At 43.2% G+C, this 117,148-nt stretch overlaps 4 protein-coding genes across 6 annotated transcripts; 3 read left to right on the forward strand and 1 right to left on the reverse strand.

Annotated features, from left to right (window-relative positions):
- Positions 1 to 1,366: 1,366 nt before the first annotated feature.
- On the forward strand, positions 1,367 to 36,764 carry BBS2 (Bardet-Biedl syndrome 2). Of its 2 annotated transcripts, XM_060253659.1 has the most exons (17): positions 1,367 to 1,717; positions 3,647 to 3,874; positions 5,475 to 5,600; positions 7,040 to 7,102; positions 8,276 to 8,353; positions 11,612 to 11,716; positions 19,928 to 20,014; positions 21,067 to 21,202; positions 22,115 to 22,254; positions 22,647 to 22,794; positions 24,974 to 25,145; positions 26,566 to 26,695; positions 28,230 to 28,361; positions 29,321 to 29,458; positions 32,487 to 32,599; positions 33,986 to 34,134; positions 35,812 to 36,764. In XM_060253659.1, exons 1-17 carry the CDS (start codon positions 1,601 to 1,603, stop codon positions 35,916 to 35,918), a joined length of 2,169 nt encoding a protein of 722 aa, XP_060109642.1. In that variant the 5' UTR covers positions 1,367 to 1,600; the 3' UTR covers positions 35,919 to 36,764. The 2 variants fall into 2 exon arrangements, with proteins under 2 accessions (XP_060109642.1, XP_060109643.1); XM_060253660.1 differs by lacking the exon at positions 11,612 to 11,716 and having other exon boundaries at positions 1,472 to 1,717.
- Positions 36,765 to 37,646: 882 nt separating this feature from the next.
- On the reverse strand, positions 37,647 to 55,452 carry OGFOD1 (2-oxoglutarate and iron dependent oxygenase domain containing 1). The gene is made up of 13 exons (XM_060253661.1): positions 55,262 to 55,452; positions 54,319 to 54,464; positions 50,719 to 50,765; positions 50,045 to 50,145; positions 48,177 to 48,293; positions 47,005 to 47,096; positions 45,343 to 45,471; positions 44,217 to 44,330; positions 41,821 to 41,900; positions 40,444 to 40,727; positions 39,769 to 39,891; positions 38,897 to 38,955; positions 37,647 to 38,539 (listed from the first exon to the last, which is right to left on the reverse strand). The coding sequence occupies exons 1-13, from the start codon at positions 55,446 to 55,448 to the stop codon at positions 38,378 to 38,380; spliced, it is 1,641 nt and encodes a 546-aa protein (XP_060109644.1). The 5' UTR covers positions 55,449 to 55,452; the 3' UTR covers positions 37,647 to 38,377.
- A 402-nt stretch (positions 55,453 to 55,854) lies between these two features.
- NUDT21 (nudix hydrolase 21) lies at positions 55,855 to 66,063 on the forward strand. Its single transcript, XM_060253984.1, has 7 exons — positions 55,855 to 56,271; positions 59,566 to 59,766; positions 60,430 to 60,493; positions 61,797 to 61,886; positions 63,673 to 63,748; positions 64,519 to 64,633; positions 65,774 to 66,063. Exons 1-7 carry the CDS (start codon positions 56,156 to 56,158, stop codon positions 65,793 to 65,795), a joined length of 684 nt encoding a protein of 227 aa, XP_060109967.1. The 5' UTR covers positions 55,855 to 56,155; the 3' UTR covers positions 65,796 to 66,063.
- Positions 66,064 to 71,473: 5,410 nt separating this feature from the next.
- AMFR (autocrine motility factor receptor) lies at positions 71,474 to 107,849 on the forward strand. 2 transcript variants are annotated; one of them, XM_060253985.1, is made up of 14 exons: positions 71,474 to 71,948; positions 79,320 to 79,412; positions 84,040 to 84,204; positions 84,997 to 85,149; positions 86,037 to 86,077; positions 87,189 to 87,321; positions 88,802 to 88,935; positions 91,988 to 92,098; positions 96,061 to 96,251; positions 100,833 to 100,936; positions 101,614 to 101,748; positions 102,333 to 102,416; positions 104,861 to 105,045; positions 106,249 to 107,849. In XM_060253985.1, exons 1-14 carry the CDS (start codon positions 71,682 to 71,684, stop codon positions 106,391 to 106,393), a joined length of 1,941 nt encoding a protein of 646 aa, XP_060109968.1. In that variant the 5' UTR covers positions 71,474 to 71,681; the 3' UTR covers positions 106,394 to 107,849. The 2 variants fall into 2 exon arrangements, with proteins under 2 accessions (XP_060109968.1, XP_060109969.1); XM_060253986.1 differs by having other exon boundaries at positions 71,555 to 71,948; positions 104,894 to 105,045.
- Positions 107,850 to 117,148: the final 9,299 nt, after the last annotated feature.

The following is a 117,148-nucleotide window of genomic DNA, read 5'->3' on the forward strand; positions in this document are numbered from 1 at the left end:
AAGCTTGTGCCCTTCCTTTCTTTTCTGCAGAGGGAACAGAAAAGCACTGTTTGCAGATGATGGTGTATTCTATAGGATTAGGAGGAAGAACAGATTAAGTGAGCTCCTGAAGGTCTGTAGGGCTGATTTTATTTGATCCTGAAGTAATTACAGCAAACAAGAGAAACAGAAATGCAAGCCCAGATTCTTGAAACTGCTCAAACTGGGGCTACTGCATATTTATCGTTGCCTTCAAAAATGCTAAATAGGCATTATGCTGAATCAAACAAATGGAGACAGTTAGAGGAACAATAACTTGGAAGTCTACAAGTATGAATAGCGAAGGAAGGATAAAATACTGTTCCAAGGTTTCATACTTGAAAACAGTGACAACAACACCCTGCCCTCTCATTGTGAATTGTTGAAGGTTCATCCATATCTGGTGTACTGGTTTATTCTGATACAGTACAGCCTGTCCATCATGGACTTAAAAGCCAGTAAGCTGTTTGTTCTTTTGGTTTGTTATACCAGGATAATGATGGTGTTACAATATGTTATCATCAGCTTAAAATACATTTTAGGAGCCGCAGGGTGTGAAATATTAGGCTTGCACCTTGCGTGGAACCTAGAGTTCATGCACATAGATTTGATATTAATGCAAGCACGTCTGTCTGGAGTGGCACCCATGTCACATGTCTGCATTGGTTTGTACTGTGTCATTGCACTGATTTCTCCCAATTTGGGTTGCTAATCGCACTTTGGGAAATTCTTGGGGATTTAGGGTGAAACCTGGGGAGGATGGGATTTGGAGGGATTGAAGTCGAGTGCATCATACAGCCCACCCTCCAAAGAAGCTATTTTCTCCAGGACAGCTGATCTCTGCCATCTGGAGTCTCCAGCAGTGTTCCCTCTAAGCTGAGTTAGCATGAGCTAGCTGACAGATTTTTAGCCTCCAGCTCACACATTTCTGGAAGGATGACCTCAGAGCATAATAATTTATGCAGTAACTCACAACTTTAATACCAGTAGCTCACACAGTAGAATTTTTGCTCACAAGACTCTGCAGCTTAGAGAGAACATTGATCCAGAATGGAGATCTGTTGCAATTGTGGGAGATCTCCAGGCCCAGCCTGGAGGTTGGCTACTCTATTTGCACTGTTTATCCGCCTTGAATCTCAGTGAGAAAGATGGACTGTCAATAAAGTAAATAAATAATAAGTATCTTTTGTGTTATACATTGTGTGTGTGTGTGTGGGGGGGAGCTATTTTATCTATCGTCCTGTACCTGGAAAGCCGTGTATATATTAACATAGAGAGAAACACCCCTGCCCTCTCTTCTCAGCCTCTCATCCAAATATATCAGGCCTTCTCTGCCCCGCGTTGAGCCCCATGCAGTTTCCATAGCAACGGCCCCCTCCGGCGGCCCTTCTGACGTCTTGACGCTCGACGCCGGGCCCGGTCTGTCAACGGAGAATCCCCTTCGGCTCTGCTGAAGCGGCCTGACCGGTTGAGGAGGCAGGAGAGACGGCGGCGCTGAGGGCTTAGGCCTGGGTCTCTTTCTTTGCCGTTCCCCTCTCTTCCCTTCCCGCCGGCTTTGCTCTTCCCTGCCCGGCGAGCCGCCATGCTGGTGCCCGTCTTCACCCTCAAGCTCAACCACAAAATCCTGCCCCGCATGGTGGCGCTGGGCAGGTACGACGGCACCCATCCCTGCCTGACGGCGGCTACGCAGGCCGGCAAGGTAAAATCACCCCCGGGAAAGAGGTGTGCGGGGACGCCTTCTTTAATGTCGGGTTTCCCCGCCCTCGTTCGGACATTTTGTTTTGCACGCCCGTCCCTTGTGGCTCGGGAGTGCGTGGCGTGGTTGCACTAGGCTGAGGTGCTTCTGAGCATGGGCAGAGTGTGCTTCCCGTTCAGTGAGGAATATGTGCCCGTGCGGTGTAGTGGTTAGAGCGGTAGACTAGAAGCTGGGAGAATCTAGTCGGGTAGCCAAACTTGCTTAACGTAAGAGCCACATAGAATAAATGTCAGATGTTTGAGAGCCACAAAATGTGAAGATCAAATGTGGGAGGGAGGGAGGGAGCTGGAAAGAAAGCAACTTTAAATGCATTCTCCCAGCTGCTGGCTGGAGAAGTGATTTAAAGAGAGAGATCCCTTCTCCAAGGTGGCCAACTGGGCAGTGGGAGCTTCAAGAGCCAAACAAGATGTGTGAAAGAGCTGCAAGTGGCTCCCGAGCCACAGTTTGGCCACCCCTGATCTAGTTCAACTCCCCCTCCTCCCCATATAATATTTACTGGGTGACTTTGGTCCAGGCATTTTCTCCCAGCCTAACCTATCTCACAGGGTTGTTGGCAGGATACAGGGGAGAGTCCCTACTGATCCATTAAACTTACTGGGTGACCTTGGGCCAGTCATTTGCTCCCAGCCTAACCCACCTCACAGAGTTGTTGTGAGTGTGAAGGGGAGAATCTGCACTCAGCCATGAAGCTTGCCTGGGAACTGTGGGCTGCTCACCACATCTTAGCTTGAACTGCCTCACAGGGTTGTGAAATAAACTGGAGGGAGAGAGAAGGATTTATGCCATGTTAAACTCCTTAAAGGAAGCGTGGGATGAATATACTATACATGAAATATATAAATAATTGTCACAAAATGACATCCTCTGCCCAGGAGGTTGAAGTTCTGAGACAGGTTTGGGTTCCTTCAGGAATTATTAACCATGTTGCTCTAGTAGTTATAACTGGCCATCCCACAGAAGAAACAGCCCTAGAAACCTACTGGGATATTTTTCACTTTAAAAAATATTTTCCTGTACAGACATTAGCTCTTCTTAAGATTAAACTGCCAAGATTAGGTGATTTTTCCTGCCATCATCTTATCTGCATTAGCAGCACTTGTCCCAGAGCTGTTGCTAGCTATTTATTTATTTACATTAGACTTTAATCCCGCCCTCTCCGCAAGCAGACCTTTATGTACAAAAAGGTGGACTGCTACCGAATCTGCATATAGGTATTGATGCTTGCCGTTGGATTGTGCTGATTAGAGATGGGATATACTAGGGGAAAAAACACACTCTCAGGAACTTTTAAAAAATTCAAAATATATGGCAAAGACGTTTACAATAATTTTAAAAATATTATGGATAAATTTCTTTATTTTATTTATTTATTTGTTCAATTTATATCCTGCCCTCCCCACCAAAGCAGGCTCAGGGTGACTGACGTGTTCATGTATATGCATGAAATATGAAAATATGTTAAAACATAAAAATATCAAAACAGCTAAACCTATCCATTGGCAAGCTGGGGTTTATGAGTACATGAGCCCAATGTATGTGTTGCATCCATTCATAAGATTGCGGCTGCAGTGGATTTCACTGTGAATAAATTTATAAACAGAAAAAATCACAAGTGGTTGCTAACCAGATTTTAGTGTTATCAGCAGGGCTTTTTTCCCAGCAGGAACGCACAGGAATGCAGTTCCAGCTGGCTTGGCATCAGGGGGTGTGGCCTAATATGCCAATGAGTCTCTGCTGGGCTTTTTCTATGAAATGTGCGGTGTGAAACAATGGTGATGTTGGGGGGGGTGGCCTAATATGCAAATGAGATCCAGCTGGGCTCTTTCTACAAAGGGAGCCCTTGTTATCACAAAGTTTTCTTTATTTTTACAGGTTTTTATTCATAATCCTCATGCACGTGGTCAGCGCATCAGTGCCAACCGTTTGGTGCTTAGTGCTCAGGACTCTGATATTTCTCTTCTGAACATTAATGAGGCAGTCAGTTGCTTGACAGCCGGGGTCCTGAACCCCACCCTTGGCTATGATTCCCTTCTGGTTGGCACGCAGACCAGTTTGCTGGCATATGATGTACACAACAATGCTGACTTGTTTTATGAAGGAGTAAGTAAATTTATCTCTTTTTTAAGATTAATTTTTCTGAATAAGAAAAAGATCAGATTAAGTCAGCTGATGAATATAGTTTGAATTTATTTTAAATATATGCAGTGCATCAGAGACAGCGGATATCTTTTTATTCCTGGAATTAATAAAGAGTACTATCTTTCTATAAGGAAACTGAACTTCTGCCTGGATTTTTAAATACAAGTGTAACATGTATATGTGACTCTTATGGCATATTCCAAACACTTTTGTTCCCATTCTTCTGGCCTTGTATCTCAGTAAAGTCATAGAAGTCTAGTGGTTTTAATTCTCCCTTTGCAGAATCCTTTGCAAGAAATTGGCATCCCAGAGAATCCCAGTGTGTTGCAAAGGAATAGTTAGGGACAAGGCTTTTTTTCTGCTGGAGCCCACAGTAGCAGAGCTCCACCTGAACTGGCCAGGACTCCAGCTGGCCCGACCCTCCATGCGGCAGCCATATTCTCCCAGGCCAGGTGGTGTGGCCTAATATGCAAATGAGCTCCTCCTGGGCTTTTCTTACCAAAAAAAGCACTGGTTAGGGGTCATGTTGTAAGATTCATACTCAGTTCATGAAGGATACTGGCCTCTTAGGCCTCACCCATTGGTTATGTGAACTGAGATTGCTTCCTAAAACACCTTCAACACACTTCTGTAGTCAGAAAGTCAGTTTTGAGGGAAGTATCTCCACCATTACTGATCTTCTCAAGCCCTAATGAGCTTTAAAGGAATTCTGGGATTCTGCAGAATGCAGTCCGAAAACCCTTGAAACAGAATGAAAAGTCATCTCAAATTCTCACTCTGCATCTTAATTTGCAAGGTCAAGTCCACAGTTCTGTACCTGTTTCAGTTGTCATATCATTGGTCTGCATTGACTAAATTCTTTATTCAGTGGGTTCAGAAGTAATGTTATCATAAATACCCATGTGTATGTTTGAAGATATGCACAGCATGAAACTTGCTGGTTGGCATTGTCTTATATTGGATTAGCCTTGTGGGGAAAGTCTTTGAGGATGCTGAAGAGTTGGTGACAGAGAACTATGTTTTAACCAGAGTTTTCGAAAACCTGACTACCTTCATTCAGAACTGCTTTGTGAACCAGGTTATAAAATGGGCTGTAAGGCAATTTACAGTCCACTCCATGTAAATACATTATACAAGGGTGTTGCTTTTCTTTGAAATTTGTTGAACCCTACTCCTTTCTTGGATTGATTTTTCTTTTGGGGTAATTTTATAACGAACATGAACATATGAAGCTGCCTTATACTGAATCAGACCCTCAGTCCATCAAAGTCAGTATTGTCTACTCAGACTGGCAGCGGCTCTCCAGGGTCTCAAGCTAAGGTTTTTCACACTTATTTGCCTGGACCCTTTTAGTTGGAGATGCCGGGGATTGAATCTGGGACCTTCTGCTTACCAAGCAGATGTTCTACCACTGAGCCACCATCCCTCCCCTAATGTATATCCCTTTGTCAATTATTATGGCAGCAAATTTCTGGACTATCTTGTTTATCTAACACATTTGTTTGCCTTCTATATTGTCTGCATGTGGTAGAATCACTGCTTCCTCATCTTTTCTTCATAGGTTCCAGATGGAGCCAATGCGATGGTGCTTGGAACATTAGGAGGCATTTCCTCACCTCTTGCAATTATTGGTGGTAATTGTTCCCTGCAGGGCTTCAATCATGAAGGGAAAGACCTTTTCTGGACGGTAAGGGTGTGCCTATATGTTTGGAAGGTTGAGTGCATAAAGCACTGTATCTTCTTTTTACAAGAATCCTGTGAATATTTCTATTTTACAGATGGATTATTGATGCACTGGCCAAGGTTTTTGTGGTCGAACAAAGTGTATTGAAAGACAATAGCAAAGATAGCTATTTCCTGTGAGGTCTAAGTTATTCTGCTTAGGGTGTCTGACACTTGCAGACTTTAGGAAGGCAGCCTTTCTGGTCAGAGTTTTCTCTATGACAGGTGCTTCAGCTAGGTGGTTCATACCCTGAGGAAGAATTGGTACTGGTCCTAGAGACTGCTTGATTGGCTTTCTTATACCTAAGTGGGAAAAAGGGTATCTTAAGTGTAAAATGTTAACAGCCATATTGGTCCATTCAACATTTTTTTTAAAAAACCTGAGGACAAAATCTATGCAATGTACTGACCCTGCTTATCTTCCAAGATCTGATGAGAGTGGACTGTACCATGCCACCTTCCCTCCCATATCTTTTATTAGGGCCAATCAGATGGAATGAAACACCGTGCAGGCTTTTGAGCTTGACAGAACTCTTCATCAGGCTGGATGTTACAAAATTTAAATGGTAGAGGGGAGAGAAGCAGGTTTGCCATGTTATGATGGTTATGACCTGATCTTACAAGCATCCTCTGTAAAATCCATGCAGATACGAAGCTTAACTTTATTGCTGGAGTTAGGTTACATTCTCCAGGAAGAAGCATTTTGATGGTGTCCACTCCTTGTCCACACATGAAAAATACAGAAACCAGCCATGGTCCAACCATGTGGACCATTCCAGAGACAGCTTCTTTTGTTATGCAGCTTAGTGGCTTTCTTTGGGCCTAGTGAGACCATAAGGGCTGTTTAATCACACACCCCACTGGAGCAGTGACTGCAGGAACATCAGAATTTTTCTTCTGTGCATCTTCTTATTCACTCCTATTTGTCTAATAGATGAGATCAAAAAAGGAGAATTCTGCCAGCATCTCTGTTGCTGTTGATCAGAGGCGGGGAATTAAAGAATTCTTTTGATTATGTCCTGAGAATGAATGGCTGAGCTGCATAATAGGATCTCCTTAAACTTTGTGTTTACACTGGGCTAAACCACCCATCTCTTGTAGTCTCTGCTCGTACAGGAGTAGATGGAGTTGCAGCCCTTTCACATTCCAAAATGTGGCCTCTTCCAAGCCAAAGCAGAGTGACATCCTTCAGAGTCCATGGACATAGAATGGTGTGATTCTGCCTAGGATGGTGCTTTGATTTGCTTATCAGGGATTGAAATCTTGTTGCTACTTGCTAGGCAGTTAGCACAATTGAAAGTGTGTTGCTAATTTTAATTGTGTCATTGTAACAACAGGAAGGAATAGGACAGGTTTGGGCTAACTGAGCTGAAATATGGCTATGTATTTTGTTTTTAATTTTAGGTCACTGGTGACAATGTACGCTCACTGGCATTATGTGACTTTGATGGTGATGGGAAAAATGAGGTATGTTTCTGAACAATAGTAAGTTCATGAGCTTTCTTATATTATTACCTGGAGTAGCAACTTTTGGAGCTCTTGATAGGAATGCTTACAAATTAATGTAAATTACTGGATTTTGTGGCTTGTCAGTACTTCATACTAAATCTTGTTGAAACTTGTTATAGTATTTTCTCAGTAGTCCCTGGGAGCTGCAGTTTTGTGGATGAGTGACAGATCATTCACAGAAGTGTCAGTTCTACTTCAAAAACTCAAAAAACTTTCAATCTCCAGGGCTTCTTTGTGGAAGTGCTAGTTAAGCTTTCACTTGTGTATGGGCTCATATAGGGTAGATAGATTTGAAGCTGTCTATCCATCTGCTTTACAATCCACAAGTCATAGAGAAGAACAAATAGCAGGTTATGCAAAAGGACGCCCCCTCTTAAGTTGCAATAGTGAATGTTGTCTAATTAATTGTAGGCATAGCATTGAGTTTCTTTAGTTGCAGAATGTGTGTATGCCTGCTGTGTGATTTCCCCCTCTTTTTTTTTTAGGCCTTTGCTTCATACTTGGTGCTTGGGTTAGTTTTGACTATATGTCTCAGGTGTTTGTTTTCCCCTGCATGTCTCCCAGCGGAATCCCATCCCAGAGCAGGAATGCAAGCAAACCATCTGGAGGGGGCATGCATGTGACAGCAGAGTACCCCATTACATTCTGTCTAGGCAAAGGGAGTGATCCTTCTCATCTGAAGCCACATTTTGCATAGACTGAACTATGTTTTGTGCTTGGCAGTAAAACCAGTGTTCTGGCCTATGCCTTAACTGTTGTGGAACTTGAGGTTCAGGGTTAGGACTGGACTCCTTAGAAGTTGGTTTTTCACATTTCTGGTTGTTGGCCCCCCCTCCCTCCGCTTATGCAAGAAATGACCTCCTTTGTGAACAAGCAGCTTCTGGATCTTAGCTGAAATATCTTCTAAGATGCTACTCGGAGTCCCAGTAGATGCCAGCTGACATGTTTCCTAGTGCACGTGTTTAAGTCCCCATGAAATAAAATTAGCTGCCTGAGACAACATGTGAACAGTTTACTAAAGTAACAAAGAAATTAATATTAGAGGTCTGAACTGGATTTCCAGAGAGGTGAAATGAATATGTGGTATTATGAAGTAAATATTATCTCCCATTCTCCCCACTCCTCCTTTAGCTTCTTGTTGGATCTGATGATTTCGATATTAGGGTTTTTAAAGAAGACGAAATTGTAGCAGAAATTTCAGAGACTGAGGTAAGGGAAAACATATACATATTTCTTATCTGCAAAGCTTTGGCTTTAGATTGGAAGAGCAGAAAAATTATGTTATTGTGCACCACACGTTGTTATTTCAGAGCAAAGTCTTCAGACAGATGAACATTGCATGATATTGCTGATATCATATAGAAGATTTGATGTTTGGGTCTGTTGAATCTCTGTCACTCACCTAGAGATTTAAAACTTCTGAAAGCCACAGGGGGGAAAAGTTTTTCTTCTCTTCCCACCCTCTGAAAAATAAACTGCAGTTTTGAGAAAATTGAAAGATATGCGGTACTTTCTTTTCTATGAAACTATGAAAGTGATAGATTTTGGCAAGCATTCTCTAGCTTCCTCAATTGGAAACAAATGAAGAGAAAGTGAGAGAGGGGTGGGAAGGAAGAGGAAGGAAGGAAATAAATAGATGGGGAAAGGGAGAGGTGGAAAGAAAGCAGCTTTGACTTTAAATGCTTTCTCCAAGCCCCTCATGCTGGCTGGCTTGGCATAGAGAAGGGATTTAAAGAGGCAAATGCCTTCTCCAAGCCAGCCAACAGGGTGGTGAGGGCTTTGAGAGCCACAAAATATGTTTGAAAGAGCTGCATGTGGCTCCTGAGCTGCAGTTTGACCACCCCTGGCTTATTGAGAATAGTAGATGAAATGTCTGAACTATTGGTTGTGATGGATTTTTTAACACCCTCTGTTTTTAATCAAGTGAGAGAGAATAACATGGATTTTGATACATGCTTGATGGCCCCTTGGCTAGTTCACACTTCACACAACTATCCTGTTTTGCAATTTACATGTTTGTTGCATGTAACAGTGGTGAGACACTGTGTAGAAATAGCAAAAGGCCAGTCCCTAAACATTTGGGGCCACCATGTGCTGGCAGGGCACAAATGATCAGAGCATCACAGCACGTGCACCCCCCTAAGTGTTTAGGCACTTGCTGTCTCTCTTTCATGCTTTACATAATTCTGTGGGGAAATAGCAGGTAGCCTAGGATGTTGATGTGTCAAACATTGCTGTAGTAAGGGTGATGTTACCTATGCAAAAGACAACAGGAGTCTGGAAGGTTTCTGTTCTTATTTTTCTGCTAAACAACAGGCAGAAGGCAAGCTAATGGCCTATCTTTTCAAGGCAGTCTGAGAGATATATTCAAGAAGCTTGATGCTGGAGTATGGGATAAAAGGCTTAGTCAGTAATAGTGCAGTCCTAAGCAGAGTTACACCCTTCTAAGTCTAATGACTACAGTGAACTCAGAATGGCGTGACTCTGATTTGAACTATGCTATAAACTACTTACAGTGTACCTATTAAAGCTTATAGTGGCTAGGAATAGACTGCAAAGCCTATCCTGGGCTGGAAGAAGGCATCTGTTTTTCTGCTTAGTATATAATGGATTGGCCTAATGGGCAAAATCTTCTGAAACATCTTCTGCACAGATTCCAGTCAAATTAATAGGAGTTCTGCAAGAATAACACACCCTTGAGTAATTGCATTCATTTTAAGTAGGGCTTTGCAGGGAAATGCTCCTGATGTATTTTGTCTGGACATGGGAAAAGCCCCAGTTTAAGTGCTTAGGCTGTGCCAACTTGACAGTGTCTCAAATCTGCAGATACCTAAAATCACCTAGGCAATTGCTATTCTTGTGAGAAAATTACTGGTCCCATCAAGTGGATTTGTGAGGACTTGGTAAGGGCAATACATAGGCCTCTGTTTTTGAATTAGTTTAATCCGCAGAAAACTCAGTCCTCTAAAGAGGAAACCTCTGCAGCTCTTCGGTGGATTCAGTGTACTTCCATTTCTGCCCGTAAATGTAAAGGTGAAAGCATGTGCGTCCTTACTTTACGTTCTGTAAAGACTCTCTACAAGTGCTGTCCTAAATAGAGTTACATCCTTCTAAGTCTAATGTGACATTCCTTGCCTTAGAAGGATTAACAGACTGGCCTGTGATGATGCAAGCATGCACTCCCTTAAGGAGGTGAGCCCTGGGGCAACTGGCAGGTCATGTACCTAGGGTTGGAGCAGTGCTTTCTGTGTCCCTTGGGGACATGATGGTGACTGCCTTGTTCACCTGGAATCTCTTCCTGACCTATCCCTACAGACGTAGCCTGGCTGCAGCATGTAGATGCACAAGGGTCAAAATGAATTTTGTATGATGCATTGCCCTTTAAACAAACAAAAGGGTTACATTGTGGGAAAATTATAGCTTTTCTGGGAACCATTTGACTCTGCTGTTTAAGACTTTTTTATTATTACTTCAGTGGGTGTCATTCCTGCCTCAACAAGCTCATCTGATGCTAACTCCTTCAGGTAGTCACTTTGCCCGAGGCTTTATTTGAATGCAGTAAATGATCTGGGGAAAACTTCCCACCGTCGTTTTCATTAGTACATCTGTATGAGTGCTGGCAAAGAAAAGGTAGATGTGCCTGATCTGAGTAGGTGTCAAGTGAAACTTGGAGGGTTGCTTCCCACGCTATCTGTAGGAAACCTGGTACTGCTCTGAACTCCCTCTCATGTCTGAATTCTGAATGTTGGAAGAATGTAGAAAGCAGTTGAAATGATTTCACTCTAGGAAGACACCATGGTACTGCCAAGTTTCAAGCAGTGGCTCAGTCCTCCACCTGTGTCATTTTTCAAGCAAGGTGCACATCTCAGTTCTTCACCTCCAGCCCCTTTCTGAAAGGTCCTGTTTCATAGCTGCTGCCCTTATTTGGCTCAGGGGCTGATAGTTTCTGACTCCGCAAGAAAATTTGTGTTAGAACAGCATCTGCAGTCAAAGCTAGCCCACCCATTGTTGCCAACTCAGATGTTATTTATAGCAAGAGGCCTTGCCAGAATGGGACAAAGGAGGAAGGGGGAGGATTGAGACATGGGCCTTCCTTGTGAATGGCAACCTTGCTCATGTGGGGCTGCCCTTTTTCTTTGGGGGGGGGACTGAGTTGATCACCCTGCATAATAAACTGAGTTGACTTTTGCACTGGTAAACACTTTTAATCAATTTAATGTGAATATAGGAAACAAAAACTGAGCTATCCACATTATTAATGCTCCCCTTTTAATACCCTTATTTAGCATTGGTAAGGTGAATATAGTTGTGATAAGGCACTTGCCCAAATAATATGTTTAAATTAGTAAGAGTGTAGCCAGTATTTGACAAATTTAGTTGAAGGCAATAAATATGACTGACATGGTTTGGCTTCTGTGTTTGATAATTGTAGCAGTAGTTGATAATCTTTGTCTCTTGTTTCCCTAGACTGTCACGGCACTAACCCCGATGTGCACCTGCCGATTCGGCTATGCCCTTTCCAATGGGACAGTTGGGGTCTATGACAAGATGTCTCGCTATTGGAGAATTAAAGTTAGTATGAGCAAACTGAATAAGTGTAGTGGGAATGGTCAGAACCAGGTGGGGCAGCCAGTTTCTGTGAATATGAATGATGCTGGCTTGTCACCACAATGCCAACAATTAAACGTACCATGACACCAGCAATTTCAGACTTAATATATTTTATATATTTTATAAAAAGCCCCCACTCAGCCAATGTAGTTCACCTTTCTGTGTCTTGTGCTTATATATGCTGGCTTGGATCTTTGGGGAAGTGTTGCATCTGTTGCTATTTTTAAGCTTACGGAGTAGATGGTAAGCCTAGGATACTCTACAGGCCTTTGTTGTCATCATCATCACTTTTTTGTAGCAGGAACTCCTTTGCATATTAGGCCACACACCCCTGATGTAGCCAATCCTCCAAGAGCTTACAGTAGGCCCTGTGATAAGAGGCCTGTAAGCTCTTGGAGGATTGGCTACATAAGAGGGGTGTGGCCTAATATGCAAAGGAGTTCCTATTACAAAAAAAGCCATAGTGATGATAACGACGACTACTAGTACTACTACTAGTACTGAATTGCCCCAGCCCAGCCCAAACCAGGCTCTGGGTGATGTTCATCAGATAAAAAAATACATAAGTTAAAAACAACATAGTGATATAGATTAAAACAATATAAGTTCGAACTCCTGATGGCATCCTGCTAATTGTGTTCTTCGTCCAGATCATCGGAGCATATGGGAGGGGGGGGACTTCTGGGGGATGGGATAAAAGGAAAAAGGTGCCAGTCATCACTGTCCTTAGTCAAAAGCCTGGTGGAACATCTCTGCCTTACAGGCCCTGTGGAATTGCATAAGGCCCCACAGGGCCTGGATGTCATTAGGCAGAGAGTTCTACCAGGTTGGAGCCAGGAATAAAAAAGCCCTGGCCCTTGTCGAGGGCAGCTGGACCTCTTTTGTGACTTGCGCATCTAGACACACTTGTCCTACAAAGAAGTGGGCTACATTGCTATTTTGTATACTTTACCTCTTAAAAACCTTATACTGAAGAAAAATATGTCTGCTTTTGTTGTGAGTATGCTGGGCTTGCTACCTGTATTTTAAAATCCTTAATAGCCAAGACTATATGGCATACTTGCTTGGACTGTCTTGGTGCAATTAAGCCTGAAAGCAAGCCTGCCTCCTCTCCTGCATGTTGTACGTGACTCAAGACCTGCATGCGTACACCTCCACATACATAGTTATTTCCTTGTCTGGGAAACTGCACACCAGAAAAACTCAGGCGATGTATCATGCATGGGATTACTGTTTAGTTCTGTGGAGCATGGAACATATTTTATGCCACTTGAAAAAGAGAGGGAATATGGCCTGTTCTTATTGTCTTGCAAGTATGCACAATAGAGCTTGTGCTCTCCCTCTCTCTTACACTCTAGCTTAATGCTTTCTGGGTGTGCCTAGTATTCTGGGTACTGGCAGGAGGGAAATGATGATAATGTGTCTGGTGGACTAGCCATACTAGTCTGTTCTTTCAAAAATAAACAGGAGTTTTGTGGTATTGTATTAGGGTGGCCAGACCGTCCCGGGAGCCCGGGAATGTCCCGGTTCTGGCCACCCAATCCCGCCTCCCGGGCTGCCTATACCGGGACCATTAAAGGTCCCGGTTTAGCCAGCCCCGGAGGCGGTGGGCCGCGGGCGCCAGCGGGGAAGGCGGGGAGTGAGGGAGGGAGCGTCCCTGCGCCTGCGCAGGGCCCCTGCGCAGGCGCAGGGACGCTCCCTCCCTCACTCGCCGCCTTCCCCGCCCACGCGCGGGGCCCGGCGGCGGTGGTGGAGGCCTCTCCGTGGCCTCCGCTGGTCGCTGGAAGCCCTCCAGAGACTCTGGAGGGCCTCCAGCGACCAGCGGAGGCCGCAGAGAGGCCGCGGAGCACCCGGCGCTGGTCCCGGAAGGCCTTCCAGAGCCTCTGGAAGGCCTTCCGGGACCAGCGCCGACCAGCGAAGGCGTCCCCGCGGCCTCCGCTGGTCCCTGGAGGCCCTCCAGAGTCTCTGGAGGGCCTCCAGGGACCAGCGGAGGCCGCGGGGACGCCGCGGAGCACCCGGCGCTGGTCCCGGAAGGCCTTCCAGAGACTCTGGAAGGCCTTCCGGGACCAGCGCCGACCAGCGAAGGCGTCCCCGCGGCCTCCGCTGGTCCCTGGAGGCCCTCCAGAGTCTCTGGAGGGCCTCCAGGGACCAGCGGAGGCCGCGGGGACGCCGCGGAGCACCCGGCGCTGGTCCCGGAAGGCCTTCCAGAGCCTCTGGAAGGCCTTCCGGGACCAGCGCCGACCAGCGAAGGCGTCCCCCGCGGCCTCCGCTGGTCCCTGGAGGCCCTCCAGAGTCTCTGGAGGGCCTCCAGGGACCAGCGGAGGCCGCGGGGGACGCCGCGGAGCACCCGGCGCTGGTCCCTGGAGGCCTCCAGAGGCCAGCGCCGGTAGCGGAGAGGCCCGGCGCTGGTCCCTGGAGGCCTCCAGAGGCCAGCGCCGGCAGCTCCCTCCCTCCCTCGCCGCGAGGCCGCCGCCGCAGGACTCGCCGCCGCCGCTGGACTCTACGCCGCCCTGGAAACAGGTAACGGGGCCGAAAGCGGGGGGGGGGCGGGGGGCGGCCTTCCTTTCTTCCCTCCCTCCCTCCCTCCCTCCCTTCCTTCCTTCCTTCCTTCCTTCCTTCCTTCCTTCCTTCCTTCCTTCCTTCCTTCCTTCCTTCCTTCCTTCCCTCACTCCCTTCCCTTCCTTCCTTCCTTCCCTCCCTCCTCCCTTCCTTCCTTCCCTCCCTTCCTTCCTTCCCTCACTCCCTTCCCTTCCTTCCTTCCCTCCCTCCTCCCTTCCTTCCTTTCTTTCTTCCTTCCTTCCCTCCCTCCCCCTTCCTTCCTTCCTTCCTTCCTTCCCTCCCTCCCTCCCTCCCCCCTTCCTTCCCTCCCTCCCTCCCCCTTCCTTCCTTCCTTCCTTCCTTCCTTCCTTCCTTCCTTCCTTCCTTCCTTCCTTCCTTCCTTCCTTCCTTCCTTCCTTCCTTCCTTCCTTCCTTCCTCCCTCCCTCCCTTCCTCCCTCCCTTCCTCCCTTCCTTCCTCCCTTCCCTTCCCTTCCCTTCCCTTCCCTCCCTCCTCCCTCCCTTCCTTCCCTCCTCCCTTCCTTCCCTCCTTATGTTCTTATGTGACACAGAGTGTTGGACTGGAGGGGCCACTGGCCTGATCTAACAGGGCTTCTCTTATGTTCTTATGTGACACAGAGTGTTGGACTGGAGGGGCCACTGGCCTGATCTAACAGGGCTTCTCTTATGTTCTTATGTGACACAGAGTGTTGGACTGGAGGGGCCACTGGCCTGATCTAACAGGGCTTCTCTTATGTTCTTATGTGACCAGAGTGGTGGAGTGGATGAGCCATTGGTCTGATGCAACAGGGCTTCTCTTATATTTTTATGTGGCACAGAGTGTTGGACTGGAGGGGCCATTGGTCTGATGCAACAGGGCTTCTCTTATATTTTTATGTGGCACAGAGTGTTGGACTGGAGGGGCCACTGGCCTGATGCAACAGGGCTTCTCTTATATTCTTATGTTACACAGAGTGTTGGACTGGAGGGGCCACTGGCCTGATGCAACAGGGCTTCTCTTATGTTCTTATGTGACGCAGAGTGTTGGACTGGATGGGCCACTGGCCTGATCCAACAGGGCTTCTCTTATGTTCTTATGTGACAATACTGACTTTGGTGGACCCAAGCACTGATTCAGTGTAAGGGAGCTTTGTGTTTGTGACTGGAGTAGATAATACTGACTTTGGTGGACCCAAGCACTGATTCAGTGTAAGGGAGCTTTGTGTTTGTGTCTTCTGGTGCAATTTTGTTCTCAGATCCTGTATTTACTTCATCAGTATATGGGATAAGGCACTTTCTCAACTGTGCTGCATAATGCAGCCTATTTATTTTGTCCTGTTGGCTCTGTTGGCTCTGTCTGCGCCACCTTCATCACTTTCGGGGTGTGGATCCCCCAGTGGGGTGGTCTCGTGACTCCCTCCGCCGGCTGTTTCTGATAGCCCTGCGCCCCCTCTTTCATTTGATATGTGTCCCGTGAGGGTGCCACCCTCCCGCCGGGAGATGCCGCAAAATGAGCCCCCTTGAGGCTTATGGCGGCAGGGCTCGGGGGAAGCGAGCTAGACTGCTGTTCTTTTGAGGGGTTATAGAGCGTTTCGAGCCCGTCCCTGTGGCATCAGTCCCATCATTGTGGGGCCCAGGGGGCCGGCGCAGCGGCACGCTGAAGCAGCCTGTCGGTCACTTCCGGGTTCCTGTCCTGCATCTCGACCTGTGTTATTAGTGACAGGCTGCTTCGGCGTGCCGCTGCGCCGGCCCCCTGGGCCCCACAACGATGGGACCGATGCCACAGGGACGGGCTCGAAACACTCTATAACCCCTCAAAAGAACAGCAGTCTAGCTCGCTTCCCCCGAGCCCTGCCACCATAAGCCTCAAGGGGGCTCATTTTGCGGCATCTCCCGGCGGGAGGGTGGCACCCGCACGGGACACATATCAAATGAAAGAGGGGGCGCAGGGCTATCAGAAACAGCCGGCGGAGGGAGTCGGGAGACCACCCCACTGGGGGATCCACACCCCGAAAGTGATGAAGGTGGCGCAGATAGAGCCAACAGAGCAAACAGGACAAAATAAATAGGCTGCATTATGCAGCACAGTTGAGAAAGTGCCTTATCCCATATACTGATGAAGTATATACAGGATTTCAGAACAAAATTGTTTCCGGCGGTGATATTTGGGGGATTTTTGGGGATGTCACAGGAAGTGCTGTGAAGTCACTTCCTGTTTCCGGCAGTGGCATTTGGGGGAAATGATGTCATTTGGGGAAAATGATGTCACAGGAAGTGATGTCACTTCCCATTTCCGGCAGGTGACGCGGGGAAATGATGTCACAGGAAGTGATGTCACTTCCTGTTTCCTGTGGTGGCATGCCGTCACAGGAAGTGACGTCACTTCCTGTTTCCGGCGGCGCACACGCTTCGCGCGCGCGCACCCCTACCTCCCCCCCCCCCCCCAACGTGTCCCTGGCTGGCCTTCAGACATTATGGTCACCCTATTTGTATTTTATTTTATTTAAGCTCATCTTCTCCATGAGGTTCTAGTCCACAAAAAGCTTATACTACAGTAAATTATTGTTAGCATTGAAAATTAGAAAATAAAACTGAATAGAAACACCAGTACATTCATCGTTTCAAAATACAGTCTGACAATGTTCCTGAAGTGTTGAATACTGTGTAAAGAACAGATTTGCATTACTAGGTTCAAGTGAACATGAACCAGAAGAAATGTAGTTTGAAATCAGAGATATTATCAAGAAAGAATGTACAAAGACCATTCCTGTAGCCAAAAGAAATGAAAAGCTTCAATGGATGACTGATGAAACTCTCGGTAGACAAAAAGGTGACCGAAATAGAATCAGAAGTCTAAATGCAGCATTCCAGTGACTTGCATGTAGAGACAAAGTGAACTAATATGATAAGGAAACAAACAAAAAAGGAAGAACAAGAGATCTGTTCCACAAGATCCAAGAAGTCAAAGGGTGATTTAAAGCATGGTTAGGCATGCTGAAAGATCAATGCAGGAAAACATTAACTAAATATGACAAAATAAAGAAAATATCAGAACAGTACACTGAAGACCTCTATAGAAGCGATAGAAGGATGACAGATTCCTTCCAAGAAGAATCTTTTGGAGAAGAACCTACAGATTTAGCAAGTGAAGTGAAATCAGCACTGAAAGCAGTTAGGAAAACAGATCGCCAGAAATAGAGCATCAATAGGTATATTTCAAGCCACAGAGACAGAGTCCATCAAAATCTTAACAAGAATATGCCAACAAATAAGGAAAAGAAAACAACAGCCCATGAACTGAAAACATCTTATTACAATTCCAAAAAAGGAGACATCAAAGAATGCAGCAATAATTGGACCATCACATTAATTTCTCATATTTTTATTGATTGATTTGATTTTTAGCCCACCCTTCCCATAGAACAGGCTCATACAAATAAATGATGCTAAGAATCTTACAACAAAAACTATTATCATACATGGAATAAGACATGCCAGATGTGTAAGATGGATTCAGAAAAGCTAGAGGTTCTTACAGATTACTACTGGGGAATTATACAATTTTGTGTGATGATGAAGACATGAATGTTGTTCTAGATTTTCTATTCATTGGCTTCATCATCGACCAAAAGGGAGACTGCAACCAAGAAATCAGAAGGCAACTGAGACTGGGAAGGGCAGCCATGAAAGAGATAGAATAGATCCTTAAATGTAAAGATGTGTTGCTGGTTGCAAGATAATTCATACTGTAGTATTCCCCATTACTATGTATGAATATGAAAGTTGGACAATGAAGAAAGCTGACAGGAAGAAAGCTGCTTCTTTGACATGCGGTGTTGCAGGAAAATTTTAAGGATAAGATAAAGTTTTTAAGATAAGATAAAGTTTTATTTATATCCCGCCCTCCCCCGCCGAAGCGGGCTCAGGGCGGCTAACATCAGCATAAAAATACAATGGGTTAATAAAACATTACATTAAAAGACATTAAATTAATCTTAAAACCAGTTAATACATCAGTTAAAACCATTATTAATTAATTACCTCAATTGAATCTGAACCATAATATGATCTTGACGCTATACCTATCTATTGGTGTTAATGGCGGATGTTTCCTTATAATGCACTTGTCATTCAGCTGTTCCTAAATGCCAGTTTGAAGAGGGTAGTTTTGCAGGCCCTGCGGAACTGATCGAGGTTCCACAGGGCCCGCCCCTCTTCTGGGAGCTGGTTCCAAAGTTGTGGGGCCGCAGATGAAAAGGCCCGTGTGCGGGTGTTCTGGAGTTTGATTTCTTTTGGCCCCGGGGTAGTCAATCTGTTTTTTCCTGTTGACCTCAGTGCTCTCTGGGGCTCATACGGGAATGGATGCCACCAAAAAAAGAGAGAGAAATAAAGCTTGAACTCTCCCTAAAAGTTAACACGGCCAAACTGAAGCTTTGGTACTTTGGTCACTTTTTGAGAAGACAGGAGTCACTGGAAAAGAATTATGCTATGGAAAGTTGAAGGCAGCAGGAAAAAAGGAAGACTCTACATGAGATGGATTGACATGATCAAGGAAGCCACGACCCTCAGTTTGCAAGACCTAAGAATCACTGTTAACGATACTATGCTTCTTTGGAGGTTATTAATTTGTAGGGTTGCCATAAATTGGGAGTGACTTAATGACACTTAACACATGCCCACAGTAAAAATCTGTGAAGTCTGTAAGGTGCCACAAGATTCCTGTTAATACTAGCATTTGGTATTTATATAGTTCAAAAAGTGATAGACATTATCTTGCTATAAACAGGGAACCCATTAGGACTTGTGGGAGTTGCTTCATCTCCCCATTATCCCCCTTCCCCACAGTATTTCCTCTTTTTCTTCTCCTGGCAACCTCCATATACTCTGTCCTTTTGCCTCACCAACAACCTTTCTTTTATGGCCCCCTGTCTGTCTGTCTGCCTATCTTCATTTGTACAGCACTTTCCCCCCAAGTGGGGACTGAAGGCAGCTTACATCATTCTTCTTCCCCCTCCCATGTTATCCTCACAACAACCTTGTGAAGTAGGGTTAGGTTGAGAGAGAATGACTGTCCCACGATCACCCAGCCAGCTTCCATGGCTGATCCTAGACTGACATTCTAACCACTGCACCACACTGGCTCTCAGCTTTCCCTCCTTCCCTCACTCTGCAAGCCTGTCCATGGGAAAAGTGCAGCCAAGTTGCAAAAGATGTGCAACAGTAAGTCATTTTGGTGGGCAATGTGGTGGCCACTGCCAGGTCCAGCCAAATAGTGCAAGTTGGGCAGCGGCTGCCCCTGCCCCCATGACAAGTTGTGTGGCATCAGGTCATCTGGTAGCCACTGCTGCACATGAATGACTTGTGCAAATTGCATGGCAGCAAGTTGCCTTGTGGTTGCCAGGTTGGGAGAGCAGGGGTAGACTTGGAGGCCAAAATAGCCCTGAAAAGATATTCTTGATACACAGCTCAGTATTATTGCCCCTGGCTTATGGATATGTGACAAATGAGAAATGGCTTTTTATATCGAACAAAATAAATATGCGAGAAATGACTTGTTACTTGTCATTTACTTGTTACTTTGCAAAGTGAAGTCAATTAAATATCTTTAACTTGTTTTTGTATTTTTCCGCATGCAGTCTAAAAACCAGGCCGTGAGCATACATGCATTTGATCTCAACGCTGATGGTGTGAATGAACTGATAACCGGTTGGTCCAATGGAAAGGTGAGTTTAAATAAGAGACAGCATTTAAGCAGAGCTGGTTGTGGTCCAACTAGATTTCCCTTAATCTTCGTCTGGAGGCCGTGGTAGCTCTCCAGTTGTTTTTTGCCTACAACACCCTTCAGCCCCAGCCATTGGCCATGCTGGCTGGGGCTGATGGGAATTGTAGGCAAAAAACATCTGGAGAGCTACCGTTGGCCACCCCTGACCTATAATACTGCCATTTCTTAGTATTCAGTAGCAGCATAGTTGAGCTTAAATGCTTTTTGGATGCTTTTTATCAGGATTTTTGTCACAGACTATAAAGGAAACATTGTTGAGATACACATATTAATGAGGAAAGAGACAAGGGACCCTAGGCAGCGATTGTAGTGTTCTCAGTAAACAACTAGAAACTTTACCTGATTTTTTTCTGGTTCTCAATGGTTGAGCATAAATTTCCTACTTTAAAAATATTTTTTTCTCTTCAACAGTGAGGAAAAGTTGTATTTGAAACAGGAAATTTTTTATTTGCAGGCTGTAATCAGAGGATAGTAAATGGATTAATTTGATGTTAGTAGCAGCAAGACAAGTGATAGCAAGGAATCGGAAAGAAGCTGAGGAATTGACAATTAATCACTGGAGGGATAAAATGAATAATATAATTATTTTGGAGTATTTAACGATGAAGATACGAAGAATGAACGGATTAAAGGTTAGGGAACAGGAGGAGGGGTGGTTTAGGAAGATGGTGAGATATTTGGAAAAGTTTAAACAATTTAAGACGATTGGTTGGTTAATAAGAAAATGAATGGATAAGATGTTTAAATAGAGTGATGGAGTTGTATTTGGATGAAATGTTAATAGTTATAAATTTATGGAATATTATAATGTATCTATGGCCTGGGACTCTCACAAAGGTGGATTGGTGTTGGAATATATAACAATAAAATTTAAAAAAAATTTGCAGGCTGTAATCTGTAATTGTAGTCGAGTGAACTTCTTTGTATACGTAAGTGAACAATTTACACTTTATTTCTGTCTTGTGGGGGGGGGGGCGGTTCTCTGTACTGTAGGTTGATGCACGCAATGACCGAACTGGAGAAGTAATCTTCAAGGATAATTTTGCTTCCTCCATTGCGGGGATAGTGGAAGGAGATTACCGAATGGATGGTAACACCCAGTTAATCTGCTGCTCAGTTGATGGGGAAGGTAAGAGTGTGAAGAATCTTTTCCAGACTCAAGGCCTGTAGATAAGTGGAAACAGTGTGGGTGTTGTGTTGACCGATCCTGTTCTTTTGCTCCTACAACAGATAAATATGTAGTCTAGCTGGCCAAAACTGGCTTACCAGGTTCCAAGGCACAGAACAGTCTTAAGGTGAAATGCAGTGAAATTCACTATGAATTTTCATCACTTGGCTGTCTCATAAAATAAATATGTTTCTTGAGATTCCATATAGCATTTTGGGTACAGATTGATTATATTTTTTGGGAGGGAACAAAGAAGTACTATGTTGGTTAGAATGGCTATATTAGGGTAATGAAGCTGAACTCCTGGTCCTCATTTACTTTGCGCTTTTTATCTAGGAGTTTTTCCTCTACCTGAAGGCAGCTTACATCATTCTTCTTCCCCCTCCCATTTTATCCTCACAACAACTTTGTGAAGTAGGGTTAGGTTGAGAGAGAATGACTGTCCCAAGGTCACCCCGCCAGTAAGTCAGGCCATGTCTAGGGATGCCCCACTAACTTCTGAGTGGCCTGAGGATGCTGCGGTAGTATGCCTTGCCCCTTTGTGGTGGGGGGCACTTTCTGAGAACTCTGGGCCAAGACAGGCATGAGAGGATTGCAGCCCTGGAATAAATATTAGATTCTTGGATTGAATGCATCCCATGAGATTTTTGGTGAAGGAGCATCAGCCTGTACTGCATTCACTGTACTCTGATTAACACTGGAGTAGTCTATAACTGTCAGTTAGTGAAGCTGTCCTGGCTGATACCTGCTGTGGATTTAGTCTTAATGTCATTTGTCTTTTGAATTTTTAAAGCTGTTCTTCATGCAGTGGCAGATTTTTCTCTTGAAGGTGCCCCAGAACACACTCAGCAACTGTTTCTCTGCTTTACACAGTGCGAGGATACCTGCCAGGAAGCCACGAGATGAAAGGAAACTTTGTGGACAGCACTGCAGAGCAGGACCTGATTAGAGAGCTTAGTCAGAAAAAACAAAATCTGCTGCTAGAGTTACGGAACTATGAAGAAAATGCGAAGGTATTTATATGAGTGTGGGGACAGCACAACTCTGATTTTGGCCATTTTCAGTACAGTCTTTAATCAAGAGCAAGCTTAGGATAAGCTGAGGTCTTGATCGGGATTTCACTTATCTGCATCCCATTTATAAGTAAAATTGACTGGAATGTCTTGCTCATGTAAAATAGAGTTGCTGATATAGTAGCCCTAAATCAACAATTTAGTGTATCCTGCATCGATTCTCGAGTCTCAACTAAGGACCTTCAGGAGGCAAATGCTGGAAGGCTATTAAAATTGGAAGTCTGTGTTAGGAAGGCTGATCATTTTAGGCCTGTTTTGTTTGAGCACTTCTGAAATTACAACCATAACAAACCCAGCTTTGGTGACGACTGAGTCAGAACCATATTTTACAGCAAGTGGAACTGAACACTCAAGTGACCGAGATGGATGGGCAGAGGGGTGTGATTCCAGCTAACACCCAGCTTCAGACAACACTCACAGTGAATCTGGGCTCAGACAGTCAATCTGCTCATGTCGAGCTATGCATTTCCACATCAAATGGTGAGAATGTTATACCAGCTCAAACTTATTGTCCCATATTGAATCATAAGTCTTTCTTGCTTGTGTAGTGAGCACTGATACTCTTGAGAGAGCATATTTCCATCTATCCAGGTCATATCTTTGCCTTCTTCATTGTTCGGCATATTCCAATAAGCTCTGACAACATCATCAACTGCATCCAAACTTAACAACCTTCCCTCCAAAAGAGAGCTTGGAAACAAGAATGAAGTTAGTTGGGTCATTCCTGCTCCTGTTAGTTGGGTCATTCCTGGAGAGCCGGTTTGGTGTAGTGGTTAAGTGTGCGGACTCTTATCTGGGAGAACCGGGTTTGATTCCCCACTCCTCCACTTGCACCTGCTGGAATGGCCTTGGATCAGCCATAGCTCTGGCAGAGGTTGTCCTTGAAAGGGCAGCTGCTGTGAGAGCCCTCTCCAGCCCCACCCACCTCACAGGGTGTCTGTTGTGGGGGAGGAAGGTAAAGGAGATTGTAAGCCGCTCTGAGACTCTTCAGAGTGGAGAGCGGGATATAAATCCAATATCATCTTCTTTAAGATTTTTCAAAGGAGATGTCTGATCCTCTTTTAAAGAAGACAGGATCTTGCTGTCCTCCGGTGAGGCATTCATGATGCAACTTCAGTCGAGTTGGCTTTAACTGGTCCAGTTGGGCATGGTTCCAAGCTACACATAATGGTCTTTGCAGCTCCGAATATCCAGTCCACAGCCTCATTTATTTATTTTATTGATTTCAAATAGTTAGATCCCACCATGCTTCCTTGGACTTGAAGCAGCTACTGCAACAAGTTGCAAGGACATTAAACATAAAAACACCTTAAAATAGAGAATGTTGCAGGCAGGTATGCAAAAGAATTCCTAGCAGTTGTGACAAACAGATTCCTTTGACATATTGCCAGACTATAGATTTCATTAACTGAACAGCAAAGAGCTGCTCATTTGGAACTGAAGCCAGGTTTGTAGCTGGGGAATCAAACTGATCAAGCTGAGGTGGAATCCAGGCAAGAAGGAGATGATACCAGGAATGAGGCTGGACTTTTGAAAGGACAGTTTCCTTTGTAGTCGCTGGGATTACTTTTGGATGGAGGGGGGATTCTCCTGGACTCAGAACTACACTTAGGGCTATAGGTGGCAGCTAGGGCTGGAAAGACCTTTTTTTATCTGGTACAGCTTATATATACATATGTGGCCAAACCTTACAGAAGGAGAGAATCTCACCACAGTTGTCCATGACTTGGTAGTCACAAATTTTGTTGTTGGTGTAAAACATGGCTGCTTGGAGGACATAATTAAATGGCGGTTGTACTGAAACCCAGTGAGGTCTGTGCTAAAGTGCAAGATGCTGCTGTTCGTTGCTTAGTATCTATGAGGACCACCCATCGCCATACATTTCCATTGCTAGTTGCAATTTGCATTGGGTGCTGTTCCATCCTTGCGTGAGGACAAGGTGGAGCCGAGGCTTTTAAGAAACCAGTTATCCTGCCTCTTCATGGTGTCTTCTCCTTTTTCTGTCAGCTGTAGGAAAGTCACAGAAGGCTGATGGCCTTTAGAAGTGGCTGCAAGACCTGTTTATATGGAGAGGAAGTGGTGTGTGGGAGCTGAGGCCAGGCAGTTGTATGTTCACTGCTGCTCTTAGTGGTTGTGGAATACCTGTGTCGCTTTTTACTGTGCTGTGAGTTGTATTATTGTGGTGAGCCCCCCAGAATGCAGGATGGGGCAGGATATAAACATTTTAAATAAAGAATGTGACTAAAGCTGTCCCTTTGGTATTTACCAGTGAGTCACCGGAGATCCTCTGTGCTGTGATTTTCACCCTGAATTTGCATATATTCATATAGTATCTCTCAAATGTAAGCTAATATCTGGTCCATATTCTTTTTCTTTTCACCTAGACATTAGCATGTTACAAGGATTTGTGGATGCTGAAGAGAAGGGAGCGTAGTGTTCCAGTGGTTGGGCATTGAGTCGTAGGCATCATTTACTCCGCTGTGCTTTTTATGTCTAAGTATAAACCATAGTGTGCACAGTGTTGGTACAGCAACCAGTGTGCCATAAAACAGTTCTCCAACCCAGCCTCCTCACCTGTCTTTCCCTTTATTTACTTAACTGGAAAACAACTCCAGAGAATGACCCACTAACTAGTAATGTGTCCTCTCTCTCCTCAAAGACACTATCATCCGAGCTGCACTGATCTTTGCGGAAGGAATATTTGAAGGTGAGAGCCATGTGGTTCACCCTCATCTTCAGAATATCTCAAGTTGCACCAAAGTTCCTCTCACTCCTCCCAAAGATGTCCCAGTGGATTTACACATCAAGGCCTTTGTGGGTTACAAGAACAGGTAAGGGTAATACCAGCAAGTGGAAATTATGTATAAATAATAAATACATAGAGTGCATCGGATGTAGGAGGTTTTTTTAAAAAAGCATATTCTGGCTTGGCTTGCTGACTTGAGCTACCTGTTCACAAATATATTGCTGGAATGTTCGTTGTTTGTTCTTGATCTCTCCTTAGAGTGAAGTACAGTCAGACCAGGCTGTTGCTCTGTTTGGGTTAGTACTGGTTGTGTTGGGCAGCAGCAGTTCTCCAAAGACAACTCTTTCACAGTACTTACCTATTGAAATCATTAAACTGGAGGGGCCAACGGTTGAAGGTTGAACCTGCTGTGTTCAGCTCACATGTTCCTCTGCTGCCATGGATTATTTAGAACATTTATATGCTGCCTCTCCAGGAAACCTACTTGAAAGGCAGCTTACAAAATAAAGTATACAATGGGACAGACATTGAGCGGCTTAAAACAAATCTGATAAAACAGTTCCCAGGCTAAATGCAGACTATAAAAGTAATGTTAGAAGAGCAACCCCTTAATTAAAAGCTTGGATAAAAGCTTCTTCTAGGCACCTTGGCCTGGTGCCTAAAAGAACAGGATAGGTGCCATGTGAGCCTCAAGGGAAAGGGCATTTCAGAAGTGAGGTGCCACTGCTGAAAAAGACCTGTCTCTGATTGCTACCTGCCTCACCTCTAAAGGCAGGGCACAGAAATCAGAGCTTGTGAGGTAGCTGTATGGGAGGAGTTGGTCTTTTATGTACCCTAGCCCCCACGCCTTCTAGGGATTTAAAGTAAGCACCAGCACTTTGAATTTATGCCCTGAAACCAACAGACAGCTTTTGCAGACTTTTCAGTGCTGACATCGTTATGCAGTTTAATTTGCATGGTATTAACATGGCAGAATCCATTATACTGGAAAATCTGTACGTCTTTTTTTCCTGGAAGGAGCAGAGGTTGGAACTGGGCAGGCAGAACACTTAACAGTAACTAGGGTTATTGAAGCTGACATTGCTTCTGGTGTGGTGCGGGAAGTGAGAAACAAGTGACCACAGAACACTGTCATGCCCCAACAGACTTTGTCACTGCCCTAAACATCTGTTTATGAATCTATGAGGTCTAGAAACTTGTTCTATTTTTAGAACAAAAAAGTTTCCAGGAATTTGCTGAATACCAAATTCAGCAAATTTGGTTGGGCATGAATACCAATACAACTTTTAATGGAAGAGCAGTGAATTGGAGCAGGGCAGTGCTTTCATTTCTGTGACAAGCTTTTTTTTAGTGTGCTATACCAATGACTGAAAGTAATGGGTATCAGAAATTGCTGGATCTCAGTGGTGTAAATTGGAATGTAGGTACACTTTATGGCAGAAGCTTAATGAAAAGTCACTGGTATATTGGTGAAATCTTAGTCATTCTTTTGGGTTGCTTTTCAGTATGCAGTTCCATGTTTTTGAGCTCACAAGGCAACTCCCTCGCTTTGCCATGTATACACTCAGTAAACCAGACTCTGCTCCTGAACCTCGGAGCTATGTAAAATTCACGATCAGTGAGAGAGTACAAAGGGTAAGTTTCCAGCTGCTCCCCTCCCCCCGATCTTGGATATGCTTAATGGTTTGTATTCAGTTTATATTAATGTTGACAGGTGTAGCTGACAGGTGTTGTTCATCCAAAGTTCCATAGTTTGGGGTGTTGTATTTGAATAGGGTTTGGGTAGTATATTGAAATATTGGGGGGGGGGAGGGAAGAAACGGTTGGGCATGAGGGAGGGAAGAGTTATTTTAAGAATGACTTGTAAAACTAAACCCCACCACCTCTGTTATGTCATCTCAGGCACCTTTTGGGGGCAGAAATAGGTCCCTAACTTGGTGGTATCTCTAGCTGAAATAATTTTTTGTCACAGTGCTAAGAAAGATCCTACCCAGGTCCTTAGAGAACTGCAGTAGACTATTTTCTTTATTTATAGCCCACCTTTCTTGCAGAAACTCATGGTGGAATAAACAATGTAAAACAGTGCAGTCAGTGAGTGTGAGACATCCAGTGAACAATGCAATAGGACTAGGATTACAGACATTGGAAACAATACCAAAAAAAAGTATTAGACACGATGTGATGGAAAGTGTCCTCAAGGGGCAGCTGACTTAAGGCAACCCTGTAGTTTTCAAGGCAAGAGATGAACAGACATGGTTTGGCTGTCACCTGTCACTGTGTAGCAGCCTTGGACTTCCTTGGTGGTCTCCCATCCAAATACTAACAGGGCTGACCCTGATTAGCTTTTGAGATCTGACTAGCCTGAGCCATCCAGGTCAGGCCATAGACATGATATATCATTATCAAATGCAGAAACAGAATAATAAAAGTAGAAGACAATGCAATAAGAGCATGATAATGCATACAGTGAACAGTGGACTGGAGTTGATGGTGCTGGGTTAGGGGGCCCAATGGCCTAACTAGGTATAAGACAGCTTCATTTTTTTCAGGAATTACAGTTTACAAATACAATAAATAAAATACACCTGTTTTGTAACCTGATCTGGTGTTTTAAAGGCCTTCGCTGTAACATGTTGCCTGGCATTGGGAAGAAGGAGGGCCTGAGTGACAGGCACTGTTATTCTCGCGAGAAGGCAGTCTGTTCATAAATGTACTTGGAAGTTCTAATCTGGGCTTTCCCTGTAACCTAGGCAAGGGGTAGCACAGGACACAGTCCTTAATCCTGATGTCACTCTTGATGATGATGCTGCCAAATAGTTTCTTTTGTTTGTATTCTTCTAGCAGTGTCATAGATTCCAAGAGCAAAAAGCCTTCCTCACTGCATCCAAAGCCCAGTATGATCCAGGTAAAGGCTGTGCCTTGGTGTATTTGTGAATGGCAGTGCAGACCCTCTTAGGCAAATGGTTTGAATTTCCTGGTGTGCTCTCAGTTGAGTATGGGGGCAACAGACTGCTCTTCCTTGGTATTAGCCCAGCAGTCACCTGTACTGCTTCATACTTAGGGTGCAGAGAGGCTGCTCCCAAACTCCCTGTACCTGGTGTGGTACTACATGTTGGAAGAGCTTTTGAGGTCTTTCCTAGAGGGTCATGCTATGAATTTATCTTTCAAGGTTGTCATGTGGGTGAACCAGAATTTCTTGCTAACAGAAGAAATGGAGACCCAAAGCACATCATTTCAAGTCTGCTTCACCTCCCTGCGTAATGCAGGGCAGCTATGCATCAAAATCAGTCCCAGCGGGGAGGTACTGTTTTTCCTTGTGGTGCTGTAATTAGACTTGTGAGCAGGCATTTGTCTAGGGTGAGCCAGAATCTTATCCAGGTGACCAGGCAAGGGAGCTCTTGTTAATGAGAAGTAATTATTTCCCTGTTAGGCTATTTATATATCACAGATGATGCACAAGATGATGTATATGAGCAGGCAGGATAGTAAAGATTTTGTGGCTTGTAACTTCTTTACAAGGCTTAGGGCACCATTGGAACAGTGAGGGAAGAGGTCCAGATAGGTACAGAAATTGCAAAATATAGGGGAGAGTTCAGGATAGCCATGCAGGTGGGTTTTTTTTGCCATTTTTTGCTACAGCTCTGATTGGGAACTGTAGCACATGTCTGTTTCCCTACACCTAGTTCCTGTAATGCTGATTCCTAAGAGACAGGTTAGGAACCTTGCTGTGGGTAACCAGAATTGGGGACTTGTATGCTAGGCAAGGAACAGACAGACTGGTTCAAAATATTCTATTGATGAGTACTTTTTAATGAAAAGGGACGGTGGCTCAGTCGTAGAGCATCTGCTTGATAAGCAGAAAGTCCCAGGTTCAATCCCCGGCATCTCCAACTAAAAAGGGTCCAGGCAAATAGGTGTGAAAAACCTCATCTTGAGACCCTAGAGAGCTGCTGCCAGTCTGAGTAGACAATACTGACTTTGATGGACCAAGGGTCTGATTCAGTATAAGGCAGCTTCATATGTTCAAAAGGTTTTGATTGCTGTTTTTTGTTCGCCTTAAAATGTTGTTATACACTGACTCTTTTCTGGGTGTCTTCATTTAGGCCCCCCTCCTCCAGATCTGCACCTGCGTAGCTTCAGCAGTCCTGCAGTGTCAGGTGTCCCAGGCCATTCACCTGCATCCTGTGTCTTATTAGTGCAGCAAAACAAAGAGTTTGTATGGGGCAAATCTGACATCTCTTCTTCTTTTCCCCATTCAAGATCTCCATTAACACCGATGACATTGACTTGGCTGGTGACATAATCCAGTCGATGACTTCCTTTTTAGGAATAGAGGACTTGCAGGTTGAGGCAGATTTCCCAGTGTATTTTGAGGAGCTGCGCAAGGCCCTGATCAAGGTGAGGAAGCCAGAAGCGTATCCAGATACCAGCTAGGGACACAATCCCTTGGAGTGAAATTGCCCACATTGGAAACTGTGCAGCTTCTTGGGTTTTTGTCCCATAGAGGTGCTTGGGAGATTGCGTCCCCTTTCAGTTGTCTTCTTATGTAAACCTCAAATGGCCATCTGTACTGTGTTCTGAATTGGGGTGTGGGTGGGAAGAGATTCTCCTGAATTGATCCTTCAGAATCTATTTTTTGATATGTGTTACATCTGCCTCTCCAGAGGGCCTCAGGGAGCACAGCCCTCGTTTCTTACCAAGGGTTATAGTGTCCTCACCCCCACATTATTATCCAGTCACTGCTGGGGGTTTCCGTCCATCATTAGTCCAAAATTCAAGCAGTATGTCCAAGTCACTCGTAGATCAAGGGGGGGCTAACTGTCTATCCCACGAAAGGAACTGCACACTGTGGTTCCAGTGGGATGGAAACTTGCTGCAGGTCCTGTTCCTCCTGGTCAGTCTTGCTGTAAGCTGCCTTCCTGATGCCTTGCAGTCTGGGCAGTTGGTTTCCGTCATTGGGGCAGAGGTGCCTTCTTTGTGCTGGCACTGCAAAGCCTGTAGTCTCCTCTTTGCTGTCCCATCTTCCAGAGTTGAGAGGAGAGCCTGCCCATCTGTGTGCTTCCTGACATTGTGCCAGTTCTTGTCTCACCACAACCACTTCTGATCACAGCAGTCAATACTGTCAAGCTTTCCCCTTTTATGTAGTACAGAAATGTACATAAACACCTCGTTTCTTTAAATGAAACTGAGTCCTCATAGCCAGATGAATTGCATCCAAGGGTACTAAAAGAACTTGGGTCATGGATGTAATCTCTGAGCCTCTGTCCATTATTTCTAAGAATTCTTGGAGATGAGAGAAGATTGGAGGCAGAAAATGTCTCCACCTCCAGGAAGGGGGAAAAGGAAGATCTGGGTGACTGCTGACCCATTAGCTTGATGTCTATACCTGGAAAAGTTTTAGAGCAAATCATCAACTAGTCAGTCCTTGAGCATTTAGAAAGGACTGCTGTGATTACTAAAAGCCAACATGGGTTTCTCAAGAACAAGTCATGTTAGACTAACCTTATATCTCTTTTTTTTTTGAGGAAGTTACTACTTTGCTGGATCATGGAATGCTGTAGACATAGTTTATCTTGATTTCAAAAAGGCTTCTGATAAGGTTTCACATAATATTCTTGTTGACAAGTTGGTAAAATGTGGTTTAGATCCTATTACTGTTAGGTAGATTTGTAACTGGTTGATAGATCACACCCAAAGAGTGCTTCTGAATGGTTGCTTATCCTCTTGGAAAGGAGTGACGTGGAGTGCCTCAAGGAGCTGCCCTGGGCCCTGTTTTGTTCAACATCTTTACAAATGATTTGGATGAAGAGATAGAAGGAATGCTTATTAAACTTGCAGATGATACTAAATCGGGAGGGGTAGCAAATATAGTGAAAGACAGAGTCAGGAAACAGGATTATCTTGATGGGCTGGAAAACTGGGTTTAAAACAAATAAAATGAATTTTTACAGGGATAAATGTAAAATTCTGCATTTAGGTAGGAAAGATCCATTGTATAATTATAGGATAGGGAAGACTTCTCTTGGCAGTAGTATATACAAAAAGGATCTAAGATTCGTAGTAGACTATACACTGAGTTTGCAGTGTGATGCAGTAGTGAAAAAGGCAAATATATGTCCAGATCATGCAAAGTGATGGTATCACTTTACTCTGCTCTGGCTAGACCCCACCCAGAGTGTTGTGTTCAGTTTTAAAGATATAGACGAGCTGGAACATATCCAGAGGAGGGCAACAAAGATAGTGAGGGAGAGTAAGTCCTATGAGGAAAGGTTGAAGGAGCTTGGTATGTTTAGCCTGGAGAGGAGATGACTGAAAGGTGATATGTTCACCATCTTCAAGTACTTGGGCTGTCATATAGAGGACAATGTGGAATTGTTTTCTGTTGCCCCAGAATGTCAGACCAGAACCAATGGGTTGAAATTAAATCAAAAGCGTTTTCAGCTAAGCATTAGGAAGAACTTCCTGACAGAGTGGAATAGGCTTTCTTGGGAGGCAGTGGGCTCTCCTTCTTTGGACATTTTAAAGCAGAGGCCAGGTGGCCATCTGACAGCAATGCTGATCCTATGAACTTGGGCAGTTTAGGGGAGGGAGGGTTGCATCAATGCTTAGTTCTTGTGGCCCTTTCTTACACGCCCAGGGAAATGCTGATTGCCACTTTGGGATCAGGCAGCAATTTTTTCTAGGCCAGTTTGACTAGAGATCCTCGAGATTTTTTTGCCATCTTCTGGGCATGGAGCAGGGGTCACTGTGTGTGTGTTGGAGGTAGTTGTGCATTTCCTGCATTGTGGAGGGGGTTGGACTAGATGACCCTGGTGGTCCCTTCCAACTCTATGATTCTATGTCATTTTCCCTTGGCTTGCACAGGGCCATACATTCAGTAGAGGAGATTGGCTGGCTCCTTCAAAAATTACAGGTCTCTCCATTTTAGCAGGAAGAACTTCATTCCTTTCAAACCTCCCCAAAACAGAATTCTTACACCTTCAGGCCTGCAAGATAACATCATTGAAACCATTTTTCTGTCATACACAGTCCCTCATTATGTCTACTAGAGCCAGGGAGGTGGATCAGCAATGGGAAGTATCACCTGGACTTTCTTGGGGAATTGGCTGAAAGCCCAGATGTCCTGTCCTGTAATTAATTTGAGCAGTCTGCAAGCCTTGGCTTCCTGAGGATATCAGGAACCGCTGCGATTTGCAGATGAGTTTTTGTGTGTCAAAGCCTCAAGGGGCTTGGTGGCCATTTTGGATGACTGCTGCAGTGGAGCTTTTTCCCCAAAAGTACAAGGTCATAAAGAGTGCAAGAGGCTCAGTAGTGCCCCCATCTGAGGAGGGTGCAAGCCATCCTGTATGGAGACACTGATATCATCTGAATCTTCTTGCCGACTGGATGGTGAATGTCCTTCCATCTGTCTTCCTCACTCTGGTAGGTGGATGAGTCTTATTCCGTGTGTCAGAAGCTTACAACCAACATGGCTGACAACTCTAACCTCATCCGTAGCATGCTAGTTCGAGCAGAAGACTCTCGCCTCATGGGTGACATGTGAGTTGGCTTCATGGTGCTTTTCCATATGTGTGCCTCTGCGTCTTTGCTTAACGAGGGTACATCTAACAAATATTTATTTAGGACATTTTTTAAAAATTGCTTTTCTCCAAAACTGGACTGATTATAGAAGCACAACAGAGTTAAAAACCATCAGAACTAACAGAATAATATGTGTTGATCAAAGGAAGAGCTAGATATAGGAGAAAACACATGGTGGTGCTTACTTTCTGTGACTTCCATCCGTGTGGAATTTCCAGGGCAGCTTGGTATGTGCTATAGAAACTGAATGCCTGGCTATCTTTGCTTTTCAATTATTTAAAAGTGAGTTTCTCAGCTCTGTAGGTGAGTATGAATTGAGCTACGTAGGTGAATGTTTTTGAAAGAAGCATTACATTTAGCGTGCAAAATTTTGGCATTGTTTTCCAAAACCACCTGTGTTGTTGCCAAGCAAGCCTTTGTTGAGCCAAGTCTATGTTTCTGCCTAAAAACCAGGATTGTTGACTGAGCACCAGGCAGGTCGTCATAATATGTGGGTTGGTGAGCCACAAGTTGTGCAGGCTTGTTGCTGAGCATTTCCCCCCTCCCTGTTCGTGTGTGTTACTAGATTCTAATGGCTTAAGACCAACGTGCATTTGTCACATGCAGGCAGTACACTTTTAGATATGCAATTCTGCATATACTCTCAACATCCCAGACATAATTAAAAAATGTACACCACATGGTGAAAAAAGAAAAAAAAAACAGGAGTGGGGAATGACAGCATTAGCAGCATCGGTACACAGAAGTACAACTGCCAGTGCATCTTCACTGATGATACAAGGCAGTGGTTTTTATTGCTGTACCAGGTTGTCTGGACCCTTTAATATAATATATAATTTCTTTAACTTCAGAGTTCTGCAAGAGGCTGCGTCCACAGGGTGGCAGTTCCATGTCATGCAGTGTCATTTGATGCTTCCACATGCCCCTTCCTGCCAATTATCTACTTATCTCCCATCAATCGAGATCTGTGTTTAAACTGAAGCAAGTCAAACATGCAAGAAAACCTTGCTGGCATTTTGCTTTTAATTAGTGCAGGGCATGAAAGCATCTCTTCACAGATGTAATTGCATGAAACGGTAACAATTCATTTTCCTTGTGGGTCAACTTAAAAACAGTTGTTTTAAAATGGGCTATAGTGAAGGGGCAAAGAAACATGCGGTTGCACAGAAGGGAAGATCAGGCCATGCACACTATAGGGAACACCTTGAAGTGACTCTGCTGTCTTCTTGGATGTCTCTGCTCTTGCTTGAATTAGCCATAGTCACCTTGGTGGCTGAAAAGTACTGATTCTTGATCACTTTCTTTGGTCCTGGGTTTATGTGCTCCTTGTGTTTATTCTTTCAGGAAAAATATGAAGAAGCGATACATGGAACTGTACAATCTCAACAAAGATTTGCTGTCGGAGTATAAAATCCGTTGCACCAATCACACAGAGTTCTTAAATAATCTCAAGGCAATAAATCAAGCTATCCAAAGAGCAGGACGCCTGCGGGGTACGTGCTGACCAAGGGGAACTCGGACAGGGTCGGTTTTTGTTATGTTCTTGTCCTGCATGTTGTGGGAGAGGAAAACTGAAGAAATGGGCATTAGTTAACTGCATTCGCTTTGAAAGGCACAGGTGTGCATGACTCAAACATGTGGGGGACCTGCTTTGGACAATGCCTGAATGTCAGAACTGTTTTAGGGGTTTTGATGAGCCATGATGCACCTTTGTGTTCAAAGAGTTTCCAAGGCTCCTCCAACACAGGTGTTTCTTCGTCTTTTAAAAGTAATGTGAGAAGCTGTATCTCCAAAAAAAAAGGAGGGAGGTCTGTGATGGTGGTATCTGAAAAGGGAGAGTGACCATTTGCTAAGTCAACTGAGAGGAGAGATTGACTTTCTTTTTAGGGGGTGAACTGAGCATCACGTTGGAAATTTAAGAGGAGAAGGAGCAATCTTATTGGTCCCTTCTCTTTGAGTCAAGAAATACTAACAAGCTCTGGGATGAAGGGATTTGTGGGGACTTGAGAATTTCTTTCTTGGCAATATAAATTAATCAAGTCTGTTGTAACGTTTACCAGATGAGGAAATACTGTGGAAGTGGATTTAGTCTGGAGGTAACATTATTTTTTGAAGAAGCTTGTGACTATTTTATATTACCCGCACAAGAACTGTTTTAAGGGATTGTACTTTCCTGGAAGGCACAGGAGATAAGGGCCCTTGTGTTCTCCCTGCCTGGTGTAACTGTGGCCTTTATAGTTTGTGCTTTTATATTTATGTTCTAGATCCCTGCCTCTATATTCTGTGCAGATTCTGGGCACAGTCCTGCATCCTCAGCCTGATTTTAGGTATTCTGGACCGTGGCTAGCACTGTTAGTCCTTTCTCCCATCCTTCCCAAGGATCCCATAGGGAAATGAAAAATCAGCAAAAATTATATAGCAAATGAGTATGTGAGAGCAGAGTTTACTCCTTAGCTATACAAAGAGGGTTTTTTTTATCTTAAAATTATTCTCAGAAAAATCATCTAATCTATCCATAATAAAAAATTGCACTATTGAGTAAATTAGAACTGTACTGCAGAAGCTAGGAAACTGGGTTGAAAGAGTTCTTTCATTTCACCAATAGATTTTCCATTGTGAAATTTAAAACTGGATTTCATATGTTGCGGATTAAGGAGAATCAACTCAGATATGCGACAACTACTCCCATGTTATCAGATACGTGTATTTTTGTTGCTTCAGAGTTTTAAACTACTTTTCTGTCTTAAAAGGTGACTGTGTGTTAGGAAAGAGTCATCTGGGATTGTGCCCATTAGTTCATGGGGGTTGGAAGGAGATAACTCATACATGCATGTATTATACACTCTCCAATATTATTCTTATCTACTGTAAAAATATATTAGAACTTGTGGCAGCATGCCCTAGCAGGGGGGTGAACTAACTTCCTGTGGTTCTCATGATCACATCTGTATTTCATTATACTTTGAAGGAGTTTCCTTTTCAAAATACCTCAACATGAAATAACCACAAAGAGCTTCTTCTCAAGGTAGGATGGGGAATCTTGTAACCCAAATGACTAAAATTCATAATGAATTTTGTTTTTGTCTCTCCCCTTAAGGTTGAAAGGTAGATTTCCTTTGTAACATACGCACACACAATCTGTAATGCAAGTTCCTTCTTTCTTCCCCCAGTGGGTAAGCCCAAGATGCAAGTGATCGCTGCTTGTCGCGACGCTATCAAGAATGACAACATCAATATGCTGTTTAGAATCATGCGTGTAGGAACAGCCTCGTCTTGATCGGAATGGAAGATGGAGCTGAGTGTTTTCAGATGATCTCCACAATAGGCCGCGGCATCAGAGACATGGGCAGAGAGCGGCAGGTTGAGGGGTCACTCTTCCTGTCAGATCAGCCCCAGCAACTGCTTGGTAAGCAGAACCCTCGCTCAAAGTAGCATGTGCAGGTGTCTGGCGCGATGTAGAAGGGGCAGTGGCTCTTTTCCTCTAAGAGACGTAGAGTAATGAGCACACAAACGGCGAAGGAAAAGAGATTTTGTTAATTCATCTACAGAAGAATCAGGGCAAGAAAATACTACATGTATGCCTCTTCAACTGTCAGGGACCCCTGGAAAATGACAAAAGATTCACCCCATGGAACCAGCCAGCTGTGCTGTGGTTCAGTTCCAGGGGGTGCATCTATGGTTCTCGAGGGGTTCCTGGTAGCTGAAGGGGCATAAAAGCATATTATTCTCTTCTACTGGATCTTCTATTGTTGAGGTTTTCTTCTGTAGACTACTTGATAAAATCTACTCTCCTTCACCATTTGTGCATTCATTGCCTCCACATCCCTTAGAAGAATCAATGACCCTTAACAGTACACATGGGTAGTTTTCTATACAGAACAGATCACGATCTATTGTAGGGGATTAAGAAAGGAGAAACATCAAGATCCTTCTATAGTCATCTTGCAGTAGTTTTGAAGAGGTTCTAGAAAGCTTAGAAGCCCAACAGAAAGGCCCAGAATCTAAAAGAGGAGTGAAAAGCAGTAGCAACTTACCTGCTTAGAGCCATGTACAGTCTTTCTACTTTCAGAGTCAATAGTATTTTTGAATAATTTGGTTTTTCAATAAAACAAGACAGACCTCAGTTTCTCCCTCTTATTTGTGCTTTTCAAAACAGCAACATACAAGGAACCATTTATATGCTGCTTCTCTATGCAACTCTCTACAGTGGTTTAATTTGCATCACCTCTAATTGATGCTTAGCAGTTTCATTGTTGCATTGTCTCCAGCAAGGGGGGGGATCACTAAAACTTATTAGGTGTATCTGATCCAAAAACACATCAGAAACCTTTTGAGTTCAGCTTCATTTTTGACAACTTCTTTTGGAGGCTGTGAAATCTCTTTACACCACAGCTAGAAATAGCTTGGGATTTAGTTGGGAGAGCCACTGTAGTACATTAACTAGTGGGTCTGACCATAGCAAGATTCATGTTTACATTCCCATGTAACAATTAAGCATACTGGATGACCCTGGGGTAGTCGCATCCTTTAGCCCCGTCTAATTTACTGGGCTGGTGTAGAGATATAAAGGGGGATCCTTGTATGCCACTCTGAGGCTTGCAGAGGAAGATTATGATAAAAACATGATTGATAACTGTAACTGGATTGGGCTAGGGTATGGTCTGGAACCAGATAGCCAGAAGCTAAGCAGGGTCAGCCCTGATTAGTATTTCCTGGGAGACCAAGGAATACCAGGGTAGCTACACAGAGGCAGGCAATGGCAAACCACCTCTGAATGTCTCTTGCCCTGAAAACCCTATGAGATTGCCATAAGTCAGCTGTGACTTGACAGCAAAAATAAATAAATAAAACCTATCTGGAGAAGCAACACAGCTTAGACACCATGTACCCTTTTACCTTATGCTATCTGTGGAGGATAATACTGCATGAAACAATACAGTTCAAACGTTTGGGCTTGAATCCTTCCAAGATAGTGACACACAACCATAAACTGCTAGGTACACAATCACTTCAAAGCATCCGTGTTGAATAGAGGAGGGGGAGAAAGTAAAATAATGCTTCACACGCTGCTTTTGCTGTGAATGTGCTGCACATTAGACAGATGAAGGATCTATGGCTAGGCCATCTACCCTTCAGTGGCAGCTATTTAGTACCTCCCCCCTCCCTATTGCTTGTCCTATGAAACTCTTGTGCCATTGCACTAAAGCCCTGAGTTAATTTTTTAGCCAGTTGTTGCTCAACTGTTTTACAAGCAAAAATCCTGAGGGGAAAGGTGTGTTGCTTCTGCATACCAACTGAATCCATCTTCATTCTGTTGAAGTTGAGACAGCTGTTTTAGAAAAATGCTAGAAAGAAACCATTCTTGGGAGTTATTTTAACCAGAGCAGCTCCTTCTCCATTAATAGAGGAACATGCTCCAGGACAGAAAAAATCTGCCTCCGTCCTTTCATGGCCTTCCCTAGGAGTTTTGGATGAAATCCTGACCTGAAGCTGAGCAGGAACTAGGGAGCATACAGCAGTCAAAGCAGATTTAGCAGTACATACAGTTTTAAGAGGTATCCAAGACACTGTGGGTCATTTGCTCAAGGCCACAAAATTGATAGAAAGAAGGGATAACTCTGTAAGAGCCTAGACAGTTCCTTCAACTTAGCAGAAGCTACCATCACTGTTCTCTTTTCAGCAGGGGGTCCAGTCCAAAACATAGGTGGTGTTCTTCAGGAGGATGACTCTGTACTATTATTCATAGTAAACAAAGCAGAAATCCCAGAATCCAGTTGTCTCAGCTTGTGCTGCTGTCTGCTTCAAGCTACGGTGGTTGATGTATTTCACAAATTTCAGTGTGTCTCGGTCTCTGTAAACCAAAGCTAAACAGTTGTTCTCTGGGTTGATGGTCAGCAGCTTTAGGAGAGAACACAATGGGAATGGTTAATAAAGCAAAAGTTAGTTTTATTTTTACAGGGCAGGGTTGGGAATGGGATATATCAGTTACAGGGAAAGAAGGAGGTTAATGTCGTGAGCATTTCTGAGCCTATTTCTAGGCTATAATAAAATCCAAATTTTTCAAGGAAATGCGCAAGTTCAACATCCCTTCACTTAGTTGCAATGAGCAATCTGATATTTCTGAAAGAACTCTTCAGTAGTCCACTACCCCAACCAAACTAAGGAACATGCTCAAGTCACAGGCTGGATTGAAACAAGCCTGAAAACCAGCTGGCTGGCTGACCCTCCACCTTAGAAGAGACTTAAGTTTCTTACCTCTTCGTCTTCGTCTTTTGCAATGTAAGAAGTGAAGCCGCCCCATTCCACGTCCCAACCTTGAAAGAGGAGAAATCAGCCTCCTTTGAAATTGGCACAGCTTTCAGAACAGCTACAACCCCCCAATACCGTCTGGATTAAAGTGAAGCACAAGAAGAAAGCTACCCATTAAGCAAGCATGTCCAATGGCTTTAGATTTATACCCTGCCAGTTTGACTCAAGATCCCTCACGGAGGCTGCCATTCTAGGAAGCAATAAAGCTGTTTCAGTGCTTCATGGCCTCCAACCCAGATGGAGGCAACATAGTGATGAGTGGTGATTCTTACGTTTTCTGGAAACTAACTTCCCAGTGCAATCTACACACACACATCCTTTTCTAAAACCGCACTGTTTCATAAAAGTTAATGCAATGAGTTCATAAATTATCAAGTTGGACTATTAAATTAAACTCAATTCATTTAACTTGGCTAAAATACAGTGAGTGCACACCAATTATTACATAAAATGCTTTAGTTTTTTGCTGTAAAATTATGTCCGTAGAAGCAACCCCATAGAACATGGGTACCTAGGGATGTTTGCCAGTGCTTTGGGTGGTGCAATGCAGTATCCCAGGAGAATGCTCTCTGGAAGTGCAACCACTCAGGGAACGAGGACTAGAGCATCCACATCTTGCACAATCAGTTTCTAGGTTGCTGGAGCCTGTGGATCTGTTCTGTTAACAGCTGTGCTTTCCCCTAGCCCAGAGCCTCTTGCATCAGGGGGAAAACCCCTTGTGCTTGAGGATGAGGGATCCACATGATCCAGCCCTATGCTGGGATCCCACCTCATCCAATTGCTTGAGACAGCTAACAGCACCCCCTCCCCCAACTGACCTTCACATCCACAGAAGAGCAGGAGATCCAAGGCAAACTCTGTAGTCTGGGCATCATGGACTAGGGTATAGCAGCCTTTGGTCCAGTGTCTCAGCTCTCCAGAACACTGAGGGACACTTGAGCCTGACAGAGAAAAAAGAATCCCCTCAAGTATGCTTTTCATCTAGTGCTAGTTATAGGAAGGGACAGGGAAAGAAAAACTCTGTACTCTTAAGACGATTTTGGAACACGGTACTAAATCTGGTGCCTTAGGCAGAATCTGGGGTGTTTCGGGAATGGGTTTGTACATGACAACGACAGAAGATGCAGTCATAATGGGGAAAGAGTAAAGAACCAACCAGAATGGATACCTAATAATTTCTTGTGCTACTGTTTTCATGCTAAGACATGAGTTAATGGGTGTGGTGGTGGTAAAACAGTACTTGGCCTAGGTCAGTGAGACGCCCTGGATCAGCAGATCTGAGCAGCTTTCTTCCTTTATAAAAGAACATACAACTAGCCTCTCTTTCAGATTCAATTATTCCTAATATACAACCTTGTTGTCGCTTTCTGCTGCCTTTGATGAATGAAGCAAAGCAAGTGTTGGCTTCAAACATCTCACTTTGGCCGTACTATCAGTGGGGCTACACTGGGGGTGGGGAAAGCATCATACTGAGATCAGGATGCTTTTCTTACCATTTTTACACCCTTCATTCTCAGAGTTTTCCCGTGGCTCCCCTGCACCATTAAGCCTCTTTGTTTCCTCTTGACTGCTCTCCCCTTGTGAGCAGCTGGAAGGATCTCCTCCAGTGGCTTCTTTTTCTTCTTCCTCTTCCTCCTCCTCCTCCTCAGGAGCTAGGAAATGCAGCTTCAAGCCTGTGAAGTTGGAAAGGAGCAGGAAGAAGGCCTCTGAGCGGAACAGCTCCATGCATTCCTTCAAAATGGCTGGCAGTCTCTCCTCTTCTGCTTTGTCATAAAACCTGGAAGACAGGAAGCATTGCCAATAGGACCCATTGTGTGTGTTCTATCCCTCCAAAACAAATGATGCGAATTCTGTACTAAAGTAACTCAAATTACACACAGAAATTCTTATGCAAACACCGCATTTATCAACTCATCTGCATAATTCAGTCTACTTCAAAAATACAGGATTTGTCATTTTGCATAGGACAAGATGCACGGAAGTCTATCAATCACATCTGGATTCTTTCCAGCCACTAAGAGCTCTGGATGGTGCTGACAAATTAGCACAAATATCACAGCTAACCTCTAAGGTGGGTTACACAGAGAGAAAAATGGCCACCCGGTTGAGATTTGTGGTCAAGCAGGGATTTGAACTCATTTTCTGCATCTAAAGGAAAGAAGTACACACTATGCAGTGAAACAGGTGATTGACACAATATAGGACAGAACATGACCCAGGGATGCTGCTTCCAGCTGCTGTTATAAACATGCAACACATTGAGCTGTCCCCAAGGCCAGTGATTGATCCGCAATGCCAAAGGGGCCTTCAATCTAAGACCACTAACAAGAAACTACTAAGCAATCAGGAAGGTGCATGAAGCAACACAGAGGTTTTTTATAACTTCATTTATACCTCACCTTTCTCCCCAGTGGGGACCCCAAAGCAGCTCACATCCTTCTCCTCTCCTCCATTTTATCCTTGCAACAACAACCCTGTGAGGTAGGTTAGACTGAGGCAGTGTAACTGGCCCACAGTCACCCAGCAATCTCCCATGGCAGAGTGGGGAAGCCTGGGTCTCCCAGGTATTAGCGTGACATGCTAACTTCTATGTCACACTGGGTCTCTCACCTCCTTGGAAATCCTGCTCAACCCCTTCTGCTGGCTGAGAATTCAAGTAGCAGTGCCCACATGTTATACAATTGTAAGCGTTAGCAACGGTTTGTTTAAAGCTTAAAAAAACCTTTAAGCTCTTACAGCCAAATTCTTGGTTGGATACTCAAACTGATACTCATGGGTCTCAATCCTTGCAAGGCAAATGCATGCAGCACAGAGATTGCTGAACTAAAGTTACGCTGATTACTTCCATCTTGAGTGCAACATGTTCCTACCTTTTGTTAGGGGGCCCCCTGCTGTTCCATTTGGGTTCTCCCTCCTTCAGAGCCTCACAGACCAGCTGAAATTTGTCTCTCTAGGAACCAAGCACAGCACAACAACCTGGGTTTTCCTCTGATCAGTACTACCTATTTGGCCAGAAACCCCCAGCTTCAGTTCTACAATTTGGGCCTAATTTTTGCCTCCCAGATTGCTGTCTTTTTGATATTACCAATGCCAAGGGCCTTTGACCAGGAGAAGGAGCTAACCATGAGAAACTGACTTTTCCTTTCCACTCTATATTGTGAGTGGACAAAATCACTGGGTGAGATTCTGCATTGTATGCTGCTTTCAAGAACACACTAACCAGCTTTAGGGTTCCACCGAGTAGCAAACCAGTTCTGCTTTGTCAAGAACGTCCCCGTTACACAGATTCATAACCTAACTGCATGTGTTTGCTTAGTCATTAAAACTGCACATCCAATCTACGTCTAGTATCTCTGCTGTCTTCCATCAGCTAGCTAACTAAATCTTTGCCTTTATTGACTCAGTCTTATGCAAGTGTGCAGAGAATCAAGACTAGAGATGGGCATGAACCAGCTCACAAACTTAACTTCATCACGAATACTGGTTGTGGTTCGTGAAGCAATGTTCGCAAACTGAACAGCTGCTATGAACTTCCAGATTTCAGTGCAGTTCATGAAGAACAGATAGCGGGGGTTTAAATGGCTTGGAGTCATTTAAACCCCTGCTTTCTGCTCTTCATGAAAAACAGATGAGCAGCAGGAGCTTTCTGCCACTCAGCTGTTTGCTCTAAATGGCTCTGAGACATCCCTTCTTTCTGCTTCCCTCTACTTATCTTGGGGACCAGAAAGCAGGGGTTTAAATTTTAAATGTCATGAACCCATAAAAGTTGGTTTTGTTTGCAAACCAACCTCTCAGTTTGTATTGGCTTGTGGTTTGGCCACAAACCAAACCACCAAAACATGGTTCGTGCCCATCCCTAACCAAGACCAATTAATATAAATCCAAGTACTAACCACTGCCAACCCTGCTTAACTCCCAAGCCCTGATGAGCTAGTGCAGGGGTGGGGAACCTTCTTTCTGCCAAGGGCCATTTGGATATTTATAACATCATTTGTAGGCCATACAAAATTATCAACTTAAAAGAGCGCTCCACCAAGGGAGAACAATTCAGGCAGGCAAAATTAATGCAAATAATTATTTTTCTATTTGAAGTCATGTGGGGATAGCCTAATTTGGCACACACACATACACGGCCTGCCACCCTAGGCAAATGCCTAGGTCCAGGGCTTTTTTTGTAGAAAAAGCCCAGCAGGAACTTATTAGCTCATTAGACCACATCCCCTAATATTAGCATATTAGCTCACACACTCATTAGCATATTAGGCCACACCATCTGGGATAATCAAGTGCAAATTGAACTGGTGGTAGCTGGCTCCCACCCCTCCCTTCCTCCCTGCGGAAACTGCAGCTGCTCCCAGCAGACCTTTAAAGGCATCCACATACCCCAGCAGCAGTCCTTCGCAATGCCCGCCACTCAGGCTCCACAGAGAGAGAAAGGAAGTAAGGGAGGGAGGAAGGGAGAAAAGGAAAGAAAGAGAAAGAAAATAGGGGGAAGAAAGAGAGATAAATGGAAATAGAGAAATGGGGGGAAGAAAGCTGAATAAAGGGAAATAAAGAGAAGAAATAGGAAGGGAAATAAAGAAATGGGGGAAGAAATGAAAAGAAAGGAAAATAAAGAAATGGGGGAAGAAATAGAAAAAGAGAAAACGGAGATGAAAGGGAAATAAATAATAAAGGGGAATAAAGAGAAACAAAGAAATGGGGGGAAGAAATGGCAAGAAAGAGAAATAAAGAAAGGGGAGAAGAAAGTGGAATTAAGGGAAACAAAGAAATGGGAGGAAGAAATAGAAAGGGAAATAAAGAAACGAGGGGGAAACTTACCTGAACTATGAGTGACTTTTCCAGGCCCCACAGTGATCCTGGCCAGCCAGGCCCCAAGGAGGCCGCCACATGGCTCGACCTGGCTCAGCAATCCCTGAAGGCCAAACCTAGTGATCCCAAGGGCCGTAATCGGCCCTCGGGATGGACGTTCCCCACCCCTGAGCTAGTGTCAAACTAGGCTGATCAGGCTTTAAAGAACATAAATGAGAACATTTAAAAATGAATGAAAGAAATACATGTTTTTAAAAGTGCAATATAGATTAAAATAAAGGCTTTAGGGATAGTGAAACCTGTTGGGTATATAAAAACCCTGATGATGAATGTTTTGCAAAGTATACTACAGATCCCCACCTCTCAAAAAAACTGGGAATGCTGTTCCTAGTCCCCATTATGCAGAGCTCAAGCAGTGTTGCTGTCAAATCAGAATGGTGCTTCTGATACTCACCTTGAGGAAATTCTTCAGCAGGATCTCAGACTGATCCTCAAACTCCTCTTGGATTTGGCTCTGAGAATCCATCTCCAGATACACTGGATTGATCCAACGATACAATATTTCATGCTATGGAAAAATTATTTATTTATTTCTTCACATTTCTATCTTGTCCTTCCCAGATGGGCTCAGGGTGGGCCACGTCAAATAAAAGAAGATGATGATATTGGATTTATATCCCACCTCCACTCCAAATCTCAGAGTGACTCACAATCTCCTTTATCTTCATCCCTAACAACAGACACCCTGTAAGGTGGGTGGGGCTAAGAGGGCTCTCACAGCAACTGCCCTTTTAAGTACAACCTCTGCCAGAGCTATGGCCGATCCAAGGCCATTCCAGCAGGATATGGATAACACTGCTTAGTCGCAATAAAGAATATTATAATACAACATGAAAGTAGGAATTTCAACCTTTCAGTCAAATATAACTGGATTTGCTTAACATATAATGCATTATTTATATCACAGAGTTAACAGCATTTTACATAACCTACATGAAGCCTTAAGACCACTTAATATATTTCAGGGCATGTGTCAAATCTCTTATGAGTCATGTGTTTTTATATAGTTACCTATATAACAAGAACTTTGTGTGCATTTAATTTATAAAGTCATTTTTAGTGCGATCCTAAACCAAGTTACAACCCTTCTAAGCCCATTGACTTCAGTGGGTTTTACAAAGGTATCTCTGCTTAGAATTGCAGTCAGTTGTGGACATTTAGGCTTTGTACAGAGAAGTCGCAGTCTGTACATTTTGTATTTCACTGCCTTCTGATCCCATAATTTCCTCTCTTTTGCCAATGTATCCATCTGTTAACTGGGACACACTCCATGCTTCTGACATTGGTTCTAGTCCACTAAAGCTTGTGCCATAATGACCTGCTAGTCTCAAAGGTGCCATAAGACTCATTTTGAGTCCTCCCCCCTCCTTGCTTATGACAGGTCCTAATAAAGGAGGAATGGGTGGATTCAGACAAGCAGCTTTCCTCTCCAACAGGTCAATTAAGTACCAGGAGTACTTGATTGACTGACTCCATCTGTGGAAGTAAGAATACATGGAAAGGAAGCAGGGTTTGCTTACATCAAAAGGGATGTGAGGACTCTGTGGCAGAGGTGGCTCAATATGGCGTGGTGGCCTAGAGACTGAGGGGCCGTGAAACCAGCCGCTCACAGACAGTCGACACTTGTCTTTGGAAAGGACTTCAGCCACCTGGAGTGGAAGGAAATAAAAAAAAGTAGTTAGCATTCAATTCTCCAATATGGGAGCTAAGTGAAGGTCTCAGAAAGGCTCAAGACCTCCTCTACCAATCTGGAGTTTTGTCCTGTCTCATTTTGAAGACTGAACCAGGTCATGATATATGAAAACTAGGTAAAAAAATGAAATCAAAGCTACTCCCAACAGTGAACATACACCCAAAGAAAGAAGAACATGAGTGGCCAACAGCTATGCACATAGAGCCACCATAATAATGTGTAGACTGGTCCTAAGTGGCTTGGAGTGTCAGCGCATCCTTGAGAGACCTTAACTCTGACTTCCCCAAATGTCTCTGTTTCATGTAGAAAAAACAAACCTGGAAGGCATACCTCAGACATTCAACAGCAACACCAACAATGGTTTAGGAAGAGGGCGTGGCTCTGTGTCAACCTTTCCTAATATGAGAGAGTTGGAAGGGAATTGTGGCTCAGGGGTAGAGCACCCACTTTATATTCAGAAGGTCTCATGTTCAAGCCCTGGTAGCTCCTGCTTAAAAGATAGTTGATATTGGATGCATGTTACTTTTCTATAGCAAAATAAAGCAAAAGTCCAGTAGCACCTTAGAGACTGACAACCATTTATTTCAATATGAGCTTCTGTTAAGTCACAGCTGACTCCCTCAGTTATGTGTAGGCAAATTAAACTGAGAATTCTGCCTAAGGAGATTACAAGGTGGGGGTGGGGAGAGAAAGGGTTGAAACAGAGGTGGGGTGTGAATTCTTCATGAGTCTGTTCTAGCCATAATCCAGGCCTAGACATTTACACTTGAAAGACTCATGGTGGAATTAACATCCAACCTGTCTCAACCCCTGTTGCCTTGTAAACTCAAGCAGAACTCCCAGTTTGATTTCCTTCCACATATTTGAGGAAGTCAGCTGTGACTTAGAAAAGCTCATGTAAAGGTTGTTAATTTTTAACATGCCACTGGAGTTCTGCTTTATTTAGAAGCCACTGAGGAAAGATGTTTGCGAAAAAAGACTGAGATTCTAGAGAACAACTGCTAATCAAAGGAGACTACTCCAAGCTAAATAGACTAATGGTCTGGGGCTTAGTATAAGACAGTGGTCCTCAACCTTTTTGAGGCTGTGGGTAGCTTTGGAATTGTGACATAGCACGGTGGACACAGTGACAAAATGGCTGCCACAGGAGGTGGAGCCAGCCACAAAATCATTACTGCAGCTTAACTTCAGTCACACAGTGAAGAGCCTTATGTTGTGGTGGCAGTTGCTGCCAAAGCAACATTTTTAAAAAAACGCACTGCCAATCAAATCTTCAATAGCCAATCAGAAGCCTTGCTGTGCAAAAACCCTACCTGGCCCCACCTAATTTCTAAGAACACTTGGTGGGTTCCAGAAAAAGTGTTGGCTGTGCCACATTGGGGACCCACAGTATAAGGCAGCTTTATGTAACTGTCTGGAAAATCAGAGGGGAAGCAGGGACAGCAATATATATGGCTGTGTGTACACAGGAACACAAGAGCCCTCTTGCCTGGTGGAAAGAGACTGGTGACACTTCGAAGAAAGCTAGCGAGTTCCACAAAGGGACCAATGATTTGATGATCTGCCGTGGCTGAAAGTGATCTGGTGGGAGAGAAAAATGACAAAAATGCAACCTTTGAATAGCTGAGCCCATCACGCCAATCCGTTTTTCCTATCACCTCCAGACCACAAAGCTGGCAAAGGATTTACATTCTTCACCCAGATTTCACCTACTGCTTCTGCAGACCAGTTGCCTGAGTTTCTATGAGTCTTCTTTGCATCCACTCAACAATAATTAAGCCAAGAAGTGCTGGGATTCAGCTCTGCTATGACACCACATCCTTGATCTCTAAGCCATGCCCCCTAGGATATAAAGGAGCTGATTGGGCATATTCAGCATTGAGTGTGCAAGTACTAGTGTGTAGAAGTCAGAGCTCCACCGATCTGAACTTCTTAAAAACATTCTAGTGTCCTTAAATATACTGAAACTCCTTACATTGTCAGGATGCAGGCTCAGAGGCTAAAGCACAAGTCCCAGCTGTTACCTGAGTTCTCTCTTGAGATGGTAGAACCCCAGGAGCTACAGCACCCACAGTACTCTACCACCAGACTCTCCTTTGTGCTACTTGCACAATCAAGCTGAGATTTAACTTGAAATAAGAGACCAGACAACATCAAAATGTGAAAAAGCCCCAGGTAAGTACACTGATCCCCGTGGGGTCGTTTTTTCAAGACCCCATTTTCATTACAGCTTTAACAATGCAATCCTAAGCAGAGTTACACCCTTCTAAGCCTTCTGACTTCAGTGGACTTCAAAAAGCCATAACTCAGCTTAGGACTGCACTGAAAGCATTTTCCCTCCTGCTTTTAAACCCTCAACTGCTGCAGTGTCTTGGAACAGTTTTGTTTCTGATGACTCAGGGCCGTGTCTCTGTGTGGCTGCAGAGGTTTGCTCGGATCAGGGAGAAAATATACAGGTTATGCTTCCCTGGCAGAGAGCATAAATGCTACGTAACCTATCGAAATGCAGGAGCATTAAGACAGTGAAGGCAGGAACACAATGGAGCAGGCTGCACTCAGCAGGGATTCTTTCAGTGGAACTTGTAGCCTGCTGGCCCTGAGCACATAAGAGTCACTCTTGCAAGAGGAGGAAGAGAAAGCGGCTCGCAATGGCCCACCTACCATCTGTGCTGAACAGGTCCAGAGTGCCCCCATCACTCCTGTCCCACGGCGGCACAAGGTAGAGGATGAAGGCAATTCGTCGCCCCTCCAGTTCGTCATCGTGGCAGAGCAGGGCATCTGCAATAGCATACCGTTCAGCTGAGACTGCCAGGCATACCTGCTAAAAATCACCACACTCCAGAATTTCCTGGTTCCTACTTGCTCTCTCCTTACTATCACTGAAAACAGTACAGGGGAAGGCAACCAATAAAATTAGGGAGTTTGAGCACCTTCCCTATGAGGAAAGGATGAAGAATCTGTAACTTTTCAGTTTAGAAAAGAGGTGACTAAGGAGGGGGACATGAGAGAAGTTCATAAAATTATGCATGGGATAGAGAGCTGACAGAAATTTTTCTCCCTCTCCCAAAATACTAGAACTCGAGGGCATCCAATGAAGCTGATTGGCAGTAGGGCTCAGGACACATAAAAGGAAATACTACATTACACAGAGTGATTAGAATGCGGAATTTGCTGCCAAAATATGTAGTGGTGACAGGAATAAACAGCTTTAAAAGGGGATTAGAAAGAATACTGGAGGATGCGTCTATCAATGACAACTAGCCATGGTGGCTGAGAAGAATATCCACATTCAGTGGCACTAAGCCCCTGAATCCCAGAGCTAGGCAACATCAGGAGAAGATTCTGGCCTTTGCCCTTTGTTGGCTGTCCAGAGGAAATGGTTGGCCACAGTGTGAGATAGGATGCTAGACTGCATGGACTATTGGTCTGATCCAGCAGGGCTCTTCTTACGTTCTTAAGATAACAGAACTGGGAGCAGATTCCATTTTAGTTCAGGAACTGGTGCCTAACAGAAGGGAGACAGACCTGGCACTGCCAACCCACCCAGAGCTTTGATAACTGTCCCATCTCTAACCAGCCTTCCATGCAGCTGCTCCAACTCCATCTTAAGAGACAGTAATGTTTAGTGGACTGCCACTGCTGGACACCAGCCATTTGATCATCATTTCCAGCAGTGTGTTCCCTTTATCTCCTACCATTGTCCTACAGCTGTGGTACTCAGTCCATAGCACATGGAGAGTCACATTTGAAAAAGCCACATTGACTTCCATCTGTGGCATGAGGCCTGCACCTAAGGGAGGCTTGCAGATGGCTTATTCCTCCAGAGGTGGCTAATTGAATGTAGAACCTACCTGCCTACCACAAGCTCCACCAGACAAGGGCCTTTCCTGAAACATGGGGCAGGTGTCACATTGGGGAACAGTGCTCGGAAGACCCACAGGTGGTATACCAAAGAGGCCCATGACTTCTGAGCTACTGAGAATTACCATTCTAAAGCCATCAGCATTGGATAGAAAGGTTTCTTTTTAGCTCCTGATAACTGACGTGGAACTGCCAATTCACATGGAACTCTGTGCCATTGGAAGCATCCAGGCTATAGCAACTGAAGCTGTTACCAGAGTCAGAGAAAGAAAAGACACTAAATACTGAAAAGACTGAAAAATGTTAATGTTTCCCTCTGCACTGGAAACCCTTTTCTCATGTTATTCATTGTAAACTGCCTTCATCCTCCACAAGAAAAGTGTCCTAAGTCTTCTAAATAAAAATCCTTTAGAAACGAGAATCTTATCTCTCCTACCATCATATAGAGCTAATTCCCACAATTTTAAAGACTGTGTTTATGTTCTGCTTTTCCATCTTGAAGCCTCCACAGCAGCTTACAATGCTTTAAAAACAAAGGCATTTTCTCTCCACCCCACCTTGGTTCCTACTGCTGAGCAAATGCTGTAGCCTCTTTCTTCCTTGCTGAGAGGCCTTGACCAGCTTCCCTCGGTGGGTGTGTTGATGGAGAAGGCAGAGCATTTCCTCACCTGTGTATTCGTATTTGGCGCAGGACAAATCAATGGTTGGCTCCAGCTCCACTTGGGCCACATCTGAAAGCCAGACCCGGAATTTCTCAAAGAGGACTTTCCTGAGAGACAAGAAGAACCATGGAACGTGAGCCTGCAGAACTGCAGCCAGTGCATCCACTGTTTACTGTGAGCATCAGGTGTGGGTTGTAACTCCCTGGGAAGAGAGGCTTTCTTTCCAAGCTCAAATAGGCCATTAAAAGGCAGTGGGCAGTTAGGTTGGAAATCCAGCAATCATGGCATCAGATTTAACTTGGAACACCTCTCAGCCTTTTTGCTAGGCCTCTGTCTTTGCACCCAATGGAAAAACAACCAAGATGAATATATTGTTTGCTTTAAAATAAAGTTAATTGTGAAGGCTATGCTTACTCAAAAATAAACTTCATAGAGTCCAGTGGGACTTAATTCCAAGCAAGCAATCATGCACAGCATTGAAGCCCAAGCTATTTAATTCAAGAGATGTACAAAGCTGGCACAGAGTTTACATATTCAGAACAAGGAGCCTCCCAGAAGCACCAGCTAGCTTACTGTCAGGGCTAAATTCATGGAACTGATTCCCACTCACCTGTTTTGTTTGGCCACCATAAACCACGTTATGTTCTTAAGATAACAGGAAACATAGCAATTAACTTTACCTTAAAGCAGCAATGTGAGGCTCTTCTCTCTTCTGGAGGTCATCTGACTTTGCACACGGAAGAGGAAGTGAAAACAACAGTTACAAATTTTATGCTCTCACTATCAAAACATCAATTCACTTCTTTCATACCCCAATGGGGATCCCAAAGTAGCTTCTGACATCCTTTTCTCTTTTATCCCCACAACAAACCTATGAGGTTGGTTAGCCTGAGGGCATGTGGCCCAAGATTGCTTAGCCAGAATGGGGATTTGAACCTGGGTCTCCCTGAACCTAGTCTAACATGCTAACCATGTCAGACTTTTGCTCTGCAGCCAGTTCAAGAGTGGTTTATAAATTCTGTCCTCTAAATATAAAACTGAGTCTGCTCTTGGATTTCAAATCCTTTGTGCAACAAATCTGTTGTAGACATGGATTTTGCCTCTTGCCATTGAAAAAGTACAACCACGAAATGAGAAGTTTTCACCGTGAGACCTTGCCTGGAATTTCATAACAATCGAGGCACTCTGTGAACTTTTCCCTATGTGTACAGTGGCATAGAATGTTTGTTATACAGTTTGTGGAATTCTCCAAGCTGCGGGGGACTCAGTGTACTGATCATGATGTGGCTTAGTATATTTGTTACACAGTCTGCAGAGTCATACAATGTGTACTTGAGTTTTTGTACTGTTTGTGTAATAATTAGAGACTCACTATTTTGCTATTTATAATACAGTTTATTAGCATATACAGTGTCGTGATATAGCTTTGAATATATGCAACATCTTTGTCAGTTGTTTTTTGCTCTTGAGATGTTGTGAGCCTTATGTCTTTTTGTTCTTTGTGCTAACCACTACACCACACTGGTTCTCAGTTGCCCTACGTGACTCCTAACATGTAAGTGAATTAATAAAATTGGTCTAGTTTGGGCAACTCTGTAAGCCAAATTTCTGCCTAGGTGCTGAGCAGGCGCCAGTTCCCATCCTCAGGCATCTCTCCTCCCACCACTTTGACAAGCAGAGGTGCTCCCAATCAGCACCGGGTCTTCTAGGTATAGGTCAAGGTTCTGGTTCCAACAAGGTGAATAATATATATGAAATCTGAAATATTTTCTGTTTTCAATATCCTTCCCCTTTTTCTTGACAATAGTATTTACAAAAGTGTTGCAAAAAGTTAAAAATATTTTGTATCTCTGACTCAATGTCCTACTTATTAGCACCTTGCATCTTTGAGAAATATATTTGATGTATACTTGTTAGATGATATATTCAGTTTTCCCCTTTGTTCCCCTTTCTATCTTCTGTATCTGTTATCATAAAAAAAGAAAAATATTAAAAGATTCTAGTTATAACTGATAAAGCCATCGAGGACTGCAGCTTTCCTGGAACATGACATAACCTCCTCCTCCCACCCCCAATTGTCCCTAATGGGCATTCAGAGTCCCAATCTCTACTTCATTTAAGGACAAATGTCCGTGTAGTGTCCTTTGCTAATGGCAGGCCATGCAGCTATTTGGCTGAAGATCAAATAACAATTGCTTCCCGCCAATCAGGAAAGAAAACGTTCTCAAAAAGTTCTTTCCCTTTTCTTCTGGACCACGAGCTGCTTGCTACAAGTGGATGGGCAGGCAAATATGCAGCTTTGGCGAATGCCATCTGCACGACTCGTTTGGGCAAAATTCTCAGGGCATTCTGGTCATCATCCTGCAGGGTTTCGTAGAGCACAGGAGCCTTTTAACAAAGTCTTGATGCTGAATTTGTGCAAATCCACTCATTCGTGGTAGCAACTTTTTTTAAATTTTCTATTTTATTTGTTTTTTATCCTGCCCTCCCAGCCAAAGCAGGCTCATGACCGGTACCGGTTCATGGCCTATTAGCAACCAGGCCGTGAGTTGTATAATTATTTAATTATATATTACAATGCAATAATAATAAATAAATAATAATAACAACACCACCACACTGGATTTATATCCTGCCCTCCACTCCGAATCTCAGAGTGGCTCATAATCTCCTTTATCTTCCTGCCCCACAACAGACACCCTGTGAGGTAGGTGGGGCTGAGAGAGCTCTCCCCAGAAGCTGCCCTTTCAAGGACAACTCTGCGAGAGCTATGGCTGATCCAAGGCCATTCCAGCAGCTGCAAGTGGAGGAGTGGGGAATCAAACCCGGTTCTTCCAGATAAGAGTCCACACATTTAACCACCACACCAAAATAAAGTGCAAAATTGTATCATCCTGAAACCATCATCCACCCACCCCCGGTCTGTGGAAAAATTGTCTTCCACAAAACTGATCCCTGGTGCCAATAACGTTGGGGACTGGTGGTCTAGACCATGAGGAGGAGGATGTAAATGCTTGTTGTGCATATGCTCTGCAATTTCACAACTGAGCAGAGATGCCTAATGGCCCCCTTCTCCCCACTCCCCTTTCCATCTCTGTACACTCTGGCAGCATTACCTGATGTGCCTGACAGTTGAGATACATATATGAACATACAGAACTGCCTATAGTGATCACACCACTGGCCCATCTTGACAGCTATTGTTGACTGACCATATTTTGGGCACAGTTTTCCCAGTTCTGTTATTCAGCATTGTTTAGCTGAATATGTTAAAGCCTGAAGCTCGGTTTTTCTGCATGCAGAATATCAAATTATAACCCTCCCCAGTTAAGGGCAACTCTACATGAAGTAAGGTTCACATGTAATAGTAAACTATGGTTTGGTGCTAAAGGAACAAACCTAAAGAACATTTACCGTTAAAACAAGCAACCCATGGTTTTGCTTACCTTTTCCCTGCAAAGCAGAAATGCAAATCATGACTTGCTAGTTTGGATATAACAACTAATGATTGAATGTATTCTACTCATTTTCCCTCTCTCTTGACCCCCCTCCTCACTGCAGTCCAACACCTTGGGCGATAACAGACAGGCAGTCAGGAGGCGTCCTGAATTGGGCTGGCTCAAAAAGAGTCAACCTGAAGCCTCCAGATGCTCCCCAGTGAAGCGCCTGCATGCCGTCTGCCAGGCGGCCAGAGGCCTCCAGATGCGGTGGCACCTCAGAAGCCAGACCGCTCTTTCTTCCCACAACAAGTTAAGTGCTCAAGTGCTCCCAACAGTTTTTAAGGGGGGGGAGTGTAAGCACCTTGGGGTGGCTTGGCATTTTCACACAGTGGCTGTCAGCTCAGAAATTTGCAACCACTTCAGAGGTGGTAGCTTTTTGAGCCAGCCTGTGAAGGCTGGAGGATGGGGGTGAGTGTGGAACAGGCAGATGTTTGTGTGTGGAAGGATTTTGGGGTCGATTTCATAGCTGTCTCTGAGTCAGCCCAAAGGGCCAGTCTGTAATCACCCCTTAAGTAGCTTTTTGTCCATACAAATCTCACAATCACCAGCATAGCATATGCAAGGATCAGGAGTTCCTCCTTTCTCTAGTAGCAGAAGGAAAGTTTGCAGGGGTCAAACTCTACAATTTAAAGCTTGAAAGCAACTAATTAGTTCATGGTGTTCCAGGAGAGAAAGTGTGGAGGTGAGGGAGGTGGGCAGACAGAGGCTGGTGATCATGCCTTGTGGCAGGAATGGCCTTTGGGACCCTCCAGATCTATGATTCTGTACTCAAGCAAGTACCTGCTTGAATTTGTACAAGTCGTTGCACTTTTCATGGAAATCCAGGCTCAACAGCTCCTTCTGCAGTCCTTCTAGGAAACTCTCATTCTGGATGAAGTTCGGGATGACACAGTGGCAGAAAGGAACAGGATCCAGCACAACCGCTTCTTGAGAAAACACAGATTCACAAAACAGTTACTAATAACAATGTTGCCCTTTAATCTCAGAATGCAATGAGAGCCACAATATATGCACCCTCAATCCTAAATATCAAAGAGCTGGATGAGCAATGAAGGAAGGTCTCTCAAAATGTATTCAGGGGCCCTTTCTTTTCCAATCCGACTGCTGTCTTAGCTCTGCAGGAATGGGACTTGCTACCCTGTACAACCATTGTGTCATGGTGCCAACTTTTTAGACTGTTTAGGTTTTTAGCCTCATTAGCTGTTTTAAGTCGAGCTTTGCAGAAGAAGATGCTATTTAAATAAAGAACAAATCAGGCCTAGAATTTATTTTTTACTGACAGAGAAAACAAACTATCAGCAAATGACACCAAAAGCACTACATGCTTATGAAGGAAGGAGCTTTGACTCTGGAAAGCTTATACCTCGAAAATCTCGGTCTTTAAGGAGCTCTTGGACTCGAACCTCACTGTTCTTCTGCAAGCCAACACAGCTACCCTTTGAAACTACATGCGCATAGTGTTCCATCCGATGGCCTTCACCCCGACATGGTGAAGCGGGGCAAAAGCACAACAAATACTTTTTAAAAGTCAAGCACAGTGCCAGCACTTCATGCAGCTTGAAACGGTACTGTACATATTGCAAGAAAAAATATAAGTCTTTAACAAGCCACTAGCCTTTTGCTTTATTATGCAATGGTACTGGCCAGAGACCACCTCAGTAAGAACTAGAATCTTGTAGGCAGTTTTTTGGCTCAAACAAAATATCTCGCTTGATCTTCTTACCGTGCTCGAGGGCTTCTCTGCGTGCCCAGGAGGCGGCCACTTTCTCCTTCAGGACAGGCTCCTTCAATGCCGCGGAGAAATCGGCGCGCACCTCCCGTTTGAGGTGCTTCTTCTTCCCAGGTTCCCCATGCAAGGAGGAATTCCGATCTCCACCAGTCGGGCAGGGACCCCTCCGCTTCCCACTCATCGCTCTTTCCTCATGCACCTTCCGTCCTTAAAACTACAAGTCCCATCATGCCTCACGGAGCAAAGGCCGCCCCAATAGTAGTCTAATAAAAAAAACCGGACGTGGAGGCGGGATCGGAACCATACAGGGATCTTCTGTCTTTCGGAATCTATGGCTCTTGCCATAGGCTTTCTTTCCCAACAGCCAACGGTGGGAAGTACTATAGAGACAGAAGTCTAGAGTGACAGGCGGCCCGCACTTCCGCAGAGTGGGTATTCATTGTTGAATCTGTTCGGTACCCCTGCGCTGGGAGGGGAAAACAAGGATTCGTTTGAGAGCGGAAGTACAGCTCAAAGACTTGCGCCTGCGTGAGGCTCCAGTAGAAAAGGGGGTTAAAGCGTCGGCTACTGAGAGCCAATGAGAACGTCAAATACATTCTTCCAGCCGCCAATAACAGCTGGCGTTTCTCCAGCGGCTGCCCTCATTGGTTTTGGCGCTCTCACCAATCGGGTGCTAGCGATATTAACGAGGGGCTGGCCTTTTCCTTTGGCGCCTCATCCCTGTCAGTTGCCTAGAGTGGGCGGATCTCTACCTCCTGCCGCTCTATGGTTTCCGGAAGCGTCGCCTGGTGGTTCCGGCGTAGGCTTTGGCGGGTGTGGGACGGAGCGGCGACTGAGCGCGGCCGAGGAATGCTTGTGGCCTTTTAGGCTGCTCCAGCCTCCTCCACAATGTCCGTCGTGCCGCCCAACCGCTCCCAGACTGGCTGGCCCCGCGGCGTCAACCAGTTCGGCAACAAATATATCCAGCAAAGCAAGCCTCTCACGCTCGAGCGGACCATCAATTTGTGAGTAGAGTTCGGGGGAGGGAGACAGTGGCGGCAATGCAACTCCTGCCTCGGGGTTTCCGCAGCGCCCGCTTTCTTCCCCAGCACGCTCGTATTGGCGTCCCCTTTTTTAAGCAGCTCGACCCAAAGGATGTTATTTTTTTTTTCGCCTTAGTAGCAACCCTGTAAGGTAGGCTGGGCTTAGAAATAACGACTTTCAGTTTTCCGCTCCGCGGTAGGGTGCTTTGTTAACTTGGAAGTGCCTGGTTTGCAGGCGTGAGAGAGAGAGCTCCTTGATTTCTCAGTATTTGAGGGAATGAAAGAGTTGGTTCGTGTATTTGTAGGCTGTTTTTTATTATGTGGTTCAAATCAATTTCAACAGCAATTGATAAGATCGTCTAAATTTAAAAAAAGAAATACCAGTGCTAGTTAGAATTAAAAAAACAAAACAAATCCAAGCCAGATTGACAAAAAGCTCTTTTTAAAAATTCTGCATATGAACATGCGCGCGCACACACACATATACATACATATATGTATATATAATTGCTAGCACGTTATACTCAGTTTATCTAATGGCCTGTTTAAAGCAGATAGATGGTGCTGCCATAGAAAACGTCCTTGCTCAAGGTGCTATAAAGTGTATGCTGAGTAAACCTTTTTTATGAGTAGCTGAGTGTTTTTGTGGGCTTGTTCTTGGACATGATCTATTGTATGGTTTTCTAGGTTGTACGCAGGGGTGTCAAACATGCGACCCGGGGGTGGAATCAGGCCCCGAACAACTGGCTGTCATCTGCTTCCTTCTCCATATCTCTTGCTTCCTTCTGTATAACAGCTTGTTTGCAAGGCTTGCTCAATCGCACAGGAGTTACAGAGCAAAACCTCTGTTTTTTCCATTACACAGCAGAGCTACTGAGCCAAGCCTCTTTCCCTTCTGCTAGCCAAAGCTCTTCCCCTGTGGAAGGAAGGAAAGAGCCACAGCTTCCTTTGCCCTGTTCCTTGGTTCCCATGGGAGAAATATAAAGAAAGCACCTTTTAGACAATGGCCGCTAACATTTTAAGCATGTTTTCAGTTTTAAAAAATACATATTTGTGTTTGTCTGTGTCCTTCATAAAGTTTATATCTCTCCTACCTAATCTTAAATAGGTACAAATATGGCCTGGCCTGACATGGCCCGGCCCAACAAGGTCTAATTTATGTCAGATCTCATAACAAATGAATTTGACACCCCTGCGTGTACAGAGTTTAAAGGTTAACATCAGCATCTTAAGTTGCATCTGAAAACAAGCCAGTTGGTGATGTAGATTTTCTGTAATGTGATTGATCCTACTTGTTCCAGTCTCAGCTGAGCTGCTACTTTTTGCACTGATTTTTTTAAGTCTCTGGGTATCATAATTGACAGCCCCAGGGCTGAGCGTGCTGTGGAGATCTAGTTTTGAAGTTACAATAACATGAATCAGTGTTGCCACAATCAGATCCAAGAGAAGGTGCACCTTCTGAGCTAGATAAAACTGGAAAAAAAGCATTCCTGGAAACAAAACTTATCTTCAAAGCTAGGGCTCAGAATACACTCACACTCTTGGCAGAGCTGGCCAGCAACAATGGTGTTTCGTCCAGAGCTGATGATGCAGTCCTTTCTTGGCATTTACCTTTCTGACCAGCATCACATCTGTCTTGTCTGGATTAAGTTTCATGTAGGCCACCTAACCACAACTTGAGGCAGGATCTATGAGCTAACTCAGCAGATTCTGTTGGCTCACTTAAATATATGTATTGCTGAATGTTATCTGCATATTGATGATATCCTACTGCAAAGGTAAGGATAGTGGTACTGAGCAGTCTTACATAGATACCAAACATTGTAGGGGAGAAACAGAAACCTGAGGCACCCTACATGACCACTTTCATAGCATTGTCTCCAGATCTTTCCTTATGTACTTCATTGGAGTGTCAGGAAAAAAAACCCCATTATCCAAGTTCTCGAAGTCAGGCAAGCCAGGTTAACCAAGAACTGGTTACAGTTTATAGAGATTCTGTTTTACACTTACCTGGAATTGTAGCATATCAGAGTCAAAGGGAAGGAATTCTCTAGAGCTAGAACACATTTCTCTTGCATGGGGATGAGTGATGTTATGAACTGTGGCTCGAACATCCTGCATCACCAAAATCGCCATCCCATGGACCAATCTTGGGCTGCCTTTCCCTTCTAACATCCCACCTGGTTGGCCTCTTGGGAAATGCTTCATCTTCAAAAGGATGCATCACTTCATGCTTTGTATTTGCATGGGCATTGCAGGATTTTGTTCTGTACTGGATTATCTTGTATGCTTAAGAATAATTCTTGGATGAAATGAACTGACTCAGTGTGTTTGTGTGCATAGTGAAATAGGAGGTTTGTTATTATGTTATTCCTGACCAGTTCCAGAAGGCTAGCTGTGTCGATCTGTTAAAGGAAAAATAGATTTTTGTGGAGTCTTTAATCTGTGTGTGTCTGATGCAAACAATAAGTTTGGTGGTGCTGCTGTAGGAGTTTGTGTTGCTTCTTCTCTACATAAGTTACTGATGTTGCAGTCAACAATTGTGTGTCTGATCCATCCCCTCAAACTGGCTGTTTTCTTTCTTCACGTTATGGTATTCCAACATTCTCTCTTCTGATCTTGAAATATAAACGGTTTTATTATGTATTCTCAAGAGACGGGTCTTAGCTGCTTCCCACTTTTATTCAAGCCCCCACCTGTTCAATGCATCTCATAGTAGATCATTAACCTAGTCAGAGTTTTTATAATTTATTTCCATTCTCACCCCCATTCTTACTTAAGGAAAAAGTTTTAGAATCTGTATGGGAAGCATTTCAAGATGCATTTCTTTGCTGCTTTTTCAATCTCTTCTTGCCCATTCTGAAATATCCCCCTTTCCAGTCATTCTGAAAGCTCATCAATCCTTCGAACTGCCATCTTGATCCACTGCTGTGAAGTAGTGGTTGATCCCCTATTCTGTGGATCCATTTCTGGAGATGGCCAAGACTTAAATAGTTTTTGTTACCATGGAAATATGGGCATGGAACCCTAGCAGGGGAAAGATAAAGCTGGTGTGAAGCACTTATTTTCACACCTACTGTAATCTCACTACAAATTACTCCTGCCTCAGTGCTTTTCTTGAGAAATAGTGGCTGTTGATTTAAGACATCAGGTAGAGATGTTGTAGGACTATTTGCTGTCATAAGCTACAAGTGAGTCACCTTGATTGGCAACCAAGCCTTGAAGCAGGCAATTGGATTTGCATGAAATTCTGTTTTGATGTATTGTCTCTTTCAGGTATCCACTCACAAATTACACCTTTGGGACCAAAGAACCCCTTTATGAGAAAGACAGTTCAGTGGCTGCTCGGTTCCAACGCATGAGGGAGGAATTTGACAAGATTGGAATGCGGCGGACTGTTGAAGGGGTTCTGATTGTGCACGAACACCGGCTGCCTCATGTGTTGCTGTTGCAGTTGGGCACAACTTTTTTCAAGCTGTAAGTGAGCATTGCCAAAGACAGTACTTACTAATGATGACAATAAATAGCCTTGCAAAGAAGTCCAGAAGAAAAATTATCAGCTTTTGTCTCCACTCATCTTTAGCAGTTTGTGGGGTACTAATGTGGTTCCTCTGTCCTTGTACATTCTTATCACTAATTCACAGGCTTGCATTCTGTTCTACATGTTATTCAGTAGTGTGGTCCCTTTCATCCTTGATCAAGATGGGTAGCTGTATTAATTTTTCTGTAGTAGTACAAAAGAGCAAGAGTCCAGTGGCACCATGAAGATGAACAAAATTTGTAGCAGGGTATGAGTTTTCATGAGTCACTGCTCACTTCTTCAGATACAGTTAGAATGTAAGTCCATCTGTCCTTATATCTTGGAGAGTGGAGTGATTTCAGATGCCAAATGATAATACCAGGTGCAATTGGATTAGGTGTGATGTGCAGAGGGGTAGTAGGTGTGCTGTGATCAGCATTGGTGATGAGATAGGAAACCTAGGTCTCAGTTCAGCCCAGAAGGATGCATTGCCTTGAGCTTCATTATCGATTGCAATTCAGTTGTCTTGCGTTCTCATTTCCCTTTGAAATACCTTTGTAAAATTAATTATGAAAGCATCCCTACAATGTGTATTTTATTATAGATTTTTTTTTCAACAGGCCTGGTGGTGAGCTTAATCCAGGAGAAGATGAAGTAGAAGGTCTCAAACGTTTAATGACAGAGGTAAGAGAACCTTTATCTGGATTTTTATATTGAGGATATGTGATAGATTATAATAATATGCCATTTATGATTGCATTCACATGGAAACAGCTGAATGATGCTGAATGCATCTGTAAGGCTACCTGAGGAGTTAAAACACCATGCCACTGCTTTAATGCTACAGATTATGTAATCAGACAACATAGATACTCAGAAAACTGAAAATAACAAACTTAAAAATAACAAGTTTTTATTACACAGTGTAACAATTGACAATTAAAAACAAGATACATAGAAATACTAAAATCCAGCCTATAGAAATTGTACATCAACTGAACATGAATCATATAACAGAATATCATAAAAAACCACTAGGTTGAATGCATTTCGGCTATAAGAGCCTTCTTCAATGATCAAACAGGCAGAAAACTTCTTAAATCAGTTAATAGATTAATCAGTTAACAGATAAATCAGTTAATACAAAAAATAGATTCTTAATTACTTTGACCTCTCTTAGCATCTCTGTATTGATTACCACTCATTTTGTTATAATTTCATGGTGCTGATGGGGCTTTTGTGATAGTCAGAACCAGTGTTCCCTCTAAGCTGCAGAGTCTTGTGATCAAAAATTTTACTGGCATTAAAGTTGTGAGCTACTGGCATTAAAGTTGTGAGCTACTGCATAAATTAGTATGCTCTGGGGTCATCCTTCTTGACCTAAGACAAAAATGTGTGAGCTGGATGCTAAAAATCTGTAAGCTAGCTCACGCTAACTCTACTTAGAGGGAACACTGGTCAGAACCATTCCACATAACCCACGTCTGATCTGGTACCTTTTAATTTTAGCACACATTTAACAGTACTCCCGCCTTCCATCCACCAGGGGAAAACAGCATGTGGCAAATTTTCAGCAGTACCAATATGACATTTTGCTTTACTTTTGAACTATGCAAGGAGGCAGAGAAATGTTAAAGTCCTGTTTTTTGGCTGTATTATTAAAATGCTTAATGAAATCTGAGCCTTATATAGAACTGAGAGGGACCAAATTATTCAGAATTCATTCACTGAGCTAGTGTCCTGGTCTTTATTTCCCTCCCTCTATGTGACTAGCAACCATGAGCATGTAGGAACCTTGCTTTGAATATCCAGGCAGAAATAGAAACCTTGCTGGGTAGGGTTTGAATACAGGTAAAAGTCCTAAACAGCAAAAGCGGATTCAGTAAGAGATGTTGTTTCTGCATATATTGTATGATTAACATGACTAATTTGGATGGTCTGTTGTGCTGAAACTGCATGTGAAGACTTCTGTTACATCTTTTGACAGATACTGGGCCGTCAAGATGGAGTGCAGCAAGACTGGGTCATTGATGACTGCATTGGTAACTGGTGGCGGCCGAATTTTGAGCCCCCACAGGTAAGAACTAAAGCTACTAGTAAAAATGTTACTGATTTTTCTTTCTTTTTTTTTTACTTCTAGAAGATCCATCCTGCACTCTTGGGGCAGGTTTGCTCATTCTGCCCTGTCCCTCTGTATGCAAGGTTCATTAAAAACTCTGTCCCTGTCCACATGATATAGGGGCTCAGGCATTGGTGAGCCTCCAGGGAAGATAATTTCTGAGCTATAGGACAAGGATGAAGGATGAGTATTTTAACTGTTTGGTTTCTTGAATTAGAATTGCATGGATGATATATTTTTAGTTTGATTTTTGGAGTCATGCCATAGCTGTTTGGGAGTGCAGGTTGTATCGGTGTAGTACAAGGGGAGTTGATTGGTTTCCTTCTCAGAATAAACTCCAGAAATGATGCATACAATTCCTGAGAATTCTCTGATCCTCTGGAGTTGCAGCTGGGGGGACTGTAGGTTGAGGGGAGAAGGCTTAATCTGGGTAAAGCCATTTAGATCAGGACTGTCAAACACCTGGCCTGCCCAGGGCTTCAGTCAAATCTGCAGTAATTTTCTTCCCCCTCCTCTCCTTTATGTCCTCACACTTTGAAGCTCTAAGTCTGCCAACCACATTCCCAACTCCTCCTGCCTTGTCTTTGGGGGCTTCTGGGCTTGCAAAACTGCAAGGAAAACACAGAATGGATTTTCCATTAAGGTCCCTGCACCCAGAGACCTTAACGGAAAATCCATTCTGTGTTTTCCTTCCAATTTTGTGCTGTAGTATTTTACAGTGGAGTGGAGCTTTTGCAGCGTTTATGGCCAGTTGAAGCTTCTTGCAAATTAAGGGTTGATGCTTTGAGCCAGCTTGTCTCTGCTGAATGATCTGGTGCCTAGTGAGTACTCTAACCTGGGAACGCATAGCAAAAGGAGGATATTACACTGGAGAGCCATCGCCGATCTGAGTATCAATCACATGCGATCTGAAGAGAAACCAGAGTATGCCAATCTGAGTACAAGGGGGTGGGATGGGGGGGGGGGAGAACCTTTCAATGCCCAGCCATTTCATGTTTTCCTAGGTTCAGAGCATTTTATATCTTTAGTTTATATTTTTCATTTCTGCTTTGATTCTTGAGTTTTTCTTCATGTTTTATTTTTAAAACTGCATTGCCAAATCCTGCTATTCCCCCTTCCATTTTAAATGAAATATCACAAGACTTTGTATATTAAGTAAAAAATATTTAATTGTGTTAGTCTGTATCTTTTATAAAGTTTATATCTCTGCTACCTGGCATTACATTTTATGACATGCATGGCTCAGCCCCACAAGGTCCCACTTGTGTCAATCTGGCCCTACAAATGAGTTTGACACCCCTGCCCTATGGGGTCCCTATTAGTTGGCTGCAACTTGTAAATTCAGGACAGTTTACACGGCTCTTCCCTTCCCCGTTTTTAACCTCACCATGGATAAGTGATGCAGGTTAGGTTAAGAGTCTAACTTGCTCATAGTCATAAATCAAACTTCAGAGCTGAGCACGTTTCTGCTACACAAATTTGATACATTATTTAAAAGCCCTGACCTGGACAGCCCAGGCTAGCTCGACCTTGTCAGATCTTGGAAGCTAAGAAGGGTCGGCCCTGGTTAGTGTTTGGGTGGGAGACCATCAGGGTTGCTATGCAGAATCAATGGCTATGTTGAAACATGCCTTTTTTATTGCTTGGGTGGTGGTGATGAATCCACACATGTACAGCGTGTGACACAGAGCAGTGAGGTGTATGAAGGCCTCTGTTAATTACATTTCTTCTTTGTCTTTCGCAGTATCCATATATTCCGGCTCATATTACAAAACCGAAAGAGCACAAAAAGCTCTTCTTGGTTCAGCTTCAAGAAAAGGGTAGGTCTCCTCTTATGGGCTTTCATGTACATTTTATATGTCTTGCTTGCAGGACAGGGTGGGGTATAAATAAAAATTAATTTAATTAAATTAAATTGATATAGGAGCCTAGATTGTGACCTGTATCATCATGCACCATTTATATTGATGCTTGTATCCCATTATTTCTTCCGGGGAGCCCAAGGCAGTGTTGTACACTTTACTGTATGCGGCATACACTTTATTGTGTATGGGTGTGCAGTGACTTAAAAAGCCTTGCAGCAGAAAGGCCTTTGCTCACCTGATGTGTTCCCCAATTGAAGCAAACAAAGAGTGCTCATTGGTCATGTTATTTAGACTTGCTGCAATCTGTGTATTCATGTTTAATTTTTTTGGTTCAAGCCTTATTGCTTTTAAAGTTCAGGATGGGTGGTAACCTAGGGGCCCAGTCCAGCCAGATTCTTTGCCTTCGGTGGGGGTGTCAGTATCCTCAGTGTCAGTATCTTTGCCTTCAGTGGGGGTGTTTAAGTATGTGCTTAAACTTGTCTCATCAGCTTCAGTGGGAGTTAAAAATGATTGGCTTTGGCCCATTTGTTCTGTTTTTGTGATATGCTCTGAAGGGCTTGCAATTTGGGAATTAAGTAGGAAGCCTTAATACTAAGAGGCTCTTTCTACCTTTTGAATAATATCACGTAGTGTGTGTATGTATGTATTTACCAGAAAAATAAGCTCTGTTTTTTCCTTTCTTGAAGCACACTGGTCTCTAATTAGTGTTCACATGTGTCTTCCAGCTTTGTTTGCGGTCCCCAAAAATTACAAACTGGTAGCTGCTCCCTTGTTTGAGCTTTATGACAATGCACCAGGCTATGGACCCATCATCTCCAGCCTTCCTCAGCTTTTGAGCAGGTAGAGTATGCTACGGGTTTCAGTGTGTTCTGGTTTCATTATACAGTCTGCAGAAAGTGAAGCCACCTCCTTTACTAGGTTTTACAAGAGAATGGCTGAGTGATTTGAGAATTGGGATTCATACAGGCCCACATCTATGCATCACTCAGTTGTGCCCTTTTTGCATTTTCCCCTTATTTTGGGGGGGTATTGTGAATGACTTGTACCAGTGGTCCCCAACCTTCCTGGTACTGGGGACCGGCACCAGGGCTGGCCCACCCACTGCGGCCCCAGGATCGGCAGGGTGGGGGCACCAAATTTCCCCCCGCCCCCTGTGGTGCTGCACAGCCTCGCTCCCCTGCTCCCTCCCCTCGCGGCACTGTACAGCCTTGCCGCCCACCCCTCGCGGCACCTCTGCAGCGACGGGCAATCTGCTGAAGAAGCGGCCCACTGAAGTTTAGCTCCGTTGCCCCACACCCTGTCCCCCCTCCTGCTGCCTTCCCTCTCTCGCCAGCACTGCAATGCAGTGTGGCGCTCTGTCATTGCCCCCCCTCAGATCGAGCAGAGCAGAGTCGAAACTGGGCCTTACCAGTTTCTATGGGGGCAGCGCGCCATCTAACACTTTGAAGTTCACGCAAGAGAATGCTTCTCCTCCCTCACTTCCGGTTCCAAGAAGGAGGGGGGAGAAGCATTTTCTCGCGCGTACTTCAGTGTGTTAGATGGCGCTTGGCCCATCGAAACTGGTAAGGCCCAGTTTCAGCACGGCTCGGCGCAATTGGAGGGAGGGAGGAGGGGAACGACAGAGAAAGGGAGGGCAGCTGCATGGGGGTGATGAAGCTAAAGTCTGGGGGGGGGGGCGGCAGGCTTCGCGGCCCACCTGCAGACAGGCTGCAGCCTGGTAGTGGTCCCCAGCCCGGGGATTGGGAACCCTTGACTTGTACAATTCTACTTTTGCCCTCCCCCATCTTCCCCATTTTCCTGATGTAATCTTTCTTCATAGAGCTGTCTGAAGATGTGAGCTGTGACTTATGAAAGCTTATATTGAAATAAAAATTAGACTAAGGTGCCGCTGGACTTCTGTTTTATTCTGGAACATACAGTTTTATACCATCTGAAGGCTCTATTATGATGACTGACTTTATTATCTTTTTTCTTTTGCAGGTTCAATTTTATTTACAACTGAATTTCCTTATACCTAAAATGTGCAGCAGAAGCTGTCTCTGTGAGAACAGCTTCAAAATGTAGGACACGTGACACAAGGATATTTTTTTTTAATTTCTCTTCTTCTCTGTCCCCTTCTTTTGCTCCCCAAATTTCTACCATCTGAATAGGAAAGTGGAATCTTGACTGTTTAGATAGTGGAATGATGCGTGTAGTTGCGTTTTAATCACCTATGTTGTAATAGTCACCTGGTTTTTTTAAAAAAAAAAATTAAACAAAAAAATGTGTTACATTGTGTTTCAGTTTGTGTTTCTGTTCTTCTAAAAAGACCAGTGGAGGAGCCTTTGCTTTGGGGTGGCTGGTACCACAGCATCCTGGGTGAGGCTGAAAGGATATAGCTGTCAGCCGTTTGAATATAGTTTGGAAGAGCAGCATGCCTCAAACTGATAGCAGGGTTCTTGCTGTATATGAAATGACTGTTTGCAGGGAGTTGAGCTTGCAGCAGGGTATGAACCTGGGACCCTAAAGGATTGGTAGATGGAGGTTCAATTTGCATATTTTCTCTTGGCCCCCTTCAGAGAAGGGACACCAGCCAGGCAGCTCAGGATGCCTATAAAAATGTTCCAGATAAGTCTGATGCCTGTTAAAACCTTCCTGATTTGGCTTTCTGAATGGTGGAAGCCGACTGTGCTATAGCTGTTGCATCTGGCTGCAGGTTGTCTCTACATCTACCTCCCCTAGCTGGACCCCCACTTGACACATGACAGATACAATCTCACCCATTATGAAGTTTGAATTCTGTCCAATAAATTGGGGTTTGCTGATTAGCACCATACTCTGATTTCAAAAGAGCCCTGTGATGCAGAGTGGTAAAGCTGCAGTACTGCAGTCCTAAGCTCTGCTCACGACCTGAGTTTGATCCCTGCAGAAGCTGGGTTTCAGGTAGCTGGCTCAAGGTTGACTCAGCCTTCCATCCTTCTGAGGTCAGTAAAATGAGTACCCAGCTTGCTGGGGGGAAAGTGTAGATGACTGGGGAAGGCAATGGCAAACCACCCCATAAAAAGTCTGCCGTGAAAACATTGTGAAAGTAACGTCACCCCAGAGTCGGAGACAACTGGTGTTTGCACTTTTTAGGATTTCAAACTAGGCTTTGCAACTGTTCTATGAGCCATAGTTTTGTTGCACGTTTGTGGCTCTCTGATCTAACCCTTGCGGTTCTCTAGTCATAGGCATGGCAATATTAGAAGGATGTCCTTCCCTCCTAGCAGGCATGGGAGACGAGGAGCAGACAAAAGGTTTATGTAGGGAATGGGACTTGTGTCAAGTCCCCGGACTTTTCAGCTATCAACACACTCCGTGATCATTTTAAGACTTTTATTGAAATACTGACTCCACAGCGGATGTTTGAGAAATTAGAGCTTGTTGCCCAAATTGCTGTTCATCACAACATGTGAAAGCCATCAAAGTCAGATCTTGGGGCTGGGTGGGAAGCAAAAATGAATGCTAGGGTAGTCTGGCATAGGGAAAACTGCCAGGTCCATTAATGTTTCCAAGTTGCAAAGGAAATGTATTACAATTGGTCAGGAAAGTCACTGTTTCTCTTACAAAATTTCATATAGAGGTGTGTTGAAGATCTGTCAAGAGATCTTTTATATTCTGAATACCCATAACATTACTGGACTGTATGTGTTGTTAATTCAAGCCAGTTAACTTCACTTCCAGCAGCCTTCTGTGCAAAAATATTTATCTGCAGTTCAGGTCTTGCTGCTGTGTGAAGACAACAGCCACTTTCAGCTTTAGCAGATGGAGTGACTACTGTTTCCAAGTAACAATTGTAACTGTTAGTGTCCTCCCCTCAGCATAATTCTGAATAATTTCCGCTTCAATTCTAAATCATGTTTTGGTTTCTCTGCATAGTGTGAAAATTAAGTTACTCATCTGAGTTCTCTATAAAAGAGTAAACCCAGCTTCCTGTGTCACAGATTACAGTTCTGACTGCAACATGCCATTAGAAAGGGGGTTGATTTAATAAGATGACCAGGTCGGCTGTGTATTATTTCATCAAATAACTTGTGAGCAGTTTGACGTTTGCGGGTGGTGGCTATCATTGATCATTGCGTGAAAATATCTCATTGTGGTTTGGCATTTGTCTTGCCACACGCAGTGGAGCTGCTTATAAACCAAAATAACCTATTAATAAACCCCATTTCCCAGGAAAAGGAAAGGGAAGGTCCCCTGTGCAAGCACCAGTCGTTTCCGACTCTGGGGTAACGTTGCTTTCACAGTGTTTTCACGGCAGACTTTCTTAATGGGGTGGTTTGCCACTGCCTTCCCCAGTCTTTTACACTTTCTCCCCCGGCAATCTGGGTACTCATTTTACCGACCTCAGAAGGATGGAAGGCTGAGTCAACCTTCGGCCAGCTACCTGAATCCAGCTTCCGCCGGAATTGAACTTGGGTTGTGAGCAGAGAGTTCAGACCGCAGTACTGCTGCTTTACCACAGCTTAAAAGCTCCATGAGGCTCTAGAAACTTCTCCTAGTGACTCTAAATATACTTGAGCATCTACAAAATCCCTTGATGCATATTATCAAGTACAATAAAGATTAATGAATATAGTTTAGAAATTATAAATTACAGAATATTTACTACTACACGAATATTATTTAAAACAATAATGATAGACAATTATAAGATAAATAATCCTCATTGTTCACATAATTGAAACAACACATCAAAACACATTTGACCATCCTCATTGTTCACATAATTGAAGTTAATTAACCCTTCAATCAGCATTTTGTAATTTTAACATGGACAGTGCCGGAGTGATCCCATAAAGTGTGAGATTGCAAAAATTCTTCCTTGTACATTTGTCTCTCAACTTTCATTCACTGGAGGAAGTGTGATGCTGAGTGAATAAGGTGCCATAAAAACAGTCCGTGCTATTGTGGAAATTGCTAGGCAAAGGTCAAGGTAAGTTGATGGCCACAGGAAAAAACAGTTTTAAGGTGGGATTAGATAGACATATCCTTCATAAATCTATCAATGGCTGTTAACTATGCTGGCTGAGGGGAACCTCCACTTTCAGAGGCACTAATCCTCTGAGTCCCAGAGCTAGGAAGTAACATCAGGAAGGCCTCGATCTATATGCCCTGTTTTGGCCATCTAGAAGAACTGGTTAGCCACTGTGAGACAAAAAGCTAGATTAGATAGACTATAGGTCTGATCCAGCAGGGCTTTTCTTATGCTACTGTAGAATATGGATAAAGGCTTAAACGTAAATGAGCAATTGGCAAGAACTGTTCTGTGTGGTTTGCTTCACTGTGCACCTAGACCCTCCCTTCAAACAACTTGCTTGTGTTTGCCACAAATTATTCATGATGTAATTTGTCTGGGAGCCTTTGTTGGAGGCAATTCTAAAATGACAAGTTTGTTTGGAGAGAAACAGTGAGAGGCCAGGAAATGGCTGTTGTGAGGATAAAACTGAGAGGAAAGTTATGGTTGATTTTAAAAGAAATGTGTGGCCACAACTGGTTGTTTTGATGTGCAACCTGTTAGGACAAATTATGGCGAAACAATGGTTTCCAACTGGCAAAGGTGTTAGAAGAATGTATTTTATGTCCTTGTAATAATAATACATTTTATTTAATACAGAATATACAAGATGAAAGTGGAATGAAAATTGGAGGAACATTAACAATTTGACATTAACCATTTGAGATATTCAGATGACACCATATTGCTGGCAGAAAAGAGTGAAGACTTTAAATGACTCCTTATGAAAGTTAAAAGTAGAAAATGCCAAACTAAGGCTATTGTACTTCAGTCACATGACAAGATTCACTCCTAGGAAAAGTTGGAAGGCAGCAGGAAAAGAAGAAAACCCGATGAGATGGATTGATTTAATAAAGGTCTGCAAGACCTGAGCATGGCTATTAATGATAGGATGTTATGGTTGCCATAAGTCAGAAGTGACATGACAGCACTTGATATACAACTCTCCTAGCAGACTTGAGAGCCAGTTTGGTGCAGTGATTAAGCGTGCGGACTCTTATTTGTGAGAACTGGGTTTGCCCCTGCTGGAATAGCCTTGGGTTAGGCATAGCTCTGGCAGAGGTTGTCCTTGAAAGGGCAGTTGCTGTGAGAGCCCTCTTGGCCCCACCCACCTCACAGGGTGTCTGTTGGGGGAGAAGATATAGGCGATTGTAAGCTGCTCTGAGTGATTCAGAGAGAAGGGTGGGGTATAGATCTGCAATTCTTCAATTCTTACAGTGAAAGGGCATATACTCTCTCTACTACACCCCACTCATTTCACATTAGCAAAACAGTATGCAGAGAAAGGCTGAATCCCCTCCTCCACTGCAGTCTCAGTCTTGCGATTGCAGCTGCTGTGAATGAAATGCAATGGTCAACTTTGGCTTGGTGATTCTTGCAGCCCAACTTACTGTATAAGATTGTTGTGAGGATAAATGGAGCAGAGTCAGTGGGATGTAATGGCTAGTGATGGTCAAGGACGTGGGAGATCCAGGGTCAAATCCCTACTGTGTCACAGAAACTCAGCCTAGTTACACACTCCCCTCCTAACCTTCCAGGGCCTAGTTACACACTCCCCTTCCAGGGCTGCTTTGAGGTTAAAATGGAGGAGATAAAAGGATGTGAGCTGCTTTGAGTCCTCAGTGGGGAGATAGCAGGGTATTAATGAAATTAATAAGTAACATGGTCTTCAGCTTCCTGGAATAAAAATGCTGGAGTCAATTGCTGGTAGTGTCACATTGGGAACTTGGGTTCAAATACCTGCTCTGCCATACTAGAGCTTAATCCATCTATTGGCCTAACCTGCCTCACAGGAGGAGAGGAGAATGATGTTCTGGGTCCAGTGTGTGAGGGATGATGACAGAAAAGCACAGTATTAATATATAAATGACACAAGTAATACTTTGATTATTTAGGCGGCAGCACTTACCGCTCTTTCCCATCAGTCCAAAGTTACTTGGTGTGATACCCTCTGGGGAAGGGAAATTCGCAAGTTAATAAAACCTCAAAAGCTTGGGGGTTGGGGCCCTCAGGTTGAGAAATGCTCTCCTAAAATATCTCACAGGAGTGTTGTGAAAATAAAGGAAAACGATGCCAGCTGCTTTGGAAGAGAAAAGTGGGGAAATACTGAATCTAAAAACATATTACCTATTAACACAACTTACCTTCAATTTCTCTCACTGTAATTTCTTTCTAACTTATGCTATCCTCTCTTTCTCTTTTCATTTAAGTATTCCCTTTCGTTTGGCTTGGGATGGCGCAAGGCATTGTTAGTTTAAGAGACAAAAATTCTAGTCCAATTATCAGTCAATTTATCCTTAATATATTTATTTACATATGTATTTATCGATTGATTGGCGAACTGGATGTTAGCTTAAGTGCTAAATAAGATGTTCTACAAAGTTATATATGCACAGTAGAATTTTTGTCATGTGTGCAATTAATCTACTTGATCCTACTTCAACAAAGTTCTATATAACTTGGGAGTTTTTAAAATAAATTTATATGTTCAAAAAGAAAGAAAGAAAAAGAAATAAGCGACCAGCCTCCCCATAGAATGTATCTCCGCCTTCCTTTCCTTCTTGGGCCAGGCCTGTCCCTCACTGGCCCGTCACCGCCGCCTCAGTGCTGCCCCTGCCCGGAAAGGCCGGCACCGCCTCTGCCGTGGAGCTCGCAAGGCCCGCAGGCGGGACGGAGCTGGCGGGCTCCTGAGGGCGGCGCTCATTCGCTAACCCGAAGCGGACGGCGTGACACTCTCGGGGAGTTACGTCCGCATTGGGTTGGAGTAGGCCTCACTCCGCGCTAGGCCGTTGCCGGGCGACTCCGCGGAGCCTTAGGGCCGCTCCAGGCGGAGCAGCACGGGCCGACGCCGCCATGCCGCTGCTGTTTCTGGAGCGCTTCCCTTGGCCCAGCCTGCGGACTTACACGGCTCTCAGTGCTCTGGCGCTGGCCGGCACCGTCCTCAGCGCCTACCGCGCCCTCAGCCAGGCCTCCGAAGAGCATCTCGACGGGGCGCCCGAGTCTCAGCTGCCGACGACGACGGAGGAGCAGCTGGCCGGGGAGGACAGGCCGCCGTCGGAGCTTGGGCCAAACGCGCTGGATGTCGCCTACTATTTGCTCTCGGACAGCCTCTGCGTCTGGGTGAGCGGCCCAGGAAGGAACGGGGATGCGGGAGAAGGTGGTGGAAGGGGGGCGGCGGAGAATGGCTGTGGGAGCTTGCTGGGGACAGGGGTGGCGAGAATGGGGAGGGCAGGCTGTATTTATTTATTTACTTACTTCATCCGTACCCCTCTTTTTCTCCCCAAAGTAGTTGCGACAGTTGGTTTCTTTTGTGGGGGGAAGATGTGGGGCAGTGGGTTTTGGAGGAGGCGTGAATGCGGAGGGGCGAGTTTTGGGGTGAAATGAAGCAGACCGCGATGGATTTTGTTGACATTTGAGCAAGTCTGTGAAAAAATGGGTGGAGGCACACATTCCTGAAAAGAAATGAAGAAGGAAGGTTTGGTCCTGACTAAGGCTGAATATTTTCTTACCCCGCCTTTCTCTTTGCTTACATTGTTCTCTTCCTGTTCTCTGTTTTATCCTCACAACAACCCTGTGAGGTAGGTTAGGCTGAGTTTGTGTGACTGGCTCAGGGTCGCATGGCAAGTTTTCACTGGCAGAAGGAGGATTTGAACTGGGGTTTAAACTTTCTAAATAGGAAGAGTGGCAGTGGAAGTGGCAATGCTGGGTTCAGTAAGTGAAGATTTGGTCTCACCAACCGCCTAGTTTGAATGACCTAGTTTTCTAATCACCTTGTGTTCTTATATGGTGGTGTTCTGCTGGGTTCAGCTGATACTTTCCCCACACTCCCACCATTTTTATTATGTGCAAAATCCCACATGTTTGCTAAGTAACTAGGAACCAGGACAGATAATAAAAATTAAAATAATTTCAAACCACTGATAAAAATATCAAGCAATTGAAATAACTGGTAGATCTAATAATAAGACTTTTGCTTCTAAGACCCTAATGGACTAACTTGAAGGTCCTCTTAACAAGTTCAGATTTACAGCCCATAAAAATACAAGGGAGATGAGGTCTTATCTAGTTCATTTGGGTTATTGGGAGGTAGACTGCTGAGAAAGCCTGTGATCAGGCAGCAGTGAAATACATCCTTGCAGGCTTTGAGATGTCAACTGGTATACTGGATGTAGTTATGCACAGGCTGATACTGGGATAGACTTCAAGGATGTGAGCCACAAGTCATGAAAGGCTTTAAAAATAAGGACCAGCTCCTTGAAATGATTCTGGAAACATAGGTGGGATATAAATCAAATAAAAATGCAGTTGCCTTAAAATAAGAGTTATATGCTTCCTGCGGCTGACCCCAATAACAAAAAGGGATCTCTTTCTGCTTGAGCTGTAGTCTAACAATCATCACCAAGGACAGCCTCATTTGGAACATGTTACATAACATAAGATCATAAGAGAAGTCATGTTGGATCAGGCCAGTGGCCCATCCAGTCCAACACTCTGTGTCACACAGTGGTCAAAAAAACCCCAAGTGCCATCAGGAGGTTCACAAGTGCAGCTAGAAATCCTTCCACTTTGCCTGCCCCCCAGCACCAGAATACAGAGCATCACTGCCCCAGACAGTTCCAACAATATGCTGTGGCTAATAGCCACTGATGGACCTCTGCTCCATATTTTTATCCAATCCCCTCTTGAAGTTGGTTATGCTTGTAGCCACCACTACCTCCTGTGGCAGTGAATTCCACATGTTAATCATGCTACATGTTACAGTAATTCAGTCTCAAGGTTGCTTTTTCCATGGATCAGTTTGGCCAAATTGTCAGTGGTCTCTAAATAAGAAGGAAAGTTTACAAGCTGAATGCAGTTAGAAAAAAATATATGCATTTTTGCCACCAGTGACATTGCATTCTTCAATAGGGAAAATCCCTTCCATTTTCCATATTGATATATACGGTAGATCCAAATTTTCTATAATGATGTGCATGTTGACTCCTTGCAAGATTTCATGAACTGTGACTGGGAGAGCTACAGACTGCAGATGGTGGCCCTCACAGATCTAGCACCCTGTCAGCATCTGTGAGGGAGGCCAAACTGATACGATCCCTACGTCTTGGGCCAGAAAGTATAGTAGACAGCCATCCTCAGTCATGTAAGCATTCATGTCACAGCAGATCTGAAAGATTTAATTGACAAAGAAAAGGCATGGCTGAAGGCCATATGACAATATTTTAGTGATCATTAGTACCTGAGATACCATGGACAATTGAGCTGGACATGATTCAACTGATGCAGTGTAGCAGAGATGAGTTTTCTTTGCTTCAAATGGAAATTATAGCTCAATCTGCTAGTAGACATCTTCCAAGAAGTTGGATGAGGGTACTACTCTGTCAGTAGTCTTCTGGAGCTTGTTATTTTAGGTCCCCTTTAGGCTCTTAGAACTCCCAGGGCATCTTCGGATCCATCAGCCTTGGGGGCAAAGGAAGGATGTCACCTTTAAGCAGACATTAAAAAAAACCTGACTATGATTTAGCTAGCTCTTCAGCTCCTTTGGACTACCAGACCCCTGCTCAGTACAAATGATTAAATCTAACCTATCTTTTTCGTGATAGGCACCCAAAACAGCCTGGAATAGGTCCATAGTAGCCATAATGTTCTGACCAGGAACTCTCAAAAACAGATCAGTGATGTCCTTGCCAGTTCAACTTCAGACAGATTCCCATTGAAAAGGCAGGTTGATGGTAAATAAACAGGACACCCAGTCTGTGACTTGGATCCCAGCATCAGATACACAGAATGAAGACAAGTATTAGTTTGCCCTATTAAAGTCCCCCAAGTTCATAATGCCTGTGAAAAATAATTCAGCCTTTTTAAAGACATAACTGCAAACCATGGTTTGTTGCTGTGACAGCAAGCCCAGAAAGAACTTGGGCTGGCTCTCTTGATACCTACTCCCCTGTTCTTTTGGATGTGGTGAGATGGTTATATCCATGTTTGTGGCAAACTGTAGATTGCACGTACATTTGAACTAGTAAACTGTAGTCTGTACTTACCCTACAAACCAGGGCTCAGAACACAATACTGATTTATTACTGTTTTGGAATTCTGGTTTGGTTTGCAAGATTATAATTTGCCAATTTGGATATAATGACACTTGGAAATAACCTATTACCTTGACGAGTGTGAGAAAGAAAGAGAAGGGGAGTAGAGGTTGTGTGAGCAGAACTCCAGGATTCTGATACTCATTTTGTTGTGGAAAATTGTGGTTACTGTCATATCTGAACCTTGCCAGCAGTTTGTGGAATCTGTATCTGCAGGTATCTCTTTTGCCACATTTGATCTATCTGGAATGAAATCCAGATTAGAATTTGTGTGCATGTGGACTGTGAAAGAAAGGGAACAGATAACCATTCTTTTAACACTCTTAAATCATTCCAAAGTACTCCTTATAGGCTATTAAATGGAAGAGGAGGTAACTGAACTGAATTTAGCAATTTGGAGTCTTCACTCCTTAAATCATACAACCCATAAAGTTGTCTGATTCCAATTAATCTCCTAGAATAACCCATTCTTTATCCCATGCTGTTTTGTGCAGGATCTCCCACCTCTCTCGTTTCAGTGTTGGGAGCCTTGTGATGCAGGAAGCAAGACTAGCTGTGCTGGGGAAGGGGGTGGCAGTGGTGTTAGGATACAGTTGTGGTTCCTTTATGCCAGGAAAACAGCCTTTCACTGGCCAGAAAATGCTTGTTCAAAAGCAGTAAGACTAGCTCAGTTGCCTTGAGGTTGGAAGGAATTAGTAACTATGTAACCTGATGACTCCATGGCTCCTGCTGAATTCAACAACCTTGCTTGCCTCAGTTCCATCACTGTAAGCTCTGTTTATATTTAAGCTGTTGTAGTTCATGCTTGCCCTAAGTATCCAGAGATAAACAGGCGGGCAGGTAGAGTTTACTTAGGCTGAGCTGCATCTTTAAGTTGAAATGCAGAAAAAGCATTCCAGCACTTCACATGCTTGTGGTTTATAACGGTATGAAATGTTGAAAGCAAAATACAGCTTAATATATGGGATATATTTGCTAAAAGGCTGTTCTTTCAAATATCTCATGCTGTAATAAACCACCTATATCAAAATGTAGAATGTTTAGGATGATGCCAGATTATACAAAAACTCTGGAGTGTGTTCTGCAGTGATTGTGTAAAGACATATAAACCACCTCTTGATCCTGGCATTAGCTGAGGTGATGAATATGGATGTGTGAACTCACCCAATCTTCTTGAATGCATCCTGAAGCTTATTAGGTTTCCTCCACCTAATAATAGATACCCTGCAGTTAAGCAGGAAAGCACCTTCTAACATTCGACAAAAGAAAAGATGTCTCATAAAGAGCTTTTTATACTGTGGTCAAATCTTTGTGACTTTGCCATGCTGTTTATATTTGAAACAAAACCTCACATGGCCGAGTTATTATCACATTAGCAACAGTGGTATACTGTCCTAAGTTCTAATCACTTGAATTTGCCTCCCACCCCCACAAGGTGGTAGATTGCCTTTTCATGCAAGTGATCTTTCACCTATGTTCCTTGACATGTGAAGATAAAATCATAAAAAGTGTTGATTGCTTCTAATCAGATAAGGAATTGGTTTTTAAAAAAATTGAACAAGCCAGTTACGTTATCTTTAGTGGCTGGCCCACTAACTCTGCAAGCTTTTTTTATGATGAGGCAGATCAGACTTATAAAGTTACGTAATCATACGACCTTGCATCCTAAAATACTGGTGCATTATCAGAAAACTATCTGTATGCCATCAGAATTACAATCTAATTAAACAATATGGCCAGCCAAATTATTATGGCTAGCAAATAAGCTATCTTCTTACAGATGCACACCAACGGCTAGTATACGTTTTAGTTATTTCAGTTTATATCCCGCCCTTCCTGCAAGCAGGTGCAGGTAGTATGCTAATGGACTAAGTTCGTATAGCTGTCTATGTAGATAGTTTGGAACACATTACAGATAGAAACACAAAATGGATATTTTGAAATGGAAAATGGCTAGATTGCGGGGGGGGGGGGGAATACAAAGAGCGCAACCAGTACAGGATTCTTATTTGTTATATGTAACAGCCTTCTTTGTGAGGTGAGTCAGGACAAAAATAATTAAAACAGAGCGAGTTTAATGCTGAGGAAGTTGAAGAAACTGCAAGATTTATTATCCCAGATTGACTATAACTTTGTGAGTCACTACAGGTTTATGAATGATTTGCTAGGCTGTCAGCGCAAAAGTTAGAAACAACACAATAGCTTTTTCCAGTTTTAATTCAAGCAAGCAGGGAAGGCTGGCATGAGAGGGGAAAAAAGCTTGTGTACAGTTTATTCCATATTCTTTGTATTTTTTTTTCCAATCTAACCATTTTCCATTTCAAAATATCCATTTTGTGTTTCTGTCTGTAATGTGCTCCAAACTATCTATATAGACAGCTATATGAACTTAGTCCATTAACATACTGCGTGCACCTGTTTAGAAGTTTGTCTTTTGTTTATGGGCCACTTGCCCAACCCTACCCAGTGACTTGGGAGTTCCGCCTCCTTGTGTCTATGTGGCCTCATAACATTGCTCGCAGGGATCCACAGAGAATGTGGTGGTGACCTATTGGTGAAGCCCAGCCAATCATATGGGGAATCTTATATCAAAATAAATGTTGTTAGTCTTTAAGGTGTCACTGGACTTTGGTTTTATTTGGTTTTATTTTGCTGCAACACATTGACATGGATACCTGCTTTGCAATCTTGTCAGCATCCCAGCCACTCTGTTTCCCATCTGAACCCATCAATCAAGTCAGTTGTTACCATATTTCTTAACTTGCTGTGGCATTTTTAAAAATTGCATTGTGAGTTCCCAGTGTAGTAAAGAAAGGAGTAGCGTACTGATGGCCATTGGGAGCAGCAAGAAATGTTGTGCAAGGGAGAGGGGAAGTGGTGTCTAAACACCTATCAGGCAGTAGCCTGATTGGATAGCCTTAGCAGGGTTACAAAGCAGGAGTCAAGTAGCATCTTTAAGACCAACAAACTTTTATTCAAAATGTAAGCTTTCGTGTGCATGCACACTTCTTCAGATGAGGAATGAGGTACATATATCTTGTGGGGTTTAGAATGCAAAGTGGTACAAAGTTAAAATCCAATAGCAGAATAGTAAAATTAACAAATTCAGAAAACCTTTGATCTGGGTTGCATTAGCATGGGAAACCAATAAAAAGAATAATGCTAAATTCATTAGGACTTTTTATTTAGAATGTTATTTTTTTTTTAAAGTTCAAGCCTGGCACTGAAGTACAGCAAACTGTAGAAATATTTACCTGCAGCATAAGCTGATCTCTCTTTGCAGCCCTTTATGTAAATAGGACCACAGATAATTTTTGTAAAGGCAGAGAACTTGATACCCCCCCTTCCATTACCAGACAAAGGCTGCTTGGGAATCAGACAACACCCCTTGTTTTTGGAATAGAATAAACTTGACCGGGTTAGAATCTTCTAAACCACTGGATTTTAGGCAAGAAATCTATTTAGAAGTTTGTCTTTTTTTTATGGGCCACTTGCCCAACCCTACCCAGTGACTTGGGAGTTCCACCTCCATGTGGCCCCATAACATTGCTCACAGGGATCCACAGAGAATGTGGTGGTGACCTATTGGTGAAGCCCAGCCAATCATATGGGGATTGCTGATTGTACATGCACATAGATTGTTGCTTTTATTTTTTTATTTCTATACTGCCTCTTCACAGTCCTGCTTGAAGTGACTTACTATTAAAAACAAGGGTATGAAGCACAAGCCATTATACAACAGCAACACATTTGTAATTACAAAATCTAGGCACAGATTTTTGCCAAAAAGAATTCGAAGGTCTTAAGCTTTCTCCTTTTTTTGTGCGTGTTCAAGGTAGTCTGAACAGCACTCCAGTAATACAGCTTCTTCATTTGGAGAGGCATCCAAAAAAAGTCTACTTAGTTCTCCTTAGATCTATTCAGTGGAGCTTACTCCCAGAATAGTGTTTTAGCATTGTACTAATAGTTATCTACTGTGACAGGTAGCACTATTTTAAAAATCTATTTATTTTAGCTGTATTACCTGCTATACTGTCTTGGTTAAACAGTTTAAGAAAAGAGTCAAATAGTGAATAATTATTCTTAGGACACCACAGAGTTTAATTCTTTTTAAAAGGAGGCACAAGTAGCTGAAATCTGTCCCTTATCTTTTGCTTGTATGTTGGAGTGGAGAGGGAGGTGAGTTAGTGGGAGTGTGAAGATTGGACAGGCTTTGGCACACAACTGCCAAATAAATGGTGGTGATCTTTTGGAAGCAAGTTACATTCTCACTGGTTTATGGTAGGCTGAGTGTTGTTGCTTTGCACAGTTTATATTTTTAAAAGGGCATTGTTTTTAAATTCATTTTTGAGACTTGAGATTGGGTAAACCACATATCCACATTATGTTCTTTTTGTTCCAGGTACTTGTGAATACTGCTTGCTGTATTCTGATGTTGATTGCAAAACTAATTCAGTGTATGGTGTTTGGTCCTCTCCGTGTTAGTGAAAGACAGGTAAGAAAAATCCTTTGTGTTTTGGTCGTGGGTTGCCTTAGCAAATAGCTTTGTGTACCATGATTGTAGATAGGCAGGTGAGTGTTAATTTCAAAATATATTTGGATCTTGTTCCATTGCAGAGTCAAAGTTTGATAACGACAAAGGTTTTTGTTTGCTTGATAGCTTTTTTGTGTATTGTTAGTATGTCTGTTAATAGCTGTTCAGATTTCTGTCTTTGAAATAAAGCAGATTCTATAATAAACACATTATGAGATTCATGACTGGTGCCAACCTGCATCTTCCTCAGGAACCTTCTTGGCAATTATTGGTAAAAATGATGTACACCACTGTATTCATAATTCCCATGTGCTATGTGAGCAGCGTCCACAAGGAAACATGATGAAATGAAGTACATTTTTTCCAAGCTATAGATTACCTGGGACTATCATGGAGAGGGCAGGGGGGGAGAGAGAGAGAGGCAGATTGGTGTAGCTCGCCTACCCCTGGTAACATCTAGTTAGGCTCTTGGTTTATTTAGGACTGTGGTGAGGGTACCCGTATCTGAATACACTTTCATCTCCTTCTTCTGAGGTGATGTACATGATTTTCCTCATTTTGTGATCACCACTGTGATCACAACTGAAGTAGACTATAGGTGACTGGCACAAGGTCACCCAGCACACTTCATAACAGAATTGTTGTTGTTGTTATCTTTATTTATAGTCTACTTTTCTCATTGAGACTCAAGTCAGATTACAGCCAATCAGTGACAAATGAAATAGGACAATAGGACAAATGAAATAGACAACATGAACAATAAACTATCCTAGAATCATAGAGTTGGAAAGGGCCATACAGGCCATCTATTCCAACTCCTTGCTCAATGCAGGATCAGCCTAGACTGAGCATCCCTGACAAGTGTTTACACAGCCACTGCTAATAGACTGCCAGTGAGGTGGAACTCATCACCTCCCTAGGTAGCTGATTCCACTGTTGAACAACTCTTACTCTAAAAAAGTATCTAAAGCAGGTAAACTACAAATGGTACAGAAAGTGGACAGTGCAATAAAAGCAGATGATACCTATAATAATTGTTACAGTGGGGATTTTATCCCTGGTCTTCCAGATCCTAATTCAGTACTTGTTCCTTCCTAAGTCATTCCCTGTCATTCACTGTATTGGGCTTAAATTCCTCAGCAGACAAATAGGTATGGAAAGGATTCCCTGAAGTAGAGAAGCTTGACAATTCCTGAAATAGAATGCGAAAGTTGAAAAGAGGCCATGGCTGGACATCCATCATGGGAACGTGTAGTAGGCTAGAGTTATGAAGAAAAACAGTTTGTGTGACTGACCTATTGTAGTCCTTGGTACCCAGCCATCATGTGTTTGGTGCCAAAGCTCTCTACAGGAGTAGGGATGGGGCTATTGGGGATCAGTGAGCCATGCAGAAATTTCAACCAAGGATTAGTTAATCTGTGCGCTGGACAAAGGCAGGATGTTTTGATCAGGGGAGCGGCAAAGTGTTGTGCTCTTGGTACAAAAAGTAAAGGAGTTCTGGTTTTTCTAGGCACAATTTAAATTTGGTTTTGCGCTGTGAAGTCCTGATACAGTTTTGTTTATTGTAAAAATATTCATCCAGACTCTCTGCTCCTACAAGCTTCTGTGGCAGTTCATGACCTAGTTAAAACACTTTATAACAAAAATAACTGGAAAACATTTTCATGTGGCAAAGGATGTGAAATGCCAGGCACACATCTAATTATTCAGATGTTGCCAAAATCCTCAGTAAATAAGATTTTTTGATTGACATCTAAATGTTAATAATGTAGACACTGCTAGATGAAGCTGGGGTGGGAGAAAGGCTGTGGTTCAGTGATAGAGCACCTGCTTGACATGCAGAAGGTCCGAGGTTCAATCCCTGGCATCTCCAGCTAAAAGGACTAGGTCATAGTTGATGTGAAAGGCTCTGGAGGGCCCTTGCCGGTCTGAGTAGACAGTACTGACTGTGATGTGAAGGCAGCTTCATATGTTCATAAGCTAGGGAGAACATCCTACAGCCCCAATGCCACTGCAGGTAAAGTGCAGGCCATTGGCCTGATCCAACATGGTTTCTCTTATGTTCTTAACTGCTCTCTGCTATGGCCACCCCTCTTACTTCCAAAGGTGGAGTAGATCCTCAGTGGAAGATCTTGATATGTGCACATAACCCTAGGGTAGCAGGAAGTCCGTCAGCTAATTTTTCCCCAGGCTTTTTTTTTAGATCTTTAATGTTCAGAGATAGAACTTTTGTCTGTATTGAGTCCTGAAAGCACTAGCAATATACATTCCCAGTTAGTAACCTGGTGCCATATTTTGCCATATTTTGTACCAGATGAAACTTCTGACAACTCCTAAGAGGCTGTTTCATGTACAACAGATTGTAATCATCCTGGGTATTGCCAGAACACAGTAGCTTTGGCAAGGTGTGTTTATTCAGGAAGGGCCAAAACTGTAACCAGCCTAAGCCAGTGAAAGATGCTTTGGGCCACAAACTCTTATTTGGGCTCAGTTTCAGTGGGTAGCTGTGATTGTCTGCAGCAGAACAGTTAGATTTCAGTCCTTACAGACCAACAAGAGTTTCAAGGTGTACGCTTTCAAGAAACAACACTCCCTTCATCAGACACAGTAGAATAGAAGTGGAGATCTGAGTCCTTCTATCCTAGTCAGAAGGTGGGATGGGTGTTATAAATAATTCTTGTAAAAAAATTGAAGGTACAGTGTGTATTGTAATCAGCTTTATTAGAGCAGAGGGGGAATGCTTGGGAGTAGAAAATTAGCATCTGTAGTGAGATAAAAATCCTATGTCTCTGTTCAGCTGGGGTGGTGGTGGCGGCTTGGAAGTTTGGCAGCCCTGCCCTCTACTTCCTGCTCTCAGAGGCAGCCCCGCCCTCTGTTCTCTATACTCCAGGCTGCTCAAGCTCGGAATAGTGAGGATGAGCAGGGGAGGGCAAAGAGAAGAGAGGCCTACTTGCCAGGCTGGATTTAAGGCCTGAGTGGGCTCTTTCTGTCCCATGGGCCTTAGGTTTGACACCCCTGCAATAGACTGTGGCGTGAAATACACTCTGGGAAGGGGCATGGTTATCTCTATATTTTATTTATTTATTTGATTTCTATCCCGCCCTCCCCGTAAATGGGCTGTAGTCTAAAGACTGACCAAGACTTTGATGGGAATATCCTCCAGTTCAGCTGAAAATCATTGTTACTTAGCAGTCCTTGTTTATGGCTCTGACTTGCTGTGTTGAAGGATTCAGATGATTGTGGGTCTTTTTCATCAGCCAGAGAATTCTTTGCATCTCAAACTAGAGCTAACTTTGCCTAGGGAGATACCTTCATAACTCCATGTTATAGAGTTTGATGGTTCCCTCTTGGGAAGAATGCTTTTAAGGGCAAACAGTAACTACTCATCAATTAATTGAGTAGAAGGAGTCATAGCAGCCTTTAGGAGCCAGTGGCTTCTATAGCCTTGAATTGGCATCTGGGGTTCAAAATAGGTCCTAAGAAGAGACTAGCAAACCTCAGATTAGAATATCCCCCATCCAAATCAACACCCATATCCTGATTACTGCAACTAATGCCTAATTTCCCACTAATTCCTGGTTTTTTAGCATATATCCACATGTAATTGAAATAGCAACGTGAGGCCCCCTGAAGCTTGTGTGAGTCCTCAAAGCATTTTATTAGGATTCGGAGAAGCCCACTCATACCGTTTTTAGTTTTCATGCTAGCTGTCATAGTTACTGTAATAATTTTGATGAAAAATGTAATTGTAAAGTACTGGGAGCAGAAACGTTTACAGAATTTTAAGTTTTAAAGATTTTTCAAAGGCATCAAGCTTTTTTTAAAGGCTGATTCTAATTTTAGAATAAATCTTGAATAAGTGACGCATATCTACCAATGTCATTGTGTGCTTCTGGAAACACCTCTGTCTTTTAAATCTGTGTTTTTTGCTGTGGCTGACATAAACAGAATGCCTGTCTAATTGGGTCTCTCAGTTATGCCTATTTCAAGTGGGGGGCACCATAGTCTCTGGTTCAATTCATATGAAAGGTAGACATGAACTCAGATACCAATGGCAGTGGGTATAGTATAGCCAGGAAATTTGAAGATTGTCTGGCAGCCAGAAACTCTAGCTCTTTCTGTGGTGAGCTAGGTTTATTTTGGGGGCTGAGAGAAATGTGACTGGCCCGAGGTCACCTAGCTGGCTTCATGTGGAAGAGTGGGGAATCAAACCCGGTTCTGCAGATTAGAGTCTGGCACTCTTAACTACTACACCAGACTGGTGTAGATGCTGGTGTAAGTTTATATTGATAATGTTCCTGGTGGATTGCCAGTATACTCCTTATTTCTGCTTCAGATTCCACTGTTCGCTTATGATACAATCTGCAGAAATTTCTGTATCGGTTACTTGCTTGATAAAGACTCTTTGCATTTGAAGAATCAGTGGTTCCAGGATGATAAAGCTACAGACTTGTGGCAAATTCTTAATATAGAAACAGCAGGAAAGTGTTAAGCATACTAATTGTAAAATCAATTACATCTATGTTCGCAAAATTACATCTCGTGAAAGGCTCTCTTTTTAAACTTCAGATACTTTTTTCTTTTTCAGCATCTCAAGGATAAGTTTTGGAATTTCATCTTCTACAAGTTTATCTTTATTTTTGGTGTGCTAAATGTCCAGACAGTGGAAGAAGTGGTCATGTGGTGCCTTTGGTTCTCTGGGCTTGTGTTTCTCCATCTCATGGTTCAGCTTTGCAAGGACAGGTTTGAATATGTAAGTTTCTTGGTGTTTGCTTAGAACTAGGTGGAAGTCCATGTCCTGTAGGAAGGAGCATCTGTATGCTTATCAAGGAATAACTGATAACATACAGTACATTCTGTGCAGTCATTTTACTTGAAGTTGATTGCAAACTGGGACATCTTTGCATGAACAATGATGGTAGAAAAGGGTACACAAGCTAGGTTTAATTACTGATTGATTAATTGGGGACAGAAAATAGCACCTGTAGAAGAAGAGGCTATACTCAAAACCTGGGCCCTTCCATCACACTTTTTGTTTTCCCATTCAGTTTTCACTTGAGCTTTATGTTGTTTATTTATTTAAGACAATTACATGTTGCAACTCAAAGCAGCTTACTCCTCATATTCCCCTCCTCCATTTTATCTTCACAACAAGAAGTAGGGATTCCAGTCCATGTCTGGCAGATCCTAGTCCAGTGTTCTAAGTGCTCCCCGTTTCCCATGCTCCTGTTATGGAACTTTGGCATTGTATCAGGAGTAAGGAAGTGCTTTTCAGATAAGGTCTCCTGGAACATCCCAGTACAGGAAGTCAGACTACACAGCTTCTGATGGCTCTGTTGTGTACATGAGCCAGTGATCAAACCAGATGGAAGGATCCTGCTCCTGAAGGCATCCGATGAGCCCGAAGTAGCTTACTCTTCCCTGTAGCCAAAAGCCATGGGATTGTGCCCTCTAGGTGTGCTTACTGAGTTGGCCTGAGTGATGGCTTTTAAATTCGAAGTGAGCAAGTAGATTTCTTATCCTTCCTTTATTTTTTATATTGCAGCTCTCTTTTTCTCCCACTACACCAATGAACAGTCACATCAGAGTCCTGACCCTGCTGGTAGCGATGCTGCTTTCCTGCTGTGGATTGGCAGTTGTGTGTGGTGTTATTGGCTATACCCATGGAATGCATACACTATCTTTCATGGCGGCTGAGGTGAGCATTCCAGTATTTGTGTGTTTGTGCACTCTTTTGGTTGGCCTTCCTTTATCTGTGCAGCATTTTGTGTATTGATTTTTGAAAATCTTTAACCCCGGGGTACATCCTATTGCAGAAAAATTTGGGATTACCAGAATATTAATGGCTTGGTTTCCATTATAATCTGAGATCAAATAAGAATTTTGGCTTCGGATTCGTTGGTTTTTTTTTTTTTTTTAGATTATATTATGTATTTGTTGCCCGGCCCCTGCACTGGCAAATCAATAGAACATACTGATAGTTTCAGGTAGTGGGACTGGCCTATAAGCAAGTAATAATTTAATAATATTGCAATATTGGGTGTGTCAACCAATACTCCCTCTAAACTGTGGAGTCCTGCAAGCAAAAATTCTACTTGGTAAGCTGCTGGGATTAAAGTTGTGAGTGAGCAATTTGGCTACTGCATAAATCAGTTTGCTCTGGGGCTCTCCTTCCTGAGCTAAGACAAAAATGTGTGAGCCAGAGGCTAACAAACTGTGAGCTAGCTATCACTAACTCAGCACTGGTGTCAACATATATTTTTTTTCTTTGGTATAACAGTAGTACAACATACATTGGTACATACATTTTCATATGTACATTTTCAAAACACTGAATGATAGTCCCAGTATGAAAAATTAGAAAGCAGTAGGAAACAAAAGCATTTGAATACTATTGCAAAAGGACTCAAATTTAAGAAGCGTTTTTGTTTGCTTATTTAGATGATTTCTCTGCTGCCTCTCTAAAGAGCTTGTCTGCTGTATTGGGTCTCCCCAGATTGAAAAAACCTTTTGCAAAATTTTGTATCTCTAAGACAAGTTTCAAGAATTTCCTCTTTCTTTTGTTTTTGCTTTGTTCCCCTATAGTCTCTGCTTGTTACTGTGAGAACTGTTCATGTGATTTTACGGTAAGTTGGAGCTTGGTGTGGGGAAGGAAGTGCCCTCCTTTTGGGAGGGGGTATTGGACTGAGGTGGGATGGAAATGGGGCCCTTTTCAGTCCATCCCTGGCAGGGAGGCAAGTTGGGTGTAAAGGCCCAACTGGACCCAAGGCGTGTCATCTGTAGCCTCAATTGATTTGTCCTTCCTTGGAAGAAAGTCTCTAGAGAGATGCAAGTTTTTTTTTATTTGTCCTTCCTGGGAAGAAAGTCTCTAGAGAGATGCAAGTTTTTGCAGCTGCAAAGTGTAGATTGAGGGGCATGATGTTTAGGCCAAAGCCCTGAAGTTTCTGAGAGATGGATCTCTCACTTGCATTCTAGCAGAACCATTCTGTCATGCAGGCAGGTGACATCTTTTGTGTTTGGTCATGGAGGTTCTCTACAGCAGCCTTAGCATTATGGAATGGCCTCCATGAATTATCTAGGAAGACATTTTCCCTCTTGGCCTTCAGCAAGTTGTGGAGGGAGGAGCCAGGCTCAATGTCAAGCATCTGCATCTGCTTGGCATACAGAAGGTCCCAGGTTCAGTCCCTGCAGTTAACAAGGATCAGGTTGCAGGTGATGTGGAAGACCTCTGTCTGAGAGACCCTGGAGAGCCACTTCCAGTCTGAGTAGACAATGCTGATCTTGATGGGCTGAGTCAGTATAAGGCACTTACATGTTAAATGGAGCTCTACAGGAGTGGCTTGGGGGTCACTGGTGGGTCTGGTGGTTGCTCAGGGCTTGTGTTTTTTCTAATGCTGTATGTTCGGATATGTTAATCTGTTGAGATCGATTGTATTAATTTGGTTGTTATTTTGTAAGCCTATTTTGAGTTTGTAAAGTGAGAAAAATGGGCTAAAATATTTCAAATAAATAAATGCTGTGTTATAGATAACCTATTGCAGAATTACTCATACTCTGACACAAATTTTAAGTCTTTAAGGTGCTACTGGGCTCTTGCTCTTTTCTACTGATATATAATTAGTAATGAGAGTAGGGTGAACCTGTGTGTACCAAAGTGTGTTAAGAATAACCTGTTGTTGTTCCTTTATTATTTGTAAACTGGCAGTGATTCATGGCTCTCTTTTCCCCTTCCCCTAGTTACATCATTCATCTTTGGGATCTCAACCATGAAGGCACATGGGAAAGCAAAGGAACCTATGTTTATTACACTGATTTCATCATGGAGTTAACTCTTCTGTCACTGGATCTGATGCATCACATTCACATGCTGGTATGAATCTTTAACTTCGCTGGCTCCTGTACCTTACAGGTTGACTAGAACAGAATTGAAGTGGTTTCCAGTTTCAGGCTGGGGTTAAAGGTGAACTTTGGGTCCATCCACCTCTTAGAGCATGTGTCTGTAGCAACAAACAATGTTATTCCCCCTGCTGGACATCAAGATGTCTCTTACTGTCACAACATACATTGTGGAGAGGGCAGCAAGCACACTTGTCACTGCACTACTTCCAAAGTGAATAAAGATAAAGCACTGGAACAGTGAACAGATCTGAGGTATTAAAATGCCCTTTCTGCCAGATCTACAGGACAGCAGAACATCATTTCTAAAACTGATGTATTAAATTGAGACTGTTGGAGTTGGAGGAAACGAAACTACGTCCAACAGACCCTTATATTTGCTCCCAGCTTCCTTAGGTCTTTATGCTTTCTGCTGCAAAATGCCCCATTATCTATCAGACTTAACCATTCCAAGTCATCGCAGGGCATTTATGTTGGCTAGACTAAATGCGTTTCCCTCCAAAGTTTTACAAGGGAGATATCGAGTCCCTTTAGGCGACAGACTCTGTTCCTGTGGAGTGAATATTCCCGACTCAATTCAGCATATATTGCTTGATTGTTCCTTTTATCATACTCTCCGTAAAGATTTATTTTGCAATCTCTCTTTCTCCCCAAATTTGTGTTCTGCCACCCTGTTATTATTTATTGACAATTCTGAGGGGGAGGTTAGTGAGACTGTGGCAAAATTTTTGGCGGACATCCTTAAATTTAAATCTGACCATGTATGAATGCATCTGTAAGCTTGGTTTCATTTTGATTTTATCTCCAATGTTTAAATTTTTATCTTCTGTATATTTTTATTTGCAACTGTTATGCTATTAAAGGTTTGGTATGGTACTAAAACTGAAACAAGAAATACCTTGAAGGAACACAAGATTCCAATTGCTGCTTGCCAAGCCCGGGGCAGGGGGAGTCTCTGTTTCCCATTGCTCAAGCACTTGTCTGTGTAATTGTCTTTTGTAGCAAATAATTAAGGTATCTGCAGCATCATAATAAAATATTTCAAGTTTCAGAGGGTAGTCAAGTTATTCCGCCCCCCCCCCCAACATGAATGAAGCACACCTCTTTGCACATTGTAATACGGATAAAGCTCCTCCCCCCCTGGTCCAAGCAGCCTGTGGGTTGGATTTTTTTGTGGCTAGTTTTCTGTTGGGAAGGCAAAGAAAGCGCTTTTGCTTGGAAGCCCAGAGCCACCTTTGGGAAGCTGCTTTGTGTGAAATTTCCCCTCATTTCCGTTTCCTGGAAAGGATAGTGCCTTGCTTGCCCCTTTCAGAACACCGCTCTTCCTCGCAGCCTCCAAATGAGAGAGCTGTGTGTTCTGTAAGGTGTCTTTGGATTTCCGGTTTGGGTAGGGAGTGTGGAGCCATGATCCACCATAGCTGAAGATGATGTGCTCTCATGTCCTTCTCTTCAAGCTATTTGGCAATATCTGGTTGTCGATGGCCAGCCTGGTGATCTTTATGCAGCTGCGTTACCTGTTCCATGAGGTTCAGCGAAGACTTCGTCGCCACAAGAACTATCTCCGTGTGGTTGGGAACATGGAAGCAAGGTGAGCAAGTGGATTTATTGTTGAATAATGATTGCTGTAGGAGACCTGATTTACAGTCTTTAAAATAATCTTGCCTAATGATAGTTACATAAGTGGCCTAGCCTCAAGAGACAAAACTTGCTGATCCAAACACTCAGCTACTGTTTACTCATTTAAAAAGCGGCATGTAAATAGAAATAAATGGGTGGGGGACCCGCAAGCACTATGGGAAGGCATCTCATTTTTCCCTTCCCTACTATTACCTCTTCACCTTCCCTGAAAGCCCCCCAGCATTTCTAATTTTCTTGCTTCCTTCTCTTCTTTCCATCAACCAGCAACCTACCTCTGTCTGCCAACCTGCCTTCAGCTTTCCCTCCTTTCCTCTATGGTCAAATCGTGCAGGGCCAGCTGCCAGGCTGGGTTCAGTTGTGATGGCAAACCTGCAAGGACTTTGACGGGGGCCCGCTCATTTCCCCCACTATCATTTCCCCCACACTATTTTCACTTTTCTTCCTCCTGGCAACCCCCATATCCTCACCTTTCCCTGCTTTCTTCTCTTTCCCACCCACAAAACCAGCCTATTATTTATCTCCCTCCTCATTCATGGTTATATTTATCATTTATTTACTTAATTTATACCCTGCCTTTCTCCACAATGGGGACCCAGATCAGCTTACATAATTCTCCTTTCTTCCATTTTGTCCTCAGAATAACCCTGTGAGTTAAGTTAGACTGAGAATGTGTAGCTGGTTTAAGGTCACTCATCAAGCTTCCATGGCAGAATTGGACCTGAGGCTGCAGTCGTAAGGACACTTTCCCAGGCGTAAATCCCACTGAATTCTGAGCAGACCTGCTTAGTATTGCTCCCTGAGTCTCCCATATCCTAGTCTGAAACTCTAACCACTACACCAGATTGGCTTTTATGGGGTGTCTGTTGAATGGTAGGAAGCAGCCAGTCCTGAGGAAGCCATGCAAGTCTTGTGAAATCAAGTTGTCCATTGATTGTTGCCTGGCACTGATGAGTCCTTCCTCAAAGCAGAGCCCTGGAAAGAGCTTTTTCCTTCCCCCACATTTGACAGACAGAAAGCAAGGCTTAAAGGCTGGCAATACTATTATGGTTGTCTAACAACCCCTACAATGGCCATGGTAATGACCCTTTTTTCTTTAAGGTACAGGAACTGCTTCTGTTATTTTGGGGGTTTTAAAGCCCTTGATATCTATATTCAGATTTTTCTGCAAACCTGAGGCTTTTCTCAGTTTTGGAGAAAGTTCTGTCTTGTCTGTTCATGACTCCAGTCTCTGGATTTAATTAGTCCCAGATTTTGCCATGTTGGCATTTAGGTATATTGGAACTATTAATGATAATAGAGGATAGTGAATGTTTCTTTAGAAGCCTTCCCTCCTCTAGCAAACATTTGATCGTCTACTGTTGGGAAAAGAGTGAGCTTTATAAATTAAATACTTCCAGGCAGTTTCACCTTTTGATTAATGATGCATGTTACAGAGCATAAATTGCTGTCATCTGACTTCACTGAAAGACAGTTAGAGAAAAGATTCTTAATATTTGTTCTCCTTTCTGATTGCTGATGTTCTCTATACCTTCTGTCTATTAACCTTGTTGACTTCTGCTGTTCACCATCCACCTCCTCCTACTTCTTACCACTGTCTCATTTCCTTCTTCTCAGTCTGTCCTACTGATCTCTCCCATGCTTGGCAATGCTACACACACCTCTCCTGTCAGCCTCTAATCAATTTGCTTCTCATAGCTGGAATCTTTAGGTTAGCTACCGTAGCTCTTCTTTTTGCAGGCTAGATTTCTAGTACTCCACTACAGTTTCCTACCTGTAAGGATAGGAATAAGGATGGATAAAGGGGTTTGTTGAGTATAAGCAGATTTTTTTTTGCCCTGAGCTCTGGGGACAGAATAATTAAAGGCAATATATGAATCTTGAATAACAGTCAGAATTCCTTTCTTTCCAGAAGAGGTTCTGGCTCATTCCTCATAGAGATTCAAATCAAACCTTGTTCATGGAAATGAAGGCTTTCCTAAATAGTAAATTGGCCTTCAGTGACTTTTCCAAGACTTCTTGGTAAATGCCTGACTGAACTAACCACACTGAGCTGGTATTCCAGTTCCAAGTATAATTCCAGTACAAATACAGTAAATACCTGATAGTGCTTTATGAATTAGTTTAATACGGTCATAGACCAGTCAAATTAAATACAAATACCTTAATAAAATACAATCAGATAAAACAATAATCAGAATAAAACATACACAGTATGAAATATAATTTCCCCCCAGAGCACTAGTTAGGTTCGAGAGCCGAGGCATTCAGTTGGATATTCCCCTTAGGAATTGCTTCCGGAGACTTATAGCTCGCGAAGCAAATTTTGCCACACATGAAGTGGTTCTTTTGTTCCTATCAGCCAATAATTTGTCTAGCTGAAATCTAATATTTCTTCCAGGGACACTGGAACAGATTGGGAGTATATAATCGGCCCTAATACGCTGGTATAATTTACATTGGAATAAAACATGTTCCCTATCTTCCGGTTTCTTGTCCCCACAAATACACAATCTCTCCTCGTATGGTTGTCCTGTGTATCTGCCTTCAATAATAGCTGACGGTAACATATCAAGTCTGAGAAGGGTAAATGCTCTCCTATACTCAACTTTATCAAGATTTTGCAAGTATGGCATCAGTGTTATTTTATGTAGCTCCTCTATTCCTGGTAAATAACCTTTAAGCTGATTCAGATCAGATCTTCGACATCCAAGATCCTCTGTTTAAGAAAGGGTTTAACCAGATTGTACTCCATATTGAGCAAATATTGTTTAGATAGTCCATAATAACCCAATTTGGACTCCGTTTCTCTAATCCACAGAGGAACAAACGAATGCTTTAGCTGCTATTCTCTTAGAATGAAAAGAAGGCATTGTACTTCAAATGTCATCCACTATGTGCAGCTAATAAGTAGAGTTTTGGTGGGAAATCTTTGTTCATATCTAGCTGTGCTGTGTGCATCTGGGCAGGAGTTGGCAAACCGTTCTTTTGTGTTCCTATTACAGATTTGCAGTGGCGACGCCAGAAGAACTAGCAGCCAACAATGATGACTGTGCCATTTGCTGGGATTCCATGCAATCTGCACGTAAACTCCCTTGTGGACACCTGTTCCATAAGTACGCACCTGGGAAACAAAAGCCGGGTAGAATAAGCTGTGTACTCTCATTTGCCTGCAGCTAATTACAGGGTTGAAGTATATAACTATCTTTGTTTTCCTTTACACAGTGATGATTTTCCTCAGGGTTAGATGTTGCCAATAGAGGCCTGGTTCCGTTCAGTTCCGACAGTGCCCAGGAACCCAGCAAACAGGAATATATGTACACTTATCCAGGACTGGAACAGTTACTGTAATGTAATGTAAATGTGCCAGTGTCTGGCCTTTAAGTACCTGGCCCTTCTTAGTCCTAAAAATAAAATTTTTAGGTGGCAGCTTACTAGAATGTAGAATGGGGGTGGGGGTATCCGTCTGGTATCTGTCCGCAGCTTATGTGATCTCTGTGATCCCATTTTATAATGTCTAATTTTGGAAGGCTGATGCAGAAACTACCTTAATACAGCTGCTGTAGCAAAGCCTGTGTTTGCATGTGTAGAAAGTGCACTGTATTGGTTGATGCACTGCAATAAATTGGTGAAGTTCTTAGAATTTCACGATCATTTAATGCAGTGAGTTTCTTCCCCTTTGTGTTTGAACATGTGGGTGAACTGGTGTAGTGTCTGCAACAGCTTTCAGGTCTTCTTGCAAAAATGGCTGCTTGATGGCAGTAGCTTCAGGTCAGATGAAATACGGTAGTTCTTTGTACAGTGCCTAATCAGTTTAAGGAATATGCTGCCACAATATGTAGCCAGCAACTTTAAAAGGAGGTTAGCCATGGAAAGTAGGTTTATCAGCACTTTGTCACAGTAGCAAAACAGCAGCAAACCTTTTAAATATCAGTTGCTGAGCAGGAAAGATGGGCAATTGCTTTAATTCTCCACTTGGATTTTCTTGGAGTGATCTGTTTGGCTGTATGCTGTGGGAACCCAGGTGCTAGAATAGATTGACTTTTCAGTCTGATCAAGTAGGACTGCTTGCATATCCTTCAATGATATCTGAAGTAGCCTTCCAACAGGCTTGTGGTTTCCGTTGATGCCTTTTGGTGGTTGCTGTTCCTGTTTCTATCTCGGCTGTCTGTCTTGGAGAAGGTTAAAATGCAGCTGGAGAAGGCTGTAACAATGCAAAGGCCAGTTTGTTGTGGCTTACTGCTAGCAGGGGCCTTTAAATATATGTCAATATTCCAGCAAGCATTTAATAAAACAGTTTATCACTACTAGCTGGTATAATTAAAATGGTGCTGTTGCTTTCCCATAAGGTCAAGGTTATTCTTTAGCTTAATCAAGAATGAGTACAAGAATGAGTAGTGCAGCTTCCAGTTGCTGCCAAGAAGTGCTGTGGTGGCATTTCACAAAAGCTTATTTTATGTTTTCTTATTTACGTACATATTTTCTTTTTTCTTTTTCTCTGGTATTTTGGTCAGGTAGGACTTACATGTTGTCTGCCATTTTATTATGTTATGTTTTAGGGAGTTATAGTATGTTTAGGGAATTAATGAGTAGTGTAGTTTAACTTCCTGACTTCTCTAGTTTTTTTTTTTCCTTTTTCTGCTTTGGTAATGCTGACCTTGAGAAGAGAAGTTGTATTGTCTGAGATTTATTTGTTTTATTTATTTATTTTATCAAATTTATATCCCGCGCTCCCCTAATGGGCTCAGGGCAGCTAACAACAACAAATTAAACCACATAAACATTAAAAACAAGATACATAATAAAATCATTCATTTAAGTTTTATTTTATTTTAACATATAATTAGGATAAGTTAGGATCAATACATTAACCTATTTTTAAAAGTTGAGCTGAAACCCTTTTAACATTAGCTTTTAACTTTTCCAATTTTACTCCTTTTAACCCATTCAGTTTTATTTTATTAACTATTTTAACTGTTTCCAGTTGTTTTATTTTCTTATAACTATTCTTCTAACTATTTTAGGATATTTAGTAGTGGGGCTTAATTTAAAAATGATAGAAACAGAAACTAGAGAAATAAAATTTAGGCCCTCTATGAATCCTGTATTTTAGCATTTAACTGTATTAACTGTTTTAATTTGGCTACACCTGCTCAAGGATATTTTATTATAAGATAAAGGAAGAGGGAGTTGTAGGTAAGGTGGGAAAAGGGAGGAAAGGGGAGGGGTTGGGGGCCGAAAGGGGTAGAAGAGGAAGAACAAGAATTATTTATTATTTATTTTTTACTTTAGATTTCTATCCCACCGTCTCTGCAAGCGGACTCAGGGCAGCTAACAGCCAGTTCAGACATCTACAAATACAGTTTAAAAATGATAAAATACAACTAAAAATATTTTTATGGTGCTGTTCAACTTCAGTATAGGCAGGACCTTCTAACAGATCCTATAATGATCATAGTTCCTCAGCAGTGTGAGGTGGCAGTCCTCACCCAGTTTAGATGTTGAAGGCCTGTTGAAATAGTTCAGTTTTTCAGGCCCTGTGGAATTGAGAGAGATCCCATAGGGCCCTTATGAATGAATGATTGCCTTAAGTTATAACCCCAGGGCTAAAATTCATATTCTAACAAAGTTGTTTTCTGCATTCCAGAGTCTACCAACAAAGCTCTAGTGTGTAGAATATTTTTTAAGAATGAATAATAAAAATGGGTTGATGCTAGGGGTTGTGAAATTCCTGCTCTGTCTCTTTGCTGCATGTCCATTATGAGGTAAATTTTTATCTCTGCCTGAGTCATTCAAGAGTCTGTTTCAGGGTTTGTGTGGGTCTACGCTGTCTTGTTAGAAAAGCAGGCTGGTTTCATGGCAAAATGTGTCTTCCGCTTACTTTGCTTGTTTTAACCCAAAAATATGAGATCTAAGCCAGGGGGTAGCCCAGATCAAACCATTTAAAATCACTTCAGGTGGGTAACCATGTTGGTCTAAAGCAGCAGAACAAAGTTTGAGTCCAGTGGCACCGTCAGATATCTGAAGAAGTGTGTGTGTACATGAAAGTTTATACCTAGAATAAAACTTTGTTGATCTTAAAGGTGCTGCTGGACTTAAACTTCGTCCATTTAAAACAAAGACAACATAAAGGCCATTTTTCAGCTTCACGTACAGATGACTGCAGGAGTGGATTTCTGGACAAACCTGGTGGTTTTGGGTTTTGTTTAACCTCTTGCATGTGTATGGTTATAAGAAAACAATGGAAGCATTTCAAAAATTAAATTTCAGGGGAGGTTATTTAAAATAAAAAAAACAGGTTCTTGTTCTGTGCTTGTGGTACATTTTACTAGCGTGGATTGTGGCAGATTGATGTACCTTTGAGGGGTAACCTTCATGTTTAAATTTTACTGTGGGTAACTTTTAGATAAGTCCTTTCCCCCATCATTTCAGCAGTTACATTAATATGATAAAGTGTAGTAGCTAGAACAGTTGCTAGTAGCATGTAAGTGCAGTGTGATGTGACTTGCATTGGTTGCCTGTTCTTTCTGGCCCAGTTGACCTTTAAATCACCAAATAGTCTGGGCCTGGGTCATTTCAGGGATTGTCTCCTGTCATACAGGTCTCTCTCTCTCCAACCTCTTAAATCAGTACCCAGGGAGGACTTGCTCTGTGTTGTCTTTATCTTCTGGGTTTAGTAAACCGGTGGCAGGGCTTTTTCTGTCATGGCATCACATATGCAGAATGCCCCTCCTTGTTAAATCAGGTCATTCCCATAATTGTTTTCATTTAGATGAGCAATAAAGACCTGGCTATTTAGGAACTCTTTACAGTCTTACTGAATATTGTAGGCTGGCTGATTTTAACATCTGATGTGATTTTTAATAAATATGTCTGCTAAGGTTAAACTTGTTCTAACTTGCTGCTTTAATTGCTATAGGGTAGTTCTTTATTGTTAACTGCTTTTGTATTGTTTTCTTTACTTGAAAAGTAGGATAAAAACATCAAAATAAGCATGTCTTGTACAATCTTCTGAGTTTCCGATGAGCACTTTGTCATTCCTGTTTAAGAGACTCACTTCACCTTCCCTGTTTGTCAGCTCCTGTCTGCGCTCCTGGCTAGAACAAGACACTTCTTGCCCCACCTGCAGAATGTCTCTGAATATCACCGATAACCATCGTGCCAGGGAGGACCACCAAAGAGAGAACCTGGATGAAAATTTGGCTCCTGTGGCAGTGGCAGAAGGCAGACCTCACCTGAATCAGCACAATCACTTCTTCCACTTTGATGGTTGGCTTATTTGGCTTTTCCCAGTTTTCTTGACTAAAACCATTTAGTGACAGGAGAATGTCCTGTGTTGAGAAGCTTTATTTCTGGAGTTCACTATAGGCACTTGTTTTTGTTTGTTTTTTAAATGCCAGGGTTTTTTTTTGCTGCACTAGACAGGTTAGCGTTCTGATCTGTGTGTGATAACAAATTTTATTAAATTTAACAGGGAAAATTAGGGAATTGGGGGAAGGATCAGGGATAGGATACAGAAAATAAAAGAATAGATTAGTTATTACTACATCAAAAAAAAAGTATAATTCATTATATCTGCAAGTACTCAAAATTAATACATAGATATTACCTTTAAAGTCAACAAATATTTTATGCTTTTGATATTATTGTAAAATCCTCCTGTTTTACCAACTATTTAGTGGCAGATTCCAGATTGTTATCTATCATATCTGTGTTCATACAAAACCAAATCTATGTATCTTTAATCTACATAAAGCAACAGAAGGAAGGAAAAAAAGAAGAGAAAGGTTCAAATTCTGTTCTTCAGTACTAGCTTATTAACCAAGAGGTTTCAATATGTAGCAGCAGCAGCTGCATCTCTATCTGATTTACAAAGGAATATCAAGGCTAAATGAAAATAAAACAAGCTTCTCATTAACCATGAAAGGCTTCTGAGTTAGATGGGTACAATTAGGATACTCATGTCTTATTAGCAAATGTTGATAACTTTAGGCATCTAATTGAACAGTTAGCTCTCTTTAATAAACAAAAAGGATGGGTTTTCAAAAAGAAAAGAAAAAAAGTAAGCAAAGTAAGCAAAAAAACAAACCCATGGAATGCTGTTTTTACAGCAGCCCTCATCTCAGAAGGCGCTAGCCATTCCCAATTGCTCCCACAACTTCACACTAAACAGAAAGGGGAACCTTGATCTGCAGGGAAGATTCATCTCACTCCCATCAAATTGTACTCATTTACTTCCTTGAAAAGCAAAGAAAAAAGCTCTTAGTGGATTAATTCATTGGCAAACATCTCCATGCATGGGAATGAACAAAGGGCACCTCCTCACCAACCATTAAAAAAAAGCAAAAATATTAAAGGTATGTACACACTTTCCTTATATACATGTATGTGTGTATGTAATTCTAGCTACAGTAGTCCAAATTCTAATTAAACAGATTAACTTTTTAGCCTTACATTAGCGTATATTTAAATTTTAAAAAGTTTTACAAGTTGTTATAGTCATTAAAGCCCCCCTTTTTTAGCAACAGATTGTTAAACTTTATTATGATTTTGAACTTTGCAGAAAATCACACCAAACCAAAACAAGCTGCCCATTGAATTTGAAAAATAAAAAACTAAATAAGCCTGCTTTAGGTTTGAAGAATCCCTAAAAAAAAGAGGGGGGAGTTCAAAATTAAGTCCCATAATATTGTGCCTGTTAGAGAATAGTTTTATAATCTCTTCTTATAGTTTGAATAAAAATGAAGATTCCTTCATTCGAAAATCAGACTATCCATTCCAAGATGTTATGTCAGATCTACAATATTATGCTCATGTCAAGCCACTGTATGGTAACAGTTTATATTCTCTTCTTCCTAAAAGCCTTCCAAGTCATAATCTTTGTTGTTGACTTGCTCTGAGGCTGTAGATTTTAATTGTTGACTGATTTTTTCATTTTGTTGCTGAGCATTTTTACAAAAAGCTTTGGAGCTGAATCGATGTTATTCCCCCCTTTCTTTGTCTCAGTGAACTGTAGGTTTCGTTTCTCCTGCATAAGTGCATAAACTGCATTTATTTTAAAATCAGGCAAGGCAATCTCATGCAATTGTCATTTCACTTTTGCCTGCTTCTCAGGCAGATTTTGTGCTCCTTGATACCTATGTTCTTGTATATTTTCCATTTCTTTACAATTCTCTAGGAATTTTCCCATCTGTTCCTTTACCCATTCTGCTAAAAGACCAAGTTTCTGCCTTATGGAGAGTATAGTAGCCATAAAATCTTTTGAATTATTCATCTCTTCCCTGCTGTTATAATCAGTATGATAGTAGAAATCAGAGAATAAGTTCAGAGTGCCAGGTTGAAAATCCAGAAATCCAGCTTTTCTCATATAAAGTCACATTCCACCTTTGATCAAGCTTTGTATAGTATGTTGGTAGTCCAATTGTCACTTAATTTTAAACCAGATCTATCCACAACTATATACTCAGTCCAATTTCTTTTACTTGAAATAAAGCTTGTTATAAGCTTGTTCTTTTAATTTTAGAAGCCTCTCTTGTGTGTGGGGGGGTCTTTTAGCCTCCTCCCCCTCTTTTTGAACAGTCAGATTTGGTTTTATAATAGGACTTTAGTTGATAGGTTACATTCCAAAGTGAACTTACTTGCAAGGTATAGTTCGTTAGTTGAAGTAGAAAGGTGATTAGAAGAAGGTATTTTGTTACCGGTAGACACAGCTAGTGCCATACAAAATGGCAATTGTCGCAGTGAAGCTTCAGAATGGTCAAAGAACCAGGCTTTGCCTGCCGACGAAATCCTTGGGAATGTTGTTTCCCATGCTGTCAGGGCTCCCCCTCCAGGGGTCCCCTCAGGTATCTGGGCTTCCCGGACCTTTTCAATCTGCTCAATTCGGGGAGTTCGCAAGAGCTGCGATTTCCCCCTGCCTTGCTGAGCTGAAGCCGGAACAGGAAACCGCATTCTGATCTGTGTGATGTGGTGATGAGGTAGAACTGCAGGTGCACCTTCTGACCCTCAGTGGACAAAACAAAGCAGGCTGCTTAACTGCTAACATGCAACAGAGATAAGCTTTGTAGCCAGCTTTCAACATGAGGATATTCTCCTGGAGGTTCGTCAGAAAAAAATGTTTTGACAACTCTGTCCACATGCTTTAAATTACCCCCTCACCTTTTCTAAGAAAAGTCTGCATGTGCTGCCTCCTACACTTAAGTAGATCTCAAACTAGCAGCTTCCTGACTATTAATGCATGTTGATTACATGCACGTGTGCGTGTGTTGTTGTTTTTAAATGGCTTAGATTTTCTGAATGGGCCAGCTGTGTGTCTGCAAGATGTACTGTGCATTTTTCATAATCCAGTTTTGTGATTTATAGGGAATGGCAGGGAGCTGTCCAGGGTATTGAAACCCTATCTGTAGGACATATTCAGCCATCCCTCTGGTCTCTGAGGTTCCAGCAGGTGTTACCCACACACTTTTTGGAGGCCATAATAGCTAAGCGATTGTTTCTTTTATAAATGAAATGTCAACAAAACAAAGCTATTATATCAGTATTTTCAGATAAGACATGCATGGACAGACATTACTACCTAGGGGCCCTTAAGGGAACTTCTAGCCTTTGATTTCAGTTAAGAAAGGTTTGGTTGTTCAGATCTATTAACCATTGGAACAGGAAAGAGTGGAAGCACTCTTCAGAAAAAAGATGAATGGAGGTCATGTATGCAGCATCTTGATTATGTGACGAAGAAGATCGGGAATAGCTCTTCCAGGAAGGAAAATAGCTCTTCCTTTGCACAAGTATGAGACATCCTTAAAAATTCAGTCTCAGACTGGCACTTCACCACCATATAGACAGAGGAGAAAAGTATGGTTTAAACAATTACAATGGTTGGAGGGGCAGATCTTCTAAAGCAGATTTTATTCATAAGAAGGGGAAATTAATATTGAATAGTATAATGATAGCACCTGCAAGAACACTACCTGAGCCTTTGCGTGTCCTATTAGATTATTTGAGATAATTGTAACTTAGATCTAGTGAACGTATATGGCAGCATCAGTGGAATCCATGTACTATTCATGGCTGCAGGAAGACAGACATGACAATTACTTTATATACCATTGGTCTGTATTTGTGGTAATTGGGAGTGACACACTTTATTAGAATGTAGGGCTTGTTTGTGGTTGCTTTTGTAGATACTCTGAATAACAGCAAATGTTCTTAAGTTAAAAAACAAACAAACCGCAGTGCTGAGGATTCTGGTTTCAGTTCCCAGTGGCATAGCCCGTATCAGGGGTGGCCAAACTTGCTTAATGTAAGAGCCACATAGAATAAATGTCAGATGTTTGAGAGCCACAAGACATGACTGTCAGATGTTTGAGAGCTGCAAGACAGAAGGCAGGAAGGAAGGCAAATAGATGGAAGGAGGGAGGGGGAGAGAGAGAGAAAGAAAGCAATTTTAAATGCATTCTCCAAGCCGGCTGACAGGGTAGTGGGGGCTTCATGAGCCACACAATATGTGTGAAAGAGCCACATGTGGCTCCTGAGCCACAGTTTAGCCACCCCTGGTCTGTATTCTTGCAGAATTTCAGCTTCCATGGTGAGGATTCTGTATCCTGTCTAATGCATTAGATAGATTTCTATGCATTTCTTTAATTCAATAAAGCAACAGTTCTTTTCTTCTTTTGATGCTTCAGCGTTTCTATCCTGATCATACCTCAATTGGTGGTAATTCCAGCAAGTGGGCTACATTTTAGTTTTCTTCTGTGCCCATTATGGTGGGATTGACTGTTGAAATGTAGGTGACTGTAAATTAAACCTGAATTATTTACTCAAAAGACATTTTTAATGGTTTCTTTCTTGCAGGTTCCCGTATAGCAAGCTGGCTACCCAGCTTTTCAGTGGAGGTGATGCATACCACCAATATCCTTGGCATTGCACAGGCAAGCAACTCCCAGCTCAATGCTATGGTAAGTCCAGCTGCACACTTCTGGCTTATTATTTATTTGCAGAGAACTGTCTGTGTGCTTTGGAGGGAAAATGTAGCAGTGGCAGCAACACAGATTACTGCCAAGGATCCTATCCTCAGCAGTGTGGCCTTTTCAAGGATCCTATCCTCAGCAGTATGCCCTTTTCAAGGATCCTTTCCTCAGCAGTGGTTAGTAGGCACAGAGAGAAAAGGAAAAGACTAGGTAGCTGTAGCAAGGGATGAATGAGGGCATTCAAAGTTATGTATATTTAATCTGGACATGGAAGGAGTTGAAAGGCATGCAATAGAGAAACTTTGCAGTGGAGGCCCACGCGTGGCAACCGCTTGCAGAGGAAAGAATTGGAGCTGGCTAGTAATCATGGAAACATTCACCCTCTGCGTGCTCCATTTTGGGAGGAGTTGGTGGCCTGATAGTCAAGGAGCCTCTTCTCTTATCAGTGTATTGCTGCTGCTTTTACCTTGATATTAATGTTTGCAAGAACTTACATCAGCACACTGGTAGTTTCTGGGAGACCGCAGGTAGTGTTTTTGATGTTGTAGTGGTGAAAGTCAGAGCATCTGGGGATGTAGAGTATGGCTACTTTAAAAAAAATGCTGATGAGGAGTTTTAATGTGCCATGCTTTGTTCTTCAGTGGTATTAACATTGCTTTTTCTAGGCACATCAGATCCAGGAGATGTTTCCTCAGGTTCCTTACCACCTCATCCTGCAGGACCTGCAGCTGACTCGATCTGTTGAAATAACTACTGACAACATTTTAGAGGGCCGTATCCAGGTGCCTTTCCCAACACAGGTGTGTCAAAGATAATGTGTGATGGACCCAAAACTTCCAGGCTGCACTTGCTTTTGGGCAGCGCATTTCTGGTACCAAATGCTAATCAGTGACTGCATTGCTGCCTTCATCAGCCGTGTTAACAATACTGAATTTTTGTGCAGTTCTAATCTAATTTGGCATTTATCCCAATTTTTGGTAGTGCACATCAAATTGCATTTAATTCTTGCTCACATTAATCCTACCCAGCCAAATCTAACTACTTAATTAACATGGTAAGCCAGTCTGTTCAGTCTCTACTATCTTCATTGAACTAATAGGAAAGTACAGTTAGACTGTGTTACTTGCTAATATATTCTAGGCTTTTTTTTATTCCAAATGAATTTATCAAACATATTCTGTATTTTTTGTAATACAGAATTACTTACTTTTAAAGGAAGTATAGTCATAGTAAAAAGTATTCTTGATAACACTTCCATTTTAATTATTGAGCTCTTACCTAACCCTGATAACTTATAATTGGACCATTTTTTACAGTTACTATCTTTTTTTTGGCTTTTGTTTCATTTTCACATCAGTTCATTCAGTTCTGTTTGTGCTTTCAGCGATCAGAGAGCATCAGACCTGCATTGAATAGTCCCTTGGAAAGGCACAGTGCTGATCAAGAGGATCCTGAAGAGGCTACTCAGGTAACTGTGGCAGAGCGGAAAGGGGGCACATTAATTAACAGTCAGGGGATGGGTAAACAAGCATGCACAGCAGCTTGAAGTCCTAGAAAGGTCTCCTGGTGCACGTCCAGCTTGTGCTTTGTTGCTGATGTGTTTGTGAAGATGCCATTACAGATAACTGCTGGCTAAAAGGTGTAACCAGGCTGCCTTTTTGAATGTAATTGTCTCTGCTGGGACTGACTCATGGACTCTCACATTATGTTTTGAGGGAGGAAGGCTCAAGGGATTAACAGAAGAGAATGCAGTTCTTCATAATCCTGTGTCTATTAATGAGCAGTGTTGGAGATACTATTAAAGAGGATATTTCCCTTCCAGTGAATAGCTGGCATTTCTTTCACCATGAAGCAGGATTGGGAATGTCCTTGTTCCTCCCTTGGCGTTCCGCAGGCTGGAACCAGGACTACTTAGTCTCTGTAGTTTGAAAAAACTTTTCCCTCTGAAATGTCACTTTTATATTCCTGCACAGTTCTTTCCTGCTTCCCCAGCTACGGGGCACCCGTTTGTCCCTACTCTCCATGGAACTTTGCCTTGTTTACAGTAGGTGGTGCAAGATTGCACCTTTCTACTCACTGGGTGTGTCCGTCCCACTAGATTAACCACATGCATACACTATATTTAATTGGGGGGGGGGGGGGATGTGCTGTCAAGTTGCAGCTGACTTATGGCAACTCTGTAGGGTTTTCAAGGCAAGAGATGAGCAGAGGTGGTTTGCCATTGCATAGCAATCCCAGACCTTCTTGGTGGTCTCCCATTTAGGTATTAACCAAGGCTGACCCTGCTTAGCTTTCAAAATCTGACAAGATCAGGCTAGCCTGGACCATCTAGGGTTTACGTGTGTGAAATCAAATGGACAAAGGTCTGAATGGGCAAAGTCAGTATCCCTGTTAATCTGGAATTGACCACTGATCTGGGCCAGCATTCATAGGATCTAATTGGGGTTTTTTCAAACTTCACATATTATTACAGTCTTATTTTGCCTATGCTTCAAGGTGCTTAAAGCACTTCACATGATTTTCCACCCCACACACGTATTGTCCTTGCAAAAATCCTGTGTGGTAGGTTAGGCAGAGATCCAGTGATTGGCCAGGGTCACCAGCTGAATGCAGGTTTGAACCTGGATCTTCACAGATCTAGTATGATACTGTCTGCTCTTAGAACTTTATGTCCATGTGTGGACATCCAGTGACCTCAAGTGGAAGAACAGAAACATGGATATGTGGGAAAGAGCATTCTTGCTTCCCCATAGAGGTAGGACTGAGATCAGTGTATGTCTGTATATGTGCATATGTGAAATTTGTGTGTGTGTGTGTGTGCGCTTACCCTGAAAGTGACTTGCTGATCCTGCAGCCCTAAAGGTCATCTGATAGAGGTACCACAAGTGAGATGGTAGCTTCCAGGGAAGAGAGAAACTCACAAGATAAGGGAACACTGATGAATAATGTGAATCAAATACATTCATGCTGTCCTTTTGAAGCACCGTATTTTTGTAGTTCACCATTGATTCTGAATTGGCAGATCAGGTTTCCCATGCTATTGTGCTGAGAGTTATGGGTAAACCATAAAATGCAGGGAAAGCAACCATTATCAGATAGCACTGTGTCTTCATTTGAAAAACTAGGATACACAGAAATGTACATCCATATGCTTATCTAAATGCTCAGCAGCTAAAGGGGATGTTATGGAGCGAGGCCAGTGTTCAAAAAGATCCAATTAAAAGGGAAATCAGATAGTGTAAGCGTGGGACACTTCTCCTGTTGCCTGGAAGTGTATCATGTCTATTCTAGATGAACTGAATTCTCTTTTGATTGGTTCATTGCCAGCATTATTCCTGGATCAGGAAATATTTGGTGCTACATGATCCCTGTATGATATTGATACCACCGACTGATAACCACTCTGGAACAGTTCTCAAAAGGAACAGGAAACAGTTTTCTGAGCCAACTGTTTGGTGCAGGAGCTACAAGTGCACCAATGCTGCTAATTTTAAGTGGCACTTGCTTAACAAAGCTATCCTGAAATCAACCCTTCTCCTTTTTCCTGATAGGACCTTGAGGATAGGCATGGTGGTTGGCTTATGTGGTCACCTGTCTGCGTGTCAGAACAGGGCATGACAGATTTGACCTCCCAGTCATGTGCTCTGAGCATCTTTTGGCACCCTTTTTCTGTGGCATTTTGTTTTAGGGCAAGATCAGTCCTTTTGATACAGTTGGTCAACATTTGCTCACATTCACCATATCAATAAAATACATTCTGAACAGATTGGGCTCTCCTACCATCTCCCTAGTTTCTTACTGCTCGTTTGATGGCTTTGAGTTAACACAGTTCTTTTTGTTAAGAGACCTAGGATTCTGAAAAAGTGTGTGAATTATCTCTCCCCCCCCCTTTCATTTTCTTCTGCACAGCAGACTGAGAGAGTCCCTCTGGAACTTAATTCACAGCTGGAAGAAATGGCAGAGTTCAGTGAAATGGAAGTAGATTCAGCTGAGACAGAAGACTTTGAAGTGAGAGGAAGCCGTTTTTCTAAGTCCGCTGATGAAAGGCAGCGGATGTTAGTGCAGAGAAAGGAAGACCTTTTGCATCAAGCCCGCAGGTGTGTGTGTGTGTGGGCCTCTCATGTCCTGTTTTCTCTTAGCAATTGTAGCCGAGGCTTTTCTGATATGTTGAAAGACCTCTTAAATCATCTTTCAACAATGCTGACCTTTTCCCATGAGGCAAAGGAAACATTTATTTCATAATTCCATGAGCAGCAGCAAGGGTGTTTTCTGCCAGGGGAGCACCAATCCATCAACTGCCCGGGCTGCAGAGGTGTCGATCTCAGATCTAGTGAATTGCTTTGAAGCATTCTGGTCCTCTGATATTTGATTTGCCTCCCTCTTGTGGGCAAAGACATAAATGTCCATTGCGCAACTTGAAAGAAATAATATGACTGGACTTTTGAGCGCTGTGTAGCTCCTAGCTGCTCTGTGGCTGTCAGGACTTGAATAAATTGTGCAAATAGTAAAAACTGCAAACTAGGGATGGGCATGAACTGGAGAAATGGTGGTTTGTTTCATTTTGTGATTTGTATGGTTGCCTGAAGTAGTTCATGGTTCATTTGGTTCAGGAGGTGTAAAACTCACTGGGAGTCTTCAGCAGATTCGCCTTCACCTGCCCTCCAGGTTTGGCAAAGAGTGGATTTGGAGTGTCCGAATTATAGCCCCCCAAAGCAGGTGCCTCCAGGGAATCTCAGCTTCAGCTCTCATGACAACTTATTCTTCTCTCTTTGTGCTGCAGAATGGGAGCTCCGTTACTGGCTCCTGGAGCTGCCAATCAAGTTATGGACAACTTGCTATCAGTGTTTCTAGGACTCCCAGAAGTCCACCCCCAAAGTTGCCTAGGAACTGATTACATTAGTGCCAGGCTGTCTGGAAAAATGAACCGCAAAAACAAACCAAATGTATCACCAAGGGCCAAACTGGTTTGGAACGAACCATGAATCACAATTCATGTATTGGTTCGTGCTCATATCTATTGCAAACCAAATTATACACGCTTTCACAAGTAATTGTAGATTCCAGGGTTCACATTTTCTTGGGTCAGGCCTTGGTTTACACAGCCTCAGGATTTCAAATTTTAATTTTCTTTATATATGTGGAGGGCATACAGCTGTAAATATATCTTGATTCTTCCCAAAAGGACGTGTTGAATACAAACCACGAGCCTCTGTCGCCAGAGTGACTGAAGAGTGACAGTGTCGTCATGGATCTGTTTTTGTTCTATTTTGGCTTTTCCTATATCTTTTTCCTTCTTCCAGGCGTTACCTCAACAAATCTTCAGACGAGACAGCCTCCGACATCCCCCTGCAGGCTGAAGGAGCAAATTCTGACCCTATCACCTTGCGCCGCAGAATGTTGGCTGCTGCCGCGGAACGAAGACTTCAGAAGCAGCACCCGTCCTAGCACTCCTCCGTTTCGTCCTGTGTCTTCTTTTCCACGCAAGCGACACAAAACCATCCTGCATTCTCCCTGTTTGCCGAGGGAAGGGTCTCTTCAGAGCTCAGCTAACTGTGCTGAGGATGAATGAGCAGGCTGCATCTTCACTGTACAAAGCATGTGATATCTAATAAGTGTTTGAACAGCTGACAAATTAACCTTTATGGGGTCTTCTGGCTTTTTTTAAGAAGTGTGACAATTATTCCTCCTTTGCAAAAAAAATAAAAATAAAAATAGGGAGAGCAGCCTGTTAAACCTTGGTCATGGACTGCTGCTTAACCTAAGTTGCAAGGGGTATTGGCTGAAGAGCACCATGTCCATTCAGCTGCTTGCCAGTATGTTCCATTCAAACTCTTCCCGGAGGGAAGCAGAATAAGTCAGAAAAAGAAGTATTGACAAAGTATTCTCTCCTTGGCAAGCAGGCATCACTGCCAAGCCGTCGTGTGTCTCATCAATGAGGTTTTTTTAAAAAAAATGTTATGTAGGTCTTTGCAGACCCCTTTAGATGAAGGTGGTATTTCTATGCACCGGAGCACAGAGATGAAGCAAATCCATCCCGCCTCCCTGCAGGGGAAGACATCCCCTTTAGAGCAGATGATGTCATGTGAAGTTTTGGAGCGGTGGGTAAATGAAGTGCTAAACTCTTCATGGCTCCCAGATGGGAAGTGTTTTTAAAATGTTGCTGAAGGCCTTGTGCAGGAGGCTGGGTTGTGTTGTTGTTGTTGTTTTGTCCTCCTATGCATTTCATCGCAATACTAGGCTGCCTAATTCAGCACTGTCACTAAAGCAGATCAACAGCGATTGAGAGTGTTGAAGTCTGTTCTGGGAGGCAGTCTGCAGAGCAGGCGGCATCCTGAAAAGGGGCGGCGCTAGGCTGGTATTTTCAGAGGATGGGAGAGTGCAAAAAAGATCTATTTTTTTAAATCTTGCATTTTGCAATAATATGCTTGTGAGTTTAATCAGATTTGCAAACTAGAGACAGTTTGAGGGCTACTAGACATTTTTTAGAGTAGAAGTGGTCAGACTTTTCTCTGTAGTATTACAAGGCTCTGGTAGATCTGTTGGAAGCCTCTGGTTCTAGATTATGTCAATGGCGGTGGAATAATTTTAAGTATTTGAGGAGTTAGGAATATCACTGTTCTTCAGAAGGTGCCCAATGGTGTTAAAGAAAATCATTGGAAAAAAATACCTTTTATTGCAGGTTTTTAGGGTATTTGAAGGCAAGTATATATGAATTGTGTAAGTATTTAGGTGAAGATAATTTATTTTGATAAACCCTCTTTTGGGAAGCCTTACTTTGCAATGCTTAGTAAACTTTGAAAAGACAACTCTTCTTTTATGATTCAGTTTTGCTCAGAGCCACAGCTCTTTGTTTTATTGTTTAAAGAAAAAGGAAATAAAATTATTGATCAGTGTTGGAAAATGTTTCAGAAATGTCTTTCCTAAAACAGTGTGTGTGTATGTGTGTGAGAGAACATAAGAGAAGCCATGTTGGATCAGGCCAATGGCGCATCCAGTCCAACACTCTGTGTCACACAGTGGCCAAAAAACCCCAACAACAAACCCCAGGTGCCATCAGGAGGTCCATCAGTTGGGCAAGGACATTAGAAGCCCTCCCACCGTTGCACTCCCCCAAGCACCAAAAATACAGAGCATCACTGCCCCAGACAAAAAGTTCCATTAATACTCTGTGGCTAATAGCCACTGATGGACTTCTGCTCCATAAGAACATAAGAGAACATAAGAGGTGTGCACCCACTTCTCTGCCCAATGAAGATCCTCGAAAGCTGTTAGGATAAGAACACTGGTGGGGGCGGGCTGGCAAGGCAGGTAAGTAAAGAGGCTGAAAGAGGGGCATTTGAGAAGCAAGACGCCTTCCCATAGGGGAGGGACGGTGGCTCAGTGGTAGAGCATCTGCTTGGGAAGCAGAAGGTCCCAGGTTCAATCCCTGGCATCTCCAAAAAAGGGTCCAGGCAAATATGTGTGAAAAGCCTCAGCTTGAGACCCTGGAGAGCCGCTGCCAGTCTGAGAAGACAATACTGGCTTTGATGGACCAAAGGTCTGATTCAGTATAAGGCAGCTTCATATGTTCATAAGATGGGTACAAGTTTGTGGCCGGCAATGGATGTGCATGTTGATATGGAAGATGGGTAGGGAAAGATACACATTAATGTATGGGGCTGGAGGGGGAAAACAAGGTTTAAAATAGGAAGTGTTTATGAAGGAGAGGAGATCTGACTTGGAATGCCATTCAGTAACTTGGAGCTTTGGAGGGGGAGGCGACAGAAATCAGAGAGGATACTTAACTCTGTACAAGAGGGAAAGCCTTCCCACCAAAAGGACCAACTGTGCCCTTTTGCCCTGCACTCCCTAGACCATGGCTGCAAAGGAATCCCACCTGCTGCTTTGCTTAGGAAGGCGACAGAAAAAGAAACTGATCAGTTCACTAACTTCCAATCAACAGCAGCCAAACAGATGATATCACCTGTACATTCAGTGGAAGTGGAATGAATGAAGTGGAAGAGTCCAGAAGTGATCAAATGGACTGTGTCACTTTAGACTGCAGAGGAGGTGTAATATGGTTCACGGCTCCTCTAGATTAATCATTTCCTTATAAGTGGGAAATTAGCATGCAGAAAGCTATATGGAATTCCCCCCTCCCCCGCAGTGTGCTAATTTATGGGAAGGCGTGTTAAAAACATAGGTGTCCCCACATGGAATCTGAAATGGTACAGCTCTTTTCATCACCTCCAGATTCTGCTGCATGGGTAGACTAGGCCTTGGACTTGTAACTGAGCAGTGTTCACAGCTCTGCCCTTCAGCAGTGAGGGCTGGCAGATATGCCCATGTCTTTCTGTGAGACTGAATCAAAAGAGAAGGGGTGCTGGAAGCACTTGAGACCCAACCCCCCTTCCCTTAGTGGAATGCCACTGCATGGTTTACAACATGAGCTGAGCACACATTTCTCCCTGTGTGCATACTTAGTCTGATGAAGGGAGGGTTGACTCTTGAAAGCTGAGACTATGAAAATCTTGATACTCTCTAAGATGCTGCTGGACTGGAATCCTGGACATTGCATAAATGGGCGGTTTTCCTTCCTGGATATAGAAGCTGTTTCAGTTTCTAAAAGGTAAAGGTAGTCCCCTGTGCAAGCACCAGTCATTTCCGACTCTGGGGTGACGTTGCATCACGAATGTCGGCAGACTTTTTACACGGTGGTTTGCCATTGCCTTCCCCAGTCATCTACACTTCCCCCCCAGCAAGCTGGGTACTCATTTTACCATCCTCGAAAGGATGGAAGGCTGAGTCAACCTTGAGCCAGGTACCTGAACCCAGCTTCCGCTGGAATTGAACTCTGGTTGTGAGCAGAGAGCTTCAACTGCAGTACTGCAGCTTTACCACTGCGCCACGGGGCTCAGTTTCTAGATTGAGCTTTTTTGTGCAGCATGCAGGAGGCTTTTTGTACACATGAAACAAGGAAGAGAAACAAGGGAATTAATGTTTTTTTACATTCCTAATTGTCAGAAGCTGCAGGTAGGAGATAACTGCAGTAAGGAGCCTTCACTCACCATATCATCAATTGCCAATGTGTGGTACAGTAAGAACACAAGTTTCATACTTTTAAGGCCACGGACAAGCTAAATCTTGTAATGGTGAGTTCCACAAGTTAATTAGGAAAACAATTCTTTTGTCCATCCTGAAATGGTCATCAGCATGAGTTCAGTATTGGGACACATAACTTGAAAGGTGTTTCTCAGGTTATTTTGGAAGAAAAGTACATTGATGAGATTTTGTTAAATATTTCTATAAAATCTTTATGCTCTGTTCCATATTACTATAAAAAGATGGCTTAACATTTTTTTTAACTTTTAATTCAGGGTCTACTTTTGGTCGTGGAGATACTTTCCATTTTTTGTGTAATTCAATTTATATTCTGCTCCACTGCTTTCACTGCAAGAATAGTAAGAGTTCCACTCCTTGCGTATTTTTCATGGGAAGGGGACTCTACAGACATGTGGACCCTGGTAACAGGGGTGGCCCTAGCCTGGCGTCTGGGGCCCTAGGCACCTCACCGCCCCCTCAGGCAAAGCCAGAGAGTAGGAAGGGTGCGTATGGCAAGGCACAGAGAAGCCGGGTGGCACACAGCCTCCCTGTGCTTTTCTGTGCAGGTGCATGCACTCTCCCTGCCCTCTGGCTTTGCTCATGGGGGCAGTGATGGCGGGCACCATGGAGGAGGGTGGGCAGCGCATGGTTTCTTTGGGACTCCCAGAGGCCTCTCCTCCTGGGCAATATCAATCGCTGTGGGGGGGAGGGCCCTCCCATGGCCCACACCCTAGGCAGCCACCTAGGGCTGCCTAGTAGACAAGCCGCCTCTGCTGGTAACCCACAATAATATATTGGGTGTGCGTCTCTCTCTTTCTCTTTACTGCCCTATTTGGCCAATGGACTGTGGGTTTTTTTTGATACACCTCACCAACAAAAAGAAACCTCTCAAAAATGCACAACAGTGTTTAATGATGCAGGCAAGATGGTGATAAACTGAATACCCTGCATGGGCTAGCTAGAAATGCAACAAATTAACCCCTTACAAAGCTGGAAGATAGTGCCTTTGAAACTGAACAACGCATTCATACACCAGGGACCCCCAGCATGGTGCCTCTGGGAACCTGCCAACACCTTTTCTGGTGCCTGTAAAGTGTTTTTAGGAAGTGGGTGGGGCTTTTGCCCAGCAAGGCTTCTGATAGGTTACTGGAGATTTGATTGGCTGTGCAGATTTTTTGAAATGCTGCTTTGGCAGCAGTCGCCACCACAGCACAAGGGTCTGTGCTGTGTTACTGCAGTTAAGCTGTGGCAATCATTTGGTGGCTGTCTTCACCTCCTGTGGCAACCATTTTGTTGCACCCACTGTGCTGTGTCAGAATTCCAAAAGGTGTCCACAGGTTCAAAATGTTGGGGACCCCTGTCTTATACCATACAGCTGTTTAAACATGTGGGACTTAGTTTCATCTTTAGGCTTTGCCCAATGTTCTTAGGAAGACCTTAGACCAAGGGTGACCAAATTTGCTTAACGTAAGAGCCACATAGAATAAACATCAGATGTTTGCGAGCTGTGAGATGTGAACATCAGATGTTTGAGAGCCACAAAGAAGAAAGGAAGGCAAGCAGGCAAATGGATGGTGGGAGGGAGGAGGAAAGCAGAGATGGAAAGAAAGAAACTTGAACATATGAAGCTGCCTTATACTGAATCAGACCCTTGGTCCATCAAAGTCAGTATTGTCTTCTCAGACTTGCAGCGGCTCTCCAGGGTCTCAAGCTGAGGTTTTTCACACCTATTTGCCTGGACCCTTTTTTGGAGATGCCAGGGATTGAACCTGGGACCTTCTGCTTCCCAAACAGATGCTCTACCACTGAGCCACTGTCCCTCCAAATGTATTCTCCAAGCTGCTGGCTGGCTTGGCTTGGAGAAGTGATTTAAAGGGAGAAACGCCTTCTAGCCAGCCAGTGGGGTGGTGGGGACTTTGAGAACTACACGATATGTGTTGAAAGAGCCACATGTAGCTCCTGAGCCACAGTTTGGCCACCCCTGCCTTAGACTGTGAGGACAACCCCTCCAACCTTAAGATATTCCTAATGATTGGAGTTTCACTTGCCCAGTTAAATGCTGTTAACTCAGTTACTGAGCAGCAGTGATGGATTTTAAACCCTTCAGGTGGAATTTCATCTGTCCCCATCAGCATTTTGGCAAGAGCTGCTAGGAAAACGCTGCCTTTGGGATTTTGGGCCCTGATGCATTTTTTAGCTGCGTTGGAACCCCTGGACGTATCATCATTTTAAAATTCAGTAGAGCCGTTTCTGCAAGTGCTGAAATTGTTATATTCCCCTGTCTGTTCAAATCTGCAACCTGTAATCAATGAGCTGCAGATGAAATGAAATGTGTAAACAGGCTTGCAGATTCATGCGCTGCAGTGGAGTTTGGGTCGAAAAATTAGGAGACCATCTTTAGATCTGAGACAGCAAAATACCCCCCCCCCTGAGTTTTGCCCCCCCCCATTCATTATTCCCTCCCCCCCTCTTTAGAAATATCATTTTAAAATTCTTTCCCCCTCTTTAGGCCTAAGTGGAGGAGTGTTCATGACAAGGAAATGCTGTTTGACACTAAGTGTTCTATGTGGTGTTTTTAAAAGAGGCAATAAACTTTTTAAAAGGTCTCTGTTCCTTGTTCTTTGATCTCAGGGCCAGATCTAGGGGAAAACAGAGGGGGTGCTTGCCTCAGGAGCTGCTGGGGGGGGTATGGAGTCCGTTCTATTATATGGACCCATAAGATAGAATGGGCCCATAAAGGGGCATCATTTTTTAATTTTGCCCCCCCCCCTCAAAAAACATGTAGATCTGGTCCTGTTTGATCTCTCTCTCTCTCTCTTTACCAGCTGCACACAAGACATCTGGCATGGTATAGTTGTTAGGGCATCAGTCAAGAATTGGAGAGATTCAGGTTCAAATATCTACTATGAGAAGCTCACTGGGTGATCTGGAGACAGTCAGTCAAAGCAGAGTATGAATATATAAATGTATAAAACAAGATGGCAGCTTTTGGCTTGGATCCTTCGTCAGATGAACCCCATTCATGAAAAAGAGAAGAGGGATCTAAAGGAACATTACTGTCATTCAACTTTGACCCATAACTTTGATACTCCTTCCGAGGCACACAAATGCATCATGGGGCTCCTTTGCATCATCTGTCTCCCTTGCCTGCTGCTGCTGCATGTTCTAGGGACTTATTTAGGGAACTGGATGTGCTCTTAGTACAGCTGAGCTCCAGTGCCTCATGTGCTGCAGGCTACAGTTCAGAACGGTCCCCAGCTTTTCCAAACAGCCAACTTGGGGAGAGGCTGTTTGATTTACAAGAACAGCTTTTTGAGGGTGACACGGGCACGTTCTGGGAGAGAGCTTTTTGCAGGGATGACTCTACGTTTCAGGATCAAAACACTGCAATGAGTGTCTTTGGTTGAAGCCAGCACATAGGACTGAAATGAGAACATTTATACTCTTAAATCTCAAAGGAAAAAAGAAGAGTCGCTACAGCGGCATTTCAGTGTGTGAGAACTAGCAACATTAGGTTCTATATGGTTTCCTTGTTTGTCTTCCTTTTGCTGCCTGAAGACACTGGCCAGTGTTGAAAAGGGTGAATGAGCAAGCAATGGTATCAATGCTGTCAAGAGGGTGCCTGTAGCAGCTGTCAGAACCAATAGCTGCTAAAGCTATCTGGAGGCCTCTGTGCCAGTGGAGGCTATTTCAAGAGCTCATCCCTAAATTGCCCCTAAATTTTGACAAATGCGGTGGGGATTCATTCTTAGTAAACGCACAAATTATTGAGCAGCAACCCAAAACAAAAGCAGGGGACTGTAATCTTCAAGCACCAAAGTAAACTCTTTGGTTCTTTGGCTCCCAGGAGGTGATTTTCCCTGTGTTGTTTTTAACTAGGTAATTTATCCCAGGGAGAAATGCTTCCTTCTAGTTGGATGGCGTTCCTAAGGAAGTCTTTGCTTGTTTCTTCAGGGGCCAGATGAGATTTATAGTTAGGGGTTGTTTTGTAGAAAAATAGGTGGTGGAGCTCATCCAGGGATTGTTATGCAGCTGCACCTACTATTCAATGGACAAGGTGGGAAGAAGGAGGTGGAACTCTCAGAAAGGTTCAGAAGCTGAGCTCCTGTGAGCGCCTGCTAAATCTGAGGGCTGGTTATAGTAGTTCCCAATTGGATCGCCTATCTTTTAAAAAAGCAATGGGTGATAGCTTTTAAAGTGGATTTTGCTGGGGAGGATGGGAGATGGGACACTTTTCACCAGTGTACGTAATTGCCTCCAAAGCTAATAGGGGAAACATGCAGGCACCTGGGAAGGCTATTTCTGGATGGCTCACCGAGTACACTGTTTTCTGCCTAAGGTAGGTATGCATCACTTCTGCAGCATTAAGGACACAGACTTGCAAGTCTGAATGAGACCTGAATGAGGGTTGCTATGCAGAGGCAGGCAATGGTAAACCACCTCTGTTCGTCTCTTGCCTTCAGAGCCTCACAGAGAGTTGCCATTAGCTGCAATTTGACAGTATTTACATGTAGGAACCAGCCTCTGCTTCATCAGCCATTGGGGTGTCTGTTTGGAGAGGATCAGTGTCCATTTGCCAAGAGACAGCAAGTACCTTTGGAAGATGCATGTTACTGCACTTTATGGGGAACTTACACATTCTTGCAGGATGCTAGATGCTCGGTCCAAGCTGTTCTTTAAGCAGACAGCAGCATTCCAGATCTGATTATGGCCTCTTCCTGGAACTTCAGGGAGCAAGACTGAAGTCCAGTAGCACCTTAAAGATCAATACAATTTTCCAAGGTCTAAACTTTCAAGAGTTAAAGCTGCCACTGTCAGATGCCTGAGAACGAGGAGCTTTGAGTTTTGAAAAATGATACCCTGGAAATCTAGTTGGTCTTTATGAGGCTACTGGACTAAATCTTGCTCCTCTACTGCAAATCAAGACGGCTACTTACCTGAAACACAGAAGTGTGGACTAATGTGTAACTTAGAATATGCGAAGATGAGAAGGCATTGCCCTGTTTGGATCTTGAACCATGGGTTGTCAATGTTAGGATACAAATAGATGAGGGAAAGGAAGGCACACTGCTTTTCCTGAACATCCATTCTGTGATCTGTGATGGCTAGAGAGCTTCAGTGTCCAGGGACATTCTGTCTTCCACCTTATAAACTCATTACTGTTCAGATCCAGAAGCCTTTCTTCATGTTGGGTTTAAGATCATCCATCTATGCAATGCAATTTGTAGGCTAGTATTGCCTCAGTCTGCCTCAGGGTCATACATAATTTGCAATGGGATTGTTACATCTATGCAAAAAATCTAGCTGTGAATCACTGCAATAGCACAACAATACCACAATATCCAGTGATGGCAGAGATGCAGCCTTAGAGCCATGTTCTGTGCTGTTAAAGGATGGAGGAAGAATGAAGAAGGAGAAGGCAAAACTATTCTGTAGCCAGCAAGAGCCAACTCAGAGTAATGAGTATGCCCAATGTAGAAACTAAGCAGAGCTGGGCCTTAGTAGGAGACCTCACTACATGTCATGGCTTGAGCACGGTGCAAGAAAGGTGGGATACATCTGGAATAATATATTCCTCACCCCAATGAGTTGTATTTCTGCAGGAGCCTTTGTATATGTCAAATGGAAATCTGATGACCTCAACCAACTAAAAATGTTTTCATAAACTGGACTTTTACTAGGGATTCTGGCCCCAGAGGAGGTGCATTTATTCACCAGTGGGGTGGAAAGTGAGGGAAAACGGCAGCATGTGCCAGCATCACACTGGCATGCTGATGTCACTTCCAGCAAAAACTGGAAAACATGTCATGATGCTGGCAGGGGCTTCTAGGATTTACCCATAGAGTTTTTGCAAATCCTAGATTGTCCCCCTCATGATCTGGCTTTCACTGGAAGTGATATCAGTGCGCTGGTGTAATGCTGGCACTCCTGCCTCGCCAAATGTTCCTGGGAGTTTCAGGCTTTGGTCTGACAACTCCAGGTCTGAGCCATATGGCCCCTGAAATTGTGACAGTTGCTAGAGCTTGCTTTTGCTTTCTCCTGGCTACCAGAGGCCCTCTAGAGCAGTGGCCCACCAGGAAATTTCCCTGTCAGCTCTATGGCCAGGACACTCCTGGATGTGAAAAGACCTCTGCCAGAGGCCCTAGACAACTCCTGCCAGTCAGAGTAGACAATACTGACCTTGATCGACCAATGTTCTGACCCAGTAGTAGGCAGTGTCATATGTTCAGTCATGAAAGAGTGGGAGAAAGGAGAAAAAGGCGGAGGAGAAGCTGACGAGGCAGCAGAAACGGGGTTGTCTTCTCCCTCCAAAATGGGTTTTCTTGGAGAGGAGAGGAACCAATGCTACAGTCTGGAACTGTGTAAGGACTCCATATGCTGTAGCCTCTCATAAGCGGCGTATTCTATAGAGCCTCTAGTACGTCTCCTTGGATTGGAGAAAAAATAACAAAAGAAGCTCCCTATACCATGCCAGGTACCTTCTAGACTAGACAGGGGCATTAGTTCCTAGCTCCTTAAGAGGCGTTTTGCTTCATGCATGGCAATATGTTCACATGGGGATTAGCAATTCATGCTGCAGGAATAGAGTAGTGAAGAGCAGAACATGCTACTCAGATGAGATGAGCATCCTGAGGTTCTCAGATTTTATTTTTTAGAAAGCAAGCTGTGGCTGCAAAGAGATGCTTAAAAGTGGGTGAAGTCACTGAAATAACAGAAGCCAAAGGGCTGGTGAAAGATTTATATGGGTTGTGTATTTGTGTGTGCATGTGTGTGTGTGTGTGGGGGTGGAGTTTCAGTTTTTTTAAAAAAGTCATTGCCCCCCCCCCCGACCAATCAAATCAGAATACATTATGAAATACTGTAAAACATGTAGAATTAATGTTGCAAGCTAAAGAAATCATGTACATTTGCTAAGTTGACATTGCTCAGATGAGCTGCAGCATCCACCTTTTGTTGACGTAGAGCTTTCAAGGGATTATTTTGAAACAGAGCTGAGCCAGTCCTGATCATAATTTTTTTTGGGGGGGAGGCAGCTTTAGGATGTCTAGCTCCAAGCACAAAGCCAAGCAAATGTTAGAAGACCAAAGAAAGAAAGATGATTTACTTTTTTTTCTCTTC

This window comes from Heteronotia binoei, chromosome 14, assembly GCF_032191835.1.
Source record: "Heteronotia binoei isolate CCM8104 ecotype False Entrance Well chromosome 14, APGP_CSIRO_Hbin_v1, whole genome shotgun sequence".
NCBI classification, from domain to species: Eukaryota; Metazoa; Chordata; class Lepidosauria; order Squamata; family Gekkonidae; genus Heteronotia; species Heteronotia binoei.

What these genes read in the sequence shown, in the direction of transcription:
- BBS2 (XM_060253659.1), top strand. Translation starts at nt 1,601, where the DNA reads ATGCTGGTGCCCGTCTTCACCCTCAAGCTCAACCACAAAATCCTGCCC. An exon ending in ATGGTGATGGGAAAAATGAG is followed by an intron (nt 7,103 to 8,275) that starts GTATGTTTCTGA and finishes CTCCTCCTTTAG; the next exon opens with CTTCTTGTTGGATCTGATGA. An exon ending in CAGAAATTTCAGAGACTGAG is followed by an intron (nt 8,354 to 11,611) that starts GTAAGGGAAAAC and finishes TTGTTTCCCTAG; the next exon opens with ACTGTCACGGCACTAACCCC.
- OGFOD1 (XM_060253661.1), bottom strand. Translation starts at nt 55,448, where the DNA reads ATGAGTGGGAAGCGGAGGGGTCCCTGCCCGACTGGTGGAGATCGGAAT. An exon ending in GGACCTGTTCAGCACAGATG is followed by an intron (nt 47,097 to 48,176) that starts GTAGGTGGGCCA and finishes CTCTCCCACCAG; the next exon opens with ATCACTTTCAGCCACGGCAG. An exon ending in GAATGAAGGGTGTAAAAATG is followed by an intron (nt 39,892 to 40,443) that starts GTAAGAAAAGCA and finishes TTTCTCTGTCAG; the next exon opens with GCTCAAGTGTCCCTCAGTGT.
- NUDT21 (XM_060253984.1), top strand. Translation starts at nt 56,156, where the DNA reads ATGTCCGTCGTGCCGCCCAACCGCTCCCAGACTGGCTGGCCCCGCGGC. An exon ending in CGAATTTTGAGCCCCCACAG is followed by an intron (nt 61,887 to 63,672) that starts GTAAGAACTAAA and finishes TGTCTTTCGCAG; the next exon opens with TATCCATATATTCCGGCTCA. An exon ending in CTTCCTCAGCTTTTGAGCAG is followed by an intron (nt 64,634 to 65,773) that starts GTAGAGTATGCT and finishes TTTCTTTTGCAG; the next exon opens with GTTCAATTTTATTTACAACT.
- AMFR (XM_060253985.1), top strand. Translation starts at nt 71,682, where the DNA reads ATGCCGCTGCTGTTTCTGGAGCGCTTCCCTTGGCCCAGCCTGCGGACT. An exon ending in CGGACAGCCTCTGCGTCTGG is followed by an intron (nt 71,949 to 79,319) that starts GTGAGCGGCCCA and finishes TTTTTGTTCCAG; the next exon opens with GTACTTGTGAATACTGCTTG. An exon ending in ACTGTTCATGTGATTTTACG is followed by an intron (nt 86,078 to 87,188) that starts GTAAGTTGGAGC and finishes CCCTTCCCCTAG; the next exon opens with TTACATCATTCATCTTTGGG.